General features: G+C 41.8%; 1 protein-coding gene and 1 long non-coding RNA gene across 3 annotated transcripts; one reads left to right on the top strand and one right to left on the bottom strand.

The window, feature by feature from the left end:
- Nucleotides 1-69,564: 69,564 nt before the first annotated feature.
- SLC28A3 (solute carrier family 28 member 3) lies at nt 69,565-143,892 on the bottom strand. Of its 2 annotated transcripts, XM_007065603.3 has the most exons (18): nt 143,559-143,887; nt 128,770-128,868; nt 120,082-120,161; nt 109,023-109,114; nt 104,336-104,525; nt 101,960-102,104; nt 97,843-97,956; nt 95,369-95,446; nt 86,577-86,657; nt 86,378-86,458; nt 85,472-85,597; nt 84,003-84,133; nt 82,999-83,167; nt 81,263-81,460; nt 75,824-75,905; nt 74,743-74,841; nt 71,909-72,032; nt 69,565-69,883 (listed from the first exon to the last, which is right to left on the bottom strand). In XM_007065603.3, exons 1-18 carry the CDS (start codon nt 143,622-143,624, stop codon nt 69,757-69,759), a joined length of 2,082 nt encoding a protein of 693 aa, XP_007065665.2. In that variant the 5' UTR covers nt 143,625-143,887; the 3' UTR covers nt 69,565-69,756. The 2 variants fall into 2 exon arrangements, with proteins under 2 accessions (XP_007065665.2, XP_043403379.1); XM_043547444.1 differs by lacking the exons at nt 69,565-69,883; nt 75,824-75,905 and having other exon boundaries at nt 143,559-143,892.
- Nucleotides 87,312-109,226, top strand: LOC122466002. The gene is made up of 3 exons (XR_006291184.1): nt 87,312-87,434; nt 104,365-104,520; nt 109,111-109,226. It is a non-coding gene; the product is annotated as an uncharacterized LOC122466002 (long non-coding RNA).
- Nucleotides 143,893-144,179: the final 287 nt, after the last annotated feature.

Here is a 144,179-nt window from a genome sequence, read left to right as displayed (position 1 = left end):
GTTTTCAGAATACATTACTAAAAATTTGTAAATGATAGGTAAATATAGACTATTTCCTCCTGTGTGTGAAGAACATTTGCAAACAAAATAAACACAATATACCCAAAATATGAAAATGCTAAACAATATTAAAATGCTGGGACAGATACATGAAATGATTTGTGAACTCCTATATTACAAGTCAGGAAAATGCAAGGATAAGGCTAGGTCTACAATATAAATTTTTTTCCGGCATACAAGGGGTGTGATTCTTTGACATTTTTAAACTGGAGTCGTATTGTAGACACAGTTATAATGGCAAAAATGTCCCTTTCTCAGCATGACGATTCTCGGGGCACCCAGGACTGAGGGTCACCTTGTTACCCCCTGCCTCCAGCGTGACAGTCTTGCTTGTGCCTAGCAGGGTGTCAGCTCCCTAATGCTACTAGCCTGTTAGCCACTCAAGCACTCTCCTTTGGGCTATGACAGCCCTGTCTCCACCTTGTAGGTTAACAATAGGTGCATCTCAGTCCCCAAATCCCTTTGAATTGTTCCCCTGTGATATCCAGCCCCTGACATTGGCTACTCACAGAAATTCCAGAAATTCCATCCTTGGCCCAAGTGGACTCGACCCGTAATAAGCAGGGGGCAAATCGGTCGTTTTGAGGGTGCGCCCAAGGGCGACCTACCAGACTGTTCCCCAGATCCATCTTTCCCAGTGTTCTCCAACCGTGTTTCCCCTTTCCTCCCAGGGTGGACTGCTATAACTTAGGACCGCTGGGTCCTCAGCACAGTGGAACTAGGTTATACCCTCCAGTTCCTATCTACCCCCACTTCCCACCTCCCTTCCCCGTCCCTCTTCAGGGACCCCTCTCACGAGAGTCTCCTTGAGGAGGTAAAGGGGTTACTACAGCTGGGTGCAGTGGAAGAAGTTCCTCTTGAGTACAGGAACAAGGGGTTCTATTCCAGGTACTTTTTAATTCCAAAGGCCAAGGGTGGTCTATGGCCCATCCTGGACCTGCAAGACCTTAACAAGTAGCTACAGAAGCTAAAGTTCCGCATGATCTCTCTGGCTTCTATTCTCCCCGCCCTGGATCCAGGAGACTGGTATGCCATCCTTGACTTGAAGGACACATACTTCCACATGGTGATCTTTCGAGGACACAGACGCTTCCTCTGGTTTATGGTGGGGCCCCACCACTACCAGTTTGCGGTCTTCCCATTCGGCCTGGAGACAGCGAGGGTGTTTACCAAGTGTATGTCAGTGGTAGCAGCTTACCTCAGGCGCCAGGGTATCCAAATCTACCCATAGCTCAATGATTGGCTCATCAAGGGCAGCTCCAGGTCTCAAGTCCGAAGGGATGTTGCGATGCTTCAAGTCACGTGCCGCTCTCTGGGCCTACTGGAGAACGACAAAAAGTCAACGTTAGTGCCAGTGCAAAGGATAGAGTTCATTGGAGTGGTCCTTGACTCTACCTATGCCAGAGTGTTCCTGCCGCTGGAAAGGTTCCACATGATTGCAAACCTCATTGTGGAAGTTTCTGTGTTCCCTCTGACTACAGCTAGGGTCTGTCTGCGCCTGCTGGGCCACATGACAGCATGCACTTACGTGGTCCGCCATGCCAGGCTCCAGATGCAGCCCCTGCAACAGTGGCTGGCGACAGTCTATTCCCAGTCCCGAGACCCCCTGGAGAAGATCATTACCATTCCCCAGGCAATACTTACCTCGCTGAGATGGTGGACCAACCGCAGGACAGTCCTTGAATGGGTTCCGTTCGACAACCGTCCTCACTCCATCGAGTTGGTGTTGGACACCTCGGACCTCAGCTGGGGGGCACATCTCAGCAACCTCCAGACACAGGGGATGTGGTCCGCGGAGGAGGCGCTGTTACACAAATGTCAAAGAGCTCCGAGCAGTCTGTCTGGCGTGCAGTCTTCTTGCTCCACCTTTCGGGCAAAGTGGTACGAGTCCTGACAGACAACACAGCCTCAATATTCTACATCAACAGGGGGAGCATGCTTGTCAGCTCTCGGTCAGGAGGTGCTCCATCTGCCCTAACTGTAAAACTTCTAAGCCCAGTTCTGACTTCACATTGGTTTTCTACCGAGCTCTCCACTGACTTCAGTGCCTGAAGGATACTGTGGTACTAATTGTTTAAAATTAGTTGTGTAATCACCAGAGGGCCTCCCAGTGGAATGGATCTCTTACATGGTTCAAACTCAGTCTGAGTTTGCATGCTCAGAGACTAGCATCTGTAGGAGCCATCTTGTTACAGAACTAATAAAGGGCATGGCTACACTGGAAACTTCAAAACACTGTCGCAGGAGCGCTCCCGTGGCAGTGCTTTGAAGTGCGAGTGTGGTCTTAGCTCCGAGGGGATTAGCTCCCAGTGCTCGGAGCCTGTTTACACTAGCGCTTTAAAGTGCTCTGACTTGCTGCGCTCAGGGGGTGTGATTTTTCACACCCCATAGCCAGCAAGTTAGAGTGCTACAAAATGTAAGTGTAGCCAGTCCACAGAGAGTTCAAGCTTAAAGTTTATACCCCTGGTCTCATTCTGGGTTGCTGAAGTACAGAGGGTGTGGCATACTCACAAGGAAGATACTCTCTGTTGTCTCATTGCATTAGAAAGATTGCAGTAGCCTTGTTTAGAGTTGGGGAAAAGGTATTTTAAAAAATGCATTAACACATTTTCAAACACCATCTAACACCTAGTGTAGAAAAGGGTTTAAAAATGTGCTAGATGGTCGAGGTCAAGAGGTTGACCAGGACGAACTAATATTTTTTTTTCAAGGTGCTAACACTTCTTAAAAGTCTTAAATCATGTCTATACATGTATTTAAAATGTGTTAATTAAAACATGTTAGCTAATACATTTTTAAAGACATCTTGCTTGAACAGGCTATAGTTCTTGCTGAATCTACTCCTTATTTTACACTCTGTGGTAAGGCATAGAAAATATTTTGAAATAATAATGTAATAATATCTTGTACTTATATAGTATCTTTCATCAGAGGAACTAAAAGTGCTACATAAAAGTAATTCACTTCTTAAGGAGAACTTGTATATCACAATCTGATACTGTGAGGATTTGGGTTTTTTTGATAACCAGAAAATTTAGTTCAAACAAATTTTTTTTTTTAAAATTATTTTTGTTTTCTTCCTAGATGTTTTATGGCACTAATAAAGCACTTTGAGATCTACTGATAGAAAGTGCTATATGAGAGTTAAGTATTTTTATAATTATGATTAATATAATTGGGACTCAAATATTCTTAAGGACGAGACTCTGAAGCATTGTACACCGGAGCCAATCCTGCAAGCCCATCCTGCAAGCTCCTGCTTCCCTGAGAGTTCTTATTCTTGTTGTTTTTTCATTGAAATGAATGAAAATTTATTCAGTGACTATGACTTCAAGAATGGATTTGGAATACTGTATCTATTGTTGTAATCCCTGATGATATGTACTATGATTTGCTATAATGGGCAGTATTAAGGATAATGTACAACAGTCTCTTTCTAAGCGTATGTTTACACTGCACTTCAACACCCGCATCTGGTCCATGTCAGCTGACTTTGACTTGTAGGGCTCAAGCTACAGGACTGTTTCATTGTGTTGTTGATGTTCTGGCTTTGGCTGGGCCCAGAGCCTGGGCTTCAGCCCAAACCTGAACGTCTACACCACAATTAAACAGCCCCAGCTCCGTGAGCCTAAGTCAGCTGACATGGGCCAGCCACAGGTGTTTAACTGCAGTGAAAACATACCCTAACTGTTGTCTTTTCTGTTTTATTTATTTTCATATAAGAACTAGAAATAAGTAAATCTGCTGATTTCATGAAGATCTATCCATTTCAATCTATCCATTTCCTGTTACAAAAAGTTTCTGAAAGCAGTTTCGCAGTAGGTGGGGCAAGTAGCCAGATGAGAATAGTCACTAGGTTTTTGTGCTGGAAGAGATGGAATGGTATTTTCTATTCCTGAAGATGTGGTCTTATTAAACCTTTTATCAAATAATTTGGTTTCACAATACATTTCTGGGAATTAGTGAGATTGGTTATGTTCCTAATTATGTTTTTTTAAAAATGTCCTTAGTCTACTTTGAAAAATTTTAAAGTGGACCTTTATTATAGTTACAGAATTGTATAAAAGAGCATTGCCCTCATAAAATGAGGGTCACAGGTGGAATGTAGCAGTGCTAATATGAAGGGTAATGGAAAAATCCACTACATGTGTTCACTACTTAAATGACATGGTTGGGTAAATGGATTTCTCTCCTTCCTAGGAGTGCGCTTCTACATTAGTCTAGCAGCAATTAGAGAGAAGAGGTTGCTCTGCAAATTGGCTCTGCGAACCATGTAGTTCATCTTTTTATTGTGTAAAACATAAAAAATTGCTGCTAATCAATCCACTTCAACTTTCTGTCTAAAAATTATTTACCATCCCTTTCAGCCTAGAGCACTTTCAGAATGTTTTCCTTAAATTAACTAAAAGCAGGAGGTATTTGTATCAGTAAGCAGATTATGGTTATGTGGGTTAAATCTTACCATGGTAGCAGTAAAGAAACTGCATTATTACTCAAGAGTTCTTAACAAATTGATTAATGCTTTTAGAATAATTAGTCCATATTTCAGATGTCATAGTGCTATCTTATTTATTAAATCAGAGATGCAGCACTTGATGACTATAATGCTAAAACAGTTTCTGTTTTTTTTTTCTTAAATAGGAAAGAAATTGTTTTGAACTTTTCTTTGTCAACAGACAGTAAGTCACTTATTAAGAACAATTTGGCTTTCACAGTAACATTTGTCTCTTTTTTTTTTTTTTCAGGCCTACAGTGGGACTTGGACTTTTCTAAACAATGACAGTAATTGAAGTTGTGGCTTAACTTTAGTCAATAGTTTCCACACCTTGAAAGAGTAATCTGTGATCAGTCCATGGGACTAGGAGTCAGGAAATATGATTTCTACAGCAGGCTTTACCATTCACTATGGACAAGTTACTTGACCACTGTGCCATATTTTCCCCATAATAAGGGAATCATACTTACATGACAGGGGCGTTCTGAGGCTTAACTATTTGCATTTTGAAATTCTTGGAGGAAAGATGCTTTAAAAAGAAAAAAGTATTATTATCCAGATGGACATTTTTAATCCAGTCGACCAATTGAGACCAATCATGTAGTCCTCACTAATTAAAAGTATCTTTACTGATTATTACAGCTGACTGGAGAATTACAGTTCAGTTTCATGAAAACTTTTGAGTTTTCAGAATTTGTTTTAGGTGGAGCCCATCCTTCCTTTATAGGCACCTTCTTTCCCAAAAGGTTCCCCAGTTCCTAATAAACCCAAAAGCCTCTTCCCTACACTATAGTCTCATTCCTGCATTGAGACCCTGCAGTTCTGCCTGTCTTTCTTGCTCTACATGTGGAACGGGATGCATTTCAGAGAATGCTGCCATGGAGGTCCAGGACTTTACCTAGTAGCCAAAATTTGGCCTCCATGACCTTTCTCCCCACAATTTGATGTCCAGGTTGAATTTGCAGGATTGGGAGGTAGAACAAATATGTTTTTAAACTTGTAAACTGAACGGATTTAATATGGAAATCATAGAGACACAATGAACAAGAAACTCCATGATGACATTTTTATAGGATTATTTTCAGACTAGAATAGTACTTTAATTATGGTGATTCAGACTTTCTAGCTGCAGACACACCAAGACAACTACACTGGGACATGACATACACTAAGAAGTATTATGTTTACACTGTCAAAGTTATCTTCACAACCAAAAGTCAGAAGTGTTATTTATTTTAAATTGAAGTTTAGATCCTGGAGAAAATGGCAAAATCCACTTTTAATCTGTGGGGAGATCCTAATGCCAACATTTTCAAAATCTTATCCAGGTGTAAGTTGCTATTTGGGCTTTCATTTAGAGATTGGTTATGGCAGGGGTGGCCAACCTGAGCCTGAGAAGGAACCAGAATTTACCAATGTACATTGCCAAAGAGTCACAGTAATACGCCAGCAGCCCCCCCCCAGCCACATTAGCTCTCCTCCCTGCTCCTAGTGCCTCCCACCCACTGACAGCCCTGCCAATCAGCGCTTCCCCCTCCCTCCCCACACCTCCCGATCAGCTGTTTTGTGGCATGCAGGAGGCTCTGGGGAGCAGCAGGAGGAGCGAGGGCACAGCAGACTCAAGGGAGGGTGGAGTGGGGGCAGGGCCTGTGGCAGAGCCAGGGGTTGAGCAGTGAGCACAGTTGGAAAGTTGGTGCCTGTAGCTCCAGCCAGTGATGAGCTGCCAAAATCTTAACAACCGGTTCCCTCCTCACCTCACGAGGGGTCGTGGCCCATCCAACCCCCCCGCGTTCCTTGACACCCCCCCCCGGGACCCCTGCCCCATCCACCCCCCTCCCCTGTCCCCTGACTGCCCCCAGAACCGGGCAGGAGGGTCTTGTGGGCCACTGTAGTGGGTATCCACCCCGCCCCTAAGAGCCAGAGGGACCTGCTGTGGGGTGAGGTGGGGAGTCCTGGCGGTGCTTACCTGGGGCAGCTCCTGGGAAGCATCCAGTAGGTCTCTCTGGCTCCTAGGGGTGGGGTAGTGTAGCTGGGGGGGATCAGGGGGAGCGGCCGCTCCCCCCGCAGATCACATCAAAAGTGGCGCCTTAGGCACCGACTCCGTGAGTGCTCTGGGGCTGGAAAATTTGGTGGGTGCTCAGCAGCTCCCTGCCCCGAGCCTGGCCCCAGCTCACCTCAGCTCCGTCTCCGCCTCCTCCCCTGAATGCGCCGCCCCGCTCTGCTTCTCCACCCACCACCCCAACCCGGTTTCCCGCAAATCAGCTATTCGTGCAGGAAGCCTGGAAGAGCTGAGAAGCAAGCGGCGGCTTCGCGCTCAGGCCCTTGTGGGAAAACCGGTTCTAAAAGGGCTTCTAAATTTAACAACCGGTTCCAGCGAACCAGGGTGAACTGACTCCAGCTCACCACTGGCTCCAGCCCCGGAGTCGGTGCCTATACAAGGAGCCGCATATTAACTTCTGAAGAGCTGCATGTGGCAGAGCCACAGGTTGGCCACCCCTGGGTTATGGTCACAGACAAATGCCTGGTTCTCCTGTGCTCCGAGGAAGTGGGTTTGAGGGATGAGCACTCAACCAGTATTTTAAAAAAACATTTCAGGGCACTGAATGGCTGCACCAAACTTAGTTGGGTCAGAAACACACACACACCCCTTTACACAACAAACTGCTTGTGAGTAGCAGAGAGAGAGAGATACATTTGATAAGAATCTAGGAAAGATGGAAGTGGGGATAAGAGACCGGCAGGACCAGAGGCACATAATGGGTGCAGAAAAAGTATTAGAGTTATGGTCACAAGGTTGGAAAAGCAACTGAGGGATACTGCAGTACTACATCGTGCTGGCCTTGTTTATACTGCTTGCTAACGGGCTCTGGACTGGAACCCAGGGGTAGAGACCTGGGTTGCCCTACTGTTCATTGCAGAGTAGCATAGCTTGGGGCAGTGAATAGGAAGCCTGTCTGACTCACTGCAGGAGTGACATAGTCAAGGCAGCAGGCATGAAGACAGTCTGACATTGCTTGTGCAGAGTGACTTGGAAAGACTGCCCCAGAAGGGGAAAATCACTGTATGACCCAGCTGGAGGGCCAAGTCACAAAGCAGCCGTACTGTGACTCCATGAGTGGGAGGAGAGTGTAATGGTGGAAGAAAAGAAAAGGGGTGCTGAACTGGGTGGAGTGAATCCCAGAATCACCAGAAAGGGGTGCCACCCAGTGGTGAATAGAGCACTCCATGACAATACCTCAGAAACAACTATACCACACTGGATTCATATCACCTATAAAAAAAAGACATTTGCTTCTTTATGTACTGTTTGAATATACTGTGTCTAAAACTGTAAATCAGAGGGCAGGTTCTCTGCTGCTGCTGAGTTTTGCTGAGTGCAGTGGAGGGGGTGGGGTATCAGGGAGTTGGTTATAGCTCTTGGATTCATTTGGCTCCTCTGCAACATTGACTAGAAAAGCTTGGGGGATGCTTTGACTTATACCAGCTGGCAAATTGTTCATCAGCAGCATACTCCGTTCACATGCTTCCCCACCTTCTACAGTAGGGCTGCAGGGGATGGAGGTGTAGGTGCTGACTTTACCATCTCTGTGCTGTCTGATGACTCTCCAATACTATACTAATCCTCAGCAGGAGAGATATAATACTTTCATGTTTTTGTTTTCATTACTCAAAAACAATAAAGGGAGAGAAGTGGGGCAATAAATCTGCTCCTAGGAATTTAATTCTAATTGTATAGATTCATAGATTACAAGGCCAGAAGGGACCTCTGTGATTATCAAGTCTGACTTCCTGCATAACCCAGGCCATAGAGCTTCCCCAAAATAATTCCTAGATCATATAATTTAGAAAAACAGCTAATCTTGATTTAAAAATTGCCAGTAATGGAGAATCTACCATGACCCTTGGTAAATTGTTCCAACAGTTAATTACCCTTGCTTTGAAAAATGTACAGCCTATGTCCAATCTGATTTTGTCTAGCCTCAACCTTCAGTCACTGGATTGTCAACAGACTCTTCTATTAAAGGTTTTGTGACTGGAATTTTTCTGAACTATCTTCTAATTCATATGAAGGGGAATAATTCTTCTACTGATAGCAAGACAGCTGAAATTTCTAAGCATTTGGATATGTCTTTGTCAGAGAGCTCAGATGCTGATTACATTTGTTAGTCCTTCAAGGACTTTGGTATACTTTCCTTTGCCAGTTTCTGTCTAGTACAGGTTTATAGATTAAACACAATTTCTGAGGCTTTGTGAAAAGGATGCAGCCTAGAATGTTTTTAAATAGGTTTTAAAATTCATTTTCATTCCCTGTTGTTCATAACTCTTTGGGAGTCTGACATTGAAATTTGTTTCCTGACTCAGTTTATTTAATAATTTTTATAAAAATAAAAAAGTAGGCAGAGTACAACATCTGAATTAAAAAAAAATATATTTTAGAGGTTACATTAGCAAAGTTTTAACTCCATAATTACAGATTTTTTTTTTTTGTTTAAATGCTGACTGCCCCAATAGCAAAAGTGGGGAACCGAAAAGGTAGATTTTAAAAGTACTGTTATTTTATTAGGTAAAGGATGGTTGGTCTTGTAACTTGAGCATAGGACTGGAAATCACCTCAGGCAATTCACTTACCTTATCTATGCCTCAGAGTATGAGGTTTAATTCAGTAATGTTAGACTTCAAGCTATAAGACACTTGAAAAGAGGTGCTATAGAAGCACAAAGTATTATTTTTAGGTTCTGAAAAGCCATGATTCTGACTCCCTTACCGTAAAATGTCCCAGCATGCAGTATGCCAGTAACACCACATCCACCATGGAACCCAACTAGAATATGGAGTCAAGGTTTGGGGATCAGATTGGGAATCTACTGGTGCTAGAGTTTGGCTAATAGAAGTATATAATGGTAAGGGATAAGTCAGTGTTACTCTCAGTGTCAGGTCCAATACTGCATCACGATTTGCTAGTGTCGCACCAATATCCATACAGACTTCAATGCAGGACTGAGTCTTTAGATCAGAGGTCGGCAGCCTTTCAGAAGTGGTGTGCCGAGTCTTCATTTATTCACTCTAATTTAAGTTTTCACGTGCCAGTAATACATTTTAATGTTTTTAGAAGGTCTCTTTCTATAAGTCTATAATATATAACTAAGCTATTGTTGTATGTAAAGTAAATAAGGTTTTTAAAATGTTTAAGAAGCTTCATTTAAAATTAAATGAAAATGCAGAGCCCCCCGGACTGGTAGCCAGGACCCGGACAGTGTGAGTGCCACTGAAAATCAGCTCACGTGCTGCCTTTGGCACGTGTGCCATAGGTTGCCTACCCCAGCTTTCGATCATAAAAACTGAACATGCTTTCACTAATATAAGGAGAGGGTACAATACAAGCAAAACTTGGCTGGCTGCTGCATGACAACCTATCAGCAGTTGGAAAGATAGCTACTATGCCCAAGCCACACCATGATAGTTATTACCACTTGGGCACTCAGATACTACAGTGATGGACAGAGTCTAATAACCTAACTAGATGGATATACTGCAAGGTAGTTTTTAGTTTCAACATATTTGACTCCCCAAAAGTTACCTTGCTTTCTGTAAAATACTTTATTTTTTGAAACTGGATGTCCTCTGCCTTGCTGTTTATCAATGGGTATTGCAATATGGATTGTTAAGGACAATCAGGTTGCATGCACTGTTTACGCCCTTCCTCTCTCCATATTTATTTGCAGTCCTGATAAGACACTGATTTTGTGAGTGGAAACCCCACCCCGCAATCACTTTCAAGCCATGTATCTTCTAATGCTTTTCTCTATGTTTTGAAAGTTGTGCATTTGGGTCAGAGAGAGAAATAACCTACTTCCATTTACATGGAGATTCTAGATGGGAATTCTTGCATATATCTGTTGGGCTTTTCATTGTTAAGTGCTAGAGTTGCACAGGGATATTACAGAAGATTAATTTAAAAAGCAAATTTTAACCCCCACCAATTTCTAATTTGATTACTGGGCATTCTTGGAAACAAATCTTTTGAATGTCATTGTGAGAAAAGAATTTAAAAACTGGATTTTAATGGATATGCTTGTATTGAGAAAGGGGAGAGTAGGTACAATGAATGAAATGTTTGTGCCCATAATAATAAAGTATTTACCTCTACAGGAGCATGCTGTTTATATAATTAAAATAAAAATGTATTTCTCAACATGGTACTTGAATGGCAAATGTTGCTATGACTATACTGAAACAAATAAGAAGGAACTGCATTCAGATGAATTACGACATTATATGTGGAAGACAAAGAATCAAATGTTTTCCAGATGGGGCTAGATTTAAAATTAAAGCAAACATTTTAATGTCTTTTCTTAATTGTTTCATACTGTATGATAAACAAGAGGAGTAAGTAGGAGCAGGGAATTATGTTTCTTATACAGTGTTTCAGCAAAATGCAGTTGAAGGATAGTCTCTCTCACATTCCCCCCTCCCCATTGCCCGAATAGGGCTTACTGAAAGTGGTGGTAAAGGAATGCAGTAGCGCTTAGTGGCTAGAGCACTGGGCTTGGTCTGTAGAAACCACAGTTCAATTCCTAGCTGTGCTACTAACTAGCTGAGCGACTGTGGGCAGGTCACTTCCCACCTCTGTATTCTCATCTGTAAAATGAGAAAATGAGACTGACCTCCTTTGTAATGCACTTTGAGAGCTAAAAGATGAAAACCACTACATAAGAGCTCAGCATGATTATTAAATAGCGAAGGCACATCAGCCTGCTGTAGATGTGTATCTAACAGCCTCTCCACACTACGTGTATGTATTTTCCACTGCTAGGGATGTCTAGTTCTAATAAGCTAGTGTGGATAAGAGAACATATTTCTATACCTAACTCTATAAGGATTCTGGCTGGTAGTAGGCAGACCTAGGCTCTATTCTAGCTTTACTACTGACATGCTGACCTATCCACAGTAATATTAAAGAAAATGGTTAGAACACAGAGATCCCTGGTGGTGATGTTATACAATAATTATATAACTAAAAAACACATTAGAACATGGATGCCCTTGACTGTGGGAGACAATTGTGTTAACATATGACTATATTGCTTGTGTGAAGCCACCTCTCTCTCTCTCTCCTGATGTACTACTTTCTAACAGCCATTCAGTGCTCTGAGTACCTCTTTATATGTTTGGCACGTCTTCAGTTTCCTTCAGTGGGAGGACTGGTAAAAAGGACAAGCTTCCAAGCATCATTAACAGGGGAACAAACAGGAATGGAAAAGGTACTCATGTAACAACAGGAAATAGTAACATCTGAAAGGAGACAAGTGGGGAAAGGCAGGACAGGCCCTGTGAAAAGTAAGATAATGAAGTGCTTGATCTCACCTGATAGAGGGAAGAGCCAAGAGTTGGAGGAAAAAAATATTTAAAAACTCTCAGTGAAGGTAGGGGAAATACGCTCTTTCATCCCCAGAGAAAACTTTTGCAAACTATACTAAAGGTGTGATGAGGAGAGATGTGTCACCAGGGGGAGGAGGTTATTGACATGGAAACATCTGCTTCAAAAAGCCACTTGTAAGGTAAGTGTGCACTGAACTGGAGGAATCATCTGCAACTGGCCAACAGCAGAGCAAAAGAGGCCAGTCTCCTCTTTGCTCCTGCAAGTAGAAGAACCTTATTTTCAAGTTCTCTCTAGTCATGTTTTATGATAGTAAGACCCAAAAAGTTGAGTGGCCATAGTCCATTCCTGGAGATAGTCATGCATCAAAACTTCTTGTTGCTTTTCCCTTGCCACTCTCTCTCTTGCTTCTTTATTTTTTGTTCTCTTCTTTACTATTACTCAACCTGTGTACTCTGAGTGCCACCACACGTCCTCCAATCAACCAGTTTGGGTTCTACAACCAAAAGAGTAAACAGAAACCCTATCTTGCAACTGATTGGTTCATGCTCTTTGACAAATGTTAGCCAGTTTCCAGCCGGCAATTGGAACCCACTTCTGCACTATTATCACCTCCCTCACTCAGGTGGTGTGGTACTGGATGGTTGGTGCAAGCACCTCACACAACTCCAGGAACATTTACTTTCTCATGCAGAAGGTCTAGAGCCACTTGAGGTCATCCCAGATCTGCAGGATGATTTGTTCCCACCATGCTGTAGTAATTGTCTTTCACAGAAACACTAGTCTACCCAAAGAAAATGAGCACTAACTGTGGCATTCAATAGGTCTGTCCAGTCTGCCATGAATTAATCCCTCTCTGAGTACCACCACTTTTTTTTGGTCTCAGAAAGTGCTCCTGGAATGCCATCCAGCATCTTGCTGATTGCTATGCTGCATAAACCATTTACCCACAAGCAGGAGCAGCTGATCAAATAGATCTATAGCTTGTCTCTGGGTTGGAATGCACAGAAGTGAGGAGCATGCACAGCCAGAGGTGCCTCAGAAAAAACTGCATTTAAAATGTTGCTGGCTGAAAGCACTAATGCACAGGGGTCTGAAAAGGACAGACAAATTCTTCCACAACACACCACAAACCAAGGATTAGAGCGGCTCCAGGTGGTGAGGATGTACAGGACTATGGCGTATGCACCCATAAATTCAAGCACGAATCACATGTAGCTACAGCACCAGTATGGACACAACTACCTGGGGTCTGGCACATGTGAGACTCTGCAGAGTGGACTCTCGCAGCGGACTTGGCTAACGTGCGAATGCATGTGCACAAGCCAGGACGCAAGTACACACACTACAGACATATCCTTAGTTATGGCATGCAAATTTATCTTAATGAAGAGCTTCTTTCCATAAGATGACACTAGAGAATAGTAAGCTCTTTGGAGCAGGGACCATCTCTTTGTTATGTGTTTGTACAGTGTCTTGCAAATGGGGTCCTGATCTATGACCCAGACCTCTAGGCACTTTCATAAGTAATAGTTAATAATAAGATCCTTATAATGCCTAACTAGTACTTACTGACACTCTGGTCACTAAATAGCAATCTATAAATATTTTGAAATGGATAAAATATTATTTTCTTCATTTCCCAACTATATATGTGTGAGCATGTGTGAGAGAGTGTGCGTGCATGCTTTCAAAATACCAATGTATTGTAAATCTGTACTACTGTTGCAGTGAGATGTCTAACATTTCATTTTCTACAAGCACTTTAAAAGGATGCTGAAAAGGACCACACTGGAAATACTGAGGCTTATATGTAAGCATTGTTTGCCTTCTCAAAGCAATTCTACTAGGCTGGCACTATTTTAATCATTTTAAAATGTTTCTTTTTATTTATTTATTTTAAATGAACAAGGAAAGCACATTACCAAACAGAAGTACTGACTTCAAGCCTGTGTAAGTATAGTGACTAAACTGGAGTCAACAGGACAAATTCTGCTCTCATGGGTGCAACTCCCATTAATTTCAGGGGGAATGGCTTCTGTGTAAATGAGAGCAGAATTCTTTCTGGGTGAGTTCCAGTGTATCAGTTGGCTAGAAGTGTCCAGGAACAATGAATAAATACACTGACTTTTAACAGTTTGTCCATCCAGAGACAGAACTGTGTGCAGGAGTGTCTGTGAAGTGGAATATGCGGGCTTCTAACTGCTGTTTAAACCTATCATTTTTCAGTTATGACTATTTATTATGTGTATTACTGTAGCACCTAGAAACTCCAGCCAAGGTTGGGTCCCCCAGTGCTAGTTACTGTACAAACACCTAGTAAATGGCAATCCCTTCCTCAAAGAGGTCATCTTCTAGACAAGATAAACAAAAGGTGGGAGATGTAAAGTGACTTGCCCAAGGTCACACAGCAAGTCAATTGTAGAGCCAGCAATAAAACCCTCCTAACTCCCTGTCCAGTGCGCAGACGTGAAAGTAAGCTGGTATGGTTGGCAAGAGCTGGTACACTGTGCCGGACCAGACCAGCTTCCCCAGGCTGGCGATTTAAAGGGCCCAGGGCTACCTGCAGCAGCCAGAGCCCTGGGCCCTTTAAATCACCTCCCGAGCCCTGCTGCCAGAGCACTAGGGTAGCGGTGGCAGGGCTTCAGCGGTGATTTAAAGGGCCTGGGGCTCCCAGCCGCCGCTACCGCAGCTGGAGCCCCAGGGCCTTTAAATCTTGATTTAAAGGGCCCGGGTTTTTAAAGGCCCTGCCTCTTCCCGTTGAGGCTATGCCCCCTGCTCAGGACTCCGGCGTACCGGTAAGTCCTTTAAGTTACTTTCACCCCTGCCAGTGCTCCATCTACTAGACTACACTTTTCCCCCTCTTAGAACCTTTTTCCCCGTGTTTGCTGAAACTGAAAGGTCCACATATTTACACAGTGTAGGAGGTGTCCATCCTCCACCACTTCTGATCAGCCCAAACCCTCTTCTCCTTTGTGAAGCAGAAGTGCACCTCTTGCACTGCCAGGGGACCCTCTCTGGCTACACCAGCAGTATTTGCCCCAGAATGAAATTCAGTTTGGCAATGAGAGCTTGTGTAAGGTGCTCTACACCACTTAAAACCTGCCCTGTTCCCATGCAGGGAGAGGCCAAGTGGAGGAAGATTTTGAGGGTGTGCTGCTGGAGGAACTATTGCAGATCTAGTGGCTCAAAACCAATGGAGGTTAATTGTTGGCCTCTCTTCTGGGTCATAGAAGGGCTGCTCTTTACAGCCCTGCAAAGGTGTGTGTTTGTGTGCACATGGATTCCATCTTCCCAACCTCCCTGGAGTTTCCCACAAAGAGCTTGACCCATGAAGGCTTTGTTAGTAGAGGAGTACCTTTTACCTCCCTAATGAAAACCACCTTATTGGCAAACACTGCCTTGTGTCCAAAAGACCCACAGAGCTGATATGGGGGCAGTGGAAGCATCTTATGTCATCTTCACTGAAATGGAGACAATGTGATCGGTGGATTAATTAGAACAGTTTCATGTATATTAGCTCCCGCTGACCCATGAACCTGAAAAGTTAATAAAAGGATTTATTTAAAACATTAATGTCTCATGGACTTGCAGTCACATCAAAGCCATAAAGACGTCAATGCAAATGAGACTGAGATGTCAGTGGCACACTTTTTTAAAAAACATGTTTATTTTGTATTAGTTATTTTATAGGAGCATTCAAACAGCAAAGGGAATTAAATACAAATACAACTGTACAATGTCTGAAGCCAGCAAGCTATTGTTATTGTGTCCTTTAAGGGGCACTGTCAAGTTGTTTAGGATCATAACTTAGGTCTGCTTTTAAAAAATAAATAAATAAAAATAAGGCTTGGTCATGCTGAGCTCTGGGCTCTTAGCATCTGGCCCTAACTTTTAGAGGTGACATTCAAGTAATGAGGGATATTTATTCCTTGCCCTTCTTTCAAAAGCTGTTGCCTCCAGATGCTGATATCTATGAAAACTATATTTTAGTCTGGATTTTGAATTTGAGGGCTATGGAGGTAGTGATCTTGCCTTAGCCATTAGCTGTAGTATATTCTGTTGTACAATATGGGACTTACCTAACCCACTTCCTGTGACCCCTATCTTTTAATCATGAAGCCTGGACATAAGCCCCTCAATCCTGCTAATACACACACCAGTACAATGTCCCATTGAGGTCAATGGAACTCCATGAGGATGCAAGGGCCAGTATACCCAAACTCTTATGATATATGAGGAGAGGCCGAGGGAACTGGGATTATTTAGTCTGCAGAAGAGAAAAGTAAGGGGGGATTTGATAGCTGCTTTCAACTACCTGAAAGGGGGTTCTAAAGAGGCTGGAGCTCGGCTGTTCTCAGTAGTGGCAGATGACAGATCAAGGAGTAATGGTCTCAAGTTGCAGTGGGGGAGATTTAGGTTGGATATTAGGAAAAACTTTTTCACTAGGAGGGTGGTGAAGCACTGGAATGGGTTACCTAGGGTGGTGGTGGAATCTCCTTCCTTAGAGGTTTTTAAGGTCAGGTTTGACAAAGCCCTGGCTCGGATGATTTAGCTGAGGATTGGTCCTGCTTTGAGCAGGGGGTTGGACTAGATGACCTCCTGAGGTCCCTTCCAACCCTGATATTCTGTGATTCTATTTGAAGGGATGTGGCTTATATTCTGCCTTTATGATTCTAGGAGATACTAAAGTAGAATTTTTTTGTGATTTTGATGTTGTTCCTTACCACCACATATCATGTATGTTGAGCATATGCAGTGACTTAGTCTATAATGGGGCCATGATTTAATTCCATTTTTGGACTAGAGTTGAGTGAATAATTGATTTATTTAGTTCGGGGCCAAATTGAAAAAAATCTGAAAAGAATTTGAGTTAAAACTAATTTTGGGGTCCCCCCTTCACTGGAGTGAGAAAAAAATGTTTTGGGTAAAATCAAATGTTTTGTTCTATCCAAAATGTTTTTTTCCCTACCAGTTTTTGGCTTTGTTTCAAGTTGAATGAAACACTTTGCTGAATTTGAACCAAATCTGAATTTATGAATCATGTAATCTTTAATAGAACCTTTCAAGATTTGGTCCAGGATTGATAAACAAGCAACCCACCTATATGGACAATATGTTTACTTGGAATCTTGTTTCAAATATTAAAGGCTTTTTTCTTAAAATCTGGAAAAATTTAATATAACAGAAATCTTTCCATGTATTCTTTGTATTCCTAAAACATTCACTTACAGTGCTTATAACCTAGTGCATAACAGCCAGAAAAGAAAAAAAATTACCAAAAGTGAAATTGAAATATATTAATATGAAAACTGAATGAAATGCAAAAAGCAACATCATAAATGGGAAAAAGGATATCAGATTTTAAAATTCTTTCAATTTCAATAATCTGTGATGGTGGTAAGTGTCACATGGAAGGAGAGAATACAATAAACATTTCAGGTGCCTATCATCCCTCAGAATTTGGTTCCATTAAGTGGCTCTGACATGCAAAGGCATAAAAGCTTATAGTATATTATGTAAGATCACCCACTGTTCTTGTGGGCTGCAGTATATGCAAGCACAGCAGAGGGCGTCAATGATGAATGTCAGACTTAGTTAGGAATTTTCTAGCTCGAGTCAGTTTGACTTAGTTCCCAGAGGACTGCTGTTTAGCTGGTTCAGAGGGACTTGGATAAGCATCTCCAGTTATCATGAATGAGAATGATGTGCTGCAGTTCTTCATGCTCTGTTCCTAAACTTAAACACTACTTTGTGTATCTTGTCTGCATTTAATAATGTTATAAATTTAATATAGCCCAATAGTCAGCTTTTCCCCTGCCTGGGTTATTCCTTCATAGGGTGAATGAAAAATTCCCAAACTTGGGGAGTTTCCTAATAATTCTCCATTGGGTGGAGGATGGGGATTTGCCCCTCTTCACTCCAAAAAACAGTCAGGGGAATCCTCAAAGATCTGTATGGATTTGGGGGACCACAGGAGGAAAAGGGCTTCCACACATAGCCACTTGCCTCCCAGTCCCTATGCAGCCTGACTTCTACAGGAGCCAGGATTCCAGTGACTCTCCTGGCATCCTGAATTGAATCCTCAGCCCTAATTTGTAGTAGCAGATGGACAGTCTGGCCAATCACTATAGGAGTGCAGTGGATGCAGTCCACTGCTTTCCACTATCCGGGATTTTTGGCCAGCGCACGTGCACTGTGCATGGACACGTTGACCAAGCTCTCATCTGCCCACAATCCATTTGCCTAGGGAAGAGAAGCACTGTGGAGCACAGCTGTGTGATTTACAGAGATTGCAGAGTCTCCCTGCACAGAGGTGATGTGGCATTGCAGCTGATTTGACATTTATGTGGCCATGTATTTGCTTATCTGAGCCACACTAGTCTAGTGTTGAATTTAGCTGCTCCATCTTGAAGGCCGAGGCTTTCTTTCTTTCCATTATAAGCCTCATTTTTGCTTACCCTCTAAAATCCTTCAGAAGGTCCTTCTCATTTCAAATTGTGTCCACAAATTGTATCCAATTTGAAGAAGAAGAACATATATTTTTCAAAATTTCTAATTAGATATCTAGCATACTGAAGGCAATCATTCCCCACTCATCGTTTAAATTTCAAGTGGCATCAATTATACAGGTATAACCAAACACAGATTGTGTATCTATATTATACAGATATCCTGGACTCAGTTCAGTTTAGAACTTGCATGAAGAGAACAAAGGTTAGTACGGGATGAAACATCATGTTTAGTATTGGAAAGTCTCTCTAAAATTTGAAACCAATGATAAAAATGATGTTTGGTGGTTACTATTGTCAATATTCTATCTGTAAGATGTACAGTACATTGTCTTTTCTCAATTTAAAGATGTGCACAGACTGCAGACTCCTTAAAGCCCTTGTGAAAAAAGATGGAGGGAAGATAGTGGTGGTAAAGTCACTGTATCAATACAGGTTTCAGAATAACAGCTGTGTTAGTCTGTATTCGCAAAAAGAAAAGGAGTACTTGTGGCAGTCTCTAAGGTGCCACAAGTACTCATTTTCTTTTTGTATCAATACAGAAATCTTTTCCAAATGTAAGATGTCCACAGCCATATGCCTTGATTCTGCACCATTCAAGTCAATGAGAGTTTTTTCACTGACTGGAATGGGAGCAAAATCAAGCCCATAGTCTATGGACTTCTTAAAGAAGTAGCTCTCAACCTTTCCAGACTCCTGTACCCTTTTCAGGAGTCTGATTTGTCTTGCCTACCCGTAAGTTTTTCCTCACATAAAAACTACTTCCTTACAAAATCAGACAAAAATACAAAAGCGTCACAACACACTATTACTGAAAAATTGCTTACTTTCTCATTTTTATCATATAATTATAAAATAAATTGATTGGAATATTTATATTGTACTTAAATTTCAGTAGATAGAGTAGTATAAACAAGTCATTGTCTGTATGAAATTTTTAGTTTCACTGACTTTGCTAGTGCTATTTATGTAGCCTGTTGTTAAACTAGGCAAATATCTAGATGAATTGATGTACTCCCTGGAAGACCTCTGCGTACCTCCAGGGGTACATGTACCTCTGGTTGGGAATCACTGTCTTAAATTTCTTAGAAAATCCTTGATCCAAACATAACACATATTGAGGGGATGACGGGATGCTGGTATCACTATGGGGGAAGAATCAAAGTTGTCTGGGTGTTCTAAACTGTGGATTTATACACTTTAAAAGGTTTGGGATTCATTTACTTGTAATCTTAGCTTTGAATTTCCTGAGTGTCTAATTGTTGTTTTCTTTGATATGAAATTAAGGCAGAGAGAAACAATTTTAAGTTTTAAATCTGATAATAAAATATAGCCTGACAATTCTTGTCTAACTGTGAGCAGTGGAGTTCTGTAGGCTGGAGGACTATAAAAACCACGTAGAAAATGATAAATTCAGAGATCAAAGACATTTGAGAAATGTTTGCAAGCTAGTGTGGTCAATCAAGTAAAATTAAGCTTTCACATCTGTGATTTAAAACAACTCTCTTAAAAAAGATTATTTGAAAATTAGGTTAATTGAGTCCCACTAGGCAATACCAACTAGACAAAACAAGATGTTCATATTTGTCTGATGATACCAAGTCAGACTGTTAAGATCTCTCTTTGCCTGGTGTACCACCTTGTTATTTGATTAGATCTGAAATATATGTCAGCCTTTTGCAATTGTTAATCTTTTTATTTTGACTCCATAAATAAACCTCAAATAAATGATACTTAATAAAGGCATATGCCCAGCAGCTGTAACCCATAACATTTACAAAGTTAAAATTTAAATCTATACACTCTAAATATTAAACAGAATTTTTTGTTTTGTTTCACATTTTCTCTCCTCTAACAAGGGGAAATTGGTATGCTCTGTGTTTCCTCTGGGCCATCAACATTAATACTGATGGGAAGCAAACAGCCATCTCACTTTCCCCATGCCAGGTGTTCACTGATTGTAAACTGAATAATGGATAATAATACATCCTAGTCTATTTATCAATCCACATATCTTTTTACAATGCAAAAGAGGTCATTTGAGACTCTGTGTAGGTTTTTTCAACTCTATCTATTCATCAACAACAAGCTGTCTGTAAAGACTGCTGTGTGAAAAAGAGGCCACATTACCTGGAAACAATAATGGAGTGTGACACTGCATGAAATTGTAATTAGGTTTGACCAGGGCCAGGATACAGTTGCTATAATCAGTATCACTCAGAATTAATTTCACACTTATGAAAGGATATGAGGTGAGATTGATTTAATGGTGACCAAAGCTACCCTATTTCCCATAAGCCCAAAACCTTTTGAAATGGGGGGGGGCGGGGGGCCCAGCCGGGGGAGAGAGAGAAAGAAAATTGAGAGATGATCATCATATTATTAGCACCATGGCGAGCACCCTGATCCCCTTAAAATAACAATGCGTTGCCATTTTAATGAGCTCTAAGGGAATAATAACACGGTGATTATCTTCTGAACTCCTAGACCTTTGTATTGCTCTTTAGATTTCTAAAGGTAAAACTAAAACACTAAAAATGTAATTCCACCCTTTCATAAATTTCACATTTAAAAAAAAAGATGTATGCAGAGAGCAACATTTTAATCTTTACAGGGCAGAGGTGTAACAAACAATGAAGTTGGGAGTATACCTTATTTAGGAAGCACTCGATAGACAGTCAGTCCAGATGCACATCTTATTTTGCCGTGTCTTCAAATGAGTAAACAGGATTTTTCCAAGAAAAATTAAGGCAGGAGAGAGACTAGTTCTCCCATTGCATCTTGATTGCTGTGCACAACGCATGAGTCCATTGACCTCCCAGTCAAGTAATAACAACTTCCCCCTTCAGCAGTGGAAAACCAGTTGACCAATGGTATTTGAAAGCAAATGCAATGTAATTTTCTTTTTAGATTTATAATTCAGAATAAGAAAAAGCTTGTGAGCGGTGAAGGATGGGGCAAGAAGAATGTCGTGCATTTTGGTCTGAAGACTACGGAATCATTATACCAACGTTATATTCCACGTTATCTATTTTCTTGCATTCTTCCTCTTTTTCAATCTCACTGCCAAGTGACTGCTTAAAAATAGACTTAACACATACCATCTGTTGTTATACTCTGGCCCTCTCCACGGTGCCCTCTTGTTTACTACAGCATTACATTTAATCAGTTTTCTTTTGCCTCTGACATTTAAAAAACACACAGACCCAGGTGAACCAGACAATTTCAAATCACTGCTAAGCTGCATAAAACACCTCCTCATACATATGTTACTACGTTTTCTTCTCTTTGAATTTTCTGAGCCAATTAGTCTTGGGCTACATCCTAGTTCTGTTTGTTTGAGGAAGGGAGGTTGTTATTACCTTACTGGAAGGGCGGAGGTGGAGATGGGGGTCAAGCCCTATACGGTTTAAAACAGTAGATTTGGTAATTGTGGATTAATAGATTAAATAACTAGAGTTTGCCCCCTTAATCCCCATTCCACTTTTATTAGGTTTCCTCCTTGCTCAGCCGCAATCTAATTAATCAGTAGCCAAATGCTGCTCTCATTGGAGTCTATGAAAAAATGCCATTGACTTCAACGGGAGCAGGATAGGGGCTAAACACGTCTATTTGCAGATCAAAATAGTCTTGTCTTTACTTCTTTACCCCTTAAATGGGAGCAGGAGCTCTGCAGAAATCAGTTTACTAATGTTCTTAAATTCAACTCAGGCAATATGCACGGTGCATGGGCATTTAACATAACATTACTGTCGAATACCACAAAGGAGCTGTAGCGAGTGAGTACACGCACATCAACTTCATGATGAAGAAATAAAAGTATTTTTAGAAAAGTAGCTGACTACTATGGTGAAATAAAACCACATTCCTGCCTGGATGTGATTCAGTACTGGGAAATGTTAGTCCAGGGTATATCTACACAGCAAAAAAAGTCTCAGAGCCTGGGTCAACGGACTCAGGCTCATGCTGCAGGGCTACAAAATAGCTGTGTAGAAGTCTGGCCTCAGGCTGAAGCCCAGACTCTGAAACCTACGAAAGGGGGAGGGTCTTAGGCTGCAATTTTCAGCCCCTCAGCGCAAGCCCTGCGAGTCCGTGTCAGTTGACGCGGGCTGATACTTGCTGACACTTGCTGCTGTGTAGACGTGCCCTTACTCACTATTGTCATGATAATTATATCGCTTGTATAGTTTTAGACCATTTCAACAATGACTATTGTGTGCTTGTAAACTAGTGGACTTCCCACTCTACTCTGCAAATAATTTATACACATTGGCTAATATTTTCAGACCTAGGTGCCTAAAGTTTGGCTCCTAAATCCACACGTTGTTACATAAATGAGGGTGGTCTGATTTTTCAGAAGTTCTGAGTGTGACGTTACTGACATAACTTGTGACCGTATAGGTCATTGTTGCAATCACTGTTATATATTTGCAGCAAATTTTGTACAAAGGTTGTCATGTAAGGTGTCTATGGAAAGGTTATAATTTGCTGATTATGATTATGCTGTCTGTATGCTGTCTATATCATTTTTGTAGTTGAAGTGATAAATATTGGCTATGTACTTGTATATCAATGTGTTTTGATTCTAAGTAGCCTCATTGAAGCATTTGGTCAGCTTCTTGAGAAGGGACTATTCTCAGTAAGTGCCCAATCAAGAAACACTTAACTGACAATGGACTTTGGAAGATGCCAATCCATATCTGAGCTTTCCTGGGAACGTTCAAACTAACATGTATGTAAACAATGGCGTCGGCCTGAAAAGAACTGAGTCATGCATGGACATGTGACTTGCCCATGTGACTCCAAACTCCATCTTACTGTGATCTTGCATAGGAGAACTAAGGGGTTTCCACCCACAAGAGAAAGGATATAAAAGGCCCTGAAAACACCTCTGTCTTGTCTTCAATTCTGTTTCTGATCTCTGGAGGGACTTTGCTACAAACTGAAGCTCTAAACAAAGAACTGAATGTCCCATCCCAGCTGTGGATGTACTCCAGAGACTTGATTTGTGCCTTCAGTTTATTCCATCACTACTACAAGCCTGAACCAAGAACTTTGCCATTACTGTATGTAATTGATTCCATTTAACCAATTCTAGCTCTCATCTATATCTTTTTCCTTTTATGAATAAACCTTTAGATTTTAGATTCTAAAGGATTGGCAATGGCGTGATTTGTGGGTAAGATGTGATTTGTATATTGACCTGAATCTGGGGGTTGGTCCTTTGGGATCAGGAGAACCTTTTTCTTTTACTGGGGTATTGGTTTTCATAATCATTCGTCCCCATAACGAGTGGCACTGGTGGTGATACTGGGAAACTGGAGTGTCTAAGGGAATTGCTTATGGTTAGCCAGTGGGGTAAACTGAAGTCTTCTCTGTTTGGCTGGTGTGCAAAGGAACCCCAGCCTTGGGCTGTAACTGCCCTGCTCTAAGCAATTTGTCCTGAATTGGTACTCTCAGAAGTGTCCCACCAAGGGCAGCATCATTACACTGAGCACCCACAAATCCCTCTGAAGTGGATGGGAGTTGCAGGTGGTCAGTATTTTTGAAAATCAGGGCACTCGTATACAGTGACAAGATACGGAGTCATTTCTTCACCTCTAGAATAAGAGCAGGATTTGGGGTGGGAGGTGAATGCAGACCTTGGCACTTAACTAAAAGTGGCTCATTTTCAAAAGGTATAGAGGGGCTTTAGAGTAGGTAGAGGATGCAGTCACATAACCCTATGGAACCTAGGGGTCCCTGGTTAAGAAAGCTCTAGTTCCCTGGAGGGTCCTCCCTCGCACCCTGCTCTTATTCAGCAAAATCCCTCTCCCCACCTTTAGATGGGAATATGGTGTGGAGAATGGTTGCTTCTTGCCTCCAACTCCTCCCACTCACAACTCTGCTTCCCACAGTTTCATGGAGCACTGACCCTATGGAGCTCTAGCTGAGGGACTTCAGTGAGGTCTCCAGGACTGAGAGAGGATGTCAGGGAACTGCAGCTGCCCCCAGGCAGCATGTATCCTATACTTCTATGAGTGGAGAGGATGATTAGGCCCCATGTTATTTAATCACTAAACTGTAACAGCTCTTTTGTAGGATTGAGGCACCTTTTAGAGAAATAGTTGTTTTAGATAGCCAGAGCATAACAGTTCAAAAGGGGCAATGACACATGCATTTTACACCACTTGTATGTTAATACTTGCAGTTTTAAAATTAAATTGATATTTAAAAACTTTGTTAACGATCAAGATATGCCAGTAAATATTGGTTTAGACTGAAATATCTTAATGTTATTCTTGTTGCTCCCAACCTTTGCAGCCTGAACATTTTGCAAGCACTGACAGTGCATTCTGTGCTGGAGACACATAATTCTAACCCCGCTTTCCTGCATATTTCTCCTGTCTATTTAATTTGTGTTGAATTTTTTATGATAATATGAAACTAAAAGGAATCATGAATTTTATTTACATATGATGTATTTTACTGATAAATGCAGAACTCAAAGACCAAAATATAGCACAGACCTTTTAAAATGTTTGCAATGCCCCTAAAGTTGTATTAATTTACAAAAGTGTCCAACATGCTAAGGGTGATGAATGTAAATACAATACGCAGCACACAGGAGAAAAATATAAAACAACAAACAAAATAAACACGCTTGATAGCCAAAATAGCAATTAACTTGTTATAGTTTAATTTTTATATTTTAGTAGTAGCCAGAGAATGCCCCATCAGGACCATGGCCCCATTATGTTAGGCATTGTATAAAGACAGATGGAGACAAGATATTTAGAACAGTCTAAGGCTCCTGTTCTGCAACAGGCACCTCATCCCTACACCCATGCTAAGCCCCATTGACGTCATTGGGACTTCATTGTCTCCAATGGAATTATTCATCTGCATAAAGTTAAGCATGTATATAAATATTTGGAAGATCTGGATGTAAAGACTTGAACAGGGGAGAGCTATATTTATAGTTACATGGGGCCAGATGTGCTTATAAATAGAGATAGGCACTTTTGAAAATCCCACTGTGTGCATATCTGCACCATTAGATGCCTAATACCTTTAAAAAATTGGCCCAGAGACAGGTCTCCCTCAAGGCCCAAACCCTCACATTTTCGTTAGGGTGAGATTCATCACCACACACCCTCCCTTCCACCTAAGTAATCAGGCTTTGTGTGGGCTCCCCGAAGGGGGCTAGAATATAGAGGATTTCAGCCATTACCTTTTTTTGCTGAAAATTGCATCTTCCTAATGCTTTCAGAAAACAAAAGCTCCCCTCTTTGTAATACATTCTTGCTCTATAATTTGAACCTATTATTATGCTAATAGAGCTATGCATATTAAAATATTTAAAATTTCATTGTTGTAATATTAAAAAACTGTGCCTCAGTTAAATTGTTACGTTTTCTTTTTAAAAGATACCGGAAAGTCCACATCAAGGACTAAAACCCTTTAAAACAGGATTAGAAATGAAGACATTTTGAATTATAACAGCCCAAATATTTATATACAAAAAAAAAAATCAGTAAAAGTCAAATGTATATTTCACTTCCTATGAAATTGGCAGTCTGGATTTAATAAAATAAAATAATAATAATAATAAAAGAATTCTTTAAAAGGAATCACCATCCTCTGTCCTCATTAACTGAACCAAGTTTAAAATCATAGAAAATCTTCACAATTTAATCATCAGTCCTGGGGGGTCTATAATGGAAATGCTGATGGATGCTTAATGTTCTATTCAACCTAACCCTGCCTCTGAAGCTATGGAGTATGTGGAAGCTGTGTGGGCCTCCTGGGCTCTGTAGTCATGGATGCTGATCCCTATTCTAGGGCAATATTACCTTTCTGCCAGTGGATATCTATGTAGCCTGGTCTCTGACTGTCCCCATCCAGTGATGCGCCCCAATGATCCTCAGCTGGGGAAGAATCTGAGAAGGACTGCACAATCTAAACTCCACTCCCTGGTTGACAGCTCCAAAACAGAGCTCACACAAGCAGAAGCCAGGGGCTCATTCCACACCGGCATTTGAGGAGGTGGAAACATCCACACAATTGTTCATTGCATCTGTGGGTGTATTTTTGAAAGTGCAGTTCCACTATACAAAGTTCCGTCTACGAATAACATTGTGAGTGTTCTTATTGTTTTTCAGTGACTCTAGCTTAACTGTACTCAGTGTACAAGTAAAAATTCCAGCCCTGCCAAGCTAACCTGAACTTTCAGAGTCAAGTGGGGTTCCTTCCTTCACATGCATCATCATGAATAAAAATGATGTAAGTAGAACTTAATAAGAAATTGTGTCATGATACGCAAGACAGAATCAAATCCGGCTCACTCTCCCAGGGCTGCGCTGACTCTATTGTATTAACTGTTTTCAGTATTTCATCTTGTAGCTAAAGTGAATAGATATGACTCTGATCACACGCAGGATAACATTTGCTGAGTCAACTTCTCAAAATGCACCCGTACTTTAAAAGAAGAAAAAGAAATCCTGTCAAGATCTGTTCCTCTCCTTACAACTGGAGTCTCATAAGGAGAGGTTATACCAGGTCTGGAGACTTTTTACATTTACAAATATTTCTCTATGAAGGGACTGGATAACTCAGGGGCTTGATAATGGGATGCAGAACCTTTTGCCTCTAGGTCACCAGTCTGTTTGTTAATAACTGAACATTGTTTATTGTTGGCTAGTATGAAAGGGGTATGTGGTCTCAGCTCAGTTTCAAGTGAACAAGTGACCCTTCTACAAAAACCAAATCTCCATCCCTGGCACCTCTGTTACTAATCTCAGCAGATCATCGAGGGAGCAGACTGAACTGTCCTTTTGGCCCAGAAAGGTGGTCTTGCCAAACAGGACTGAGGCACATTGGCTGCATAGTGTGGGGGACACTTGGTGCTTTTGCTACACGTGCTGGACCTTGAGCAATCTGGCAGTTTCATGAGCAGCAAATTTACTATAAATAAAATAAGTTCTTCTGTGAAAGCTGTTCCGATAATAATATAATAAAGCAGAGTTTTTCTGAGGAAGTCTTGTTAAAACTGGAAAGCACTGACTGAACCAAACAGGTATATGTTTAAAGTGCCAAAAACCTTTTGGTGATTTGCTTTCAATTCTCTGATTTTTTCACATATACACTTATTTCTGTAGATACCTTATCCTGCTTCCACTAATGATTAAAGGCCCAGTTCTGCCACCCCTACTCGTGAGTTGCCCCACAGATTAAATCGGACAACTCATGAGTAAAGCACCAGTCATGAAAGGAGACGCATGCAGGTGGATCCCTCTATCACCCAGAGCCTGCTTAGAATCAATGGGGTTCTATGCAGGCTCAGGTGTCTACCTGCCTCTCTCTGTAGCATCAGGGCCTAAGGTACTGAACATGACCAAGGGTGGGAGAATTATGCCCTAAACAAACATGGGGGGAAAAGGCAGCTGGAAATAGGTTTGGTCTGAGAATTACTAGGATCACCTGCTTTTGTATTTCAGTATTTTCACTTGAAAGTTCCAGGAGTAATGTTAAAATTACTTGTAAATAGCAAGAAAAGGAGGATCCATAATGCACTCATGTCTTCTCTGATGCCTAAGTGATTATAAACATAACAAAACTGCTCTTTTAAAATTCAGAAAGTGCATCTTGGAGTGTTTTAAAGACACCGCCTGAGACCTGAAGCAAACCATAAAAACATTTAGAAGGAGCAAAACATGATTTTTTAAATTGCAATTTACAAGAGTACAGCTGAAAGATGGTCTGTAATATTAAATGAACAGTATATACCATTGTTGGCTGTAAACAGAGTGCTTCTTCTAACTCCAACTAAAGCTCCAATTCATTTCTAATTATGGTGTCTCTTGGAAGAGCCTTTCACATTTCTGTATCTCTTAGAGATGCACACATTTCTGGTAATTAAACACAAAACAAAAACAGTAGCTTATCTTGTATTTGGACGATGTGTTTCTACCAGGAAAGTTGAATTCTTATTATATTTCAGTCATAATTTATACTGGAGGTAGACGAAGTGACATACATTTTAATTCCAGGAGGGGATACAGTAAGCATGTTCTAATTACATTACAAACCCTGCATTTAAAGTCCTTCAATAAGAAAAAATGGTTGTATTATTCACCTTCATGATGAACCAGTTACACAATAAAAATCAGCCATAGGAAATGCCAAAACCTTCCCTATGTTTTTTTCCTGCTGAAATACGGTGATGCAGTCTTGTGCAGATTTTATTTCCCCTCAGAAGAAAAGTTGGATTCCCATTCCATTTTAGGGAAAAATCCTAAGCTCCCTACTCACGGCCTGTTTATGTATGTGCCTTATATGCACACACCCCCAAGCACCATGGTGGAGGTAGAGCAGGACAAAGCTAGACATAATAGAAGTCTCTGCATTCAGGAGAGCTGAGGTGGGGAAGGGCAGGGAGAAAGCAGAACACAGCTCGTAGCGCAGGACTGGTGCAGCATCCAAAAGTGGCCTTGCAGCTGTTTCCTCTGGAGCACAGTAGAAGGTGCTCTTTGCATTTATTATTTGCATTCATCACATTTTTAACTTTCTTTTTATTCACATTAAAGTACTTAAAAGTTATAACAATCGGCCACCACTAAAAAAGGAAAAAGAAAATAGAAGACAATAACTACCTACTACCTATCTAATTCTATGGACGGGGTGATCAGTCTTTGGAGTTGATTGGCTTAACTTCCCAGTGACTTTATGATATCAAGCCCTTTGTAACAGTTGGGTTATAATAGCATTATGCCCACACACAAGTCAGCATACCAGGCTTGCTAGGTCATTCATACCATGCAAGGGTGGATCAATATGGTCAGCCAATGCTCCAGCCAAACTTTGGCAGGAAATCCTTGGACTAAAATAGAATGCTATATTGATGTTTAGTGTCTCCTGATCACAACTCTTAATTCTTAGGCACCGAGAGATTCAACAAACAGGAAAGAAAAGTAAAATATGCAGTCCAGCTGATGAAATGTGGCTGAATTTTATGGTTCTTAGGGCAACAGTGACTTTCCATCTCCTGACATCTTTGTCTATGTAAAAAGTGTGATGATGTGCTAATGTACTGTAGTCATTTGAATTTAACTTCCTCATTTTTTTAAAATAAATAAGGTACCTGCGATTGACTACACATTCAGATCAACTCATCATCACCTGTACATGCATGTATTTGAATGTGCAATAGGCAATCAAACGATCTCACATTTGAATTTTCTCATATGCAGAGCATATGTGATCTCACAGTCAAATTGTATCATACATGCCAAGTTAGAACATTTCTAATGAAGAAAATTTGAGTTATCTAGGAGAACAGCAGTGTTTGAACAATTTTGCTAATGCATGAAAAAAACTCCCACTTTTATTCTGCATTATGACAAAAAGCCCAAATGGATTTTTTTCCAATTTTCCAAAACAATTATTTTTATATTTGTTTTTTTACCCAAAAGTTACCAGATAAAAGGCTAAATTTCTTGAAAAATTACAGGTGTTTTTGATGAAAATGCTTTCTCAACTGTAACTGCAGCATTGCAATCATGGCTAACACAAAGGGTCAAAATTCTTCCCACTTTACTCACACAAAACTCCAATTTACATCAATGAGAGTTAGGTGAGTTACATAAGAAGGATTTGGTCCTAACACAAGAAGATGATTGTTTTTATAAAGCATGACACCATGGCTCAGGTGCTCAGATATGCTATGGGATGAGAGACATACATACGTTCAAAGACATTTTTCCTCCAAGTATTCCTCAAACATTTGAGTTATATAGCAGATAGAGCAAATGACAAATATGTGTAGCCTGGAACAAATGAATGTGGAGTGTTCAGAGTGGTCTTTAGAAACATGTTAACTACCTTGAGTTAACTGACAAATAACTCCAGGTAAAACCTTTAGGTGCATTCATGTTAGGATTTTTTTTTTTAAACCACCATGTTAGCTAACACATGGTAACTAATATGTGATAAACTCCAAGTGTTTAGTTTTCACATATGTGAGCAGGGTGACTATGGGAAATCCAGGGTCTCACATTCATTACCGAACATGTGAACACTGAAGTGCCTTGTCCACACTAGGATTTTACTACATAACACATACTAAACAAATACCTCTTTTCCTAGTGAGGACAAAGTCCTAGTGTAGACACAGCTATAGGATCTTTCAAGAAAGAAAGAGTAGACAAGAGCTGAATTTCTAATGTAAAACAAACACAGATCAAAAAAAGTTGATAAAAACAATCATATCAGGGCTTCTTCAAACAGGACAAAAACAATAAAGGGCACAAACCCCATTTCCCCCTCTTTTGCAGTCTACCTTTAAAATAAATGTTTAGGAGAGTAGAGAAAAACAGAAGGAGGAAGAGAAAGAATTTTGAAAGCTAAATACAACCTGCATGATGGCTACTTGGATTGCCTTCAATTATATAGACTACAGCTGTGATACAGTGTTTGAGTTGCAATACAACTCATAAGGAAGAAGCAAAAGGTCTAATCCTGTATTCCTTAAGCATTCAGTCAAAACTCCCATTGAAGCCAGGCAGTTTTTCTAGAGTAACAACCACAGGCAAAAAAATTTTTAAAGCGCCTGAGTGACTAGGATCCTAACGCCCTATTCACTGATATTTAGGCTCCTAAGTCACTTAAGTACTTTAAAAATTTTACTTAATAGGATCAGTTCTCAGGTTTTTCACAGTGTTATTTTTCTTCCCTTTTAATAACTTCTCAAAAAACAGATTGCTTAAAAGGGAGTTTTATACACTTCGGGCCCAATCCTACAATGTGGCTAATGTTTCTAGCAAGGTGTTTAGCAATCCCTAATCCCGCTGATTATAATTGGATGCACTCAGTCCCCTTTGTTGGATTGGGCTCCCTTACACAACAACGACAAATAAACAATTTATGAGGAATTTATTATAAACTTTTTGTAAAAATAAAACCTTTTTTTAAGGAAGACTATGCAACTTTCACTTTCAGGAAGCTTATTGGCTGACAGAGAATCCACTGCATATTCTAAGGCACTGAAACATGAACATGTTCATAATAGTTCTGTACTGCACTATATTTTGTACTAAATAATCTGGTTCCATGAAAAGTACCTTTTAATATGGTAGCACTTATTTCCCACTATGCTTCTAGCACAGAACAATTGTGATCCAACACCATCAATACCTGCCACCTGTATAGACTACATAATGAATATTTTAGAAGAAAAATTTACTTAGGAGTTAAAACCCTGGATAGTAAATATTCATGAGGCACTTAAATTATTGTTTTAAAATAGCTTTTGTGATGTGGAGGGCATGTTTTTTTTGTCAGCTGCTCAATATTTATTTTAAACGTATTAAACCACCACAGAAATATTCACTGCACGAAAACCTTTTTACATTTGAGTGGATTAAATTTACAAGCCCAAATTAATGCTATAAATTATATTTACATAATTCATTCTCCACAAAGCAGAATTTGTTTTGCATGTGTAGCTGCTAATATATGCACTGAAGAAGAAAACACAGCACAGTATTGTTGTCCACACTGCTAATTTGGCCTAAGCAGAGTTTATGAACCATTTCCGCACCACTCTGGTTGTAGGATTTTTCTTTCAGTAGCTATATTTCACAATTAAGCATCAGGTACATGTGTTCTCAAACAACAAGGACCTTGCTAAGTAAACTCAAGCAGCTCTCTCTCTGGCTCTTAGGAACATAATAATGCTTAAAAAGCAATTATTAGCATTTTGCTTATTACTGTAAACAAGAAAAGGCAACTGGGGAGAAGTGAAGTAATTGAACAGAAGGTTAGACACTAATGTCTTTCCTTGTTGATTTGAAACATCCACAAGAAAAAACAAGCTGAGCTCAAATTCTTGTATTAAACTTTTTTTTTTTTTAAAGTTGAGATTTTCAAAGCCTACTAGGAGATGTAGCCACACAACTCCACTGAAATTAATGGGAGCTGTGTGGCTAAATCCAAGTCAGCTTTGGAAATATCCACCAAGAGTCCCATAGTAACTCCCAGTGGCTGAAAACCAAGTTGATGTGGTACCTGTGATCAAGTATGTGTGATGTGGTAAAGCTGGTAAATTGTTCTGCAAAATTCAGTGAAACACTTCTATTCATACATTTTCTGGTCTAGAAAGCATGACCTATGAGGAAAGATTGAAAAAAAATGGATTTGTTTAGTCTGGAGAAGAGAAGACCGAGAGGAGACATAACAATTTTCAAGTACATGAAAGGTGGTTACAAGGAGGAGAGTGAAAAATTGTTCTCATTAACCTCTGAGGATAGGACAAGAAGCAATGGGCTTAAATTGCAGCAAGGGAGGTTTAGGTTAGACATTAGGAAAAACTTCCTAACTGTCAAGGGTAGTGAAGCACTGAAACAAATTGCCTAGGGAGGTTGTGGAATCTCCATCATTGGAGGTTTTTAAGAACAGGTTAGACAAACTCCATCCAGGAATACTCTAGTTATTACTTAGTCCTGGCTTGAGTGCAGGGGACTGGACTAGATGGCCTATTGAGGTCCCTTCCAGTCCTACACTTCTATGACAACAATCTAGGGCCACTAGTTCTCCAATGCTTTCCCACAATCCCCCAGAACACCTCTTCCCTCTGGCCTTTTCTTGCCATCTTCTCTAATCACTATTTCCTGACCAGAAGCCACCTACCACTGCAAACAGGCCTGCTCAGCATTCTTCCCACCTGAGGCACATGCAGCTTCTGGTAGCAGGAATTGCACACACTGCTGGCACAGACCATTGTATTTTGAAAATAGCCTCCAAGCAGACATCATCTCAATGTGCTGTCAACTAGACAGAGGCTGGTACCCAGGCAGGTACTGGTGGATTTCTGGTGAGAGGATAGCAAGACCCACAATATTGAAAGCAAGAACCAAAATGCAAAGTTTTACTATTAAATTTCTAAGAAGTTATGGGATAACAGTTTAGGGAGAAAATCAAAGGCATTAAGATGCAGTACAGAATAGCAAAGGACCATAATTCCCAGGCGAGTAATTCCATGATGATGTGATCGTATTATAATGAGATGGATTATGTCATTAGCAACACCCCAGCCATGGACCCCCATTTTAGACTGGGCTGTTTAAAGGCACCAGGCAGATCAGTGGGTTAGGTGGACAGGGGGAGCATACAGAGCCAGAGGATGGTGAATTGGAGCAGTTGGAGTAGGCCCAGAGTTCAAAGACCTATTCACAGAGGAGTCCAAAGTGGCGGGAAGACTTGAGATGGATGTGACAGAAGATCTGGCGTCATAACCTGTTAAGATGTGTGCTGCCATTCTGGGGGGAGAGGGTTCACCTGCTAAAGGCCAATCTCTATTACTGTTAGGAGAGATATTACAAAATGGAGTGTGGGTTTTTGCTATAACTAATCCAGTGACATCTGCAAAGAACCTGGAATCACAGCTCGAGAGGTCTGAACTGTTCTGTTAACCTCAGTCAGGCGTTAACTCAGACACCCCATAATGATAATATAGATGTCAACTGTGTGACTATGTCACTACTGAGCAATCATGTAAAAAGAGAGAGAGGCCCACTGATCTGTCCAATCTACTTACTGTTCCTGACATTTCATTTTAGGATCATAAGAGGATGGTGCTTGGGCAAGTATCACTACTTTTTTTTTCTTTTTTTCTCTCTTCTCAATATGATCTATGGAATCAAAAGGCCAAAGGGGAGCAGAGACAAGAGGGGTACCTGAGACCCACTAAAGAAGCCAACACTGCAGAGCTCATTGGGGCATCCAAGCCCTCTTCCAATAGCCTCCCCGCCCAGTGGTGTGCTCTGGTAATGATGTGGGGACCAGCTGCTCCTCTCTCTCCTGGAAGCTGCCTGCAGCCTCAGGAAGACAGCACTGCACTGGTTACACTCAGTTCCCATTTTCGAACTTCCCTTTGCAAAGATGAGAGCTAGAAACATTTATAATAAATGAAAGTTTAGATTTTCACATCACACGGACAGAACCCTATGCCTTTATCTGGGCCTGCCCAAGGTTGTAGCCACACCTCACAGATGGAAAGCCAAGCCTAGAGGAGCCCAGCTGAGCCTATGTGATCATATTTTGAATATCTGCACAATCTACTGTGAGCGACATCTCAGTTGGTATCTCAGATGGGCGTAGCTTGGCTTGTGGGACAAGCATTACTACCTTTTTGCCCTCTCAATTGAGACCCTCTGCTTTGCTAGTTTGTTTCATCAACCTGTTGTGTCATGTCTTTTAGAGTATACGTTCTTTGTCCATGGACTGTCGGTGACCATATGTTGGGACAGTTTTTGCCACACTTGTAATTTTCCATTGTCCCTGGTACCATATTTAATCATTCTTTGGTCTCAGTGCTTCATGGATATTTAACCAGATCTACTTATTTCCTATGGATAGTGGTTCCCAGCTCATGGTCTCCCTCTTCAGGGATGCCGTCACTGGAGACTTAACTTGGGCTTCTACTCAGGTGTTGCTCCTAACTTCCCTCTCATTTACACCCCCCCCCCCCCGCCATCAGAGCATGGTGGTGCTTTAAACCCAAGCTAGCTGGCTCAACTGGGGGCATGGGCTAAAAGCTGGTAGCCTGTCCACTTTCCAAGGAAGATGCAGGCAAAACTACTTGAATGCTGATAGTCCTCCCATGCCTTCTGATAATTAATTCCTACTGGGTGCCCAGAAGGACAGACAAGCTCTCCCACAATTTACTGGGAAAGAATCCTGGAGTGGTTCAGCTTACTGCAGCACAAAGAGCTGTGGGATGTGCCCTGAGTCGTCCTGGAGAGAGATACAGGAGAGAACACAATAACTCAGATGTGGCCTTTTCAGTGTGGCTGCTCAAACCCAGGCTAGGCTAATCCAGCTGCTCAGACCCCAGTGCCAATCACTAACATTAACTGCAGTGAAAACATACAATTTGAAATGAATATCTGGAGTTCCTAAGGTTAAATCCTCTGAAGGTTTAGGAACTTCCGCAAACATTTTTGGTATGTTCAGGAGCAGTGAGTTATCCGTTCCATTTATACAATTCCTAACTCTGTACACTTAGAACTTTAACAGAATAGTTATTTCGGAAAAAGTGTCTCCATATGGAGGCTAACATCGAAATAATTATTCCAGTATAGCTATTTTGCTACATTTCCAAGTGTAGACAAGTTCTTAGTGAGACCATTAGGAAGTAGCTTGAAACCACTGTTGTAGCCAGAGATGACTTTTTAACTAGTCTAATCAGAATAATTAAAATCTCTGAATACAACATGATACTCAAATACACTTATGTTGCCACGACACTTTGGATCAAGTTAGCAGTTGCATGCATACATTTAAGAACTTAATTTGGCCATTCCTGTATAATTCACAGGAAAAAAAGGAGTATTTAAGCAAAGTTACTCAAAGTGACCAAAGACAGATAATTCACAATTAAGCTCCCCCATAACTTGTGTTGTTAGCAGTACACTTAACTCAGCAATAACACATTTCACAGCTCTTTAATAGTGTGTGTTAGCAGTGGTGGATTAGTCACTGGGCCAACTGGGCCCGTGCTCAGGGGCCCTGGCCAATTGGGGGGCCCTCAGAAAAATGGACGCCCCTGTGCCCTGACCCACTCTGTCCCCCGGCACTCCTGCAGGCAGAAGGGAAGGGGAGGGGCCCCCACTTGTTTTGGCCCAGGGTCTCACAAATGCCTAATCCACCTTTGTGTTTCTTACCTTAGTATAATTAGCACTTTTGTGTGTGATTAACAGTAGGGTGTTTCATGGATGGTAGCACTGTACTTATTTTGAAACACTTTGTTTATCACTCATTTCTAGATAAACAAGAATGGATTTCAATATAAGAGCCTGCTCCTGCTCCCATGGAAGTCAATGTCAAAACTCAAATTGACTTTAATAGGAATAAGATCGAGTCCTTAAACTGTAAGGTTTATATCATGAAGAGTTCATGGCAAATTCTGGGTGGGAGGAGGTTAGGAGTACTTAAAGATAAACAAAATGTATTTTTTGAACTAACCCAGAGCAAACATTTTGAAACACTGCAATTCTTATGAGTCAAAATCTGATAAGCTCAGAACATGTATTGCTTTCCCATTGTACAAAAGTACTTCTCCTGAGAATGTTCCTCAACAAAAAGTTCCCTGAGATTCCCTTATTTCCCACCCTTTTCTGTGCAGGACAATTCGACTCAAGTCGGTCCTTATTAAAATGAGGGCTTGACAACCTCTGGGCAATAACTATATCCATTCCCTGCTTATTCTCCCCTCTTGATGCCTATTGAGAAGCACTCAACACCTGGGATTCCTCTTACAATAGTTTTATCCAGACAATTTGGGCAAAAGCTGTTTATCAAACAAAACATGCTTTGTATGAGTTGTGTTATCCCTAAGCATATAGAAAATCATTTAATCTAGCTGGTTTCATGATACCATTCAGCTTCTCTGATCTCCTGCTTCAACTTTGCTCCTGTTGATGATGTCTCTCTCTTCTCTCACTGAAATATATCTGATGGCTCCCCCTCCCAGTAAGACTCCTGGCAGCTGGCCACTAGGAATAGACAGTAGGCATGACAAACAACTGGAGTTTTCCCCAGCTTGTCTGATGAATGGTTTACACTCTACAAGAGGTGGTGAGAAGCTGGAATTTTCCTGGAGGAGTTGCATAGTTGAAAGGTTATGCCTTTCTCCTTGCCTCTTCAGTACAGCTTAATTTTCTCTATCCCAACTCACTTTGCCACATTTTGTTAAACAGAGTTGCCTTGTGTACCTTGATTGCTTCAGAACATTTTAGTGTCACTTGAACCAAACTGTTCCTGCTGTTTTATGTATGAACACATAATGAACGAACCATGAGCCTTGCATTTCTCATGCTACAGAATCAACCAAGGCTATTATCTCTGTCACCTTTGGCACCTGCGGCTGCTTAGAGCGGTATATGGAGGAGCAGGAAACTGTGTGGGCCTGCATACAGGGGAGCCCTCAGAAAACAGTTGGATCTTTGTTTCTTAAACCCTTTGGGGGCACAATGTAGCCTTTCTGCAGAAGCACATCAATATAAAATGCAGGTAGATTTAAGAGAAATTCACCAGGAAAATCCAAGCTCAACATACAAACTTCTGAAAATTCTCTCCTAAAAAGTTTCATGAGTTCTGAAAAAGGTTTATTTTGGTGCTGGGGAAACTGTTCAGGTGCAAACAGCTCCCCTCTTCCTGCCAAGATTGGCATGTTTTAGTCTGCTGAAACATGATCCAGAAAGTGCAACTTGCATTCAGCAGATGCTTGTGTGACATTTATATTCTGAATTTGTGTGGTGACATAAAAGGAAGCTTTTCCAGTGGCTGTCCTTGAAGAGCTCTGCATTCTGGGAGTCCAGCCCAAAAGCAAAGGGAGGAAGAAAGTTTGGATTCCCATTCCATTTTGCTGAAATTGTAGTCAACAGATAACCCACAAACGTGCACTTCTCCTGATTTCTTGCTCACACCTCAGATGTCTTGACATGTGAGGATGGCAAACTCATGAGAGTTATGCTGGAGACTAGCTTTCTATTACAAGTCCAATTTTTTTGAGTGCTTTTCACTTCAGGCTTTGCATGTGTGGTCTGTGGCCAGAAAAGATTTTTTCCCTTGATTCTCAGGTGATTTGGAGAGCATTGTGAAATCTGGGACTCGGAAAAAAAAATGTATGGAAAATTCTTCTAATGCTTTTTTGCTACATCTCATTCCCAAAACAACTGAAACTTGACATGAACTTCATTTGAAAGATCCTGATGAGATCCTTTGCCATGATGAGGAAAGGCATAAGAAACTTAGAAAGTTAGAATAATCTCGTAGGTTCTAGAGAACCAGATGAACCATACCAAATGACTGCTGGAGATCTAAGCTTTCTTTACAAAATAACAAAAAAGCAAGTTGGTCTCTTTTTCTTGCAGAGTTAACTTTAAAACCATCATAAATATTATTTCAAAATGTAAAGAGATTGTCAGGGAAGTTTATCATAGAGATTTATCTGGGAAAAAATCAAATCAAAACATCACAAACTCTCCTCTTGTTTGATAACCCTCCAGCAGCAGAGCTCCTATCTTCTCATTCCCCCTATGGTCCACCAAAGGGAGTTTTCATTCCCCTTTGTACTCCTCCTAGATTTTTTGCGTGTGTTTCCAGTGACAGTAGTAGCATTGCCACCAGGAGAAACTGTTCTAAATTGTTGTGTTATGCAGTATTTAATAGTGGCTGTGTTGCACCCAAGAGCAGGCTACATTACGTGATGGGAAAAGCAATATCCTACACATAATTATTACAAACGTTGTAGGGTACTGTGAGGCTTAATTTCTGTGGCAAAGTGGTTTTAGCTCCTTGGATGAAAGATGTTACAGAAACACAAGTATTAGTGATCCACCAAAAATTGTGACTCATGAAAATTAAAATTTAGAAAACATTAATTGTTCTAAAGGAATGAATCCTCTACTTCACAGCACTTACAGAGTAAAAATGATCTCCAGCCCCAGTGTTCATTATATGTTGCATTGCCACTTCAAGGAATGATGCTGGAAAATGGAGAGCAAGCAGGGAAATGTCTGGCATACAGTTGCCAACCCTCCAGGATTATCCTGGAGTCTCCAGGAATTAAGGTTACTCTTTAATTAAAGATTATGTCAGATGGTAAAACCTCCAGGAATATATCCAACCAAAACTGGCAGCCCTATTGGCATATTCACTTAAAAACTTCCATTAATATCCAACATAATGGGGAAGTAAAGTCAAGTAAGTAAGTAGATAAAGTCTAGGCTAGTCTCAGCAGATACATACTTTGAAAATGATTATCCTGATGTACATACAAATATTAATGGATTCCTTAACAATCTACAAATTCCCCACATATACACACACACAAAAGGACAACTTAGAAAATGCATTAGATAAGAAGACCATGTGCAGTACTCCATGTGGCCTTTGAATGTGATAAATTGCCCAAGACATTCTGGAACATTCTTATGTAAAGCTACAGACGTGTTGCCTTTATCTAGCTTATCAGCAAAGTACTTGTAAGGGTATTGCCAAAAACCTGAAATCTATTATTCAGTAAAACGTCAGAATCAGGTTAGCTTGTTAATTTCTTTTTTTTTTTTTTTTTACAATAAAAATTACCTTTGATAAATGTTAATCCGAATAAATACAACAGGGGCCATTGGCTACAGAGAGTTATTTTTTAAGCACTGATAATGTCCTTGCTCTGCTATAGGAGTTGTCCCTATACCAAAGAGTTTACAATCTAAACAGACAGAGAGAAGATGGTATATGCTGGGAGAGACCCAGAGGGAGATTTTTTTTTTAAATTTAAAATGTATTTTTGGGGATTATTTTTCTAAGAAAATGCCAGTTTCTCAGGAACAAGAGAGGGAAAACATAACAGAAGTTAATACTTACCAGCTAGAAGAGAAAGAGATACAGCTAGTTACAAAGCAGCCAAAAAATGAACAAAAATGTGCCATTGCATTTCTGCACTGCAGATCCAGAAGCATCATCACCCTCAGCTCTTATAGCGCTTTTCATCAGTAGATCTCAAAGTGCTTCACAATCTTTAATGTATTTACCCTCACAATACCCCTGTGAGGTAAGGAAGTGCTAGTATCCTCATTTTACAATATGGGAACCGGGGCACAGAGAGAATAAGTGACTGGTCCAAGGTCAGGCAGAAAGTCTGTGGTGGAGCAGGAAATTGAATGCAGGTCTTCCTCATGTCAGGGAATAGATGATTCCCTCTTCACTCTACTGTTGAGCCTGTGGTTAGAGTTATGGGCACCTCAACCAGAGGAAGACTGCAGCAACAAAATGCTTCATCTCCTTAGAAAACAAGATTAAATGGACTGTTGTAAATATATTAAACTTGATGAAAGGATGGAAGAAAGTGGTGGAAAACAATCAGTGGAAAGGTGGAAACATTTAGGAGGGAGGGGAATGATTTAGTGTGGTCTAGGGGGTAGGACTGGTTATAAGTCCCAAAAGGACAGGTCTATTAGGCTGAGGAATAGCTTGCTAAGTAACATGGTTGAAGCCCCATTGCTTGAATCATTTAGAATAGACTACAGAAAGCACATGCACAACACTTCATCTGGATGCGGGGGAAGTGTTGGTTTGTTCCCTCCCATGGGCCACAAGTCTGAAGACTCACAATGTTGAGCAGGCCCAACCTGCAGGCTGTGTGTCTTACACAGAGCCACAGGTTCTTCCTATCACATACATCTCCTTTAAGTCAGAGCATTGTCCTTAACTCCCTGTTGTCCTCCCTCACTAAAGGACAAGCAGGACATGGAGAATGAATCCTCTCACTATTCTCCTCAGTCTCCTGGCTTGGCTTCCTGGGCCAGGTAGGTGGATCGCCAGAGGCCATAGGACCTCATCAGCTGGCTAAGGGTATGGAACTTCCCACAGCCTGGGTGTGGGTCACAGGCAGGAGATGGCATTGGTATGTAGAGTGAGTGAGAAGGAATGCATTGTTGTAGGAGGGGAGAGAGCTAGGGTATCCCTACAGGTGTTATTTCTCATTGCGGCCACCAAGCTTAAGGCCAGCCCTGTGCCTGAGCCATGATGAAATAGAAGATTTTCCCTCCACCCTGTCTAGGACAAGGTTGGCCCAAAGATTCACCTTGGGCTTAATCTGGACTGTCTGCCTCTCCCTTCAACTGCACCTTTCTCATGGGAAAGTACAACAACAGCAAGAGGATTTATACATAGACAAATTTTAAGTACAGCTGTGCATCCTGTTTTTCCTTTCCTTGTTTCTCTATACCTCTGTTTATCTTGTTACTATATTTTCTCCTCCCACTTTCACGTGCATTTCATCTTCCTTTTTCTTTGCTTCTTTCTTTCTCTTCTGTCTCTCCTTCTATCACTTTCTGTCACCCTTTCTTAAGTCCACTCATCTCCCGCTCTCATCTTTTCCAGATTATCCCTTTACACTCTTGCCTGCCACCTTTTCTAGTAACCCCCTTTTGTCTCCTCCTCCCCAATTTTCTCTTCTTCTGGTTCCCTGATTTCTCTTTTCTACCCTCATTCTTCTCCCTCTCTTCTGGTTCTCCAAATATTTCTTTCCTTCTCCTCTAGCTCCCATATTTTCTCTTACTTCCATACTCTCCCTTCCCTGCTATTTCTGGCTTCCTGTAAGTTATAAAGCTGCAAAGAAGTTGCTGTTTGTCTCTGGGTAGTTAGTGCATTACAACGAGAGCAGAGTTAACTGTGCAGGTGACTGTAACTGTGCATTTCATATTTTGTGAATTATTTAATATTAAAGTTAATATTAAAAGAAATCCATTTCCTAGCTTCCTAAATGTTTGTTATTTGATTACCACAACCAGACTCTCACATGTTCCATGAAGCTACATAGGGTGTGGCACCTTTATACAGCCCTGGCTGCAGATTAGTGCCCCAGAATCCAAACTTCTATTCAATTTTTTTCTAGCCCTTATGGTAATGAAAAAAAACATTTAAAACATCAACCATGTATGACCAGTGCAGTGAGTCTGTAGATGGCATGAAACAACTCAGAAATGTGAGTTATTCATCTATCTCAGATGACTAATGATGACAATTTACAATATTAACTACGGTATTTTGCTACTGAGCATTTCAGCAGAAACATCCAGATAGTGTACAATCCCCAAATGCCATGCAAATCAGACATGAAAGTTTTCTGAAGAGGATCTTACCTAGAGGAGAATGACTTTGTAGCTCACCAACAGTCCCTTGAGCCGTCCAGTCATATATTTTCATCGTCCCCTCCCCCTCCCTCTCCCTCCAAAAAGAATAGCAAAACCAAAAACAACAAAGCAAAATATAGTAACAAGACTAAATTCTGACTTGGGTTGTGTGCATACAATGTCCTTTGAAGAGATGTGGGACACATTTTTCTTCTTAAAAACATTGGGATAGCCTCTTTATATAAACCACAATGCAGATAAACTGTGCTGAAAGCTAGTTACATGCACATACCCCCCCTCAAGGTCCTGATAATATTTCAAGCCACTTGAGAGTCGCTCTTCTGGTTACCATGTCATCAGACCCTTGATATGTTTTCACAGAATTATAGCTCACAGCAGTGATTTTTCTCTCCCCACAAAACGTACTCAGTTAATGCAAATTTAAATTTGAGAATTTAATCCCTAAATAGTCAGGAAATTCAAAGTCAAGCTTCCCACATTAACTTCAATTCTTCCTTTGCAGCATGGCCCGGTTTTTGGTGGCATGTTGAGCTAGTAGAATAAATCTAGGTGGCAATACATTGATTCACACAGGGCTTGATCCAAAGCATGCTGAAAAGAGGCAGCACAGTCTAATGGGTAGAGCACTGTGCAGCTACTCAAGAGAGAGGAGTTTTAGTCCCACTTTTGATCTTGGGAAAGCCACTTTTCTGTTTTCCCTCTCACCTTTACTCTATTATGGGCCAGACTGAAATCACATTTGTTTGTGAATAGTCTCACCTACTTCACCTGGATTAAGGTATGACTCAATGTGAGTAAAGGTATTAGAATCTGACCTTTAGATTGTAAGCTCATCAGGGCAGGGCCCATTTCTCACTTTGTTTGAACAGCCTCTGCAGCTCTGATCTCAATAGGGGTTACTAGCCACTATTGTAGTGCAAATAATAAACAACAACAAATGAAATCAACTGGAATCTTTGGACTTCAGTGGAGACATCACACGCTTTTCTGCTACGCTCGCCTCAGTTTAATGTCTCCCAGCAACTCAGAGTCATATACAAGGCTGAATAAAATAGTAATGTATACCCTTTGGGAAACAGCAAAAACAAATAATAAAGGCAACCCATCCAACAGAAACAGTCACTTACCTAAGCCCCTATTGCTTGGCTCTGCAGTCTTTGGTATCATATTCTGAGTCATCTCACAGCAGCTGCATGGTACCATTTCAGTAGAACCCTAAACAGAGAAGAAATAGAAGTTTTTAATTGTTTGCATACTGAATGGCCCATTGGCCTGGTTAGTTAGTTCAGTACATATTTCTGTAATAAAGTACATGTACCAATTGTATTTTAAGATCCCCTTCCAGAATTTCTATATCAGGCATAACATATATACAGCACATGCAATTTACTAAACCCATTCCTGGATTATATTTCCCTGAAAGCAACATTGGCATAGTCTATGCGTATTTCTTTTATTGTTCATACTGTATATTTGTATGTGTTACAGAATGCAAGGATAGCTTATGCATACCCTTAACCAATATTTCATGCCCATAAATCTATCTTCTTTATGCCATGTGTACACTGTACACTGTGACTCTGATTCAAAAACCCACTGAAATCAGTGGGAGCCTGTAATGGAGTTAACAAACTCCATAGTGGGCACATGCAGAAGTGAGGGGAGAGTCTTCCATGTTTACAGGCAATCAGGCTGATCACACCCCTGCACGGCTGCCAGAAGTGCCAATCATGGAGACATGCAACAGCTGTGACCAATAAAGAAAACAAGCCCAGCTATAGGGGAGGGGGAACAGAGAGGGAAAAGGAGGCAGAAAGACACCAATCCCATATCATGCTGCCCCTGAGAAACCAGCAAGGAGACAAAATGAGACTATAGCCCTGGAGTTTAAGGGCTGAAAGACTCAATTAAGTTAAGAATTTATGGACTGATCTAATTGAGAATGAATTGAAGGGGACCAGTTAGGAAACAGCTGGGACCCCTATAGATATTGCACCAAGAACAGAGGACAAAGCCTTTCCATTAACTTCAGTAAGCTTTGGATCAGGCCCTACACTACTTAGACAGTAATGCTGTGTTCCTTTAAAAATACATTAGATTAGAATGATTTTGAGTACTCTGTATACTCATATTTTAGTCTTTACAGCTTATATAATGCCATAGATACCTAAAACACCTTGTAGAAAATGTAAAGAATTCCCTCCCCAGAAGAACTTATAAATGAAGATTAGAACAACAGGAAGAGACGCCACACGGAGGAGTTGGGAGGGGTCGGATAAGGAAGAGGACAACATGATAATGCAGTCACTTGGAAGTTTAGTACATGGCTAAAATATTCTTAGTTATATATACGGATTAAGTTTCAAGTGAAGAAATGGATTTGGAGACGGGATTTAAAAGAGGAGAGGAATGCAGTGTAACTGATGGGATCAAAAAAGCCATTCCAAGATCAGGGTGCTATGTGAAATAAAGTAAAGAAGTGAGGCCTGGTCTAAACTACAAAGTTAGGTTAAAGTAAGTCACCTTGCATCAACCTATTTGTGTGAGTATCTACTCTAAAACTTGTCTGTGACTGATGTAAGTGCCCTGTTACAGTAGAACAGTCTCACTGAATGGTGTGGCACTATGGTTGACCTGCTGAGGGAGTGTGACTTGTGTGAACCCTAACTGTTTTCCAGCAGCTGTCCCACAATGCCCCATTCCTTGGGACAGTGACTGCTGTAGTCATAACCGTAAATGCCATTGCCTGGAGATCATGGAGACTGGAAACCTCCATCCTCTTTAAAGCCCCCTATGTATTTTTGAAGTGCCTTTTCCTGATTACCCACGTTGGGAAGCACATCTGGCAGCTCTCCCATATTGTGTGCAACTGCCCATCCAACCATGCAGGCTCCATGCACTAGATGCTCTCCAATGCCAGGAGGCATTGGATCTCCAGGACTTGTGGGAAGAAGAGGCTGTACAAGCAGAGCTATGGACCAGGTGTAGAAACGTGGACATATATGAAGATTGCACGGGGGATGCAGGCAAAGGAGTTAGGACAAGGATCATCATCAGTGTCACATGAAAGTGAAGGAACTTTGTCAGGAATACAACAAGTTCAGGAAGGCTTATTTTACAACGAGCTGCATAGAACCCACCAGCTCCCCACAGACCACCATGGGTAGCTTAGAGGAACCCAGGACACAAACCCCTGCCATGAACAGTGAGAAGACGGAGGAGCAGAAGCGCTGTGGGGGCTCCCGCAATGCCATAAGCCAGGCCCTGAGGCTCCACTGAAGTCTAGCCAGTCCTGGTAGCCAAATACAGATGAGCCCAATGAACAGGAAGGACCTTGGGTAATTGTGTGCATGCATTTTTCCTTACAAAGTTTAAATATAAAGATGTTGCCCAGCCCACCCCAAAGTTGACAAGACATGGGTATCAACTTTTCATTGTTTTACTTTTATGAGAAGAGGTAGAGGTACAGCAAACAAAGGTAGAGTTGGCATCTGCTTTTCATTCTTCTGTTGGATTAGGTGGGGGCAGGGGGGACACAGAGCAGTTTGTTTATGTACACAGGGATGGCTGCTGTATCCTCCTGAGAGGGCTTGAAACTTTCATGGAGATACTCTGCAATTCTCTCCTGAAGCTTTTTAGTGGTAGCAGCTGTATTTCTCTCTGTGCGATCGGTCACTTTCTCACTCTGCTCCATGATGAGTTCAGCTGGCACCATTGAAGTAAACAGGCTAACAGCATATGGGCCTGGGCAGCTTTGGGACATCAGTAGCAGCTCTCTGTGCCTTGTTAATCCCAGAAATGAGATACCAGACTAAACCATCACTGCCTCTGGAAAATAATTCCAGTATTCAAAACCATTGCCCACGGAATAGGGACCAATTTTTTTTTGTTTCATGCAACTGAAATTCTTTCCCCAACTCACCGTTGGTGGGCCACACTCACAATGGCTGGGGCTGGAGAGTGGTGCTGTGATGGGGAGTTCCAAAGCTGAAGTGTCAATAAGTATGTCTTATTAAAAGTTATGAGAGTAAGGGAAGGAAGTTTTGAAACTCCTTCCCTTTCCATTGTAACTGTAAATCCAATGACACATCTGTCTGTTTTTATCAGCAGCTGCTGCCATTATGGCCTTGAGGGGTCCTTCTCCAAACCTGCAGATTGCATGACCCTGATGAGAAGTAGAAAGAAAAGGACTAGGAGGACTTGTTCAGTGAGAGATCCTGCAAGCTAGTGCTGTATTGGATTGTAAGAAAAGGGCCAACATGGCAGATGGCATGGAGAAAGAATGAACAGACAGGAGAAAGGGCCAGGAATTCAAGCAGGAAAAGAGGGAGAGGTATCAGGACATAACGGGTCTTCTCAAGAAGCAAACCCAAATGCTGCAGACCCTAGCTGACCTACAGGTCCAAAAATCCCAAATTCCTCATCCTTTGCAGTCCTTGGAGAACTCCATGGTTGCAGCCCCTACACCCAACATACCACATGATATTCCAGGCTGCATCCTTACCCCTATCACTCCACATCAGAGGACAGCAAGGAAAATCACTGTTTCACACACACTGAACTGTGAGAACTGTTATTGGTGTATGTATAGCCACAACAGACTACATTTGTGCACTGAAGTTGACAAAAATGTTTGCTGCCTTTTCAATTTCAAAATCCCATTTTGTTAGTTTGTTTAAAGTTTGCATTGTGTTGTCTGTTGGTTTTTGCACATTGTTTTTCTGAACTATTTTTGCCAGTCAATACAGTTCACAACACATACTGCAGAATGAATAGCAGTACTTAAAGCACTTGGCACTTGTAAATGTATAGCGAGCATCACGTAACTCATAACTTCAGGGAAACATGGTTATATTTATAAATGTAGAGCATGTACTACACCATTGCTAACAGCACAAAATGCACCAACCCAGAGAACAGTCCAGGACAGAACACTACTGTGGCTGATCATTGAAGTGCTCTTTCAAACCTCCTTTAACCACATAGCTCCATGCTGAGCTCTGGTAATGGCCCCTGTGTCTGGCTGTTTAAAATCATATGCTTCACCTCTGCCAGCCACCCTGGTGGCAGTCTTTCTCCCTTTACCTCACAGATATTATGCAGCTGGCAGCTATAACAACTGGGATATTTTCATCACTGAGATCAAATCTAGTGAGTAAACACCACCAGCATCCCTTCAATCTACTAGAAGCACATTCAACTGTCATTCTGCACGTGCTGAACCAATATTTGAATCTTTCCTTGGTGCTCTCGAGGTGGCTGGTGTACAGTGTTATGAGCCAGGGGAGCAAGGGATAGGCTGGGTCCTGCAGAATCCCGATTGACATTTCAGTATCTCCAATGGTAATCCTCTGGTTGGGAAAGAATGTCTTTAGTTCCAACTTTCTGAACAGTCCTATGTTCTTAGAGAGACAAGCATCATGCATCTTCCCTGAGCTGCCCACACTTATATCGGTGAAACATCCCCAGTGATCCACCAACGCTTGTATAACCATAGAAAAACAGCCCTTTCTGTTAATAGATGGGAATAGAGGAAAGTGGGTTGGTGACAAAATAAGGATATACATGGTGTCTATTGCCCCACTGCAGTTCAGGAATCCCATTGCTGTAAATCTATCCACGACATCAGTGATTTTTCAAACCTTTTTTTCTGGTGACCCAATTGAAGAAAACTGTTGATGCTCATGACCTAATGGAGCTGGGGATGAGGGGATTGGGGTTCAGGAGAGGGCTCCAGGTTTGAGGGGGGCTCAGGGTTGGGGCAGAGGGTTGGGGTGTGGGAGGGGGTCAGGGCTCTGGACTGCGGGTGCAGGCTCTGGGGTGGGGACAGGGATGAGGGGTTTGGGGTGCAGAAAGGGGCTCTGGGTTTGGGGGGGGCTCAGGGCAGGGGATTGGGGTGCAGGGTTGGGGCACGGTCTTACCTTGGACAGCTCCCAGTCAGTGGTGCAGCTGGGGTGCTAAGGCAGGCTTCCTGCCTCTCCTGGCACCATGGACTGCGCTGCACCCAGAAGCAGCCAGCAGCAGGTCTGGCTCTTAGGCAGAGGCATGCAAGCAGCTCTCACCCACAGGCGCTGCGCCCCCTGCTCCCATTGGCCAGCAACCGGCCAATGGGAGTGCAGAGCAAGTGCTTGGGGGCAGGGGCAGCGCGCGGTGCCCTGTGGCCCTCCCTGCCTAGGAGCTGGACCCACTGCTGGCCACTTCCAGGGCGCAGTGCAGTGTCAGAACAGATAGGGACTAGCCTGCCTTAGCCAGGCAGCACCGCTGACTGGTCTTTTAACGGCCCGGTCGGCAGTGCTGACCAGAGCTGCTGCGACCCAGTGCCGTACATGCTGCGACCCACTACTGGGTTGCAATCTGCAGATTGAAAACCACTGCACTACATCTTGCACACTGCAGACAGTCACCGTGCTGGAGGGTGGCACATGGCACACTGGGATATCTATCCATGATGCACCACACTTTGCATCTACACAAGCACTCCTGGTGACTGCACCAATGTAAGCAACAAAATGTGCATGCATGAGTGATATACAAACTTCAGCAGTTGTATGCTACTAAACTTTTGTTGACCACATTTGTCATGTAGACATGGCCTGAGTCAGAGAAGAACATGAATAGGGTAACATTTAAATGTGGGGGAGGAGCAACAAGAGCAGAGAAGTGGGAGGGAGCTAAATTGTGGAAGGAATTTTAGGAAGGGCTGAATATGGCAGCAGCAACTGGCAAGGTAGGTGATTTTTAGCAACAGATTTTTGCATGGACTGGAGAGGGCTAGGGTGATCAGATAGCAAGTGTGAAAAAGCAGGACAGGGAATAGGGGGTAATAGGAGCCTTTATAAGAAAAGGCCCCAAATATCGGGACTGTCCCTATAAAATTGGGACATCTGGTCACCCTAGAGAGGGCTAAGATGAGTTTCATGAGGCTAGGGAGAAGGTAGCAATAGTTGAGGCATGAGACAATCAAAGCCTGGATAAAGGTCATGATGATGCATGTTTTCTAGTATGCTTGCACAATAGTAGCTCACCTTGGATTCAAGTATTATTAGTCCAGCAAACACATGAGATGGAAAACTAGGGTCTTTGAGTACTCTTAATGTTCTGTCATTTCAGTCCTGAGAATCCTCTTATGCCTAGACTGGATAAAGCCAGATGAGACTATTAACAGTGGAATGCCAGGAAGCTCAAAGTGAGGTCACCATCTCATAGAGTGCCTGGTCTGGGGGATACGTGCATCTCAATCTAAACTATTTCTAGAGCACTCATCACCATAGTATCTAAGCACTAGCTAACTGAAGAGATGTTGTGGCAGCCGAAAAAATGAAACTAAAAGCTTCTCCAAAGTTGAAAAAGTTTAAAGAGGGAACATTAATTCCAGTCTTGAAAAATTTCCACAGAAGGCACTGTTAAGTTTTTACTGTAGCAATGACATTTTTGAAACCGGATAAATCTAAGAGCCAGGAGGAAATGTTGTTGCCAGACAACATAATGAAAGAACGATAAATGTATGTGCACTTATGAGAGTTTCATGGTGGAGGGTCAGGCTGTAACACTTGTCTGACCCCATATACATTTCATGGGCATAAATCTTGTTAAAATATTTTCAGCAAACTAGGTTTTAAATGCAAACACTATGTGCTTATTATCTCATGAACAAACATAGGTTTAAGCAAGTTGATTTTATCAGTTCGTGTAATTCCCCTAGAGAACCCATTGTATTTCAGACTTATGACATATGTGTATTTCTTAATATTAGATATTCCAAACACAGAACATCGATTAAAGTCAGAATTATAATATTAATTAATGCAAAGCTTCAGTCAATCCAGGACAACAAAGCACTCTCCTGTTTCAGAAAATAGCTATAATATGGAAATTCTGCCAACAATTCTAAAATATTTTATACTTTGACTGTTTCCTAATAGTTGATATTTTTAAACTCCACTCATTTTTTTTTAAATAATTCATCCTTTATTTTGGTGTTTATGGGGCCAGTAGTGGGGAGTGTGTGTTTGGGGCAGATTAAACATTTTAACAGACTTGTTTGGAGTAGGACAGTCCTGAGTTTTTGGCCTGTGTTCCAGGTCCTCTTATCTGTCTTGAGAAGTCAGTTCAAAAAGCGACCCAAACATTGTGGTGCAGTGTTGTGTTATACCCTTGACACAATAGTAAATGAGAGGGATTATTTGGCTCAGTGTAGTAGTTCATTAAAATCCAGGGAATATGACATAGAGCTAGTTTAAAGCAATGCTGGATGTTCATTCTCTTGACTGGAAAGAGGCTAGGGGTATATTTGCACTGTACTTCAATATTGTACCATCAGTGGCTGCTTCATTTGTACTGTTTTCAATTTAATCAAGAAGGCACCACTATGATTACTAATTTACACAAACACACCTGTCTCTCGTTACCTTGTCCACCACACCTTCTTTAGCTTTTTCTGTTCTAACAACTGGATTGAAAGCTCTCTGGGGCCCGGACTGTCTTTGTGTTATTTGTTTGTGCAGTGGGGCCTAGTCCCTATTTGGGGTCCTTAGAAATAAATAATAATGTATTATTTTCATAATGTGTTTTGGGATAAGGTTTGCCTCCAACACTGCTGTTGAACAGAACGGTGTCAAGACCAACACAGACTTATTTTGGCCTGTTCAGGAAGAAAGGTCTCAGTGCAGCATTTTGAGCTGGATATATTACTACATGGGGCTCTTTACCAGATGTAGCTGAATCCCACAGAACCAACAACTGAAATCATAACAATGGTACTGAGTGGATTATTTCTAGTGGGAAAATGTAATAATTTACAATGCCACCAAGATAACCCCAGGGCTGGATTTACACCGTACGTGCCCATAGGCACAGCATCTTCAGTGCTGCGCCCCTGCCTCGTGCCTACAGCTGACCTTTGTGTTGCACACAGTTTTAGAGAGGTAAGGCAGCCCTACAATGCCAGTGCCCCTAGGCACATGTCTACTGCTCCTAATTGGAAATCTGGTCCTGTATAACCCTCATTTCATTTGTATTCAGGGCTAAGGGTTTGCATATATTTGAAACGCTCCAGCAGCACAGCTGCGGAGCTTCCGTTTAGATACTCACTACAATGATGGGAGTGTTCTCTCATTGGCATAGTTAATCCACCTCCCTGAGAGACGGTAGCTGAGTTGATGGAAGAATTATTCTATCTGTGTAGCACTGTCTACACTGTGGGTTAGGCTGGCTTAACTACATTGCTCAGGGGTGTGGATTTTTCACACTCCTGAGCGAGATAGCTGGATTGACTTAACTTTTGAGTATAGACCTGGCCTAAGTACTGTCTCCTTTATTCCTCTGAACTGGGAAAGGTGACCTGCAAAAAAGAGGGAGCTGTGCCTTTCAATAAAATGTAAGTCTCAACATTTCCCCCTCAAAATAAATGAAAATAAAATATTCATTTTATCATTTTTTCCTCTGGTTATTTTTTACATTAGGAATATCAGATCAGGTCTTACTGGTGCACTATTTGGTGATCTTAGATGTTTACATGTAGAAAAAAAGATTTTTCTTCTAACTGCTAGTGCTGCAAACTCAAACAGGGTTTTGAGAATCAAGTTAGGTCCTTCCACTCTTGTACATCACCAGTGCCATCCATGTAACTATTATTACCTTAATGGTGTGCACAGAGATGCCTGGAGCATTTCTTTTTAATGATGCACAAGGAGGAACAGAATCCAGCTCACTGACTCTTCACTGTGTTGAATCTGTAGGGCTAGCGGGAGTCAAAAGCAGTAAACTATTATTTTTGCCACCTAAATAAGCAGGTGTGACTGAATACACCCAAGAAACAGTTCTGCTGAGTGAGAAGAGACCATTTTTGCCTAGTCCTTTTGTGGACCAGCTAATATTGTTAGGTAGCGATGTAGTGTGCAGCTGCAGAGACCAAAGATCATTGTGATGAGATGCCTGGCCCACACTGGGCTCTAAGGGGTAAAATGCACACAATCAGAGGAGGGCTGAAGGAAGCAGCCAATCAGGACCATGCAGGCCCATATAAAAAGGGAGCTGGGTGGCAGAGGAAGGCAGTTCTCTGCTGGGACCTCAAGGAGAAAGGACTATGTTTCTGGAGGACTGAGAGAACTACCAGCACCCTGGACAGAGCAGTGCTGCTAGCAGGGACTGGGGGAGTGAGAGACAGCTCCTGGCTGGCTGCTGGGGTTTTCAGGCTGAGGCAACGGCAAAGCGGATGCTGGGGCCATGAGGAAGTGGCCAGACAATTTGCTGCAGTAGCCACTAAGGGAAGTGGCTGAACAGTGGACTGTGGGTCCCCTGGAAGGGGGGAGCACAGTGTGTGGCATGGCTGGAGGGCTGTGTTGCTGAAGAGGATGCTGTGGTCCTTGGAGAGATGTGGGTGCTAGAGGACAAGTGATGGTGGCAAGGCACCGCCCGAATAGGGTGCACTAACATACAGTGCTAAGCCCCAAGACAGCCAGCAGAAGGTGCCAGAATGGTGAGTGAACCCTGTTATAGTCATCCTCTATTTTTGAAGAGGGGTTCTGGACTGCTGGGTGCTTATAGCTGGCTCTCATTGCTGTACTATGGAAAGTTTAAATAACAACAATTTAATTCTTAAATGCAAGCTCTCTGTGCCTTAATAAGAACAATACAATCTATTTTCAGAGAACAACACATTTTGTTTATCTTTCAGTACAGCTGTTCTTTGGATACAAATATTGGACTTTAGGTATCAGTAATTTAAAGTAAAGTAGAATGAAATTCACTAGTAGGTAGAAGGCCAGAACAAGGCATATGCAGCTCTGAAGTCCTGCTTACACCCTCAAAATAGGCCTTTTGCACAGTGATTAATTTCACCTATACTGATGAAAATAGCAATGATTAGCTGAAGATTTTTTTTTTATTTGCTATTGAGATAGATTTCCCCCTCCAGGTCAGGTCTATCTCATTAGCACCAATGTGCAACACACTCTAGAAAGAATTTCTAGCATTATGCTTCTTGGAAGAGAAAGATAGTAATATATTTGGTACTGTCTCTGAAAACAAAAGGAATAGGAAAAAATACTGCAATGACTTAGCATGGTACTCACTCCATTTTATTTTTATTTGGCAGCTTCTGCACTGAAAGTCTGCAAGCCTGCAGCTCAGAACTGCACCACTTGGTACCAACTGAAAACATCTCTAGAACATATGTTGTCCTGATTAAATAGATATCTATAGGCAAGCCATAACATTTCTAATCTTATAGGATAGAGAAGCCATTACCAAACGGTGTTTATGGAGTGGATTAGGTACCAGTGTCTCAACTAAACCAAGAAGTGGTGGGCACAGCTAAAAAAGGGATTGTATGCAAAAGAGCCCTTTTGAGGCTAAATTGTTTCAATGAGAGATGGTCCAGTAAAGTAGCCATCTTGAGTCAGTGCATCCAAAGTAAGTGGAGTGAATTATGTTACAAAAACTAGATGCTCAGTTACCATGGTTACTAAAAAATGAAAACAGCTCACTTAAGCAGATCTAATGTGTGTATATATAAGCTTTCTCCAGCAGCTCGAGAAGCTTGTAAGCTTTGTATCTCCGCCATACCACCTCCAGTTTCTAAGCCTTTCCAAGTTTTTAGAGTGTTTTTAGGAATGGTTTCAGGTCCACTTTCCATGAGGTAAGAATTAGTTCTCAGAACACTCCTACCTCCAAGCATGCTTTTTCTTGAAGCTGTAAATAATGCAGCCACAGCTACGAGAGACAAGAACAGCCAAATAAGCAACACTGTGGTATGTTGTCACACGTTAGAAGGTGGTGTGACAGGTTGGATCACAGAAACCCGCTGGGAGCTACCACTTGATGTGCCAAGACTACTTCTGCGCCTGCTTTCCCTGCCAGCTTAGGACTCCAGCACCCTGTCTTGCTTAGCCAGACACGCCAGTCTGCTCCAACCCAGACCCAGGGTCTGAACCACGTACCCCAAAGCTGCAAACTTAACTGAAAGCAAGTTAAGAAATGTTCCTGCCTTTAACACTCAGATGCCCCACTCCCAATGGGGTCCAAACCTTAAATAAATCCATTTTACCCTGTATAAAGCTTATACAGGGTAAACTCATAAATTGTTTGCCCTCTATAACACTGACAGAGAGAGATGCACAGCTGTTTGGCCCCTCCCGCAGGTATTAATACATACTCTGGGTTAATTAATAAATAAAAAGTGATTTTATTAAATACAGAAAGTAGGATTTAAGCAGTTCCAGGTAGTAACAGACAGAACAAAGTGAATTACAAAGCAAAATAAAACACAACATGCAAGTCTAAGTCTAGTACAGTAATAAAACTGAATACAGATAAAATCTCACCCTCAGATGTTTCAATAAGTTTCTTTCACAGACTGGATGCCTTCCTAGTCTGGGCACAATCCTTTCCCCTGGTACAGCCCTTGTTCCAGCGCAGGTGGTAGCTAGGGGATTTCTCATGATGGCTGCCTCTCTTTGTTCTATTCCACCCAGTTATATACCTTTTGCATAAGGTGGGAATCCTTTGTCCCTCTGGGCTCCCACCCCTCCTTCTCAGTGGAAAAGCACCAGGTTAAAGATGGATTCCAGTTCAGGTGACATGATCACATAGAATCATAGAATATCAGGGTTGTAAGGGACCTCAGGAGGTCATCTAGTCCAACCCCCTGCTCAAAGCAGGACCAATCCCCAACTAAATCATCCCAGCCATGGCTTTGTCAAGCCTGACCTTAAAAACTTCTAAGGAAGGAGATTCCACCATCTCCTTAGGTAACGCAACTCCTAGTGAAAAAGTTTTTCCTAATATCCAACCTAAACCTCCCCCACTGCAACTTGAGACCATTAGTCCTCGTTCTGTCATCTGCTACCACTGAGAACAGTCTAGATCCATCCTCTTTGGAACCCCCTTTCAGGTAGTTGAAAGCAGCTATCAAATCCCCCCTCATTCTTCTCTTCCGCAGACTAAAAATCCTAGTTCCCTTAGCCTCTCCTCATAAGTCATGTGTTCAAGTTCCCTAATCATTTTTGTTGCCCTCCGCTGGACGTTTTCCAATTTTTCCACATCCTTCTTGTAGTGTGGGGCCCAAAACTGGACACAGTACTCCAGATGGGGCCTCCTCAATGTTGAATAGAGGGGAACGATCACGTCCCTCGATCTGCTGGCAATGCCCCTACGTATACATCCCAAAATGCCATTGGCCTTCTTGGCAACAACGGCACACTGACTCATATCCAGCTTCTCATCCACTGTAACCCCTAGGTCCTTTTCTGCAGAACTGCTGCCAAGCCATTCGGTCCCTAGTCTGTAGCGGTGCATGGGATTCTTCTGTCCTAAGTGCAGGACTCTGCACCTGTCCTTGTTGAACCTCATCAGATTTCTTTTGGCCCAGTCCTCTAATTTGTCTAGGTCCCTCTGTATCCTATCCCTACCCTCCAGCATATCTACCTCTCCTCCCAGTTTAGTGTCATCTGTAAACTTGCTGAGGGTGCAGTCCACACCATCCTCCAGATCACAATGAAGATATTGAACAAAACCGGCCTGAGGACTGACCCTTGGGGCACTCCACTTGATACCGGCTGCCAACTAGACATGGAGCCATTGATCACTACCCGTTGAGCTCGACAATCTAGCCAACTTTCTATCCACCTTATGGTCCATTCATCCAGCCCATACTTCTTTAATTTGCTGGCAAGAATACTGTGGGAGACCGTGTCAAAAGCTTTGCTAAAGTCAAGGAACAACATGTCCACTGCTTTCCCCTCATCCACAGAGCCAGTTATCTCATCACAGAAGGCAATTAGATTAGTCAGGCATGACTTGCCCTTGGTGAATCCATGCTGACTGTTCCTGATCACTTTCCTCTCCTCTAAGTGCTTCAGAACTGATTCCTTGAGGACCTGCTCCATGATTTTTCCAGGGACTGAGGTGAGGCTGACTGGCCTGTAGTTCCCAAGATCCTCCTCCTTCCCTTTTTTAAAGATGGGCACTACATTAGCCTTTTTCCAGTTGTCCGGGACTTCCCCCGATCGCCATGAGTTTTCAAAGATAATGGCCAAATGGCTCTGCAATCACATCCGGCAACTCCTTTAGCACTCTCGGATGCAGCGCATCCGGCCCCATGGACTTGTGCTCGTCCAGCTTTTCTCAATAGTCCCGAACCACTTCTTTCTCCACAGAGGGCTGGTCACCTCCTCCCCATCTGACTGTAAGACTTCATTACTCACTTGCCAGCACACAGGTATTCAAAAAGACTTACAAGTAAAACAGAGCTATCTACAATTAATTGTCATGGTTAATGGGAGCCATTAAGATTCCAAACCACCATTAATGGCCCACACTTTGCATAACTACAATAGTTATATTGTACCTCAGTTATATTTCATATTTCTAGTTTCAGATACAAGAGTGATACATTTATATAACTAGGATGACCACACTCAGTAGATTAAGCTTTGTAATGATGCCTTACAAGAGACCTTTTGCATGAAGCATATTCCAGTTACATTATATTCACACTCAGCATATTTTTATAAAATCATATAGAGTGCAACGTCACAGGTGGAACATCTCAGTTCTCTCCAAGAGAGAAAAATGAAGGACACCATCTTACTTCTATTCTGAAAAGATTTGATAAGAATTAAAGAGCCTTCTTTGTACTGTACAAGCTCTTGCATCTTACTGCAAACAGGTTACTGTCCCATGAAGTGGATTACTTTTCCATATTTAGCAGTGATAAGTATTTAAGCCCATGAGTAGGGTTTCTAGCATCTTTGGAGGGCAAGGCTATTTGTGTTTCTTTCAGCCTTCTACATAAAAGTTTACCAGCATTGACAACTAATTCTTTTCAAGAAACATGACCTTTTCCATCTGGACTAAGGTTGAGGTCAGTGATCATCCGATTTTCTAAAGTTGCCTTTCGTTACCCCTCCGCAATACTTCCACCCGCCTCTCTTTGCCCAGGGTACTATTTTCTAGCACCACTAGCTTTGCTACCTTTAACATCCTTATTCCAATTCTTAGATGGCTTGACCACATCAGCTTCCCCTTACAATTAGAATCCAGCTGGGGAGAATTTTAACATCACTGGCCAAGATTTTTCAAAAGTGATTAGTGATTGTGGGTGGTGAATGAAAGTCATTGTAGAGGGGCATGATTTTCAGAGTGTGGATGCACTTCACTTTAAAAATCAGGCCTTTTAGAAGAGTCGCAAGTTGGGTATCCTAAAAGTGAGGCACCCAAAGTGACTAGTGCCTCTTTAAAATTGTGGTCCAAAATTGATGGTAGTTTTGTATTAAACTGGTATTGGACTGAGTTAATAAAAATATTTATGCTTTCATTGTAGGCAACAGACATAAACAATTTGTCTGAGTCATACAGCCAACTGGTTTGTTACAGTTTTTCTTGTGAAGAACTTTCACTGATGATATTCTGCCATCTAGTGATGTTTATCTGAGAAAGGAAACATTCTACCATGTGGGGATGGTGGGAATCAAAGCAAAAATAAACCAGAACCATGTACTGGCTGCACCGCAGTACATGAAAGTAATACATGTTTCACGAAAAAGGAAAAGATGTTTAGGAGAAAAGAAGCCACAGCCGTAGTAGCAGGAAAGTCACATGGACATACAGGAAAAGTGCAACCGCAGGTCTCATTCTGGGCTCCACGGTTGACTAATTATGGCAGCTCAGCCATCCTAAAGAGGGTGTAAAGAGCTGCTTGACCATTCTGAGGGGATCCCTCTGGTGCAGGGGATTCCCTGGGTGGGGTCAGGTCAGCATAATTGAGATCAAAATCCAGCACCAGTTATATTGGGGTAAATCCAAAGTAATTCGGTTTACATAGTAGCATTGCTCTGGACTTCCATTAGAATAACTGCATGGCTATAGCGCTGAATTCTGCTCTCAGGCAGTTTGAGCAAAATCCATGGGCAGTTTTTTCAGAATCTATGGGGCTATGTTTCATTCATACAATACTGTACACCTACCACACTGTCACTGAATCTTTTCAGTGGCCTCCTGGGGTAGTGCATGCAACACAAATATAAATGATTCAAGATACATGGAAGAGATATTGTGGAGTTTATCAACTGTGTAATCAGTGGTAGATTAGGGCAACATTGAATGAGTTGCATGCAAGTGTATATGCAAATGATGGGACCCAGTTTTGAACACTTGGCCCACAGAGCTAATAAACTAGGTAGAATAGGCAGCTGTGGATCACATGCTGGTAAACAGTGACTGCTTGCTACTGCATGAATTTAAATGCATCTCCTGTTATCGTTTCCTGCCTCATTTTCAATCAGGGTGCTATAGTAATTGGCTGGTGTTTGCATTAGATAGAAAAATAATACTATTGGTGATCTATTAAGGGACTACTTACTTCTTCCTTTTGTGGACTAGAGTGGTCCTATTCTAAGTTGAAGGCCCAAGACAACAGTTACCTCTGCTTATACCAAGCCTGAATTTGAGCCTATGACTGGGGGAGGGGCCGAGGTATGTGCTCTGTGGTTTCTAACTCTTCCTTAACTCCTAGGTGCAACATCAGACCTGAGGACGTGCCTTTGTATGCTCACATGCCTACAATGATCCTGCTCACAATCCATCCGTCTAACAATGGCATGGTCCCCATCACTGTACTAGCTGACCACTTCACAACCACGGATGACTGTGCTTTCACAACACTTCTGAGGGGCAGGGAATTATTCCCATTTTACAGATGGGAAACTGAAGCACAGAGAGATTAAATAACTTGCCTATGGTTCCACAGGAAGTCTAGAGCAGAGCCAGAAATTGAACCCAACTGTCCTGGAATCTAAGTCCAGTACTTTTACCACAAGACCATTCTTCCTAAATGGGGAACTCACTTTCCTAATGTTACTAGGTCATTTTGAAGCTGAGTGACAGTCTCCTAGACCTAGAAAAATCCTCAGAAAGAAAAACCTAAGAAAATGTGAAATTTCTTAAAGATTAAATTTTATTACATTTTTTTCTGCACTGTTAGTAAAATTCAGCCTATTTTCTGGTTGTCTCTTGACAAACCCAGGCCTGAGCACCAGCCCACACTCATAACAACTGAACTCAAACCTACATGCTAACAATTCGATGAAAGGCTATTGTCGCTGCCTTACATTTCTAGCTACCTACCACCAACGTCATCAGTCAATAGGGAGAAAAAAAAATCCCTGGGTCTGTTTTCACCATGGCAACCCATGCATAGTAATCAATGTCTCTCTGGTTTGTACGCTGGTTGCTATAGTGAGTCCCTATGCTGCAGTATACTATAGCAACAAGAAAATGCCATAATTCTTGTTTGTTTACAAGGCAACAAAGAGCCTGTTTAATCCTGAGCCAAGACTTGGTGCTACTCCCCATTCTGTTGTGTTACATTTACTTAGCTACACAAGGCAAGACAACAGTAGTGTGTATAAATACAGAGGACCTGATTCAGATCCCATTTACACTAGCATTGTAATAGCAGGAATAACTCCCCTGGCTTCAATGGAGTGACGTGAGTTTTTAACCAGTATGAGATCAGAATCAAGCCCAGGGAGTCAAAGTCTACCCTTCTTTACACTGCTGTAAATGCAGAGTAACTCCAACTACAGTAGAATTTACTCCAAATTTTTACTGGTGTCAATGAGAATAGATTTTAATTAAGGGTCCCTGACCTGAAGAATTTACATTTTGGGCCTGAGTCCATTGTTCACATTCATGCTGCAAGGAGTTCCATTCATCCCATGGGGCTACTTGCAGAGTATGACATTGTTCCATGTGAATAAAGGTCTGGGTTTCAACCTTATTCATATCAACAGTCCCAATGAATTGAATATGGCATTGTTCATTTAACTACTTTTTTAGCATCAGTAAGATATGCAGAATCAGGCACAGTTAACCTTCCCAACCATGACCTGAAGAAGAGCTCTGTGTAAGCTCAAAAAGCTTGTCTCTCTGACCAACAGAAGCTGGGCCAATAAAAGATCTGAGCTCACCCAGCTTGTCTCTCTAATATCCTGGGACCAACAGTGCTACAACTCCACTGCATATTTCTCATCCATGGCAGTTCAGATCTCCCTTCCACTTCTTATGAAGAAAAAGTGGCTCATTTTAATTAAAACCCTGTGTTCATTTTTGTTACTTTATATACTACATGCCATTCCCTCTAGTTTCATTATTCCGCTTTCTGCCAGCGTCTTCTGGCAGTCATTTCAACAGCTCCAGTCTTAGATCATAAGAAAACTGTTTGCTTAATAAATGCCCTTGAATCTTATCATTGTTGAAACGTATCTGTTACAGGAGTAGCAACTTCTCCATATTGAACTTTAATATACGCTGTTAAATATACACAAATACAGTTCTTGTACCCCCTAGTGGGTAAGAATGAATTTCTCATACAAGATACTCACCCTCTTTAAAGGGACATCATCAACTTGAAAGCTAGCCAATTTTTTTTTTAATTTTAAAAGTAATTTCAGGTACTGCACTTGCCCCTGAGTTCCACCGCTAAGTGTTGTGGTTTTACAATCATGTTTTCCTACTTTTAAAAATAGAGGGTGGGATAGTCTGGGGGAAAGACAATTAAAAAGTTAGGGAAATGGGATTAGAAAAACCACAAAAATTCACAGGAGGACACAGTGGCAGGTATAGTACCTGAAGCTATCTTTACTTTATTTTTAAATTGACTAGATTTAAAATTGATAGGGGCTATTTAGAATTGCAGGAGTAGGCTGATTTTTTTTAACTCAGGCCAAACTGCCATGCTAATGGCAATAGGAGTCCTTTTAATTTCAATGGCAGTTCTGCTAGAGAACTTACTCCTGGGGGAATTCTGCACCACTAGGTGCATGCATAATTAATACATAGCGTCTACTGGAAAGTTGCTGCAGTTCCACCTTTTTCCCACCAAAGGGTGCCATGGTGCTAGAACAGAACAGCTGCTCCCAGCCAGCTAGGGAAGAGAGAGAGCCTGCAGTCCCTTCTTCACAACATCTCTCGGGCCAGGACAGGGGATATGGAGAGACAGACAGCATGAGGTTGCTGGGGGGTCTGACAGGGGTTCATAAGGGCTAATGGGGGAGGACAGACTGGGGCAGAGGCTGAATGGGAGAGGGAGGTGCAGGGCCACATGGTGGAAGAGGGATGGCAGAATGGGGGCACAGAGACACATGGGGACAGAGGGGAGGGAGTGCAGGGACACATGGGGACAGGGGGAGGGGTACAGGGACACATGGGGATGGGGGAGTGGGTGTCTGAGTGGGAGTGGAGGAACACATGTGGACAGAAGGTGCAAGGATACATGGGGGTGCAGGGGCAGATGTGCCTGACTGAATGGGAGAGGCTGAGGGTCAGCCAGGGTCTGCATGGGGGAAGCTCCCGAACAATTCCTCCCCACCCCCCAAAAAAACCCCTGTTCCATACTTTCCCCACCCATACCCAACAGCCCTCCAAGTTCACACCCAGGCTCCTTCCCAACAATTTACTTCCCTCTCCCTCAGCTCCTCCGTTACCTCTGACTCCCCCAACCTTCGGAGGGGTACAGGAAATACAGTTCTGTATTGTAGTTTAAATGAATTATTACTCAGAGTTCTGTATTAATATGCCTAGTAAGGAATCTATTTGTCAAAAAACATTTCCTGAATCTTTTGTTGTTGTCTGTATTGTTACAGACATACTTGCTGGCAGGTATATTGAAAGAAATTACCAAAATAATTGAAACTGGTGTGATTATATTGTGTTATTTTGACAAATCAAATATGCAGAATTTTAAAATATTGTGTGCAGAATTTTTTATTTTTTGGCACACAATTCCCCCAGGAGCAGGGCTGGCCTTACCATGAGGCGAACTAAGGCGGCCGCCTCCGGTGCCAGACTGTAGGGGTGTGCCACTAGGACCCAGAGTGTAGGAAATTGTGTCTGCTGCTGGTGCATATGTATTCTCTCTGCTCTAGATGCACAGAGATGGTGGAGTGCTGTGCTGGAGGAAGGAGGGCACAAGAGACATAACAGGCAGGCAGGAGAAAAGGTAAGAAGGAATAACAGAAAGCAGCAGGAGCTGCAGGGAGAGAGAGGAGGAGAAGCCTCTTAGGTACCTCTCTAGCACCCCAGGAGCCTGGACTGATTAACACCAGCTTCTCAGGAAGCTTCCTGTTTCCTGATGCTTCCCTGAACCCACTTGAGGAGAACAGGCAGTCAACTGAAGTAGTAGGAGCCAGTTAGGTCCTTAAGACGCTGATATCTTCCCTCACTCAGGCCCTGCTACCTACCAGCCTGCTTATTTGTCCCCTTCAATTGGGTGTTGAGAGCCACTCTTGCTCGCTCAGAACAGCAGTCGTGAGTGAAAGAAGAAAATGCCCCTCTGGGGCAGCATTCAGAAAAAGAAAGAAAGCAAGGAAGCTTTTCTATCTAAGCAGGAAGTAGCTTAGACACACATGTTCACAGTGAGCCTTCCGGCCCCAGTGAGGATGTAAATGGCGAGGAGATGCCTGATCTTCCAGTTAGAGTGCAGGTGACCTGGCAGCTACTGCAGCATCCATATCTCCATCTCAAATGGATGTAACCATGCACATTCCTGAAGAAAAGTGTAGATCAGAGAAGAGTGTGGTGGAGGTGCAAGAAACAGCAGCTGCTGAGTTTAGTTCCTTAAGTCTAGATGATCCAGGACTGTGGACTCACTTGAGCAGTAGCCAAAGAGACTTCTTTGTACTGCATGGGCCACAGCAAGTGAAAAACTTCATGTTCCCCAAAGACAACGAAAACAGAAGTTTCCATCCAACACATTACTGGCGTGAAATCCCCAGTGGCGACAAAGTGGAGAGGCCATGGCTTATGTACTCAAAAACCCAGAATGCTGCATGCTGTTTTTGTTGCAAATGCTTCCAGTCTAATGTTCCAGTCACATTGGGTTCTTCAGGAACAAAGGACTGGAAAAATCTGGCTAGAAATCTCGCATGCCATGAGAAGGCAGCAAATCACCAGAGAGCATTCCACAGGTGGAAAGAGCTTGAGATGAGACTCAGGTTAAAGGCCACCATAGATGATCAGCATCAAGAGAAGATTGCATCAGAGTCTCTTTACTGGCAAAATGTTCTGAAAAGGCTTGTTGCCATTGTGAGAATGCTTGCTACCCAAAATCTAGCACTGCGTGGCACTTCAGATCAGCTGAGCTCAAACAATGGAAACTTCCTTAAAATTGTGGAGCTGATGGCTGAGTTTGATGTTGTACTCCAGGAGCATCTAAGAAGTGAGCTGTAGCTCACGAAAGCTTATGCTCAAATAAATTTATTAGTCTCCAAGGTGCCACAAGTACTCCTTTTCTTTTTGCGGATACAGACTAACATGGCTGCTACTCTGACACCCAAGAAATGTACACACACCACTACCTTGGAAAAAACAATTCAAAATGAGATCATACAGTTACTGGCAACAAAAGTCAAACAGAAGATTGTGGCAGATCTGAAGTCAGGAAGATATTACTTTGTTATTCTGGACAGCACACCTGACATCAGCCATACGGAACAAATTACTTTAATTGTGCATTTTGTAACAACAACAGAACCTAGTGAAAATTTCCCTGCAATGGTGACTGTCAGAGAGCATTTTCTAGAATTTATTGACATTGATATACAGGAGCTGGTATGACAAATATGCTTCTTAAAAAGCTGGAAGATACGGAATTGCGATAGCTGACATGAGAGGTCAGGGCTACGATAATGGTGCCAACATGAGAGGAAAGAACAGAGGAGTGCAGACATGGATCCGAGAGTTAAACCCTCAAGCTTTTTTTGTCCCATGCAGTTCTCATTCATTGAACTTGGTGGTCAGTGATGCAGCATCAGCTTCTAATGAGGCTGCTGAATTTTTTAATGTAATTCAAAGCATCTATGTAGTTTTCTCTGCATCAACTCATCGATGGCAAATTTTGAAGCAACATCTGGGAACATCCTCTCTGACACTGAAACCACTGAGTGCCACACGATGGGAAAGTCGAGTGCAGGCGATAAAGCCTATCAAACACCAAATTGGGAAAATAGATGATGCCATAGTTGCCATTATGGAGGATAATGCTATGACAGGAACTGTTTGTGGGAGAACAGTGGCAGACGGAAATGGAATCACCAGAAACATACATAACTTCAAATTTCTGTGTGGCTTAATGTTGTGAGCAAGAGACTCCAAGGTGTTGACCTTGATATATCTGAAGCAATGGAATAACTGGACAAAGCAAAGTCATACCTACAGTCTTACTGGTCAGACGAGGGATTTCAAAACGTTTTGAAGAGTGCACAGAAGTTGACAGAGGAACTTCACACTGAAGCTATTTTCCCACCCATTCAAGAATACAAGAGTCACCGAAGAAGACATTTTGATTACGAGGCACAGGATAATTCCATAAGAGACCCCAAACAACAATTCAAAGTTGAATCCTTTAACCAGGTGCTAGACTGTGCAATATAGTCAGTTGAAGAACATTTCATGCAGCTCAAGGAACACAGCAATATATTTGGGATGTTGTACGATATTCCAAAACTCCTGACTATACCTGAAGAAGACCTACACCAGCAATGCAGGGCACTAGAGACAGTGTTGACACATGATGACATGCGTGATATTGATGCGAGTGATTTAGGTGATGAACTGAAAGCCCTTTCAAGATACATTTCAGCAGGATCAACTCCAAATGCTGTTCTAGAATATATGTGCACAAATAAGATGACCACCCTCTTTCCAAATGCTTTTGTTGCTCTGTGCATACTTCTAACACTTCCTGTAACAGTTGCCAGTGGAGAACGCAGCTTCTCCAAGCTGAAGTTAATAAAAACACATTTACGCTCCACAATGACATAGGAGAGGCTGGTTGGTCTTGCAACCATCTCAATAGAGCTTGAGCTGGCCCAGACTGTGGACCTTCAGGAGGCAGTTCAAATCTTTGCAACCAAGAAGGCACAGAAAGCACCACTTTGATTATTCAAACAGATAAAAATGCCAGTGTTTACTATGCAGACAAGAAAAGTTACATTTGCTGTTCAGGCATTTGAAAGTTAAGTGTTACTTAAAATTTTTGAACAAGGCATTTTAAGTTGTTACTTCTCCTTTATTGGGGTAGGTAGCAGAGCAGTACCATGAGAGGAGTAGAACAGGAAGAAGGCAGAATTGAGACCTTTCAAAGTTTTGGCCCAAGCAAGGCGGCATGGGGGCGACATTTGAGCTCCCCGCCTCAGGTGCCAAAATGTTGTGGGCTGGCCCTGCTCAGGAGTAAGAACTGTAGGAGCTGGCCCAAAGTTTTCACAACAAGGATATTTTAAGAGCGTCTGTAGCACACAACACTTATATGATGATACAATACATTGTTATGGGTTGGGTGAAACTTCAATGAATTTAGTGGGTGTAACAGCTGCCTTTCATTCAGGTTAAATGTAAAAAGCAATTGAGGTTTTGGTTTTTTTTATTGAATCAGAAAACTGAAATACAAAAGAAGCAGCAGAAAGCCAAAGACACAGCCCTATTAGTGTGATCCTGAGGATGGTGGGGGAAGTTAGAGAGAGTGCTTTTGGCTGAAAGATGTTTGGAAATGTAAATGAAGAAACTATTGTGTTGAAGGAAACAGGACTTAATGTACATTCTTTGTAAACAAAAAGGGTTACCTCAGAGAAATACCTGACTCCACCTTGAATCTCTCCTACTAACCAAAACAACCCACCATTCCCCCCAGATTGACTAACTGCTGGGGTCAAAAAGGGCTAACAATATTCTAACGCAAAAAATAAATGTTAGCATTTGTTTTTTTACTCAGATTATTTTCTGTGTAACAATTATCCTGCTAATATGAATTATTTCCTGGTTTTTGATATTCACAGAGGCCTTGATCTAGCAAAATGCTTGAACACATCCATAATTTTAAGGATGTGAATAGTCCTCTTGATTTAAAATGGGATTATTCATGTGCTTAAAGCTACACAGACGCTTAAGTGCGTTGTTAGATTGTGCCCAGAGAGAACTTGTGTTAAAATGAAAGGAATTTCCTTTGATTATATATTCCTTTTGCATTATAAAAAGTATTAATACGTTTGCTGGAATTATAGTCACTCAACTGACTAGCTGAGCTAATTTCGTAACTATACTACATAACAGAACTCCTCAGGGCCTTGGAATACATCCTTGCATCTGGTAGTTAGCAAACATGATATAACTGAGCCTATTTTAACAAAGCACTTGAATTAGATCCAACACTTTATATTCTGGTCTGTCAGTAACACAGAAGGATAAAGTTGCAACCTTCCCTTGTGTGTGGGAACTAAACTGGGGATACTACTACTTAGGTCTCATTGCATCCTCTGAGATACTTAATTAGATGTCATTTGAAGAGTGCTTTGAGATACTTAGATGAACAGTGCTATACAAAGTATTATTGGCAATTTGCTTTTTTTAAAAAACATTTATTTATTACCTCTCTGTGCCTCAGTTTCTTCATCTGTAAAATGCTTTGAGATCCACTGACGAAAAGTGCTATGTAAGAGTGAGGTATTATTATTTAGCTTTGTGCCTACCAATGCCATAGTTAGTGTGAATTATTCCACAATAATTCATACACTGCCATGGTTTAATGATTAACAACAATCACTGATTTTCACACCAACCATTTAAAAAAGTAGGAACAGTATGGCAATAATCTGGGAATATATACTGTGTGTGTATATATATATACACTATGTAAACTTTTAATAGGTGGATTTTCCCCCCCCTCCTGTTTCTGTTTTAGAAGATAACCGGCAGACTGATGTTTGCTGTGTGACAACGTGCATGCTGAATGACTCAAGAAATGCTATGACCAAAGGAGCCTGAGCTTCTAAACATCCTGGGACTGTGGTTAGGAGACCAGCACCACCTGTTTATGAAATTCCGGACCCTCTGAGGAAAGCAGGACTGTTGGCAGCTATGCTGTTAGAAATTTGGCCTGCTCTGGGCTTTCCCAGTTTATTGGGTTAGCCCTAGAATACGTGAGATTTGGAGCTTCCTTAGCACGTTGTGTCACACCACTACCACAGAAAGTTCTGACAGTGGAGATTGTCATTGACAGAAAGTGGTTTTTTCAAAGCATGAGGGTCCTTGATAACAAGTTCCTTCTGTTCTCTCTGCATCCCTTGTTCTGTCTTAAAAGCTCCAGAACAGGCGTGGGCTGAATACCTCTCTGTCACTAGATTCCTTTAATTCAATGTACAGGCCAGGTAACTGATCTGTTTGCCTAGAAGCAAGCAGAACAGTAGAAAACTCCTCTAGAAAGGGAACATGCCAAATCAACCAGGTGGTGAAAAGATTACTCCCTCAAGTCATAACAGGAGTCATTTTTGACAGTGGGAAGGGACTTACCACTTGTGTACTTTTACTGGAGAGAGTGGTCTTACAAGCCAGGCTTGAAATGCAGCCACAGGAATGTCAGCCATTTTAGAAGGCTGAAGTGGGGTGGAGCATGCTAGGAAATAACGAGAGGTAGAGAGAGTCTGTGGGTCCTGTTAAACAGGATTCCTCTCTCATTGATAGGAAAAGAGGTTCTATTTAAGGGAAGTTTGGAGGAATGTTACTTCTGGTCCTGAGTCCCATTGCTACCTAGGAAAGAGATTTCAGAAGTAGCTCTGACTTTGCTTTTCTGTATAGCTAATGTTTTTGATTTACTGTTTATTAAGAGTATATGTTTCTGCATTTCAGTAATCCTAAACTTTCAAAAATCACAAGTCAGGCTCCACCAAAAATCATGAGATTGACTAAATCGGGATAAAATCATTTTTTCCCCTTCCTTTTGGTTTTCGAGCCTTTAGGGTGAGCTTATTTGATGTTTTCAAGCTTTCATCTGCAACCTTACCTTAGGCTATAAACCCACCTTAAAAAAGAAAAAGCTGAGATTCTCATGCAATCTCCTGATTCTAGCAGTTGGGGCTTTAAAAGAAAACAAACAGCAAGTATATGAGCCTTGCAATAAAATGAGAGATGGCAGCACTGGCATTTGTTGTTTGTGTTGGGGCTGAGATAATAAACATCCTTCCTTTTATACACACTCTTCCTCCTCAGTTTTACAGAATGTGGACACTTTTCTGAAGGAACCTACAATCAGAAGTGACTATCATAAATTCCATGAAAATAGCACTAGCAGCAGTGGCCTAAGGTCTTGACATAGCCATGTAAGGATAAAAATTTAATGACCCAATCAGGATTGCCAAAAACAGGTTCTCAGGTGTTTAGATGGAAAAGTGAAGGGTTTGGTAGTTCTTATTTTGGTAGAACTGGTTGACTTATCCCATACCTATATGAGTTAAGGTTGGTGTAGGAATCTCAACCAACAATTTCCTTATTAATTAATATTTAAATTCTTCATTTTAGCTTTGTAGTAACATCTTTGGCATTAATATGGTCTTGTGCTGTGGAAATATATACTACACGCTTTAAAAAAGTAAACTCCATGAAAATGTTTTCAGGCTCAAAAGACCTTGGTGTAACTTATGTAAAAAGAGAGGCTAAATCATGACACACATACTCTTCATTTTTTTTTTTTAAAGAAAATTCTTGACATAGGCTAATCATCATTTTCTCTAAATGAGTAAAAAATAAAACCCCAGATCTCTAAAATATAGAATAGCTTTATTATGAAAAGGCACAAAATATTTTAGTCTGCTCTGTCAATTTAATCTCAACACATTTTAATAAAATATATACAGCCAGATGACAAATAAAATGAGCTAGTTCTCCCAAAAGAAGGATTTTTGTAATGAGGACAGATTATTCTTTTTTCATGGTCAATTCTGGTGTTCATGACTCACAGATGTTCTCCCCATGTCAGTGCCCTGCAGAGCAGAGGCCAGATTCTGGTATCATTCACACAGGATTTACATGAACTTAACATTGATTTCAATGGAGTTACTTCTGATTTAGCCTGGTGTGATACCAGAATCAGACCTCAGAATTGCAATAACAAAGGAACCAGTAGTGATAATACAATGAATTTCGCCTAGAATCTCATCTGATTTGGAAATTAAGTCACAAGTGGACCTTTCCAATTATATAGTTACCGTCTTTCTGCAAGAGCACGAAGAATCCCGCTACAGAGATTTCAAACTGCAAACAAGGTCATTTGTCTTAGCATAGTAAAAAACTTGAGACTCAATATTATAAAAAGAAGAAATACCAATGGCAGTAGATGACAATTTTGAATATAAACGAAAATTATGACTCAAACCTGAACAGCTACCAATGCACTGGGCCCGATTCTCCCCTCACAGCAGTTTTACACTAGAGAGGCTCCATCAGATTCAGTGGAGTTACCCTGATTTATACTGGCGCAAGAAAGAGGGGAATCAGATCCAGCAGCTAGGCCCATGATGGTAGTTCTCATGTTCTCTTCAGGCTGATTTCATGACTGGAGAACTGATGCGGTTGTCTGGGCCTGGTTGTCTTTTAATTTACCCCAGAGTAATTTAGGAGTAATTCCACTCAAATCAAAGGAGTTGTACTGGTGTGAAAGGAAACTAAGGCTCAAACTTTTTCCCATTCCTTAAGTAGAAAAAGATTTCTCCACTCTTAATTTCTTTCCCCCTCTCCAACAAAGAGATGTGACCTTATTCCAGCCTCTTGGTTATAACTAGTCCCAGTTCAAAATAATGGAGTGGTCCAACTGCAATTAAAAGTGGGAGAGTCCAGTATTTGGCAACATCCTCTCAAGGAGCGTAGGCTGTAGTTTCCTCCTAAGAAGATCTCTTGAGAATTGTTTGCACTGGTGCTGGTGAAGGAGAGGAAAAAAAGGAAGTCAGGTCTATTTTCACAATGTACATATTTTGGATAGGGGGTTTAGAATGTTAAATTATCATACTTGAAATGGGACTTAAAACAGACAGTTCTAAACCCCTGCAATGCTAATGTGACCATACGTTCCTGGTTTTATTGGGGCAGTCCTGAGTTTCCATATGAAATCCCTGTGCCCCAGGAAATTCTTCCAGGACACCTGAAACATTCCACTGTTTAATTTTTTTCAATCAGATTTTTTTTTTAATCTTCAAACTGTCTGCTCAATATCATTATATTGAGTAGAACTTGCTCTGTGTTTACCAGGAACAAAGAATCAAGTGGAATGAACATTCAGTGTGATGAACATTGCTTGGAGTGAATGGAATATGCCAATGAGGGAGGACCCCAGCAGAGCTGGATTTTTTGCTCTAAGTAAATGTTAGCCACATATGTTTTATAATAAACTCATTCAGAACACTAAGTTACAGGAAAAAGTCATCCTCTCCAAGTAATATGCATTTAGACAGAAGAAGCTGGTGGTAATGGGACCAACATACTAGTTTAAAAAAACAAAACCGTGTACTTTTGCCTATGAGTTTTTGTAACCATAAAAATGTCGTCATAAAAGCATACAGGGTTTTGATTTTGAAAATATGGTCATCTTTCCCATTGCATATGCAATATTGAAAGCTACTTCTCATATAAAGTCAACCAAGCTAGAAACATATTTAGAAATCTTAAAATAACAAATATAGAAAATTAATGTTAGGACTGTTACCTAGATCTGTATTAGAAAGAGAGAAATTTCAGCTGGAAGTTTAAAATTGCCATAAATCCTGCAGGGCGCTCTGCAAGATCACATTTCCAGACTCTTGCATGGAGGGACAAGAATGAATAGCAGAGGCTGAGATGGGGGGGGAGGGGCGGGGGCGCAGAGCCTTTGATGATGTAAATTGTCATAGCTCCATTGAAGTCAGTGGAGTTAGTACAATTTACACCAGTGGAGGATCTGTGCCAGAGAATACAGCCAGGCTACATTACAGCAGCATCTGTACTGTATTTACTTTATAAATTATTTTGGGTTTTTTTGTATATTTGTATAACTTTCCATAAAAGATTTAGAGGGACAAAGTAAATAAAGCTATGAAATAAATAAGGACTATATTAAACCAAGTTTATGGAAGTGTTTCTATGATTTATCCTAAAGTCTGTCTCAGTCATCACTGCAATTATACAAGGGCTACATCCTCCTCTCTCAGAGAAACCTGGAGTGGATGATGAATGGAGGCAGAAAACTCTATAAGGTTCCTTTGATTTACATTTGTGTAAGAGCAAGAAGAATCAGTCCCTTGATCCTTAACAGATAACAGATTTATTGTGGAAGTGAAAGAAAGGCATATTAGTGTGAATAAAATATGTGCCTGCCATAACTCAGAAAACATTAGACCTTTGTTGCCTCATGTCACCATCTAAACTTGGTTTAATATACTCCTTCAAATGATTCAAATGAGAGTTCCAGATCTAAAATTCACTTGAAGTTCACATTTTGTTCTGAACTGCTCAGCTGTCCCATCTCAAGTTGATATCTGACAGAGAGGAAATGCACAGTTAGAAGAAAAACAAACCGGGTTAAAATAATTTCTTTGAGGCGTGCAAAAATCACCTGCAGCCAGTGGATGGAAACAGACCCAGATATTCAAAGTAAAATCAGACTGTTGGATATCCAAATGCACAACTAAAGAGCACAAGTGAGTGAAAAAGTTCCATATGCTCTGGATGGTAACTTTTATATTCCATACTTGTGAAGCACCACGTGCATTGTTCTGGTTATTTACAATGGAAAATGTTATTTTGGCTCCAAAGCAATGTCTGTGGACATGGGTTTTTTTCCTTATATTTCTATTACTTGTGCCTTTATTTACCACAGTTTCCTAAAAGATTGCTATGAAAATACAACAGCCCTGGGGAATAACTGACTTCACAGAATGACTGTGAGAGAGAATGAAACTTTCCTAAGTACCTGCTAAAGAGATCTTGGCAGCATCCAACTACTTTTGTGGTGTTGCTTGGCAAATTTGTTGCACTGAAGGCATCCCCTAATAATATGTGGCATGGAACCTCCACAACCGGTACAGATAATATTCCTGGAAATTGAATACAGTGGTGTCAGTTTCCTTAAATAATAATAGAAATCTCTAGGTGTGTGTCTTCACTAGGAAAAGAGATGTGTTCTTACCTCATGTTAGTTAACGGGGTAACTAACACTAGGTAAAACCATAGTGACAACAAGGAAGTTGTAGGTTAAATAGGAAATAGCAGGTCAAGGTAAAGGTTAACTCGTGAAACTACAAACTGCCATGTCTTCATTAGGATTTTTTACCTCATGTTAGTTACCACGTGTTAGCTAATGCAAGATAAGAATATTCCTTTTTTCCTGAATACAGGGCCTAAGATACCATACTAAATTCAGAGAAGAGTGATGGACAGTTTCTCCCATTTGTATCACATGACACAAAACACCGCTGAAACATGAGAGGCCAGATTCTGGGTGAAGCTCATTCATTTCAGACACATCAAATCCTTTGTTCCAGTTCTGAAATAATCTCTCTCTAAAAATTAGTGGACAGCTATCTGCCTTCCTCATGCTTCTTGCTAGGCACTGACTGATGTCATTTTCCAAATAAGTTCTTACATATTGGTTGACATTTCAAGGGTTTATCTCCTGCCAACCAGTAAGGGAAAACCTTTTTAGTGATGGTGGTATCAGGTCTGTATGGGTGTGTCTGCACTTGGAACTAGGGGTGTGATTCCCAGCCTGCATAGGCACGCTCACGCTAACTCTCATTCAGCTAATGCACTGCAAATAGTAGTGCAGCTGGGGCAGTGGTGAGTAGCAGCCAGGGCTAGCCATGCAGAGTATAGCCCTTCTTGACCCCCATGGATACGTACTCAGCACGGCTAGCCCATGCCATTGCTGCCTGTGCGACCCCTGCTACGCTACTATTTTTAGTGCACTAGCTCAATGAGCACTAGCTCAAATATGTCTACATGAGCTGGGAGGTATGAGCCCATTTCCAAGTGTAGACACAGCCTCTGAGAGACCAACAGTGACTGGAGTTTGAGCATGGCAGTCAGTGGCCCAAGAATTTATAAGGAGCTTGAGCCTAAAGGTAAAATATTTGAAAGTGTCTAAGTGACTTAGGAATCTAATGGGACTTAGGTTCCTAAAGGTCAAATTTTCAAAAGTATTTAGGTGCCTAATTTCAATGGGAGTTAAGTGTTAACCTGCTTAGGCACTTTTGAAAATTCAAAATTCACTACGTGACTATCTGCATCTTTAGGCACCTAAATACCTCTGAAAATTCTACGTCACTTAATCACTTCTGAAATTTTACCCTAAAATCTCCTCTCATATTGGTTTCATGTCAGTGTGACTTTGTTGACTAATATGGAGTCACTCCTGATTTACATCAGCATAAGTAAGCAGAGAATCAGGCCCATTGTTTTGGTAGCTTTGGGCATAAATTTTAAGTTTTGCTAAGCATTTTCCAAAATATAAAATACACAGGTATAAAATGGTCTGAGGAGAACCACGTTAATTTATGTCTATGGAGTTTCAGGACTTGGTCCCATGTCTATAGATTCTCAGAAAGTGGGTTACCAGAAATTACTGGGATATCAGAATTTGTTCTCGGCATAAGAAAAGCATTAACTATAGCAGAAGTGGGTGGAATACAATTTTCTTTCCACAATAGATTTTGGTATATACAGGAGATTCGCCTATGGATGTTCTGAGTTCTTAGTCAACCCAGGACCTTCAACTGACATCATTTGCTAAGATTTTCTAATGCCTCAGTTTTTCCATGTAAGATAAAGTTGTCATTTGTCAAAAAAAAAAAAAAAAAAAAAAAAAAGAGCTGTGGAACTCATGTAATGTCAAGGGTACTAATTTCATAGCTTTCAAAAAATGGAAAGAGCTACATAGGGCCATAGTGAAAAAAACCTGATATACTTAAAAGTGGTCTTTTCTGATCTGGGACATGATCTGGCTGTGCTATTTGTGCACCAAGATCCAGACTAAAAAAGCATCAATTTTCTGATTTTGATAATGACAGTTCTGGATATTACATGCTCAGAAAGGAAACTGCAAGAGGGATAGTTAGGGGAAAAAACTGTTGCACAATTTAATCACAGCTGATTTTTTTTTGGAAATCTCACTAACTGGCTAATGAATTAACCCCTTCAGTAGTATGATTCCTGATATTACATCCTCTTTTCATTTCCTCTCTGAGATAGTAATTTCTTTGTAACTCATGACTCAACTTGAGACTTTTACCCACATTTTGATGGGATTTTAAAAAAAAAAGGCCTAGTTTCCGATCTCACTTATACTGGAGTAACTTCATTGACTTCCCTACTGTGACTCCTGATTTACCCCACTCTGAGAATGGAATCAGGCCCATTAAAAAGAAAAGTACTCTATTTCCCCAACCCCTCCCAATCTTGTACTTCTTCTTTGCCTTCTAGTTCTAAATTAAACCAGGATAAAGATGTGGGTGATGTCCTATAACTCACCTGTAACTGGTAATTATAATTTCTTCTAGATGTATCAGTAATTATACATTGCCTAACAAATTTTAAAACTGATAAATTAGATGTAAAAGACAGACTAGGCAAAGTCTTTTTATATGCCAAATTCCAGGAGCTCTTCCTCACTAACAACTTTTAACCCTCTCAAAGCGAGGAGTACTTACAGGTAGGTCGATAACATGAATGATCTAGTTATAAAATTAGTGTACTGACACACTGACACCTCGTGGTCAGTCAGAGATATTACAAATTTATACACAGTACCTGCAATACAAGCTGTCATGAAGCAGGCGACAGTACCAGCAATCATCGCCCTAAAGGCACTATCAGCAATGTCTCTTCTTTTGGAAGGAGCAATAGATGCTGGGAAGAAAATTAGAAAAAAATCAAATAAAGAGGGGATGAAATTCCTAGGAAGCATATCCTCTAGAAAAGCAAATTGCAAGTCACGGTGCTGACAAATAGGGGAAAGTAAAATAAATCTGATATTCTCAGTGACGTATGCAAACACAAAGTATATACACATTTTTCTTCCTACTAAAAGGTGGGCTGCAAATAAAAAATGTAATTTCCATTTACCTCAACAATATGTGCTGAATACCCGACTGAAGCAGGCTAATAGGTACCAACTACAGTCAAACCACTTTTTTCCCTTGTATCAGACTGTCACACCCATTGATTCCTGCTCATCTGTGCTGCCCCAGAACACACCATTCTCTGACAGCAGAGCTGTCACAGAATCCAGTGCAGACAGGAGAGAGCCTATATGGGATCAGGTAAGACTATTTTAAAAAATACATTCTGGTTTTCAAAGTTCATTTTTAATTTTTTGATACTCCTGAAAAACAGGGAAGTTGGAAGTTGTTTATAAACAGATTCACTTATGTGGCGTTCTTACAGAAAGCAAACCAATATTTTCCAAAATACCAGCAAGAATACAACGAACCTAATGAAATGGTTTATTTTGTGCAAAGCGTGAGGGTTTGCTCTGTAGCACTGGCTGTCAATGGCCAAGAAGGGAGGGTACAACAGTAGAGGACGGCCAGGGCGTAGGAATGCCCTGACCACATCCCCAGCCACAGGAGTGGAGCATAGGGACTGCCACAGCAGCTTTACATCACCCAAGGATCCCACTAAAGAAGGCGAGCTCTTCGGTGGCTGATTCATTCAGGTTTAGGGCAGCTTTACACTGGGGGAGAGGCAAAAGCTGCCCTAATGCAGCTGAGAATCAGGGCCTTGCTGATGTGTTGCAGTTCATCAAAAATGTATCCCACAGAGTGGTGGTTTTTTTTTTTAATTACACACACAAAAAATTGTCAAAATGAGAAATAGATATTGTTCTTACTGAGTCCTCCTATCACCAGTCCCAGAGAACCAAAATTTGCAAATCCACAGAGGGCATAGGTGGCAATGGTTTCAGAACGGATCTAAAAACAAACACACACACCCCTCAGACAGAAAATAAATTATTCAATTGTTTGAAAGTTTGCAGATGATATAAAATTACTCAAGATAGTTAAGTCCAAAGTGAAGAGTTACAAAACTGGGTGACTGGGCAACTAAATGGCAGATGAAATCCAGTGTTGATAAATGCAAAGTAATGCAGATTGGAAAACATAATCCCAACTATACATACAAAATGATGGGGTCAAATTAGCTGTTACCACTCAAGAAAGAGATCTTGAAGTCATTGTGGATAGTTCTCTGAAAATACCTGTGCAATGTGGAGCTGCCGTCAATGTTAGGAAGCATTAGGAAAGGGATAGAAAAAAAACGAAGTATCACAATGACACTATATAAAGCAATGGTACACCCATACCTTGAATACTGAATGCAGTTCTGGTTGCCCCATATCAAATATATATATATATTATATATATATAATTGCAAAAGGTACAGAGAAGGGCAACAAAATGATTAGGGAGATGGAACAGCTTCCATATGAGAGATTAAAATAACTGGGACTGTTCAGCTTGGAAAACAGATGACTAAGGGGGGGATACGATAGAGATCTATAAAATCATGACTGGTGTGGAGAAAGTGAATAAAGAGGTGTTATTTATGCCTTCATACACCACAAGGACCAGGGGTCACCCAATGAAATGAACAGGCAACAGGTTTAAAACAAACAAAAGAAAGCACTTCACACAATGCACAGTCAATCTGTGGAACTCATTTCCAGGGCATGTTGTGAAGGCCAGAGTATAACTGGGTTCAAAAGAATAAGATAAGTTCATGGAGGATAGGTCCATCAATCGGTATTAGTCAAGACGGTCAGGGATGCAACCCCATGGCTCTGGGTTTCTCTAAGTGTCTGTTGGCAGCAGCTGGGATTGGACAACAGGGGATGGATCATGCAAAGATTGTCCTGTTCTGTTTATTCCCTCTGAAGCATCTGCCACTGGCACTGTCAGAAAACAGGATATTGGGCTAGATGGACCATTGGTCTGACCCAGTATGGCTGTTCTTATGTTCTTAAAATAATAGAGCCGTGGTTTATGGGCTTTACTTGTCCACTGCTGACTCACATAACAAGTATGTGATGAAAAATGCACCTTGGTCTAGAGGACTAAACACAAGACTCAGAGCTAAGAGCTCCTGCATCCTCTCAGTCCTGCTCTGCCACTAACTCATTCTATGGGCAAAACACTTAATCTCTTTCTCTCTCGGTTAGCTTATCTAGAAATTTGGATACTCACATACCTCAAGAGGTTCCATGAGGATTCATCAGCTGATGTTTGTTACGCTTGTTGAAGCACTATATAAAATTCTAAGTATCATTATTGTTTATTAGCAGGTCTCGTTGAACTGAATTCTAGTAATTCATAGATTCTAAGGCCAGAAGGGACCATTGTGATCATCTAGTCTGACCTGTACAGCACAGGACATAGAACTTTCCCAAAATAATTCTTGTTTGAGCTAGATCAGATCTTATAGAAAAACATCCAATCTTGGTTTAAAAGTTATCAGTGATGGAGAATCTACCACAACCCTTGATAAATTGTTCCAATGGCTAATTACCCTGACAGTTAAAAATTTATGTCTCACTTCCAGTCCGAATTTGTCTAGCTTCAAATTCTAGCCATGGGATTGTGCCATACCTCTCTCTGCTAGACTGAAGAGGCTATTAATAAATATATGTTCTCCATGTAGGTACTTACAGACCCATGGTTCTCAACCTATTTACCACTGTGGGCTGCATATGCAGCTCTCTGTGTGTTGTGTGGGCCACATCAACACAACATATATACTACCTGTACAACTACCAAAAAAAAAAAAAAAGTTTAGTATTTGGTATATGACAGCCATACAATTAAAATTGATATAGTACCTTTCATTTCAACACTCGCAAATGTCTATGAAGAGCATTTTAAATTAGCAAAACAAGTCAAAAAATAAACTGTTACATTAATTAATTAATTTACTACAAGGGTTATACCTCTGTACAGTTATAGACTATAATCAAGTCACCCTTTAATCTTATTTTTGTTAAGCTAACTAGATGGAGCTCCTTGTGTCTATCACTGTAAGGATTTTCTAATCTTTTAGTCATTTTTGTGGCTTTTCTTTGAACCCTCTCCAATTCATCTTTGAATTGTGGGCACTAGAACTGGACACTGTATCGAGCAGTGGTCACACCAGTGCCAAATGCTGAGGTAAAATAACCTCTCTATTTCTCTTGAGATTTCCCTCTTTATGCATCCCAGCTCAAGTTCAGATGATTAAACGGGGTTGTCTGGATTAGGACTGAAAATCCCAGAGGGTTTGATTATCCAAGCTGGGTTAGGGCCCCTGCACTAGCTGGAGATGCTGCACCTTAGGAGGCATTCACTCTGAGGTAGGACAGGTGGTGGTACTTGCTGAATGCTTCCTTCAGGGGAAAGGAGCACATTTAAATTGTTATTGGGGCTCCCCAGAAACCCAGGGGCAGAGTTGGGATCAGTGCATTCCCTGGCTGCCTTTGTCCATACCTGCTCCCTGACCAGTGCCATCTTCTTTTGGGGGCAATTCTTGCTCACTATGGGCCTGAGAGCACAGAGAAGTTTGTATTGCTTTCCATTTCCAGATGCTCACCTCTTTCCTCAATGGCCTTTCCACTGACAAGAGCCACTTGCAGGGTATATGATAGCTTCCCGAGGGTGAAACTAGGCTACAGTCCTTGAAGAAGCCAACCTAGTTGAAAGCTTTGCTCCCTGCATCCCTTTCCCCATTAACTGCATTTTAAGCCCACACTGAAGTCTGATGAGTGCTCTCATAGGTTTCCTGTTGATTAGAAGCTCCTTTGTTCCTGCTCCGGTTTTCCGATAACCAATTTGTAGATATTTGCAGTCATGCGGCACATATGCAGGAGAATGCTTGTCAAGTACTCACTGTATCTGCTTTCCCTAGAAACGGCTTTGTTTCCTGTGATTTTCCTGCCTTCACTTGTACTCTCCTAGCTTTGAAAAACAGGAAGCCTTGTTGTTATAGGCTGTGGGGGTGGATCCATCAGAGTGCTCGCTCTCTCTGTGAGCACATAGATATATTAGAGGGGTCTGAGGTTGAATATAAGTTAAATCTGAAATCTGAAAACCCAAACACTCTCATGTCCAAGTCATCAGGTCATACTTAAAATTGCTACTGGCAATGTCCAACTCCTGCAATAATAAAAGGAGTACTTATGGCACCTTAGAGACTAACAAATTTATTTGAGCATAAGCTTTCGTGAGCTACAGCTCACTTCATCAGATGCATGCAGTGGAAAATACAGTGGGGAGATTTATATACACAGAGAACATGAAACAATGGGTGTTACCATACACACTGTAAGGAGAGTGATCAGGTAAGGTGAGCTATTACTAGCAGGAGAGCAGGAGGGGGCGGGGGACGGGACAAAACAGTCGGAGAACACTTCAATCTCTTTGGTCACTCAATTACAGACCTAAAAGTGGCAATTCTTCAACAAAAAAACTTCAGAAACAGACTCCAACGAGAGACTGCTGAATTGGAATTAATTTGCAAACTGGATACAATTAACTTAGGCTTGAATAAAGACTGGGAGTGGATGGGTGATTACACAAAGTAAAACTATTTCCCCATGTTTATTACCCCCTAGTTCCTCACATGTTCTTGTCAACTACTGGAAATGGCCCACCTTGATTATCACTACAAAAGGTTCCCCCAACCCCTGCTGGTAATAGCTCACTTTACCTGATCACTCTTGTTACAGTGTGTATGGTAACACCCATTGTTTCATGTTCTCTGTTTATATAAATCTCCCCACTGTATTTTCCACTGCATGCATCTGATGAAGTGAGCTGTAGCTCACGAAAGCTTATGCTCAAATAAATTTGTTAGTCTCTAAGGTGCCACAAGTCCTCCTTTTCTTTTTGCGGATACAGACTAACACGGCTGCTACTCTGAAACCTGTCATCCTGCAATAATAATAATCCTTTGCACCACAGCATAGGTGCAGCAGGATGAAAGGGATATGTCTCTCTCAATGCAGATGCAAGACTAATGCAATCCCATCCCTGATTCCCCCCTTCTCTCCAACCTTTGTATGTGGTTGCATCACTAATTCCTGGCTCTGCCACTCCCTCCCTCTGTGACCTTGGGAAAATCTCTTAACCTCTGAGCCTCCCATGTTTCTACATCTGTAAAATGAGAGTGATATTTATTTTACTCAAATCTACCTTCAGTGAGGGGGAAAATGATACTTTGAAAGTGCTTTGAAACCTATGGATACAAATTCTTATGAGTGCTGTGCATGATTATTATTTTCTCATGTGAGGATCTCAAGATCTTTACCAAGGAGAGTTAGTTTGACTCCCTCTATGAACCAATAACAGTGAAAGTAGATCTTCTGTGTCACAGAGGATAACAACAAAGTGAGATGTGACCAGATAGCCAACAGCATCCATCTTTCAAAGTTCAGGTTCATCCAGAGATTTAGAGCCACATACTGCTCTTTGCTAGGGTACAATGGGTTAATAACTCTGCTGTTGGAAAATAATCCATGGGATCTTGACATATGGTTTTGTTCCCATGAAGGACAAAAATGAGACACTTGAAATTTTTCACGTAAAACACATGAGAGAGTCCTCCCTGATTCAGAGCAGGTTCTTGAACCTGGGGGGTGTCCCACATCCCCAGTGAATGCCCTAATCAGCAGGCTATTTTGAGGTGCCTGGGGCTCTCTTTCTTTCTCTCATTTTGACCGGAAATTCTATTGGGAAAATTTTTACAGGAAAAAGTTTTGTCTAAATTTATTTGACCAGCGCCACTCAGAAAGAAAAATGCCACCTAACTAGGTCTTGTCTATCTTGGCAATTTGCCCTGATTCCACCAATCAAAACCAAGCCAGGCCCTATTGGTGCAAACCATGAACTTGGGCTTCCAACTAGTGTAGCTACATTTGTGCCTGGCCATTCAGTACTGGAGTCAGGACAAATTCCCAATAGGGACAAGACCTTAGTCTTTAATACCACTTCCTGCAGCACACTGGGCTTTCCTTAGAGTTCTTTAATCCTAGAACTGACCAGGCCTGACCTTGTCTGGCTTGTGGGATCTGATATGCTCTCAGCCCAGGATGGCATGGCTGCAAGAACAGAGCAGGGTCTGGAGAAGGCTGAACTTCAGTACTTGAGGTCCGTTGGGGAAAGATAAAAAGAGGTTTAACACAAGAGAAAATGTCAAAGTAATGGGCCATATTCATCCCTGTTGTGATTCCACTAAAATCAGTGGAGTGCCATCAGGTAAGAATTGGGCCCAGTAAATCAGTAGACTAGAAAATGTTACTCACAGTCATATATTGCTTCACGCCATCAATGTACACTGGCCCACCTTTCTCCCGCAAGTGGATCAATGTTGAAAGACGCTCATAAGCCACAAATTCATTGAAGAAAGTCTTGTAACCGAGGAGTCCACCGACAATAAAACTGTCTTCCCAGTCTACCCCCATCATAAAAGAAAATGGCATGAAGACATAAGCGCAAATGATCTGCAAAATATACAAGACAGAGAGGAGGGCCGGGTGCACAAGCCCAAATATTTGCTAATCACAAAAGAAAACGTCAATCAAAGAATGAAGGTATCTGCTAAATTCTTTAAAATAAACTTCTACATATTTTTAAAAAAAGTATACAAAAATAGTTCTTGGCATCTTGCTGCTCTCTCTCTAATAGTCTGGGGATTTTTAATGGTAAGGTCTACCTGAATTATCACAAAAGTAGCAATTTAAGACTCAGATCCAACCAAAGTACTTAAGCATATAGTTTAATTTTATGCCTCAAGTTAAACACATGCTTAAAAGCTTTGTTGGCTTGTGGCCTAAAAGGGGGGCTGTGGTTCAGGGAATTGGTAAGAGAGATGGAGGGTTAATTTCTCATCTGACATAATCTGGTAAAGCTACACTGAGAAAATGAGTGTTAAAAAATGTTAATTAACATGTTTTAATTACTATGTTGACCACCACCTAGGGTAGACACAGCGTTTGTCTATATGTAAAAGATGTACAGCTTTAGCTATATTGGTATAGTTAAGCCATATACTCCCTCCTTGTATTCTTCTTATTCTTGTATGGGAAGAGGAATAAGCTAGACTAGTACAAGGCAACTTTATACCAGTATAATTGTGCACTTTTAGGCTGATAATATTTTGGTAAAAAATATCACCCCCATGACCAAAATAGCTATACCTGTTCAAAAACTGCACGTAGACCAGGCCAGAGACAATCTGGTTTAAAAAGACTCTTAGCCCAGCAAAAAAGATATAGGTATGTCTTACAGTAAAAATCTACAAACTCAGCTAACCCAAGTTTGTCTAAACTAGGAACTAAGTGCAGTTTCCGATTCACCTGATTTTCCCCGTGGAAGGGCTGGTCTAAACTGCAAAGTTAGGTCACCTTAACTACACCACTATGGGCTGTGAAAAATTTCACACCCTGTCCGATGTAATTAAGTTGACCTAAGCCCTGATGTAGACACTGCTAGGTCGACAGAAGAATTCTTCCATTGACCTAGCTCTCAAAGAGGTGGATTTATTACAGTGACGGAAGAACCCCTTCCATCACTGTAGTAAATGTCTACACTACAATGCTATCACTGTGCTGCTGTGCCAGTTCTTGTGTAACATAGCCCTCACAAGCTTTGCCTAGGTAAGGATAAAAGATTCAGTGCAGTGGTCTGAAGCGAAAGCATTGTGGGTGTTTAGTGAAGTGTTAATTATGTGGCTGGTGCACGCAAATAGCTCTTCTGGTTTTTCTATTCATTGAAGGTAGCTCTGGCACAGACTAGAGCTAAAGCAAACTCACTCTGCATAAAAAGGCAGTCTCTTTGGGGTAAAGTCATAGACATTTATGGCTACAGAATGTTTACATTGCAACAGGTATTTTTCACAGATTATCTTGTTATACAGGGATTTAAAGGAGTTCTTTTTAAAAGAAATATATATTTAAATATCCAATGTTTAATTAAAAAAATCACTGGCATTTTTCTTTAAGAAAGACAAATCATGAAAAAAAAGTTATGAGGACAATACCTCAAAGTTCAGCTGTGGATAGTTAAACATATTCCCCAACCAAGACAGTGCTGAATCAACGAAAGAGAGCAAAGCAAGGAAGGCGATCAGGTTCACAGCAATGTTCGCCACCAATGGGATGGAGGCAGAGGCACCCTGACTAGCAGCTTCCAGTAGGTTTTTTGAGTCTCTTTACCAAGGAAAACAAAAAGAGACATTTTCCAGTTCACGGACAAGTTGAGAAACAGTAAAGGTTACACTGCAGTTGATTATAAACTAGCTATTTACATCACTGGATCCACCTGGCGCTCTCAGGTGTTCTGGAGGGGTTGCAGAGGGGCCACCATGTGAATGAAGCCTCTAAGAGAAATTCTGGCAGACTCAGAATTCCTCCCAGGAGATCCTAGAAAGTGACCTTGAGGATGGCCTCAAGCTTTGCCATCCTTGGAAAGAGTGGAACATGCTCCTCATTCTTCCCTGGCTCTTTGGGGCTTTGATCCAAGGCCTTCTACAGTCAGTTGCAGCACTCTTTCTATTGACTTCAGTGAACTTTGGATCAGGCCTGGGCACTGCTCATGCCTGCAGGAATGAAGGTGTAGGGACTATGCTCACCACAGGGTTAAGGTCAGGCCTTACACAGAGGTGCAAGCTGATGAAGAGAGGCTCCTTGCATTTTCTGCCTCTTTGCACTCCTCCACAGAGATTTTCTTGATCAAAAATTATATGCACTGAATGCTCTGATTTTTGTATGCAAAATAATCCACCCACCTTCGCTTTTGCTTACAGACATTTAGTAAGTGCATCTGAGTAAAGCAAAGGCAACAATAAACAAATAGAAAAAATCCCGTAGAATTGTATTGGACTTTTGCAGTTCTGTCTCTGTGAAAATGCCAGTGGGACAGCTAAACCTCTGTACAGCTCAGTGTGTAATTAGTGTAATGTGTGCAAAAGCAGTGTACAGCTCTCATCAATATAATATTTGAGCACCTATGTATATTGCTGTTTCTAGGCATAGATCTACTTACCCTTTCTCCATTTTTATACCACTCTTCAGAGTTATTTGGGGTATTTTAGTCTCAGGCCAGAATAGTTTGGAGATAGCCAGTGATGCTGGTGCTGACATCACAGAAGCAGTTAGTAAATGGGAGGCTGAAACCTGGAATTCCAGATGCCAGAAAATAAGCTTTGGTCAATTCATCTCAACAGCACATAGAAACAACAACAAAAATTCCAGAGAAAGGCAATGAAAATCATTAGACACCTGGAGGATTTTTCATACAAAAAGAGCTTGAAAGAACCAGCATTGTTTATCCGGGAGAAGAGTAAGCAGCAGTATGATACAGGGATACAAAATAGTGAATAGTATGGAGAAGGCCACCTGTTTACCTCTGGTGATAACACCCATCCCAGTCTGGTGGCACCAAGTCCTAAATACCGAGGTGGGCTAGGGAGAGGAAGAGTAGCACTCCTGAGGGTGAAGCCAGCTTTCAGGAGCAGTGACTCCCACTGGCAGAAGCTGTGGCAAAATCAGCAATGGGGGAGTGAGAATCAGACCATGTAGCCTCAAAGCCCCTGGACAGCAGTGATGTCAGCAGACTGCATTCCTCAGCTGGAACTCTGGACATTCTTTCCTTCTTGATTGTTTGGCCTGACCTCCTCCTGCCTATATTCTTTCCACCTTCTCCCACACAGCCCCACCTGCATCTTTTCATCCCTCACCTCCTGCAGTGTCTTGCATCCCCTCCTTCCTTTTCCTATTCCCTTAGTCCTATTAAACAATTCCCCTCACACTGCCCTTATAATGTATATTTTTAATGGGTTGACAAACATCAAATTAGTTCCATAGTCAGCCTGATCATTCTGCGTGTATGTTGTATCCCTTTCCCTCATCTGTCTGTCTTGTCAGTTTAGACTGTAAGCAATTTGGGGTGGGAAGTGTCTTTTTATATGATTGCCTAGCACAAAGGGTCCCCAATCCTGAATGGGACCTTTAGGTGCTACCATCATGTATCTAAATAATAATAAATCTCCGAAATATCTGATTGAGGTCACTGCCAGGATCCTGGAGCAGTTGAACCATGGGTATATTCCCCTATGCCAGTTCCTACTGCATGTAAACTATAAATATAAATACATTCATTATTCCCTCTGCACTGGAGCTGGATGAATCTCTATATTACCGAGGTAAACATTTCTGCTACTGAATGCTGCACTAAAGGTCAAATCAATGGGTTTAGTCTTCCATACACATATGAAAATAGAGAATTCCTTGTAGTCATAATGGAAATTACACATATAAACCTTGGACACATTGATGGAAGCATTAAACCCACTATTGGTCAGGAATCTCAGCTACAGACACCTTTCTGATTAAAAGTGCTGTTTGAATTTGAATCCATAATACCCTGAAAGGAATTAGGAGTGCTACAGGTGCAACATGTATAGGGGATTTGAACACGCACTATATTTTCATGATTTATTTTCACCTCCTTACCCCAAAAGAAATGTATGCTCCTAAGACACTGCCAGCGATGGTTGCAAACCCTGAAGTCATGATCGAGTGGAGTTCAGACTTGGTGACATACGGTAAATAGGGCCTCACTAGAAGAGGAGATTCTGTCTGAAAATGAGAAGCAACTGTCAAATGAATAATTTTGGTATAAACTCTCATAGAGTGACAAGTTATTTTATGAATTAATGCAATACACAGTTCTATCACAGTGTCTTTGGTGTTATCAGACAGTTAATGTTTGTGCTGATGAATGCTCTGAATATGCATGGGGCTTTCTCAAAGCTAAGTGCTGTTTTTCAGGTAGTACAATTGTGCTGGACACCCACCTCGCCTGGCTGAAAGTCATTTCTTGGTTGCTGTAATGTAGTGGTTCCTAATCTGTTTTTTTTTTTTTTTTACTGGAATCCCCATTGTCCTGTATGCCTTTGGCAGAAAAATAAGATAAGGGGTTAACTATGAGGACATGGCCCATTCTCTCTCCTGCCCTTTTCTGTTTCTGTTCACTTCCCCCCCCTTCTTATCCTATTTTCATTTTCTACCAGTTTTTTATTTTTTTGCTTTCTTCCTATTTTTAGACTAGTCTACTGCCCTCTTGAGGGGGTCTGTCTCCCAGCTTCATGCCAGAGCTTCATCTGTGAACATAGTATAACCTTCAGCACTTACCTGATTGTGTGTCATTGCTGATTTATAAACTGATGGAATTCTGGCTTCCAAAAAACCAAGCACCTGACCTGGTGCATTACAGTCCGAACTTCACAGAGAAGGGATGTTTGTTGGAAACAGAAGCTCATTAAATGGTGGTATTTCACTTTCCACTGTCCAGGATTTCTGTCTTTTAATAGGTGGGTGATTAAGAATACTAGCCTATTTTTCTATTTCATAACTCACCTGTCCCACAAATATGTTGCCAGCTGCTACTAGGGACTCAACAGGAGATGTCCCCAAGGTAACTTGCATTATCCAACCAACCTAAAAATGATAAATATTACATTAAAAAATGCCACAATTTGACTCTATGGTTGCAACAGCTGTGTAATACTTGAATATCTCAAATAAAAAGCATTAACAAAATTCCATGCCATGGTACCTTTTTAATGAGCCATTGCATGAATCCAACATGGTAAAGCATAGACATGACTGTGCTGAAGAAAATCACTATTGGCAGGACCTAATTTGGAAACACAAAATAAAGTAACTTACAATTTTAAAGAGTTTCTCTTTTCTCTCTGTCTGAAAGAAAAGGCCAATGTCTTTGAGATACATTCTGGTTTTGAAATCTTTTAAAGATCTTGCAAGCTCAATCATTTAACCTCAACTATTCAGTTCAGAAATTGTTTTACTCTGGAACTCCTAGTATTGTTTTCTATGTAGAGGTGTTGAGTTTGGATGAATTGCTTTTCATAGATTTGGATACTTTCCAGCTCAAACTGTGATAGTTTTGTAATGGTTTCATAACACTATATTGCAGGTTGGCTGTAGCCATGTTTAAAGCAGCTCAGTAGTCAGCCACTCAGATACCTACTGGACATTAGCATCTGCAAATATCTAGATCAAAATTCTGTAAACTTTGTGCATGTTTCAGATGTGGGATTTGGTGGACCTACATTGCAAAGTTCAGATCTGGAACTATTTACCTACTGTGTGACAGGGTGCTAAGCAGAAAACTGCTTAGCCAACCCTGTGTTACTCCAGCTCCAATTACGGGAGGTAAATTGGAGCTGGGTAGATCACCTGGCTCTGATTGGGGAAGCTGGAACAGCTGCTGCCTTATCAGGCTGGGGTTGGATAAGAGCCCCAGGGGAAGGAAGCAGAAAGAGAGAAGCTGCAGTAGAGGAAAGGCAGTGAGGGGTAGTAGAGAGAGATAGCTTGGTGCCCCCCGCCCCCATGGACTGTAAGAAGGGGACTTGTGTACGGTGGGAGCATAGCTTGTAAATAAAAGCACCAGGTGAGCACTGCGCTAAGGTCTTTGTGTGACTTTTGCAGTCCAGTGGGGGTAGGAGCCAGGAAGGCTCTGCAGGGACCCCGTTACACATTGTTATATGAGAATATAAGAATGGCCGTACTGGGTCAGACCAATAGTCCATCAAGCCCAGTATCCTGTCTCAGACAGTAGCCAGTGCTAGATGCTTCTGGCACTTAGGGGTTTAGGGGCACCCAGAGCATGGGATTGTGTCCCTGACCATCTTGGCTAATAGCCACTGATAGAACTATCTTCCACAGTTACCTAATTCTTTTTTGAACCCATTTATACTTTTTAGCCTTCACAAAATCCCCTGGCAATGAGTTCCATAGGTTGACTGTGCGTTGTGAGAAGCAGTACTTTGTTACTTTTGTTATAAATCTGCTGCTCATTAATTTAAGTGGGTGACCCCTCATTCTTGTGTTAGGTGAAGGGGTAATTAACACACCCTTATGCACTTTTTCCACACCATTCATGATTTTATAGAGCTCTATCATATTCCCCCTTAGTCATCTCTTTTCTAAACTGAACAGTCCCAGTCATTTTAATCTCTCCTCCTATGGAAGCCGCTCCATTCCCCTAATCATTTTCAATGCCCTTCTCTGCATCTTTTTGAATTCTAATATCTTTTTTGAGATGGGGTGACCAGAACTGTGTGTAGCATTCAAGGTGTGGGTGTAACATGGGTTTATATCGTGGCATTATGATATTTTCTGTTTTATTTTCTATCCCTTTCTTAATGGTTCCTAACATTATGTTTGCTTTGTTGACTGCTGCTGCACATTGAGTGGATGATTTCAGAGAACTATCCACAATGACTCCAAGATCTCTTTCTTGAGCGGTAACTGCTAATTTAGACCCCACAACTTTGTATGTATAGTTGTGATTATTTTTTCCAATGTGCATTACTTTGCTCTTATCAACACTGAATTTCATCTGCCATTTTGTTGCCCAGTCACCCAGTTTTGTGAGATCCCTTTGTAACTCTTCGCAGTCAGCTCTGGACTTAACTATCTTGAGTAATTTTGTATTTTTGGCAAATTTTGCCACCTCACTGTTCACTCCCTTTCCCAGAACATTTATGAATATGTTAGAACAGCACAGGTCCCAGTACAGACCCTTGGGGGACCCTGCTATTTATCTCTCTTTTGTGAAAACTGACCATTTATTTTTACCCTTTGTTTCCTATCTTTTAAGCAGTTACTGATCCATGAGAGGACCTTCCCTCTTATTCCATGACTGCTTAATATGCTCTAGAGCCTTTGGTGATGGACCTTGTCAAAGGCTTTCTGAAAGTCCAAGTATACTGTATCAACCGGATCACTTTGTCCACATGCTTGTTGACCTCCTCCAAGAATTCTAATAGATTGCTGAGGCATGATTTCCCTTTACAAAAGCCATGTTGCCTCTCTTGTTCTGTATGTATGAATGAAAGGGAAGTTTTAATCTGGATCTTTATAGATTTATGGAACAGACAAAAGGTTCAGGTCCAGATCTGGATCCAAGTTTCCCAGAAGTTTGAGAGGGTTTGGATCAAAGGTTTTGGTTTGGACCCATGTTGACCTGACATTCACAAGATCAAGGGCAACTTGCTTATCACGCTCCAGTCTAGTTTAGCTGTAGAATAACAACATATACAGTATTAACAAACTCCTCTTTTTGTCATAAAGGGAGCAGAGCTCACCTCAATAATAACACCAATTATGTCCGTCTTGGATGTTTGAGCTTTGCAGTAGTGAGCAAAGTCACTAAGTTCCTTAAAAGTAACTCCACGGGGATCTATTCATTGTATGGCAGTGAAACTGAAGGAAAAGAACTTTCTTTAAACATATGGTTTAAAAGAATCACAAATGGAGTAACACATGCATGGCCCACAGTCTGGCAGGTAATTAGCTGCTTTTTGTTTTTAATCCTGAATTAAAATTGGATCATTTGGTACGTATATATCTTAAACACACAGGAACTCAACATTTCTATGTAATAGGGTAATATGTAATAGGGAAAAAATCTTTCAGTAGAGGTTCACGATAAACCAGAGAGATTAGTAATGTTTAAACTAATACCTCTAAAGCCAAAAAGCTTTTTAATTGTGCAACTGAAGGAGTCACGTGTCATAAATAATGAACATGAACAGAATTAAAAAAAAGTATAAAAAATCAAATGCATCAGTACTAAAGTATTTGTCAATAAATTCAATTCTTACTTCTCCAGAGGAAAGTTACTACCATAACTTACACTGATGAAGTTTGAAAAACAGCCCCTCTCAAAATATATTAATGTGGCTCATAGCCATAACTGCCTCTGTCCTTCAAAAGAGTTAATATTGGGATACTTCTAGCTTGACCCTGTTCCTCTAATGCATTTAATCTTTTAAATTGATACTAGCTGACAGACAGGGGAACCTTTAGCATTATCTTGTGATGCATTGAGGGTTCAGGAATTAGAAGTATCACAAAAGTGAGATTAAATAAACCATCAAATAGCCACCACTGTCTTTTTCTAGGTATAATCCTTACAATAGGTCCCATCCTTCTTCTTATCCCATATCCTATACTTAAACTTGTATCCCTACAAGAGATGCAGCTCAATGGAAATTCCTCAGATTCTTGGAACATGGTTATCCAGCAGGAGAGTACTGCAGGGAGAGGAAGAAGACTGGTGGCCACCAACCTCAAGTAGCAGATGATCAAAATTACAAGCAAATATCCTTTCCTTTCTCAGAAGGTTTCAGTGTAGCTGTGGGAGTGTGTGACAAGTTGGAGAGGGAAAGAAAGAATGTGCCATTTAAGATCCGACACTTGCTACCCCTCTGTCATTCGCACTACACATGTCAATGGCCAATGCTGTTACAGGCTTGTCCCTGATAAAATCACTTTACAAACTGTCTTTAAGAAACTGAATTTTAAAAAGTGGTTTCCTGTTGTACACCTGAAGACAATTACAGGTGCAGTTTTTGTTCCCACAAGTCAGGATGTTCCAATTGTGATCATCTGCACCCTTGCCTGGGTATGGAACATAGGGCGTTTGTTTTTTAAAAAATCAGTCCCTGATTATTTAATATGATAGCAACTTGTGTCAATGGCTTCAACAGAAAGTGGCACACAATCAATTACCATGTATCTAATTACTGAGATGACCTGTCATACCTAGGCTAGCTTTTATCTAGAGCATGGAGGAGTCAATTTGGAAATGTCAGACTTTCCTTCCCTAGTGTGACCCAGAAGAACTGAACTACATGCAGCATGCGATTAAACTATTTTTACACGTTGCGCCCACCCTGATTTCTCAGTTGTGCTGTGCTCACTGGCCCATATTAGACAAACACAAAGAAAAAGCCCTTAAGGTAACATTAGGGGGGCTGCAAAAGCAGAGCTGTTTTGAATGAAGGAACAACTCACAATATGCCTAGGTCTTGCAGGGTTCTCTACATAGGGGGCAGTCACACACATTGTAGATATAGAAAAATCTATGCACAGCAGGCCAAATTAAGGGTACAGTATCAGCCTTTCCTTTTCTTTGTTGGGTTAGTTTTATTGTCAAATACATTTCACAGTCTAAGGTTAAATGCTCCCCTCTGTTCTTCACCAGGGAGCAAACATGCACTGATTGCTTGAAACTGGGCTAGAAAAAGCCGGAGTAGGGTGGACACGAAATGTTGTGCTTCTCAGGCCCCCAGGTAGTTCTTCTTCCCGTGCACCACTCATTTGTAATTCTTCAGGTGTATGGCTACCTGAATCAGAGATAAAAGGGAGATTTTTCCTGTATGCTGCCGCCGCCTCCTCCCCCACCATACTTTCAAGGCTGTGACCGTGCATTAAAAATGTCAGCCCAACGAGAATACGTAAGAGACAATTAAGAGTAAGGCTATGATTTAGTCACAGGTATTTTTAGTAAGTCATGGACAGGTTGTGGGCAATAACCAAAAAGTCACGGCCCATGACCTGCCCAGGACTTTTACTAAAAATACCCCTAACTAAACCTTAGGTGCTGAGTACGAGGGTGCTCCCACAAATGCTGCTGCTCTGGAGGGGGGAGGTTCAGGGGGATGCTGCTGCTCCTGGCGGGGGAGGCACTCTGGGGCCCCGCTGCTGCTGGGGGGCGGGGTGGCCCTGGGCCCTGTTGCCGCTGCTGCTTTGGGTGGGGGGCGGCTCTGGGCCCTGCCCCCACTGCTGCTCCAGGTGGGGGCAGCCTGGGGCCCCGCCGCTGCTGCTCCTGGACTGCTGTGCTGGGGCAGTGCCCGGCACCAGCTGCCTGGGGCCCACCCGAGCAGCGTCCAATGTGGCTGGACATGGGGCTGCTCGGGCAGCCATGGGGTCGGCCGCACTGGCCGCTGCAGGAGTCCTGGAGGTCCCAGAAAACCACTGAATACCTTATTCCGGGAGCTCCATGAAAGACACTCAGCCTTGCTTATGAGCAAATGTAAGAAGGTCAGAATAGAAGCTGGAACTCAGCCACAACTACGCCCTGTTCTACCTGTGCCCAATATGCTATGCTAATGCCCATGAAGGTCAGAAAGGGCTTGTTTCTGTGGGAAAGTTTCACCAGTTATACCAGTATAATTATACTGGTGTCATTAAACCATTATAATTACACCAATATAACTCACTGCGTGGACATTCATCTACCAGAATACAAGAGTCCTCATAGGGAGTTATGTTGGTATAAATATAGCACTTTAAATTCACATTCTACCATATACCAGAATTACTTCCTTGTGCAGACAAGTCCTAAACCAGGAATAAATTAAATAAAAGTGAACATCTAAATGGAAAAAGTAAGTATCAAAAAGCTTTTTACGATTTCATGTCTGTCAGCTACAAATGTTACATTAATTGCTATTAGTGTAATAACCCCCCAAAGAAAATAGAACTCTCTCGTTGTTATGCCTTTATAATGTGTTTTTGATTAGCCACACTGTTACATCCACTACTAATTCTGATAAATATGAGAAATCACCTTTGGACCTATAAAAGTGTCATTTGACTTCTCAGCCATGTCACCTACTGTGTATGTAGCGCATGACTCTGAGATGCTGAGTACTCAGAACTCCCATGGAAGCCTAGCATTGTGGGTGCTCAGCATCTTGCACAATAAGACCCCAAATAAGAAGCAGGCGGCAGATGATGTATAGGTGCATTCTAGATTTGAAATCTTTGGCAGATTCTCCAACCTCAACCATTCAAACTAGACCCTTATATTTAATGAACCAGAAACCTCTGGCATAAATAAAGAACAAGCAGTCAAAATAACAAAAATCCAATAACATTTCATCTCTAAAGAAGTATAAAAGATTTAATTCTGACAAATAAGTTTTAGCTGATCTATTTTTACTTATGTCAAGAGGTAATTTGGTGTGATCTTACTTTATGGAGCTGGGAAAAGGGTAGCATCACCTGCCTACAGAAATAATATTTATAATATCTCTGTTAGTGAGAATAAATATTTAAAATAATGGGTTTAATCTTGACTATCTGGGCTATATTTTCAAAAATAGGTCTACATTGGGCCTGAAAAATATGCATGTGTACACAGAAACATGCAACAATATGCGTTTAAAATTAACCATTTTCTGCATGTATATACATATTTTGCATGGATAATTACTGCTTTTGCCTGTGCCTATTTTATGGGCACAGCTTGGGTACCTGCTTTTGAAAATGTTGCTCTTTGTGTACTTAGTGAATATGACTGCAGAGGATAAATCCTAGTCCACGTTTTCAAAGACACTTGCTCATGTATATCGGGATGTGCTCTTCTGTGTGCACGGGAGGATGGCTATGTACAAAATTTCATGCATGCACTTACTCTAAGTATCATTCTGATTAGAACTGTGTGCAGCCAAAGCTGGGGTGTGGACATTAAGTCTCATTGCAGGCACTGGGTTATTGCAAAGGGGCAATCCAATTATCCTGCCCGTTCCCCCCATCTCCTGGGCCAACATAGTTTTGGGTGGTACCTCATTATCTCTTTGAAGCTACTGCAAAATCCACTTGCACAGAATGGAAGATAGTAATATCACTTTTGACCAGCTTGATACCCACGCACTGGAAAAAGTATTGCAAGGGTTGGAATATGCAGGAGGTAAATGGACTGGCTGCGTCTGTCTCCTTAAATGTATCTTTTACTCAAGTTGGAGGAAGTCAAAATCCAAGATAAACCATATTGATGATCAGCCAGAGGGAGGATAAGAAGCTATTTATGCACCAATGTGTCCCAACTGCTGCTTTTTTTTGGCCTACAGTAGGTGGCCCATAGGTCAATGGAGACTGATGGGAGAGACAATCACCTTCAGGCTGGCACCAGCTTGACACATGATTAGCATGCATATTCCTAAACTGAGCCATGTGCAATTCTGAAAATAAGCAGCATACGCACAGTTTTGAGGCCCACATCAACCATGCAGCCCATTCTAACTTGTCTGTCCTTCAGTGTGAACATATTCTGCTAGTATCCAATCCCACTTTAAAATTTCCATGTGTGTCTTTCTCCAGTTTATCTCATAGAAAAAGGCACATATGGATGTTTGAACACATGCAAACTTCTGAAAATGTAGCCCTAGCTAACATATCAGTGCACAACATGTCTTTGTCACTGCTGGAGCATTTTTTAAAAAACAGGCTATAGGTCCATGTGCAATCAAGCTCTTATTCGTGCAATGCACTCACCATGCTTTCACAAAACATAGTGACTGAGCATAGAAATGGTCACTTAGGTGCCTGACTGTAAAAGTGAGAGATGGTTGGAAAACAGAAAAATTTAGCACCAAAAAAAAAAAAAATCAGCAAAAGAACCCCAAAATTTCAACAAAACCCAGAAGGGAAAATATGTTTTTTTTCTTTCAAATATTTTTTTTTCTAACTATCCTTAGTAATAGCCCACTATAAACGCACAATCATGGGAATTGTGCATGGAAGCAGAGGCATAGAATTTCTCATGAATTGTGTACTACGTGGATCTTGGGCCTTCAAGGTGGCAGAGTGATTCAGCAGGTGAAGTATGAAAACACAGTGTTCCCCTGACTGGATTTTATCACTCAGTGTTGTGTTCAAAGTGCACTAACTATTTTCTACAAAAGAAACAAACCAGGTTGGTCTTATATAGCTAGAAAGCTAAATGAGAATAATTCCAGTCTGGGCTATCACCTCAGTCTATGGGAGAGAGAAGGTATAAGAGCTTGGATAGAGAGACATTTCAGCTTCTTATCTCCTGGAACAATGGGATCAGTGACAGCCCATTTCCCAACCTATCTTCAGGAAGGGAGAGGAAAGATAACTTGCCTAACTGTCGGCTCTTTCAAAGAAAGGAAGTACTGTTGATCTGTGCAGAGAAAGCCTTGGGTAAATAAATGCTTAATTCAAAACATCTCCTCATTTTGTCCCCTAAACAGCTATTTTTATGGAGTTTCTTGCCTTCCTACTAGTGAACCTTATTGGCCTGCAGCCTCCAGCCCTGCCTCTTCTTAATTCTTTCCACCTATCCATGGTATTTATGAGACAGCTATTTCCATGATATCTCAGTACAGTCATCTTTCCCTGAGTACTTGTGGGAGGGAGGATAAGATAGGCAGAAGTTAACCCTCTGGTTACCACTGACCAGTTAAGACCCCTGTATCTTGTCATGCCTCCATTTTGAAAATGTCTGCTAATAATGTCATCGTGTCAAAAATGTAAACTGCTGCAGCTGGGTTAAATGCATTTAAAGCAAACAAATACATAACATTAAATGGCAAATTTAATCCCCAGTTCCCCAACTTTTTCATAGTGTAGGTCATGTCTTAATGCGGAGATTGTCCCCTGGACACTTCCTCTCCCATTGGTAATTGCATACATGTTGTAAATCGTACATGGAACATGTTTTCCAATGAGACTCTTTCTGTGGTCAACTATATGTAAAATACAACATATATAATAGCTGTTTACCTTAAAGGCAAAGAAATGATCTGTATATTTTTCACCAAACACAAATTTAGCGCCATTATCAGAGTATTCCAGGAAAATCTAAAGAGAAAAAACGAACAAACAAAGCATCTGTTATAAGCAGAGGGTCACTGCTAAATAATAAGCAAACATTTCACAGATTTAAAAAAATTAGAAAGGGTGAGACTGGCTGTTGGCCCTATTGCAGGTGCTCGTGGGGAGGTGAGGCGACTTCCTTCTGCTCTGCATCTTGTCCAATGAACAAGTACAATTGTAGTTCAGGATCTGCTCTCTAGGACCAGTGGTGAACAGTGCTTCAAAGGGAGCAGATGAGAGACATAGCCATAAGTCACACTTGCCCATCTGTGCCAGACTACTGAGCTGACCAGCTGTGGAAAGGGGAGTAGTGTGCACCATCCTAAACCTTCCCTTGGGGTGGGGCAGAACCACCCAGCCACCTGCTCATTATTAATTAGTATTATTTAGTATTTGTGTTACAGTAGTGGCTAGTGGTCCCAGCTGAGATTGGGGACCCATTAAGCACAGTTCAACGTGTAGTAAGAGACAGTTCCTGCCCCAGGACAGTGGCGAAATGCTAGTCCAAAGGAAATGTTTACTTTTCACTCTGCACAGATGCCATTGAGGTGCATTTGCAAATTCTACATAAACCTCTTCCTGTTGGCAGAATTTCACAGAGCAATTATGGGCAATAAGTTAACCATTTTCAAATTGAAGCCTGAGGGCAAAAAGAAGATATTGTCAAAAGAATGGCCATGTGCCAGGTAGGATCAATGTTTGAGCGGCCCAGCCCCCTCTGAGTCAGAGTGGCAAGGAAAGGATGATATTTGAGGTTGAAAACACCAGGGACACTTGTTTCCTGGAGATTAGTGGACATACTTCAGGGTTAATTTCTGAATGGGGGTAATTATATTTTAATAAAATTTTTATGTGGGAATAGTGCCACATTATTTGTCAACATTGGATTATTCAATTGTACCTTTTAAGAGCTACCAGAGAGGGACACAGTATCTTTTTGTGCCAAAAGTTTGAATTCCCCTCACTGTATAACACTTTGCCCACCTTTTCCACTGTTACTCTCCAGCAATGGGTGATTTTTTTACATCAGTTGTCTTGCAGGTTGGCCACATGGAGGAGCTCAGACTGGATGCAGCATCCACTCCAGCAATGCTACAAAGTCATGCTAGTCTCAATGAGCAGCTCTTTATGCAGAATTCTATCTCCATCTCCACTTGTGTTTCTGCCACCAACGCTTGAATTTGATTCCTTCTGTTTCTTCTATCGCAGGTGATCTGAGAACCATGGGGTCGGTGGGGACAAGGAGTGTAGGCTTTGGTGCTAGAGTGACAGTGGCTGTGGTGATAGTGTCTCATTAGATCTTCTATTACATGGCATTTTAGTGGACAGAGTTTCTTGCAAGGATGTTTCAGAATTGGACCATGAGCTTCTGTGAGTGGACCAGTATGATACTCTTGCCTGGTGATTGGGTGGGTTCTGATTTCAGCCCAAATGAGGTGATGGTCAATCAAGAATGGGGCATGTTCTAATTGTTGTTTATTAGGCCTGGTCTACATTACAGGGCTAGTTGACGTAAGCAGCCTTGTGTCAACGTCTTCACTTAAATTTGGCTCCCAGCAACGTAAGTGCCTCTCTACACCGATTTAGTAACACCACCTCCCTGCGTGGTGTAGCCTTATGGTTGCTGTAATAAGGTTGACCCAGTGTCAGTGTAGACACTGTGTAGCTTATGTTGACTGTTACTGGCTTTCAGGAGCCATCCCACAATGCCCCACACTGACAATACAAATAATACAAGTGCTTTTGGTAAGGACGTGCACAACCAACACAAGAAGTCAAGTGTGCACATACACAAGTGATTTGATAATGGTGGTAGCTGTATGACAACGTAAGTTAGGTCGACATAATTTTGTAGTGTAGGCATAGCCTTAGGCCTGACAATTAGGCATAAGAATAACATGCTCATTTGAAGACAGAATGCAGAGAGAAATGAGGTGACTGGATCTGATCACTGGGCAGGTTACCCCACAGAGGACCCTATTTCTCCCAGGAAGTCAAAACAGTAAGGATCTGATTCTGCTCCCTTTGACTTCTATGGGAAAACTCCAATCGACTTTATGGAACACCAGGTGCATTAGTCTGGGAACAAAGTCACATTTCATCCCAAGAGGAAAAGAGGGTGACAGTTGTGTTCAAGAAACAAACGTTTGACTCTGATAATCTGGCTAATTGACTGTTTCTAGTGCTGTATTCATGTGTAACAGAATGCAACTCTTCTGAATAATAGGTGACTGCAGACTTATACTGCGTAGAACATATAAAACTTTCTCTTATTAGTGTCTTATTTACTTTTGCAGTCAACATGCTCCGGTTGAAATATAAATACCCTAATAAAGAAAATGTTAAAAAGAAAAGAACTCTTTTTTTGGGTAATGCCTTACCTGTATCTGCCTACCCAGCCAATTAAATACATCAAATCCTGCTTTAGTCCTCAGAGTAACAAGTCCAAGAATAAACTGCAGTCCAATTCCCCAAAATACTGGTCTCCAGGCAACCTAGCCATACAGAAAATGAAAATACAGAAATCACTTGATATGAAAAGAAATATATTAGTTTAACATACATATAATTAATTATACATTTAGCTACATTGTAGTGTTTTGGGGCTGCCAAAATGGAGCATACAGAGATTTCATCTCTTTGGGTTACCACAGCTGCCCTCCTCTTTACTATGGAGTGATGGACTAATGCCAAATCCCTCAATGTGATGCTCCCTTTTGATCCAAGTTAGAATTGCTCAGATAAAGATGGAGCAGTGCATGCTGAGCCCTGAAGAGCACAAACCATGAACAATAATAAGAAAAGAACAAGAGACACATTCCTCTCTGTGTATAGTACAGAGGTGAAATAATTGTTATGTGAATGCAACAGACAATAAAAATGTTAGCACATGATTCTTCTTTCATCATAGCAGTGAATATATCACTAGATGCTAATATAACATCATTATGTTGCTCATATAACTGGGTAAAGCATTGGGCTGAGAAATAGGAGACTACTATTGTCTCACTATGTGATCTGGGTAAGTCATTGCACTTGACTATGCCAGTTTCCCCATTTGTAAAATAGGGAGAATGATGCTTCCCCAACTTTGTAAAGTGCTTGAACATCTATGAATAAAAAGGGCTTATAAGAACCTGTGGGCTCTAGGGTGCTGATGCTTCTGCATAGGAAGTTTAGGCTGGGTTTTTGTTAGAGGAGCCCCTGAAGCTAGATACTGCAGGAAGTACCACCCAGCAGGGCCTGAGTGGCTGCCCTGCAGCCCACTGATAAACTAGGAAGCCAACACAGGGAGCTGTCTGAGCAACAATGCTTGCTTGCTCGTGCTCTAGGCCGTGCCTTGCTGTGGACCCTAGGCTCTGACTTCTGACTCTGGTTCATCCCTGACTGCTACTTGCCTGCTGCCTCTAACTAGGTGGCTAACTCTGACTTCCTGGTATCCTGACCCAGCTTGATGCTGACTTTGCTACTTCCTTCCTGCCTGCAAGTTGTTCCTGAGCCTAACTTTGTGGTATCTGGCTTGCTCCTGACCCTACTACTTGTCTTCTGACTGCAACTAGCTAACTGACTGGTGTATACAGGCTGCCCACGGCCTGCCCCTGACAGGGCTACATGCGTGTTAAACGTTATGATTATAATAATATACAAGCATTCATTATTGGGTTATTCCATCTGGAAATGTGAATTGGTGACTATAACCCTATACTTCTGGCTTTCTGCTCTGCTATCACAGTTTGTATATTGTAAATCTGATCAATTTACAAGGACTGAAGTAAGGTTCAGCCTTGCTGATTTGCTCCCACTTTAATAAAATAGGCCAATTAGATGTAATGAAGACCCATGGGAGAACACCAGATTTGGCACTTATTAATTCTCACTTCAGTTGCTGGTAGTAATGCTTTGCAAAGGATTATGGGCAGTGATGGGCTGCCAAAATCTTAACAACCAGTTCCCTATAAAAAGTTCTGATTTAAGGGATGTGCCACAGTATGTATTTTTTGCACCTTTCTCCATAAGTGGCAGCAATGCATTGAGTCATTGGGAGTCATACTTAACGATAAAAAAAATAAAAAACATTTTTACATGTTTATTACAATAGAAACAAAGTATTGCTTTATTAAACACATATCAACATAACGAACGAGGCAAGTACGACCCCTGTTAATAAAATAATAAACTAGATCAGGGGTGGGCAAACTTTTTGGCCAAAGGGCCACATCGGGGTTGCAAAATTGTATCGGGGGCCGGGTAGGGAAGGCTGTGCCTCCCAAAATAGCCTGTCCCTGCCCCCTATCTGACGCCCACCCATTTCCTGCCCCCGACTGCCCCCCTCAGAACCCGCAACCCGTCAACCCCCACCCCCGCTCCTTGTCTCCTGACAACCCCTTCCAAAGACCCACCACCCTAACTGCCCCCCCAGGACTCCACCCTCTACCCAACTTGCCCCGCTCCCTGTCCCCTGACTGCCCCGACCTCATCCACCACCACCCCGACAGACCCCCGGAACTCCCATGCCTACCCAACCCCTGCCGTTCCCCATCTCCTGACCACCCGCCCAGAACCTCCGCCCCCTCCAAGCGCTCCCTGCCCCTTATCCAATCCCTCCTCCCAGCCCCGGCCCAGCCCCCTTACCATGCTGCTCAGGGCAGCATATATGGATGCCACACAGCCTGCTGGAGCTCGCAGCCCCACCCCCTTACCATGCCACTCAAAGCGGCAAGAGCTACCGAGCTGCCCAGGAGCAGCCCAGAGCGCTGGCGCCAGCGGCGCGGCACACTGTGGCTCTGTGAGGGGGGGAAGGTTGGGGAGGGGCCGGGGGAGCTCCCCGGCCGGGAGCTCAGGGAGTCGTAACAATTTTTAACAACCGGTTCTAAAACTGCTTCAAAATTTAACAACCGGTTCCAGCTCACCACTGATTATGGGGTAAAAACCAAACAGTCATTATTCAGGAATAGAAGGGGCTGTCAGGAGGACAGACTGAAAAAATAAGCATCCTCATGGAGTTCTATGTGTTGCTCTTTCCCTTGGCTATGGAAAGCTTCAGCATAGATATAGAAGTGTTACAGGAGGCTTTGTGAAATCTAATGAACCAGACAGTGGATTAATGTATGACTCAGATGAAAAACACTAATGTTATGCATAAAAACAGCAAGTAAAAATTGAACAGGGATTTGTGGCAATCAAAGCACAACCTTTACAAAAATCTCTCCAGTGCAGAGTACTGAAGTGGCTATCACATTTCCTTGGAAAACAAAGATAAATAAACCAACAGGCATATTTAGAAAATATAGTGAAGGGGTAAATAGAGTGAATTAGAGCAGAAGCCTTGCACCTCTGAGGGCCTTTGAAATAATACTTTGCACCCTACATGCTTCCTATCTCTTTCCATGTAGTTATACCCTACCTAATGCTCTAATAGGCCTGGCCATTGCTACTAGAGAAAACAACATCTCTAAAGTACAGATTTATTTTGTACTCAGTCCTTAAAAATAGGCAAAACTCCCATTGTGGCAAATCCTGAAATTAATAGGAGTTTCATCTGATTAAGGACACAATGTAAAATGAATAAGGACTGTAAGATCTGGTCCATTGTTTTTTAAAGTTTTAGGAGATACTGAAGTGTACTTCATTCCATTTTTCCATTGATGCTACCCTTCTCTCTTTTACTGGATACTACTAAAACAGATTCATGCTGATATCCTTCTAGCAAATGTGTCTTCATTGTCAATAGGATTATTTGAACATACGTAGAAAGGGACTTAGACCATTGAAGCCTGAGTGCCAGCCAAACAACAAAGATAATTTTCACCAATTGACCCTGAGCTATTTAATGTAACATGTACTGTGGTTTTTACATGAAGTCAGAGTGAAATGGTTTCTTTTCTTACTATAGAGAAATGGTGAAAATGTACTGTATAGACTTGTATTTTAATTTTACAGAACATAGAAAATGTTATAGTCAGAGTCTAAATCTAGAGAATCCTGGATTTTCTATTGCTCTTATTGGGCACAATTTTGCAACTCCCACTCGCATTTTCTTATTCAAATTGAGTAGTGTTGTATGTAAACAGTTCCACTGACTTCACAAAAATACACCGTGACTTCAGTGGAACTCTTAACATGAAATACCACTCAGCGTTAGTAAGGGTTTCAAAGTCCAGGCCCACTGTGACTGCTGGATATCAGAACAATGATTAAGATTTTTGTAAGTGTACAAGTATTTGACCAAATGCATCCATGCATATGACCATATAGGTACCTCTCAATACTACATTAAAAAATAAAGTTGCAAAGTCCAGCACTCAAGTTAGGAAATGCCAGAATTCAGGTTGCCTGTGCAGTACAGTAAATATCGTAACTACAGTTAGGTTTGTAGATAATTTATATAGTTAGGTGTAAATTGCAGTTGGCGGGGTGGAACTGGTCAGCCCCTAGTGAGTACATTCTTAAGACCTAGTCAAAACGAAGGAAAAGATCAAGAGTTAGCCAAATACTTACTTTGGTTGGGTATTTGGAAAAGATCAACGTCAAGAGAAGATACATCACAAGCCCACCAAAGGAGATGAGCTGATTGGTTCCCTGTCTGGCAGTGTCAAAGATGAGCCAGCAAATGATAGCTGCAATTAGAGCTATCCACACCACCCTATCAAAAGGGAAACAAATATAATATCATACACAATATCTTAATAAAAAGAAGAGATATCAATTACTCCAATTTCTATTTTATTTTAGTTTTTTCAGACCAATACAGCTACATCAAATAACACCTATCCCAGCCTCTGAGCACCCATGGCAAATTCTTAAAAATACATCTCTACATAAATAGGCAATTACCCAGAGATAATATTACCCCAGCAGCAATATGAATATCATAAAAACCTGTCACTCACATAGGGTGACCGGATAGTAAGTGTGAAAAATGAGGATGTGGGGGGTGCCTGTATAGGACAAAGCCTGCCTGCAGAGGGGGGAGGGACTGAGGAATCTGTTTGTTAGCCCATTTTAAACAACAACATCTTCTCATACCTATAACCAAAGAAGGAAGCAACAAACAAGCTGCACTTTGTCATGAAAAAATGTGCAGGGATGGAACCTTCCACTACTGTAAATCAACAATCTATTTTAAATGGCCCTCACTACTGTATTATCTGAACACCTCACAAACATTCATGTATTTACCCTAGTAAAACCTGTCTGTGGGAGGGCTTTACTGTTATCCCCATTGTATCAATGGGGAACTGAAGCATGCAGACCAAATAACTTGTCAGTGGCCAAGCTGAAAGTCCCACACCAGCACAGAATTGAACCTAGGTTTGTCAGGTGCCAAGCTAGTACCCTAACCACTAGACTAGCCTTCTTCTGTATTATTAATCAGCATGTTTATTATGCTAGGACCTAATATGGTCCCTGCCCTTAAGCACTTACAATCTAAACAGATGAGACACAGGGTTGGGGAAGGGGTAGAATGCACAAGCAGAGTGAAAAATGTGATGGCAGAAAATGGCCTATTACTTTTGGGGTGGGTTTACTTAGGAGGGGATCAGGAAGGGAAGTGGGTTAGGAGGATAGGGAAGGGGAGAAGATGGTAAGAGGGGCAGGTGTGGTGTGAACCTGAGGTAAAGAAATAGGGTGAGGGGTGGGTTGTAGCAACTGCCAGTTAGCACAGAGCAGAGAAAGTCTAGTTAAAACTGTAGAACATTCTCTGAATGTCCAGAGGTCCTGGCTTTGGCTGCTTCTGTCTCTTCTGGCTAGAGTGTCTGACTGGCTCCTCTCTGCAGTTTTCTACCACATGCACCATCTGCATCCTACCGCCCCCAGAATGTGTGTGGGGCAGTAGGAATGTGTTCTGGGTCCAGGAATGTGTGTGGGGCAGTAGGAATGTGTTCTGGGTCCAGGACAGTGCTGGGCAGAGGGGGTGTTCCCAGCTTGTTCCCATTTTGCCCCCTCTCTCCCAGTATGAACATGCCCCCACTCTGACTACTTCTGTTCTTACTGCCTGGAGACAATATAATGTTCAACTTTTATAATTAGATTGAGTGGTGTGTGTGAAGACCACAGGATGGATACACTGGTGTCAATCAGGATTAACTCCAGTGAAGCACTGGATTTACATCAGTATATGTGAGAGAAGAATCAGGCTCATAAAGGGCACACAGTCATTTTCCACTAGAAAAACACGTGAAAATCCCTGCTATTAAGTGCAAACAGATCCTTCCCAAAGACAAAAAAAAAAAAAAATTGCTCTTCAGAAATATTTTTGAGCCCTAGAATAACTGAGAAAAGGGTGTGAACTGCATCAGAGGCAGGCATTTTGGCCAATTTCCTTTCCCTTTTGTGTCGGGATTTTAACTGGATGGGAACCTTTAAGATTCCCCTCCGGCACATCACTCTAATGTAATATTCCTTTTGCTGCCAGGTATTAGTTGATCCTAATTGCTCCAAATAACCAACCACTTTGTTAATAACATGTTATTTTGCACAGTAGACATGTTTGTCTCCTGAGGGGTAAATTATGCTCAGATACCACAGTGATGGGGCCATACAAGTACCTAGACAGATTAGATATAGATATAATACATTTCAGACTTCAGCAATTTGTTCATCTTAGATATGTATAAAGCCCTGAGAATTATGCTTTATAATGGGGAACCTGACACAACTTGAGTGCTAAGTAATGGTTTGAATAGCAGTGATCTAATATTGGAGAAGGAATCATTCAGGGTGCTTGCATTCACATTCACTTTCCAATGAAAACAGTAAATGGTTTTTAAAAAATGGTCCAGTGAAGTCCTAAATTTATAAACAGTTAAAAGGCTAAATTAACTTAATGGCATTATGTCCCTCTGCATAAAGTAAGAAGCCAGTTACATTTACCATTTTAGCCAAAACCACTGTCGTTTCAGAAACCTTTCACAAGGGGAAAAGAACTCAGCAATTTTGTCTTCATGTCTGGCCATTAAAGAATCCCAGCAGATGAAGAAGATGGCTAGAAGAGTGAGTACAAAAAGAGCCAGGGCTCTCTGAAAATTCAGGACACACGCTGCAATGACTATCACCAGGTAAACTGTCAAGGAAACAAGCATACGTATGTCAGTTACATCTGTCCTGTAAAAAAAGCAACCAAGCTAGACACACAACAGACGTCTATTTACTTACTTGAGCTTTAATTAGGAAATAGGAAAGTAAAGCCCTAATTCAGGAAAGCACTTGAACATGTACTTAAGTTCCACTTGATTTCAATGAGATTTAATGATGAGCTTGAAGCTAAGCATACGCTTCAGTGCTGTCCTGAAGGATAGCTTCGTGATTCCTGGCTTAAATATGGACAGTGCTATTACATACAACATATTCAATCACTATCAAATCCCATCACTGGGAAGTAGGGAAAGAAAGGGGTTCTGGTGTGTGTCAAAAGCAAAGTCCATTTTTAAGGTAGCAGCAAGGTAATAATAATAAACCAAACTCATAAATAGCACTATTCATCCTTAAATCTCAAAGAACTTTACAAAGGAGGTAAGCACCACTAGTAGTGTTACATACAGTAGTAATGTCCACAGTTTCATTAAAAACAAAACCAGTGAATGTTCATTCAGATTACAGGCCTGGTGCCAGAAGTATGGGGTGATGTGATGCAAATAGTTGTAAAAAGTAGACACGGAATTTGGATAATGCACTGTATTTGGGTTAAGGGATTTTTGAAGGCTGAGAGCCAGTAAGCGGGCAGGAAGTATTTCTAGGAGAGAGAGAGAGAACTAGGCTTTGCGGCAACAGTAATAACAAAGCTACTACATTGATGTGTGCACTATAAACACTTCAGGGATAAACAGTTATGAGGAAGGGGAAAGCAAAGCAGTTAAATAAGAATGGTTGGAACCTATAGCTAGCAGATGGGATAGGCGGAGAGATGAGATGAGACCTGGCTCATGGACATGGGGCAGGGATGAGGAATGGATAAGTAAAAAAACCAGCAGAGAAGAACTAATAACAACTGATTTAAGGTGTACATTAAACAATAATCCCCAGATTAAACAAGAAATAATTCTGTTTCTGTGTTAAAGTAATCTAAATAAAAATTCGCTTTTAGGGGCTTCCATGTTGTACTTTTGGCTGAATAAAGCCTACCATATATTAGAAGAAGGCAGTTTCTTTGATCACTGGGGCAAAGTGAAACATACTACGGAGCAGCATGTATTCTGTGAACAAACCTCAGCTGTACACGCAACGCCATCCACAGCCTCAGAAACAACTCTGACATTATAATCAAAGGGGCTGATAAAGAAGGTACTGTAGTCATAATGAACACGTCGGATTATGAACAGGAGGCTGCCAGGCAACTCTCCAATACCACATTCTACAGGCCACTATCCTCTGACCCCACTGAGGAGTACCAAAAGAAACTACACCATCTGCTCAAGAAACTTCCTGCTACAGCATGGGAACAAATCTACATGGACACACCCTGAAAGCCCCAACCAGGGGTATTCTATCTGCTACCCAAGATCCATAAACCTGGAAACTCTGGTCGCCCCATCATCTCAGGCATCGGCACTCTAACAGCAGGATTATCTGGCTATTTGGATTCTCTCCTCAGGCCACATGCTACCAGCATTCCTAGCTGTCTTTGAGACACCACTGACTTTTTGGGGAAACTACAATGCATTGGTGATCTTCCTGAAAACACCATCCTGGCCACCATGGATGTAGAAGCTCTTTATACCAATATTCCACATGAGGATGGGCTACAAGCTGTCAAGAACAGTATCCCTGATGAGGCCACGGCACACCTGGTGGCTGAGCTTTGTGACTTTGTCCTCACCCACAACCATTTCAGATTTGGGGACAACTTCTACCTTCAAGTCAGTGGCACTGCTATGAGTACCCGCATGGCCCCACAGTATGCCAACATTTTTATGGCTGATTTAGAACAACGCTTCCTCAGCTCTCATCCCCTAGCGCCCCTCCTCTACTTGCACTACATTGATGACATCATCATCATACGGACCCACGGGAGGGAGGCCCTTGAAGAATTCCACCTGGATTTCAACAATTTCCACCCCACCATCAACCTCAGCCTGGACCAGTCCATACAAGAGATCCACTTCCTGCACACTACAGTGCAAATAAGTGATGGTCATATAAACACCACCCTATACCGGTAACCTACTGACCGCTATACTTACCTACATGCCTCCAGCTTCCATCCAGGACACATCACACGATCCATTGTCTACAGCCAAGCCCTAAAATACAACCAAATTTGCTCCAATCCCTCAGACAGAGACAAACACCTACAAGATCTTTATCAAGCATTCTTAAAACTACAATACCCACCTGGGGAAGTGAGGAAACAGATTGACAGAGCGAGACGCGTACCCAGAAATCACCTACTACAGGACAGGCCGAACAAGGATAATAACAACACAACTGGCCATCACATACAGCCCCCAGCTAAAACCTCTCCAGCACATTATCAACGATCTACAACCTATTCTGGAAAACAATCCCTCACTCTCCCATATCTTGGGAGGCAGGCAAGTCCTTGCTTACAGACAGCCCCCCAACCTGAAACAAATACTCACCAGCAACTACACACCACACCACAGAAACACTAACCCAGGAACCAATCCCTGTAGCAAACCTCGTTGCCTACTCTGTCCCCATATCTACTCTAGTGACACCATCAGAGGACCCAACCACATCAGCCACACCATCAGAGGCTCATTCAGCTGCACGTCTACTAATGTTATATATGCCATCATGTGCCACCAATGCCTCTCTGCCATGTACATTGGCCAAACCGGACAGTCCCTACGTAAAAGAATAAATGGACACAAATCGGACATCAGGAATGGTAACATACAAAAGCCAGTAGGAGAACACTTCTGTCTTCCTGAACATTCTATAACAGATTTGAAAATAGCTATCCTTGAACAAAAGAACTTAAGAAACAGACTTCAAAGAGAAACAGCAGAACTAAAATTCATTTGCAAATTTAACAGCATTAATTTGGGCTTGAATAGGGACTGGGAGTGGCTGGCTCATTACAAAAGCAGCTTTGCCTCTCCTGGAATTGACACCTCCTCATCTATTATTGGGAGTGGACTACATCCACCCTGATCAAATTGGCCTTGTCAGCACTGGTTCTTCACTTGTGAGGTAACTCCCTTCTCTTCATGTGCCAGTATATTTATGTCTGCATCTGTAATTTTCACTCCATGTATCTGAAGAAGTGGGTTTTTTACCCATGAAAGCCTATGCTCAAATAAATCTGTTAGTCTTTAAGGTGCCACCTTGTTGTTTTTGTGGATACAGACTAACACAACTACCCCCTGATACTTGTGAACAAACCGAGTGATTTAAAAATAATGGTGCCTATTCCATCTTCCACGATATGCATGAAAGTGGAAAATATTAGTGGAAATAAGGAGAAGCATTCAGAGATTTGCCTCTGTAAACTGGACTATGCAACAAGGACCTGACTCACAGCCTGCTGAAATCAATGGGAGTCTTTCCAATGACTTAAATGGGCTTTGGATTAGGCCCCAAATTTGCTGCCTGCAGTAACTAGCTACAAATGGATTTGGCACATGACAGCTTCCTGGATAAAATGCGGGGCAACAGAATACTTAATATACATAAATAATTACCTGCTTTTGCATGCTTATAACAATGAAACAGTATTTTGTAAGGCAAGTTGTTACTTGTAGAATTGATATATTAAACATTGACTTGTTCTTGGGAAGCCTCTCTCTTGAGTTATTCTGCAAGTTATTCTAAGAGTTTAGGTAGGAGGACCTCAAAAGGAAGCTCACAAAAGGACAGAATGGAACAACCCAATTTACTGCACAATCAGGAGAGGGACAAACAGGACCATTTGAATGAGTTCTCTACGTATGCTGGAATGCCAAGGCTCTGTGGCATGACCTTTCCATAATGAAACACTCTGGCGTGGGCACTGAATGGCTCAGAGAACGTTAATAGGACAAGGAGCCTTTCACTTCTAGAACACTGATTTGAATCCAGTCTAAGTTGGTACTAACTAAAAATCATTAGTATCTGATTGCTATTTAGTGGTGTATAGTACATGAATTTGTAGTCTCCAGCAAACTCCTAGAAGATATAATTTAAGATAACTGACTCCACTGTCTTAGCAGAGAAGCTGATCACTGAATGGACATGGTAACTGAACTACCCTTTTCATCTCTAAATGTAGTCTGTCCAGGTCAGAGATGAAGCATATTGGTGGCACAGCATAGGGAAGCTTCCACTATTATTGCTCTTGCTGTACTTGTCTGGTGAATAAATGGAGAATTTCAGTCTGGAACCATTATCCAGGACTAGAATTCACTTTTATCTCCTATATCTTCTCAAATACATTCAGAAAGATTTGATGGACTCTTATCTGTAGAAATGTCTGATAGTTTTCGAGAATGTTATGTCAATTAAATTCCACTTCACGCTATTTAATTCAAACATTGAATGCAAAATATGCATAGCCTGAAATCAAAGTAAAACTGAAAGAGGGTACAGTTATTTCCTATGGTATTAAAAAATAAAGTACCTGCTATTAAAATTCCATATATCACATATCGAATGCTGGTTTTGTATTTCTTGCAAAAGTCACAGACTTCATCATATTTCCTTTCCAGATACCTAGAAGTAAACACAAGCAACCAAAGCAAACAGAACAAAGAAATAAATTCCACCAAAGCAGAAAGAAGAGTAATTCATACAGGAACATTGCATTAGATCTATCAAAGCTCCTGGACTGCCAGAGGGTTAATTTTGCATTCCGAAGTGTAAAATAAAACTCCTTTGAAAATCTTGGCTATCTTTTTGGAACTATTTTAGTATTAGTTATTTGACTTTGGACTAGTAGAGTGAAAATGGATTTGGGAGACCCTTAAAGGGCCACAATTTTGAAAGATTAAGATGTGGGTCTGTCCACACAAAATTCACATGTAAATGTACAACTGCAATGTGTCTGCAATTACTGTAATTGTGTGGAAATTAGATTATAGAATTAACATAAACTAGTTAGGCTCTTAACTAGTCATTAGTGTACTCATTACCAGATTTGTGTGCACATCTGCAATAATCATGAGCTTTATTGCAAAGGTGTAGTTTTTTGTGCATGCCAAGGTCCATGCACAAAATCGTTGTAGTAATTCTGGATCTCTTGAAAATATAGCCCATCATTACAGGCACTCAACATTTATCAAACTTTAGATTATATGGAAGCTAAAATTATCTAGTGTATCCAAATACTATAAGTGTATCTTAGCATCTGCCCTCCCCAGGTGTTAAGTGAACCATTTTTGGTTCTTTTTTGTGTCTGTAGTGAGTGTCATGGGATTTTACCATGGTGCATTAAGATGTAAGGGAAGAACAGTGTAAGGGAATTAATTCACCCCAGATTTTCATTAATATGATATATGGTGGTACAAAGTGTGTGTCTAGGCCAGTGGTGCAGCTCTCTCTGTGTTATGTGGGCCACCAAAGAACATATATACTACCTGTATGGCCTTGAGGATGTCATAGGGCCACAGATGTGTGCTGATTGGTCTGCAAGCAGCCTGTGGGCCGCGGGTTGAGAATCACCGAGCTAGACAATCACCTAAGCTTTGTGTAAGCTTGAAAAGAATTCACAGCTACAGATATGACCCTCTAAGTCAGTTCCTGACAACCTTTAGACTAGAAAAGCAAAGATATATTTAAGGATAATAATTATCCAAACTGACAGGTTTCAGAATAGCAGCCGTGTTAGTCTGTATTCGCAAAAAGAAAAGGAGTACTTGTGGTACCTTAGAGACTAACATCCGATGCATCCGATGAAGTGAGCTGTAGCTCACGAAAGCTTATGTTCAAATAAATTTATTAGTCTCTAAGGTGCCACAAGTACTCCTTTTCTTTTTGCGGAATGCATCCGATGAAGTGAGCTGTAGCTCACGAAAGCTTATGCTCAAATAAATTTGTTAGTCTCTAAGGTGCCACAAGTACTCCTTTTCTTTTTGCAAATTATCCAAACTGTATTCATGTGGTAAACAGATGCAGCTGGAGATAAAAACGCAGTGAAATTTAGCATGAGCTTCCTCCTTATGCTGTGGTAAATAATGATTAATTTTAAAGAAACAGGCAATGTCACATGCCACTGTAATGTGATTCATTTTTATTTAGTTTAGATTAGCACTCAAACAACAGACTAGGAAAAAGTTTGATTACCAGGTCAAACAGTAACAGATCTTTGATAAATGTTGTTTGCTTCTGACATGTCCATTTTTGTTACTGAAATTTCTATTGCCATACAAATTATAGCTCTTATCTGATAGGACATTAAGTTACCCACTAAGCCTCTGCAAAGAGATTAGGTACAAGGAAAAGGAAAGAAAGTTGAAGGAAAAGATATATAAATAAGACAGAACAGCCTTATCAATTTTAATTGTTGGTGAATGAATTAAAGATTATTAGCGATTACCTGCTGTGGTGTACTCTTACAGTGATATAGTAATGGACAGATTTTTTTTACAACTTAGTAATAGATAGCTAAGATAGGGTATGGTCATGAAAGGATACAGTCAACCTGTGGAACTCTTTGCCAGATGATGTTGTGAAGGCCAAGACTACAAGCGGGTTCAAAAAAGAACTAGATAAATTCATGGAGGATAGTAGCCAGGTTGGGCAGGGATAGTCTCCCTAGCTTCCGTTTGCCAGAAGCTGAGAATGGGCGACGGGGGATGGATATTTACCTGATGATTACCTGTTCTGTTCATTCCCTCTGGGGCACCTGGCATTGGCCACTGTTGGAAGACAGGATACTGGGCTAGATGGACCATTGGTCTGACCCACTATGGCTGTTCTTATGCTTCTTCATTTATTGAATAGTGGAACACAAGCTGCTCGGTTACAGTATATTCTAAAGGTATTTTGTATAATTCTACAAATCATCCTTATTGTTGATTGTAACTCTGAGATCTTAAAATTGAATTGTATTTTCTTACAATCTCTTTTGCCCTTACATCATTTGCTTAATGGGTTGGGTTTGATTATTTATTTATTTAAGTGCCTATCATGTTAGCTCCTTAAAACCAGGCTCCTTAAAACCATTCAATATTAAACAAATACACACATAATAAATGGATAATTTTACTCTGAGATGTGCCGTTGGAAGAATAGCATCTTGGGGTTCTAGTTCGTTATCTCTCAAAGAACTGAAAGCCCATCTGGTTGTATGGGTGTAATGTGTAAAGTGTAAAAAAGCCAAAATGACTGAAATTAAAAATGTAATAGTAATAGACTATCATGAATCCCACTGGTGCCTGAACCTGGTGATATTCTGAACAAAAAGAGCTCCCAATCATCCTAGTAGCTGTTTCCATTTTTTCACATTGACACTCGGAGTGATAATCTTAGAATCACATTATATAAATGATTCCTTATCAAGTCTGCTCACTTTATAAGTACAAAAGTCATTTTCTGAATACTATTCCTGTAAACTTTATCTTAAAAGTTAAGCATGTAAGAACATAAGAACAGCCATACTGGGTCAGACCAAAGGTTCATCAAGCCCAGTATCCTGTCCTCTGACAGTGGCCAATGGCAGGTGCCCCAAGGGAATGAACAGACAGGTTATCATCAAGTGATCCATGCCCAGTCACCCAATCCCAGCTTCTGGCAAACAGAGGCTAGGGACACCATTCCTGCATATCCTGGCTAATAGCCATTGATGGACCTATCTTCCATGAATCTAACTAGCTCCCTTTTGATCCCCATTATAGTATTGGCCTTCACAACACCCTCTGGTAAGGAGTTCCAGAGGTTGACAGTGCGTTGCGTGAAAAAATACTTTCTTGTGTTTGTTTTAAAGCTGCTACCCATTATTTTCATTTGGTGCCCCCTTGTTCTTGTATTATGAGAAGGAGTAGATAACACAGCCAGGGCACAAGGAGAGCATAAAGGTGATTTGATTGTGTTACTTCCTTATTTACTTTCCTCTATACCACTCGTGATTTTATAAACCTTTACCATATCTCCCCTTAGTTGCCTCTTTTCCAAGCTGAAAAGTCCCAGTCTTATTACTCTCGCCTCATACGGAAGCTGTTCTATACCCCTAATCCATTTATTGCCCTTTTCTGAACCTTTTCCAATTCCAATATATCTTTTTTGAGATGGGGCGACCACATCTGCACGCAGTATTCAAGGTGTGGGTGTGCCATGGATTTATATAGAGGCAATATGATATTTTCTGTCTTATTATCTATCCCTTTCTTGATGATTCACAACATTCTGTTCACTTTTTTGACTGCCGCTGCACATTGAGGGGATGATTTCAGAGAACTATCCACAATGACTCCAAGATCTCTTTCTTGAGTTGTAACAGCTAATTTAGACCACATCATTGTATATGTATTGTTAGGATTATGTTTTCTAATGTGCATTACTTTGCATTTATCAACATGTGCTTAAGTACTTTACTTATTTCAAGCAGGGAGCAGATCTATTGAATAAGAATTGTCATTTTTAAAAAGGCACTTTTAGAAAATAGAGTTAGTTAAAATTAAGGTTATCAGTAGCTATACAAATCACTATTCTTACTAGCATTAATCTCCTAGAAGATGCACCTCAATACTGTCCTGCTGGTACATAATCCATAAAATGCCTAACTGATGGAATATACCTTATACAGTCTATGAAATCATAGAATCATATAACTGGAAGGGACCTTGAGAGGTCATCTAGTCCAGTCCCCTGCGCTCGTGGCAGGACTAATTATCTAGACCAGGTATTTGTCTAACCTTCTCTTAAAAATCTCCAATGATGGAGATTCCACAACCTCCCTCGGCAATTATTCCTGTGCTTAACCAACCTGAGAGTTAGGAAGTTTTTCCTAATGTCCAACCTAAACCTCCCTTGCTGCAATTTACGCCCATTGCTTCTTGTCCTATCCTCAGAGGTTAAGAAAAGCAACTTTTCTTCCTCCTCCTTGTATATGTTGTTATTAATGGATTGATCTGTTTCAGGGCTTGTGACACAGGAATGCTAGGCTACTGGGAGTGATTTTTATTTTTAAATAAATCAATGAGGCATTTGTCTTCAAAATAAAGGACACATAATGAATGGACTTTACAAGAACACAGGAAAAAATAGTTAGGTTAAATGTTAGGTCCATCTTGAAGATTTAATTCATGAATAACAATTTTATAGACATACCACTGCCCCCACCATATGCCTGATATTCTACTCCCACTCCATTTTCAGTGACATCAAAAGCTGGCTTTAGAGTAATTCAAGTGAAGCAAAGTGCTCTTTGGATTACTGTGTAAATAGAGATTTCGTTACTGTGAGTAATTATATTGAGCTGCTGATGGAAGAACAAAATGACCTGGGGAACAATAATAAAGCACTGTGAATAAACCTTAATTATTTTGGAACTCTCAATGGTATTATAAATAAATCAGAATTAATAACTTCCTATCACGTGCCCTTCATCTTCTTTGCCCTAACTCATCTTTCCAGTCCTATCTATTATAATTTCATTACTATTCTTTGTTTTGGTTTTCACCAAGAAGGTTGGTGGTGATTGGACGTCTAACATAGTGAATGCCAGTGAAAAAGAGGTAGGATCAGAAGAGGCTAAAATAGGGAAAGAACAAGTTAAAAATTACTTGGACAAATTAGATGTCTTCAAGTCACCAGGGCCTGATGAAATGCATCCTAGAATACTCAAGGAGCTGACTGAGGAGATATATTAGCTATTAGCGATTATCTTTGAGCAGTAATGGAAGACAGGAGAGATTCCAGAAGACTGGAAAAAGGCAAATATAGTGCCCATATATGAAAAGGGAAAAAAGGACAACCCAGGGAATTACAGACCAGTCAGCTTAACTTCTGCACCCGGAAAGATAATGGAGCCAATAATTAAGCAATCAATTTCCAAACATCTAGAAGACAATAAGGTGATAAGTAACAGTCAGCATGGATTTGTCAAAAACAAATCATGTCAAACTAGCCTGATAGAAAAGGAGGACTTGTGGCATCTTAGAGACTAACAAATTTATTTGAGCGTAAGCTTCCGTGAGCTACAGCTCACTTCATTGGATGCATTCAGTGGAAAATACAGTGGGGAGATTTATATACACAGAGAACATGAAACAATGGGTGTTACCATACACACTGTAATGAGAATGATCAGGGAAGGTGAGCTATTACCAGCAGGAGAGCGGGGTGCGGGGGGGAAGAGGAGGGAACCTTTTGTAGTGATAATCAAGGTGGGCCATTTCCAGCAGTTGACAAGAACATCTGAGGAACAGTGTGTGTGTGTGTGTGGGGAATAAACATGGGGAAATAGTTTTACTTTGTGTAATGACCCATCCACTCCCAGTCTTTATTCAAGCCTAAGTTAATTGTATCCAGTTTGCAAATTAATTCCAATTCAGCAGTCTCTCGTTGGAGTCTGTTTTTGAAGTTTTTTTGTTGAAGTATTGCCACTTTTAGGTCTGTAATCGAGTGACCAAAGAGATTGAAGTGTTCTCTTTTGAATGTTATAATTCTTGACATCTGATTTGTGTCCATTTATTCTTTTACGTAGAGACTGTCCAGTTTGGCAAATGGCAGAGGGGCAGTACATGGCAGAGCGGCATTGCTGGCACATGATGGCATATATCACATTGGTAGATGTGGAGGTGAACGAGCCTCTGATAGTGTGGCTGATGTGATTAGGCCCTTTGATGGTGTCCCCTGAATAGATATATGGACAGAGTTGGCAACGGGCTTTGCTGTAAGGATAGGTTCCTGGGTTAGTGGTTCTGTTGTGTGGTGTGTGGTTGCTGGTGAGTATTTGCTTCAGGTTGGGGGGCTGTCTGTAAGCAAGGACTGGCCTGTCTCCCAAGATCTGTGAGAGTGATGGGTTGTCCTTCAGCATAGGTTGTAGATCCTTGATGATGCGTTGGAGAGGTTTTAATTGGGGGCTGAAGGTGATGGCTAGTGGCGTTCTGCACAGACACACCCCTGGAACTCCGACCAGGGGTATTGTATCTGCTACCCAAGATCCATAAACCTGGAAATCCTGGATGCCCCATCATCTCAGGCATTGGCACCCTGACAGCAGGACTGTCTGGCTATGTAGACTCCCTCCTCAGGCCCTACTCTACCAGCACTCCCAGCTGTCTTCGAGACACCATTGACTTCCTGAGGAAACTACAATCCATCGGTGATCTTCCTGAAAACACCATCCTGGCCACTATGGATGTAGAAGCCCTCTACACCAACATTCCACACAAAGATGGACTACAAGCCATCAGGAACAGTATCCCCGATAATGTCACGGCAAACCTGGTGGCTGAACTTTGTGACTTTGTCCTCACCCATAACTATTTCACATTTGGGGACAATGTATACCTTCAAATCAGCGGCACTACCATGGGTACCCGCATGGCCCCACAGTATGCCAACATTTTTATGGCTGACTTAGAACAATGCTTCCTCAGCTCCCATCCCCTAATGCCCCTATTCTACTTGCGCTACACTGATGACATTTTCATCATCCGGACCCATGGAAAAGAAGCCCTTGAGGAATTCCACCATGATTTCAACAATTTCCATCCCATCATCAACCTCAGCCTGGACCAGTCCACACAAGAAATCCACTTCCTGGACACTACGGTGCTAATAAGCAATGGTCACATAAACACCACCCTATACCGGAAACCTACTGACGGCTATGCATACCTACATGCCTCCAGCTTTCATCCAGACCACACCACACGATCCAATGTCTACAGCCAAGATCTACGATACAACCGCATTTGCTCCAACCCCTCAGACAGAGACAAACACCTACAAGATCTCTATCAAGCTTTCTTACAACTACAATACCCACCTGCTGAAGTGAAGAAACAGATTGACAGAGCCAGAAGAGTACCCAGAAGTGACCTACTACAGGACAGGCCCAACAAAGAAAATAACAGAACGCCACTAGCCATCACCTTCAGCCCCCAACTAAAACCTCTTCAATGCATCATCAAGGATCTACAACCTATCCTGAAGGACGACCCATCACTCGCACAGATCTTGGGAGACAGGCCAGTCCTTGCTTACAGACAGCCCCCCAGCCTGAAGCAAATACTCACCAGCAACCACACACCACACAACAGAACCACTAACCCAGGAACCTATCCTTACAGCAAAGCCTGTTGCCAACTCTGCCCACATATCTATTCAGGGGACACCATCATAGGGCCTAATCACATCAGCCACACTATCAGAGGCTCATTCACCTGCACATCTACCAATGTGATATCATCATGTGCCAGCAATGCCCCTCTGCCATGTACATTGGCCAAACTGGACAGTCTCTACGTAAAAGAATAAATGGACACAAATCAGACGTCAAGAATTATAACATTCAAAAAACAGTCGGAGAACACTTAGATTCATAGATATTTAGGTCAGAAGGGACCATTATGATCATCTAGTCTGATCTCCTGCACAACACAGGCCACAGAATTTCACCCACCACTCCTGCAAAAAACCTCACACCTATATCTGTGCTACTGAAGTCCTCAAATCGTGGTTCAAAGACTTCAAGGAGCAGAGAATCCTCCAGCAAGTGACCCGTGCCCACTTCAATCTCTTTGGTCACTCGATTACAGACCTAAAAGTGGCAATACTTCAACAAAAAAACTTCAGAAACAGACTCCAACGAGAGACTGCTGAATTGGAATTAATTTGCAAACTGGATACAATTAACTTAGGCTTGAATAAAGACTGGGAGTGGATGGGTCATTACACAATGTAAAACTATTTCCCCATGTTTATTCTCCCCCCTCCCTCCCTCCCCCCCCCCGTCTCCCCGCGTTCCTCAGATGTTCTTGTCAACTGCTGGAAATGGCCCACCTTGATTATCACTACAAAAAGTTCCCCCCCATTCCCCGCGCTCTCCTGCTAGTAATAGCTCACGTTACCTGATCACTTCCATTACAGTGCGTATGGTAACACCCATTGTTTCATGTTCTCTGTGTATATAAATCTCCCCACTGTATTTTCCACTGCATGCATCCGATGAAGTGAGCTGTAGCTCACGAAAGCTTATGCTCAAATAAATTGGTTAGTCTCTAAGGTGCCACAAGTCCTCCTTTTCTTTTTGCGGATACAGACTAACACGGCTGCCACTCTGTAACCTGATAGCTTTCTTTGACAGGGTAACAAGCCTTATGGATAGCGGGGAAGCGGTAGACATGGTATAGCTTGACTTTAGTCAAGCTTTCGATACTGTCTCGCATGACCTTCTCATAAACAAACTAGGGAAATGCTACCTAGATGGAGCTACTATAAAGTGGGTGCAAAACTAGTTGGAAAACCGTTCCCACAGAGTAATCAGTGGTTCACAGTCATGCTGGAAGGGCATAATGAGTGGGGACCCACAGGGATCAGTTCTGAGTCCGGTTCTGTTTAATATCTTCATCAATGATTTAGATAATAGCATAGAGAGTGCACTTATAAAGTTTGTGGACGATACCAAGCTGGGAGGGGTTGCAAGTGCTTTGGATGATAGGATTAAAATTCAAAATGATCTGGATGAGAAATGGTCTGAAGTAAATACTGTAGGATGAAATTCAATAAGGACAAATGCAAAGTACTCCATTTAGGAAGGAACAATCAGTTGCACACATACAAAAAGGGAAATGATTGCCTAGGAAGGAGTACTGCAGAAAGGGATCTGGAGATCATAGTGGATCAGAGGCTAAATATGAGTCAACAGTGTAATGCTGTTGCAAAAAAAGCGAACATCATTCTGGAATGTATTAGCAGGAGTGTTGTGAGCAAGACACGAGAAGTAATTCTTCCTCTCTACTCTGCTCTGATTAGGCCTCAACTGGAATATTGTGGCCAGTTCTGGACGCCACATTTCAGGAAGGATGTGGACAAACTGGAGAGAGTTCAGAGAAGAGCAACAAAAATTATTAAAGGTCTATAAAACATGACTTATGAGGGAAGATTGAAAAAATTGGGCTTGTTTAGTCTGGAGAAGAGAAGACTGAGAGGGGACATAATAACAGTTTTCAAGTACATAAAAGGTTGTTACAAGGAGGAGGGGGGAAATTGTTCTCATTAACTTCTGAAAATAGGACAAGAAGCAATGGGCTTAAATTGCAGCAAGGGAGGTTTAGGTTGTACATTAGGAAAAACTTCCTAACTGTCAGGGTGGTTAAGCACTGGAATAAATTGCCTAGGGAGGTTGTGGAATCTCCATCATTGGAGATTTTTAAGAACAGGTTAGACAAACACCTGTCAGGGATGGTCTAGATAATTAGTCTTGCCATGAATGCAGGGGACTGGATTAGATGACCTCTTGAGGTCCCTTCCAGTTCTATGATACTAACATTCTAAACTTTAAGGGCCCCATTCTGAGAATGGGAGTCTCTGCTCAAAAATGTGCACACAACTGCGTGTTTGCAGATGCTTAGTTTGTACACACAACTATGATAATTGCAAATGGTTATTTAGACACTCAAGTGCTTAATTTGCACTCACAATTACAGCAATTTCCGCCCTTTTTTTTTAACATGGCCCTAAAAGTTTAAAATGGGAAATTGTTTCATAAATGCTAGTAAAAACACAAATTTTCAAAGAGCAGGGAGGAGTGACTAGAGAAGAATAGCTCATTTGGTTATGTAAAAATAGTTAATTACTTTACAAGTTGTGTGGCATAAAAACTAATGCTAACTATTTAAGATAAATATTTTAATTTTATGACTGCTTGTGAAACTGACCAAATTATGGGCTTGGTTTTCCAAGTTAAGTGTGTAATGCATATTTTATGCATATGCTTAATTTATGGCTCCAAATTCCCAACTTGTGCATATAAATTGGGTAATTTTACATGCACATGGCCAGGTCAAGTAACCCAGTTTGAATGAGATAAATTCAAAGTACCTGGCTACCCAGCAGCTGAGTTGTTAGAGTTTGCTGAACTATAAAACAGGAAGACTGTGCTTATATGAAATCTTCTCCCATCCCAATATGACAGAAACATGTTAATTCAGAAGTCAGTATTTTATCTCAAGCTCAGGAACGTCTTTTATGGAGATTGGATGCACACACACACAGGGACTATCAGCTCAATTCATTGTGTAATCACTAACACCTGTGCAAAGTAGTGTAAAACACTACCAAATCAGGATGGTGGTGGTTTATATCTACTTTGCACTGGTGTGAACTACTATACAGTATGCATGGCAATGATGAATCTTGAACTTCCAGCAGGAATCCATTAACAGGCTCAACTATTATTTAAGCTACTATGCAAAAGTGGTGCTGTTGGATCAAATGGGCAAATCTAGTCTATGTAAAAATATTAGCTTCTCTATTTTGCAAAGATTCCTGATCATAATCACATGCTCAGTTCCATGATCATATACGTCAGTTGCAAGGCATAATAATTTTAAATATAATGTAGTTTTTTCAATACAGAAATTAATAGGAGATACAAAGGACTGCCTGGCTTAGTAATATGGCAGCTGAATTTTGGCCTGTCATTCAGGAGGCTGAGACATTGGCAAATTTTTGCTTGGAGTGGGGGTGAAATGGGTGGAAAAGTTGCTCATTCAAAAAAAAAAAATTACCCTTGTAAGAATGTTTTCTCAGCTACTGAGTCATGTTTGTTTTTATGCTGATCACTCTCGATATTGATGTGTGTATCCTCCTGGAAAACAGATACATAAAAATATAGTGAATATGATATATTTCTCTTAAAGACAGCTGAGGTGGTTTCACAGGGCAAAATTTGGTTTCATTCTGTAGCTGAATCACAATCAGCATGCAGTCTCAACAGGAACTCTCAAGAGTAACATCTCATTCCACTTATTCTATTCATGACACACATTCTCTCTCATTTTGCATACAGCTCTGATTCAGCTTTGCGGTACCAACACTGTTATTAACATCAAGCACACTCAGTAGTTATATAGCATAGCTGTCAAGTGATGAGCTTTTTGAATTTTGAACCTTCTCAAAGCCCACAAAATTTGAAAGGGGGAGGTAAAGAAAGAGACTAGCCTGGCCCCTCTATGTCACTAGATGAGGAAAAGAGCCAAGAACAGAATAGCTTTGTATAGCTGATCAAAAGTGAATTTTATATTCTAGGTGGATCTTGTAGCACTGCCTATTAAGGTTACCTGACTTTTCATTTTAAGACCCTGTTTTCAGTTAATTATAACTTTTGCCAAACTTTAACCACTTAGGCTGAAATTTTCCATGCCAGGTGCCTGCTCAGCGCTCAGTGTTTTTTGGCTAGTGTCAGTCAAAGTAGTCCAGTTGCTTCCAAGAAGGTGGCTAGGGAAGCATATGTTGTTTTGCCCATGTTTAAAAAATTCTGGAAACATTTTATTTGAAAATCTCTAGCACCCCCTTGCTTTAGAACAGGGACTTGAAGTCTGGCAGGGAGGTAGCCTTTTTGTCAGGGATATCCTTTTAGGCAGATTTTTAACGAAACAATTAACCTGGCCAAGTTATAAGCCTTTGAAATTTTGTAGTTTACATATGACAGCTTTTAATTTTAACAGCTAAAAGCTCTAAAGATTTTATCCACCCTGACCATGCTTGAGCTTCTCACAGCTCCTAGTGCTGACCAGACTGCATGTGCAATTCACATTGAGCAACTGAGCATGCTCCATCCCCTCACAACTTCTACAGGTAAACAAACTGGACATGCCCAGTCCCCAAAGAGTGACTGAGCATGCTCCAGACTGGTGATATGGTGGCTCAGAAGGACTTTCCCTGTAATAGCAGTTCCCAATAGCTCAAGGCTGGGGTGGGGCCAGGTACTGGAACTGAGAGCAAGGAGCCTGTCTCTCCTGTGTTCTCTGTGACCCTATCCCCTGCTGGCACCCTGACAGTGGGAAGGAGGAAACCACCTGATTTGATTGCAGAGGGACAAAAGGCAGAGTGGGGGGAGGGAAAGAAATAGACTGAGACAGTTACTTGCAGGAGGAGAAACTGACTAGAAGTTGGGGGGTGGGGGGACATGCTCCTTCATAAACCATATTTCTCTGAGGTATAAAGTATGCATCAAACATAGCCAGAACACTTTCACAGTCATCTTTGTGTCGGACTTCAGTAGAATTAAAGGATTTGATCTGCTTGCTTCCTCAGAGCATAAATTAAAGAAGATACCTATATATCTCTAGTTTCTTTGTGGTGCTTGGTAGCAATGTAAAATCTTTCAAAATATTGTTTCTAGTTTGTCCATTCTGAAGGTTTGTCACAGCCAAAATTCTCTGGGGACACTGAAGAGTGGCATGTTGATGAGATCCTGCAAGCTTGGTTACAGCTTTCCTTCTGTTTGTGTTCTTAGTTTACTCCTGACACCATGTCATGTACTTCTGTCCCAGATAAGGACTGGTCACAGAGCTTGCTTATACACAGCAGATATGTCCATTATAGGATCCTTTAATGCTCTGCCAGGTATGACTAAGGTTTGCTTTAAATAAGGTATTTTACATACAGTGCCAATTAGTAGCTGAATAGTATAATACAGTTTAGTTTCCATTACAATGGGATTTCCTCCAAAACACCACTTATATCCGGGACTGGTTCCTCTCTACCAATTTCAACTCGTTACCTTCCAGTCATTTTTGTTCTTTTTGCCCCTTCTACTCAAATTCCTAATGTCACCTGCTTTCATATTTTCACAGATTCTTTTCAGTACATCACAACATAAAGCATTCTTCTTTGTCCCTTATAAATTAAAATGTTAAAAATAAAAATTAACCAAAATAAATATGTACAAACAATATCACAATTTTGTCTTAATATATCAATGCCAAATTTATTTGTGAAGTTCAGCTACAATTCTTGAGCCTGATTTGCATTTATACTACTGCCCTTTAAACCATTCTGGCAGAGTATTACACTTACATTTCCTGTAAGATCCTTTTACACTGCCAGAATGGTGAAAAGAGGCCTTAGTGTAAATTCTGTTCTTTCTTTGTCAGCTGAAAACTGTAAAGTAATTGAAGGTTTTCACATAATTAACTGAATTTTCTGTAATACAAGGAAAGCAGTCCCCATATGTTGTTTTTGTTCTTATCCCCTTTCAATGTGTTATTTTAGCATGTGACGAAAGAGACTGTAATAATCAATTGTACACTACTTGGTATGGGGCTGGAAATATTACAGTGTGCAATTATATTGTGAAGCAGGACAATGTTGTCTTAAAAATATGTACTGATGCAACCATACTATGGACTATACACTAGCCTCCAAAGAGGAAGTTTTATTCAGTTTGGCTGGTAGTTTGGAGTAATTGTGTGTTGAGTAATTTTAGACTTTGTATGCCATAAATATTTATGCTACTTATGTTCACAAAACTAGTTTATAAATCAAGACCTGTCACTATTTTTCTCCTGTTCAGTCTATTTTTTTCTGCTGCATATTATACACTCTGTTGAAAGCTCTGAAATGCCCTAAGTTCATTTCCAGGGAGACCATTTGAAGCAAACTAGCTCAATGGGAAAACTAACAAAATAATTAAAGTGGCACGTAGGGAAAAAAAAATTTGCTCAGAAGCTACCACTCATTTTCCTATGTGACAGTCCAAAGCTACATGGATAGAGGTCTGTTTGTAGCCTTCGTGATTCAAATTTCCATGAGAGGGCCCTGAAAGCCTTTCAGCTCTGTGGAGCTAGACTGTTGTATATTATCTGCCCTATTCTACTTAACTTTGATTACTTTCTTTTTGATCTTCACTGGGAAATAAAATGAAGATCAAACGTGAATCAAGCCACTCGTACTGTAGGTAGTATTTGCCAACCAAGGGGTTCTTTCCACTATACATCTGTAGCAGGGTTCTATCCTGATGGATCTAAAGTGATGAGGCTATCAGAGTGCCATTTTCTCTATAGTTAAATTAGGGTTATACTGCATCTGTTCATTTTGGATAGGTGGAATCAAGAGACTCAAACCTAAATTACAGCTGATCACATAGAATGAAAAATGGGCTCATTTACTTGGCTCTATCTTCCCAAGTCAGACCTCCTAACTCTCAATTTTGCCATGATACAGTCATGCTTAAAATGCAAAACAGTGGGGGCTAAAATATGATTCTGAGTGTCCTGGGAAGGGAGCACTCTTGGGAGTCATAAGTAAGGCTATGGTTTTGTCATGGAGGTCGCGGAAGTCACAGAATCCGTGACTTCCGAAGACCTCCATGACTTCAGCCTCGGTTGCTGGACCTGCAGGGTTCCGCCACCTCCCTCAGTGGCAGGGAGCTGTAAGGTACTCCCTGCCACTGAGGTAGCAGTCTCCCAAGCTCTCATCTGCCATGGGCAGCAGAGGTACCCTGCAGCTCCCAGCCACCACAGGCAGGGCGGGGTACCCTGCAGCTCCCTGGCCACCACCGTTGGGCAGAGGAACCCCTACAGCTCCCCAGCTGCCACCGCAGGGCAGGGACACCCTGGCAGCTCCCCGCCACCGCCTCAGGGCAGGGGGACCCTGTAGCTCCTGGCCACCGCCACAGGGCAGGGGGACCATGGCAGCTCCCATTGGCTGGGAACAGCGAACCGTGGCCACGGGGAGCTGCGGGGTGCTGTGCCTGTGGACAGTCAACGTCAGCAAAATGTCTCGGAGCCCGCAATCAGATTATCCTGATGGGATGCATGTGGCCGGAGGACCACAGGTTGCCCACCACTGTACTAGAAACTTACAGGATGTTCATTCTCATGCTACTCTGCTGGCATTTGCTGGTGCTATATAATGGTCAGGTGTCTTGTGAGGTCAGAGATCCACCAAGGGCCTGGTCCTACAAAAGCTTATGGCTGTGAGTAACTTTACTCACACAAGCAGTGCCCTAGAAATCAACAGGGCCCTAAATGCAGTGAAACCTGGGTTTTCAGCCATTTGTTTGTGGTAGATCATAAAAGGCAGATCTCTTGCCAATAGTTCTTCTACCAGAAGTGATTGCAATTCATTTCACAGAGATTAAGGGCTTGTCTTCACAGCACCACAATCCAGAGTACGGGGTCTGATTTGTAAAGCACTTTGAAGCATTGTGCTCTATTTGCCTCATGTAGACCCTGCTGGCACAAACTAAAAGGTACCTACAAAGTAGTTTGTCCCAGCAGAATCTCCATGGGACAGGTAGAGCACAACACTTAGTGTGCTCTACAAATCACACTCCCATACTCCAGACTGTGGTGAAATTTAGACAAGCGTTAAGTACAACAGATGTACTTAGCTCTTCCTAGAGTCTGAAGCCCCTGTTGTGAAAGACGCATAAAAAGTTGAGAGGTATTTCCAGAACACATGTACAATTCGAAACACATCTAAAAACATAATGTGGTGACTGCATAGATGGTGCAATAAATAGGATAATACTCTACACAGAACACCCAAGGCTACGATGTTCCAGGCATAACTTCCCTGCCCTTTGAACTGTATAATACATAGGTAGGCTAATATACTCAGGAACTGAGGGGAAAAAATTAATTTCAAATGGTTATATAACAGGGATTTAGCCAAATAACTTCTTTCTTTTGGGTTTTCAGAATAACAAAGAGAACCTATTTGCACCATTGAAAATGTTTAAAATACAATATTATGATACTAATTTATGATACCTTTGTCAATCTGCCTTCCTAGAACAGCATGAAAAATAGAGATACACGAAACAAAAGTTAAAGGCTACATTGTGTCTGGCCCTGCGCAAGTCTAAAAGCATCTGAGGGAAGTGGGGGTAAGAAACTTACTACCTTTCTTTCCTGTGACAAGGCCAGGCACAATCCCAGAGCTGGGACTGAGAGATTGTCTACATGGAAAGTTAGTGTGCACCAAGCCAGGGTGTGAATTTACAGTGCACTACCTACTCAGCATTAACTTCCTGTGCGGACACTTACTGTCCATAATAGTGCTTTTGTGCAGTTTAGCTTAGTATAGGGCACTGCCTGACGGCTCCTTTAGTGTGTAGTAAGAGTATCCACGTGGGGAGTTAGTGCTGAGAAACTAGCATGCTGTAAATTCACACTCTAGCTCGCTGCACACAACTTCTCCATTTAGACAAGCTCTCAGGGGGCATTAGAACTTCTGGAGATTAGGCCTGATGGACATGTGACCTCACAGGCCAATATGGGGAGAGCACATACTGAATTCTGTGAAAGGGCCTACATTCCTCTGAAGTCCCCAGAATAATGGTTCCTGCCTCAGGCACACACCACTTCCGAGAATCTGCAGTGTGTCTATCTGCATTGCTATCTTATATGTACATGTAAGAAGGGCTGGCTGAAAATTTCAGTGAAAACTTTTTTTTTTTTTAACAGATAATTGGGTTTTGACTAAACAAAAAATGTTATGGAATGTGCCTCATTTCCTCAGTTTTTTCACTTTCAACAAAAATACAAAACTGACAAATGTTGGTTTTTGGCTGAAAATCTGTTGTTTTTGTTGAAATTTTCTGTGGAAAATCCCTCATTTTCTGACCATCTTTTCTAAAATACTCATCTTCCTTGAATCTTAGTGCCTCACAATCATTAATGGATTTTATCCTCATAGCACTCTTGTGAGGTAGGGCAGCACTATCCCCATTTCCTTAGAGAGGGAACTAAGGAAAAGGGTAGATTAAGTGACTTGCCCCAAATCATGCAGGAACTCTGTGGGTGAGCCACGAATCAAACCCAGCTCTCTGAAGCCCAGTGCCCATCTTTCTTCCCTCTAGCATGGACCATGGGCTGGGTCTTAAGGGCACAATCTTACATTACCAGTACTCTTTCTAACTGAAGAATTTCATTGATGGCACTTTAGATTAATTTGTCGTTCCACTTTAAAAAACAGATTTTTATTGATCTCTAATACATAACACCCTTATAAAGAAAGAAGGGCTGTTTATAAAGTGGGTTTCTTTTGTCCCACTCTCCTATTTAAAGTAGACTATAACAAATATACTGAATCGTTAAGATTTTCAAAATAATTATAATTTGCCTCAGAAGCAGTTGGAATTGTCTCATGTGACACCAGCCCTCTTGGCTGACACACCAGAGACTGAATGTGTCGGGTGACCTCCAGAATTAAAAGCATGAACTACTGCAGCTTGAGCTATAGCTCTGTAGCTGGGGTCTGTAACAACTCATATCTTCAAGGGATCAGCACAGAGGGGGAATGGTAACACCCTCCCCCACCCCCACTGGGTTATACAATGTTAGCAATTTCTTTAAATATCCCTGAATCTACATCTATTGTGTTAAAATGTTTAAAAAACATGAACTTGGAATAGAATTTGATTTTTTTGGCTTTCAGACTCATTGTGTCTGAAAGCATTTGTTAGGGGTCCCATACTGCTGTGCCCTTTTAAGTCTACAATATTTTAACCTGAGTTGTCCCCCCAAGCACTGCTGGAAATTAGTGTAGCACATGAGCTGCTGAAGTGTGGTACAGACTGTTGGAGTTCTGCTAGTGAGCATTTACCCCATATTTCTCCAAGTGTTTGGATTTACTTCCAAAAAACAGTACTGTAGGGCCCACCACAAACACAGTGGGCCAGATTCTGATCTCATCTTGACCCATGTATCTCAGGAGTAACTAGAAGGATTCCAGATTTACAGTGGTGCAACAAAGATCACAACCTGGTGTAACATGTCACCAGTGGAAGAGCAGTGCCATTATAGGCAATCAGAGTAGCTAGTGGTGAATTAACTCTTTTTGTTGCCCTGGATGAAGTCTAAAAATGTTGGCCTTGCACACTCACTCCTTTCTCCTTGCATTTAAGGGCAGCAAATAAAAAACTTGTTACCACTGCTTTTAGGCCTCTTGCCACCAAACTCAGTCACTGAACAAGACTTCAAATCAGGCAAATGTATTAACTAAAGCATCTAATGGAGCTGCTTGAAATATGGAGATTTTTTTGTGAAAATATTGATGAAATCTTTGCTGTGCACTAACTTCACCATGCAGACAAGCCCTAAGTTCAAGTTCTAGAATTGTGTCTGACCTTTTGAAGGTAAAGGAAGGAAAGAAAAGTTTTAATTTTCAAAATTTTTTGACTATCTCTAGTAAATCTAAGTGATTAGTGACTTACGACATGGGCCAAGTCATACAGCCAAAGGAAATGAAATAGAAACATTTGATGTAAAACCATCTGTATAGCATTTCTGTCACCCTTTGACCATTGGATGTTACCTCTTATTTACTGTTGCCCTGGGATTTGGGCCATCTAGTGGATGTGTAATTACAGCACAAAACCAAGCATGTGCTCAATTCGGGGAGATAGGGTATAATTTTATGTCCTGTCGGAAAAATAGCCTCACTAAAAGTGCTGGAGAGCCAAACCAACACTTTCAACTGTGAACCCTCCAAAAACCAGCAAAACCTAAGAGGAAGAAAATACTTCTTTCAGTGTCAGTGGATTCTGGAAAGTGGAATTCCATTTTGCTTATGGTCAAAAATGTTTACAGTGTAGAATCTGCCCATGAGGTTTTAGATTAATAAGTTAAATAAAACCCATAAAGACAGAGGGAAAAAAATCAGGGGCCTCATAGCAGCAAAGAATTTACTATAAAGGACCACATTCTACTCTCGGTTACATAGATTTGACTCTGGAAGAGCTCCATTGAATTAAAAGCTTTAGACTATTTATAATACTTTCTATAGAAAACCGTCACCACACCCTCTACAGGTATAGCTGCACACTGAGCTGGAGGTGTAATTTCCAGATTGAAAATGTACGCCCCTGCTAGGTCTGATTGAGCTAGGAAGCTAAAAAACAGCAGTGTAGCCACAGAGGTGCAAGAGCAGCAGGAGGGCTACCTGAGTATGTACCCATCCAAGAAGCTAGGCATATACTCGGCATGGCTAGCCTGTCCCACTGCTACGGTTACACTGCTGTTTTTAGCTTCCTAGCTCATTCAGAGCTAGCAATGTCTCCTCAAGCTGGAAATTACATTTACAACTCAAAGTGCAGACATACCATATGTCAGCTCTCTGCCTTTAGTACTCATCATTACCAGCATTGCTATGCCCCATGTACGTTTTGGATAGAGCTGTTATGAAATTATGAAACATTTTCAGGAATCCTGGTAGTGATATCAATGTATCCATGTCTTTTTGATGGATTTCTGAGAACAGGACTGGCTCACCTCTCAGTTTACTGATTTCAGTTCTAATTCAGTTATTCATTTCATTCCTGGATGTACTATCACAAGTGCATATTCATTTTCTGTCTTGACAGTATTACTAACCCTACTATGTTTCTGGTTCGTTCTGACTGTAAACATGGTTACTCTAGTGACTGGATATTATTTTCATCTGAAGAAAAACAAAAACCTTACCGGGTCACTCTGCACAGCATCACTATTTTGTAAATTCCTGCTTCTTAATGAATTGTTTCTTAGCCCCTCCTCATTTATAACTTCATCTTCAGAGTTGTTCTGAGAAATATCAAAATTGTAAACAAGATGTTAGTTCAAAACGAGAATCAAACATCTTTCTTTAATGTAGGAATAGTTGACTCTAGTTGCGACAATCATGCTTCTGCGCTTTACTTTAGCAAGACAGCAAAAGTACAGAGTTGCTCTGTGCTCCAATACTGATCTGCATGCAAAACTCAAAGGAAGAATGGAGGAGAAAGGGGTGCTTTAAGATGCTGAGTGCCGAGTCATTTTATCCCTCAAATTACTAGAAAAGTCATACCCTAGAGAAACAAGAAATGGTAGATGCCAAATCTTAATAATTGTCCTAATAATAATGCCAATTCAGGGATGTGACTTCCACTGTTTTAGTCATATGAGGTTCTTACCAAGCCTTATGAGTATTTTATTAATAAAGAAAGGCAAAGAAAGAAAAAGTAAAGCTAAAACAAAACAAGCAAGAGGAAAACAATGGTTACTTCAGTATGTCTCTTTATGGAGAGCTTTGAACAAAGATTACACCTCAGAGAGCAGCTCCATCCTGATGGGGATGCTGTTCTCTCAATAGGTTAAGACCAAAGTATATTATTCCCCCTATCAGTAGTGAGTCCAATCTAAGTGTATGAGAGATAATAAAAACAGTTTGTAGATGGGTAAGGGAATTTCATTTAAGGGTTGGTGAATCATGGATGGACAGAGGTAAGTTGTCTTAACTAAGGCCTTGTCTACACTACAGGGAAAAGTCGATCTAAGCTATGAAATTTGAGTTACGTGAATAGCATAACTCAAGTCGATGTAGCTTAGAACTACAGTAACTCCTTGCTTAATGTTGTAGTTATGTTCCTGAAAAATTCTACTTTAAGCGAAATGATACTAAGCGAATCCAATTTCCCCAAAAGAATTAATGTAAATGGGGTGGTTAGGTTCCAAGGAAATATATATATATATATATATACACACACAGTATAAGTTTTAAACAAACAATTTAATACTGTACACAGCAATGATGATTGTGAAGCTTGGTTGAGGTGGTGGAGTCAGAGGATGGAAGAGGGTAGGCTATTTCCCAGGGAATGCCTTGCTGCTAATGATGAACTAGCAGTTGGCCAAGTCCTCAAGAGTTAACACGTTGTTGTTAATATAGCCTCACACTCTACAAGGCAACACAAATGGAGGGAGGAGACACAATAGACCAGTGATTCTCAAACTTTTGTACTCGTGACCCCTTTCACATAGCAAGCCTCTGAGTGCGACCCCCCCCCCTTATAACTTAAAAACAAACACTTTTTTATATATTTAACACCATTATAAATGCTGGAGGCAAAGCGGGGTTTGGGGTGGAGGCTGACAGCTCACGACCCCCCACATAATAACCTCACGACTCCCTGAGGGGTCCCGACCCCCAGTTTGAGAACCCCAGCAATAGACGTATGGCAGTGGCTGCAAACATTCCCTGTGGAAACTGAACGTGATGATGAACCCACGCTATCCCACTGGATCGTACCACTCCCTCCATTTTCCAAAGTGCCGGGGGGTGCACGTGTGCACGAGACAGACTCACACACCATGTGTGTGTGTGAGAGAGAGAGAGACACACACACCGTGTGTGTGTGTGTGTATGTGTGTGTGAGAGAGAGAGAGAGAGAGATGCGCATTGCCCCTTTAAGTACGCTGACCCCACTCTAAGTACACTGCCTTTTTAAGTAGATCAGCAAGCTGAGACAGCAGTTGCTGCCAGCAAGCTCCGTCCATCCTGAGCCCTGTAGTGTCCCCTCCCTGCTTTGTGGAGATGGGGTACAGAAGCGGGGGCCAGGAGCAGGGGGAGGAGGAAACCCTGACATCAGCACCCCTCCCCCACCCCCGCACAGCAAGCAGGAGGCTCCGGGAAGCCGCTCCAAGGCAGAGGGCAGGAACAGCACATGCAGTTGGGGGAGGGACACCTGAACTGCCTGGCAATTGATAGCCTGCTGGGCGGCTGCCACACAGGGAACTTAGGGGAGCTGATGGGGGGCTGCCGGCCCACCCTGGTTCCAAGCTCCCACCAGCTAGCTCCAACGGGCTGCTCTTCCTGCAAGCAGTGGACAAAGCAGGTGGCTGTCAAACAACGTTATAAGGGAGTGTTGCACAACTTTAAAAGGGGAATGTTCTCTAATAGATCAGCGATGTAAACAATGAAACGTTTACCAGGATGACGTTAAGTGAGGAGTTACTATACTTACCGGGGGTCCACGCTACGTGATGTTGATGGGAGACGCTGTCCTGTCAACTCCCCTTACTCTTCTCAATTCGGTGGAGTACAGGAGTCGACGGGAGAGCCATCTGCAGTCGATTTAGCAGGTCTGCACTAGACCTGCTAAATTGACTGCTGATGCATTGATCACCATGTGTTAATCACCCGGTAAGTGTAGACAAGCCCCAAGTCCCATGACCTGAAGTAAATATTTCACTCAGTTACTTAAAAGAAGCCATTTAAGAGTTACTTAACTGAACTAGCAATATTTCTTATGAACTCATCCAATCGCTTTAAGGATCTTGACACAGGCAAATAAATGAATGCTAAGAATCTTAAATTCAAATAAGTCCCAATATTTCTCTCTTTTCCCTGAGGTTACTTTATATCTCTTCTTCAGGAGTACATAGTCTAAACATCTGGTGTTTAACAGAAGTTGTTGGTACCTTAAATTACAATAGCATTTCAATATCTCATTAAATCATTACAGGAACTATTTAAGTCTAGTCTATTGGCAGTGCTTTTGGAAACATTAAGTCATCAGTGATGTTGATGTTGATGTCATTGCAGAAGCAGTGCTGGACTGGAAGGTTGCTTCTTAACAATGCTGTGTTGTGGCTTGTTTGTTCTTTGTCGTCTTGATTCTGTTTATTTGCATGGCTGAGAAGAGATGAACAGGCTGAACTGAGAGTGCTGAGTGGTATCTCAGTTCAGATAGATTTATATCCTTCTCTTTCCATAGTCTCACTAAAGGTGGCAGCCACACTGTGCTACAGAGTAAGTCTTCCAGAAAACATAGAGATGCCACACCGTGTGTACTCTAGATGCAGTCTTGGGTTTCCTGAGATGCACTTCCTGCTGGGGCAGAAACAAAAGCAGCCCAGTTGCAGGATGCAGCTACACAAAGCAGTAGGAAGTTTGTTTCTTCACTGTTGTTCATGGTTCTACCAAAAAAAGGATTTATCTTGAGGCGTCAGTAAGATACTATACACACATCTTTCAGAGGCTTGGCTGGATCCAAATACCTGTTGCTATCACCTCTTCACAGGCTCAACACCTTTATGGGATGGTCAGCTCCTGAATATGTAATCTGCTAAAGCATATGCAGCAAAGTTGTACATTTTCTTCAACTCATATTACTTTTGTCTTTGTGGTATGACATTTTCGGAACATACTTACAATAGAGTTTAACTCTTTCTTTTATTCAACTCATTTTTGGAGATGCCCCTTTAGTTCCATCAGGGTTTAATACATGTTGAAATTCCCTTTCAAATGAGTCCAAAAACTTCTATTTACTACATAGAAGTATTTGAGCTTTCAAAATATGTCTTTTTAAATTTAAATGATTCTTAGAGAGAGTCTTTCAACTTATGTGGTCATCAAAGAAGGTATTACCTCTTCTTTACAATCTTTGGAAAGGTGGTTCGCGTCTGAGCATCAGGGTCCACGGGTCTCAACTGCCAGCCCAGGACTCTCTAGGAGTCAGTATGTTCTGACCTGCCTCCCAGTGATCTGTTAACAGTCACCAGAACTCAAAGCTCAGCTCAGCAGAGGATGCCAGTCCTGGGATCTGACTGGAAAGGCTCTAAGGATCGCCTTGCTTCTATTTAAACCAAGCAGAGGAACAGGAAGTCATTTGTGGAACTGGATTGTTCCCTGCTTAGGATTGCCTCCGCTGCACTACCTGATCCTGCTGCCTGACTTTGACCTCCTGGTATCCTGACCCAGCCTGCCACTTGACCCTGACTTCCAGTCTGCCCTCTGTCTTGTTTCAGACTCTGATCACCTGGTAACCTGACTCTGCCTGGCTGCTGACACCCAGGGGTGAAAGTCAAGCCGAAGACTTACCGGTACGGGGGCCGGCTCCACGGTCCAGCCCTTCCATGCTGGCTGGCCCATGCCGCCTGGGGTTCCAGTGGCAATTTAAAGGGCCCAGAGCTCCGGCTGCTGCCATGGCAGCAGCGGCGGTGGCCGGAGCCCCAGGCCCTTTTAAATCGCCATCCCCGGGACAGCTGCTTCGTTTGCCCCCATATCCCTCCATTAGCGGCTGGGGGGTGGGGAGTGGGGAAGGGGCAACGACATTAAAGCACTGCCACAGCAGCGCTTTAAGCAGGTCCTTTGCCGCGGCCGCACTTAAAAGTCAGCTGGATACGGGCTGGTACTGGATGCCATTTTTTATCGGTACGCTGTACTGGCCAGTACCAGCTTACTTTCACCCCTGCTGACACCCCACTCCAGGTATGGTCTTTGGCCTGTCTCAGATTCTTGTCTATTGGTATCCAGACCCAACCTGTCTCCTGGCTCCTGACTTCTCTGACCACTAAGTCAGATCACTCACGTCCCAGTAGCGAAACTGAGTTTGGTCAGGAAGTTGCTTAACCATTGCCTGAAAACTAATTAATTCCCCAAATAATATAAATATTTGATAATCAAGTGGCTTCTTATATTAGTAACCATTTATAAGATTACTTTATTCCATATCAGTAAATAAAAGATATTACTACTCACATAGCAGTGGTATCATGTCTTACATGGCTGAATTTAGATACAAACCATTTGCAAGTGAACATCACAAAAAAGGGGGTTATACCATCTTAAGCATTTAAGGAACAATCAATCAAAGGTTTCCACCTTTTAAGTGGAACTGTGAGCTTAGATATAACCAAAATATTTCTCAACTATACCTATTTTCCTTAAAGTTAAACAAAGGAATATTTTAGGCTGTATAAAAATCCATGTCCCAAAGAATATTTCCAGAATTCTTTGTATGGGTTTCAAACTGAGGTTTTCCTCCTTGAAGAGAGGAGGTGGGAAAGAAGTAATGACAAGAGACTCCTGGTTCAGCTTTTATGGCCTTGATATATCCAGAGTGAAACATCATTTTTCTTTCAGATACTAGGAAAAGTCTATCTTCAGATCCCAGTCAAAGGGGGAAGAAAACCAGTGTTGTGTGTTCACACTGACAGCTGCCTGCCCAATAGTGTGTTCACATTTGTGGCACTTGCAGCGCTATTCGGAGTGGTGCACTCTGGGCGGCTATTCCACAGAGCACCTCTTTCTCTTTTGCCGCTAAGACTTGTGGTAAGGTGAAGGGGGTTGCGGGGCATCCTGGGTCCAGTCCCAATGCCCCATGATGCATTGTTTCGCATCCCAGCAATCCCTGAGCTTCCATTTGCATTTGGCACCATCTTTCAACGGTTTGTGTACTGCGCACCCTGCCTGATTCAGGCTGCAGGAATGGATCTCGAACTGCTGAGATACTGCTCGCTCTGACCAACACATCACGAGTGGCACTGAAGTTATTCCTTAATTTACAAAGTCAAGGAGAGTGCAACATTGATCTCACCATGTGTAGGAGCTACAACCCGAGATTGCTTGTGTGTTTCACGGAGGGGCTAACCAGAGTGGAACACCGCTTTTGGGCTCGGGAAACAAGCACTCACTGGTGGGATCACATTGTGATGCACGTCTGGGATGATGAGCTGCGGCTGCAGAACTTTCGCATGAGGAAAGCCACATTCATGGGACTGTGTGATGAGCTCGCCCCAGCCCTTCAGCGCAAGGACACGAGAATGACAGCTGCCCTGCCGTTGGAGTAGCACATGCCGTTGGAGCAGCTGGCTTCTCCAGACTGCTACCAATTGGTCGCTAACCAGTTCGGAGTGGGAAAGTTGACTGTTGGACTCATGTTGACGGAAGTCTGCAGGGCCATTAATCGCATCCTACTTTGAAAGACCGTGACTCTGGGCAATGTGCATGACTTTGTGGATGGCTTTGCACAAATGGACTTCCCTAACTGTGGAGGGGCGATAGATGGCACGCATATTCCAATTCTGGCACCAGACCACCTAGCCACTGAGTACATTAATCACAAGGGATATTTCTCAATGGTTCTCCAGGTGCTTGTGGATCAGCATAGATATTTCCTAGACATTAATGCAGGCTGGTCTGGAAAGGTTCATGACGCATGCATCTTTCGGAACACTGGCCTGTTCAAGAAGCTGCAATCAGGGGCTTTCTTCCCAGACAAGAAGATCACCGTAAGGGGAGTCGAAATGCCCACTGTGATCCTGGGAGACCCCACCTACCCCTTAATGCCATGGCTTATGAAGCCACACACGGGGCAACTAGACAGCAGCAAGGAGTAGTTCAAAAACAGGCTGAGCAAGTGCAGAATGACTGTGGAGTATGCATTTGGCCGTTTAAAAGCCCACTGGCAATGCCTGTATGGGAAGCTGGACATGGCTGATGACAATATTCCTACGCTTATAGCCGTGTGCTGTATGCTCCATAATATTTGCGAAGGGAAGGGTGAAAGCTTCACGCAGGGCTGGAGCGCAGAGTCTCAGCGCCTGGAGGCTGAGTTTGAACAGCCAGAGACCAGGGCTATTAGAGGGGCCACAGTGAGGGGCCATAAGGATCAGGGATGCCTTGAGGCAGCAATTTGAGTCTGAAAGCCACTAATATTTGTTGCTATGCTTGGGATTGCAGTGCTTGTAATGCTAGGAGGTGACTGGTGCACATGATGCAAGAAGGGGGCTTAACATAATTGTATGTTGCTTTGCAGTGCTCCTTTTGCTTTTACTTAATAGAATAAAGATTGCTTTCAAACCAACACAATTCTTTTATTAAAAGACAACAACCAGAGGAGAGAAGTCAAACAACAAAAATATATCAGCAGGGAGGGGGATGGGTAAGGGAAGGTCTCCAGAGGAGGAGGGGTCCCAGGATGGCTACAGATTTGTGTATGTCCAGGGATCATACCCAACCTTCTCCTTTGGAGTACAATGTAGCGGGTGCTGTACTTCAGCAGGGCCAAACTGCAGAGGGATGGGTGTTGAGTGCAGTGCGTAGTGGGAGTCCACAGTGCTGGACTGTGAGGAGTGGAATGCTGCGGGTAGAGAGTGGAGCCAGGAGGTTGATAAGAGTGTGTTGGCGGGGGTGGGGGCACATGGGAAAGAGTTTTGTGATAGTGGCTGCAGGGGAGGGCGGGCGTGGAGCTGCTCATTTTGAAGAGCTAGTATTGCCAGGAGCGTGTCCACTTGGCACTGCACAAAGTTTAAGAGATGCTCCATGGCTTCATTCTGGTGTGCTGCATTCTCCTTTCGGTCCCTCTTCTCACTGTCCCGCCACTCCTTCAATTCCTGTTTCTCAGCAGTGGAGCGCATTATAACCTCATGGAGAAAGTCCCCCTTAGTTCTTCTTGGCGGCTTTCTCATTCTGCGCAACCGTTCTGCTGCAGATAAGGGAGGCTGGCCTCCCAAGGTCATCTCTGTGAAGTTTAATGCAACATTTTACAGCAGCAGTATTGTTTGCAACACAGACAACACTGATTCAGTGCTTTAAAACACAGCCGGTACTCACACATGTGTCACTAACTGGCTGACCCCAGACAAGCACACATGAGCCACAAGTCCCCCAAAATGGTGAGTAACTGCAGGGGCAAGGTGAATCACTCTTCCCAGACCCTACTGTACACTGGGCATGTGGCTTTTGAGGAGAGCCAGCACTATATGTGGGGCTTGATAATCATTCCTGTCCCCACACTTTCCACAGGATGTGATCATTATGGAAGATATCTCACTGCTGAGGGAATCAAGGAATCAAGGGAGGGTCTTCTTCAAATCTGCGGCTTCTGCCCTTGCCCCTATGTGGCTCCTCTGTGCAGCAGTGGTCCGCCTCCCCCCGCCATGATGGCAGAGTGGAACAGGAAAGTTACCATTAATGGGGCAAGAAACAAAGCAGCTCCGCCGAGGAACCTGTGGCAGCAGATTGCCCAGTATCTTCACAAGAGTTTCCTGGAGATCTCTTTGGGAGATTCCTGTGAAGTGAGGGAGTGTAGCAGGTGGTCACCCACTCCGGCCCTGAGGGGGTTAAAACAGCCCTGGGAAAGGCTAGGCTGATTGGGGAAGCAACCACAGCTGGGGTCACACCCCAAGCAGGCCACAGCTAGCCCTATAAAAGGGCTGTGAGCCAGGAGCTCAAAAGGACTCTCTCTCTAGCTATAGAGAGAGAAGGATCTGGCTGCCTGGGAGCTGAGCTGGGCACCTGACTGGAGCAGGGCTGGGGAAAGGCCAGAGGAGCTGGGGAGCTCCAGCCTGGAGAACCCTCAGGCTGCAGGCCCGAAGCAGGTACTGGGATTGCAGAGGTGGAGCCCAGGGTTCGGCAAAGGGTCCACTCTTGACTGGCATGTGAGTCAACGAAGTATCCACAGGGGCTTCACAGGGGTCTTCGTAGTGGAGGTGGGGTCGCCACTGAGTATCGCATCCAGCTCTTTGTAGAACCGGCAGCTTGTGGGCGCAGCACTGGAGCGGCGGTTTGCCTCCTGCGCCATGTGGTAGGCAGTCTGCAGCTCCTTCACGTTTACCCTACACTGCAATGTGTCCCAGTCATGGCCCCTTTCAGTCATGCATCATGAAATCTGTCCATAGGTATCATAATTCCTACGGCTGGAGCGCAGCTGGGACTGCACAGCTTCCTCTCCCCAAATGCCAGCAGTCCAGCAGTTCAGCAGTGCTCCAAGCAGAGGATCACCTGGTGTCTGGAGCAGGCATGGCCACCTGAAAAGATGCACTGAGACCACTGCACGCATCACTGGGGAAACAGGAAGGGGACTTTCAAATTTGAAAAGGAATGTAAGGGGTGGGGATGACGGTTGGTCACCTGAGGGCAGGACAGTAGAGGTCAAACTGATGACCAGAGAGGTGAAAACAGGCAGTGTGGGACACTTCCTGGAGGCCAATCGCAGCGCTGAAATCGCCACGGTGTCTACATTGGCACCGCAGCGCTGTAGCCCCGGCGCAGAAAGCTGTACGCCTGTCAGTTTCCGCACACTAAGTGGCTTGGCAGTGTGTACACTTCAGGAGTTACAGTGCAGAAAGCTGATTTACTGCGCAGAAACTTGCCAGTGTAGACGGGGCCTAGATGACATCCTCTTAGTCTCAGAAGACGGGTCTATTTGCCTTAGCCTTTCTACATAACCATGTCCTTTGAATTTGGAACCATTTGGTTCACTTCTTCTGTACTTCCTCCACTTCTATCATACCAGTTTTGAATAAGAATATTCTAGATGTGACTCCACAGCAATCTGTTAAACAAAGTCAACATAGATTCCATTATCAGTGTTTAGTATTCTGTCTAGACATAGTGCACACCCAAGAATTTTTCCAGATGATGATGAAAGATGGGCTGACATCACAGCACTGCAGTAACTGCTTAGAGGTTACAGATTGTTTTGGAAGGAACTGTTATATTGTTAGAGATTAGTCAGGATGACTTTGAACCCCAATGCATATCCGGTGTCTACTGATGCAAATGACACTTAGTTGCTTTTAGTGTGTGGAAATACTTGATTTGCTTGCATAATCAGAATAGCTGCATGTTCAAATATAAGTACATAATTGCTCATGCTTTTTTCTGTCTGGACATCCAGAGCCTTCTGTTTTTAATTGACCTGTAAAGTCCATCTCCTCAAAGTTTCAGACATTCATTCATTCAGCCAGTTGCAAATGAAGATGTCGTCTATGTGATTCACCAAATCTCATTTTACCCCCTAGCACATTGTGCATCCTGGCTTCATTCTTCATCCTGCCTCCTCTGTTAACTAGCATGTCACTATCATTTATAAAGGCATCAATATGCAGGTTCTATCCTGAGACAGAATTTTCCAGATCAGTAATACTGAGGTCCAGGAATAGTGACTTTGGGACTTTTAAATCAATTGTTGCCAGCATATGCTGAAAGATATCAAAGCTACTGAACAAGAGCGAGAAACATGGATTATTTACATATTGAATTCAAGCAAATGGCTCTCCCATGTACAGCACAGAGAGATGGAAGATGAGCCAGCAGATTTAAATTCAGTGGGTCCAAAGTGAAGGTGCACAAATAGTGTAAATTAAGCCCACTTTTGTACATTTGATATTTTTAAAGGTTTAAATCAGCTGTGGAGAACTAGGCAGTTGTAAATCTATGACACAGTGGGTGGACAAGTAAGAATGATGTGACAGACAGGCTAAGCGTGTTGCACAGCTGGCTTATAGAAACCAATGGAAAGCTGCTTACTATCACAGCAGACAACACTTTTGACAGGCAGAGAAATAAAACCAGAGGAACTGAAGCGGAAAGAGAAGAAGTGACTTTTGGAGCTGCTCATAAAAAAATAGTCAGAGTCATAAATATGGTCCTGACTCCCTGGTCTGCCCTCTGGCTTGTCTCAGGCTCTCATCTCCTAGCAGTCTGATTCTGCCTACCTCCTGACATCCCCATTGCTGTGGCATTCACAACCTATCTGTGTTTAACTCAATTTATACTTTGTTTGCTGGTTACTTTAAAAGTCAGGTGGTTTTGAGTGTATTGGAATCCTTCTCACAACTCCTCAGTATGTGCCACCTCCCGTAGATCTGTGGAGGAGGTGGTGAAACTTTTGGATTAGCAGCAGTTTTAATGAGAGCCCAGAGTTTTAGCACTGACTTAGAGCAATCTTCAGCTAACAACCCAATTAGGGTGTTTGAGAGATGAGCCAAGTTAGCCCCATGGCTATACAGTGGGAACTGAATTTTGTTACTGACTAGATTGTGGCTTTAATGCCACAGCCTTGAGTTGGCGACAGCATGGCACAGATGTCCAGAAGATCAAATCAGTGAGGTGTTCACAAGCATGACATTAAGAGTATTCAAAGCTAGATGACACAATATTGCATAACCTCTGTACCACACTACTTATGTATATTGTAGATATATATTGTGACAGGGTCAGGCCAGATGGCTGCAGGAGAGTGATAGAAGGCAGACATATTAGCTCTAGGTTAAGTGGGTCCCTTTCCCCTGGGAAGGTAACAGGAAAGGTTCCAGAAAAATCAGGAACTTTTTGGAAACAATTAAGGCAGACAGGCTGATTAGAACACCTGCAGCCAATCAAGAAGCTGCTAGAATCAATTAAGGCAGGCTAATCAGGGCACCTGGGTTTAAAAAGGAGCTGGCTTCAGTTTGTGGTGTGAGGAGCTGAGAGCAAGAGGTGCAAGAAGCTGAGAGTGAGAAGGCATACTACTGGAAGACTGAGAAGTACAAGCATTATCAGACATCAGGAGGGAGGTCCTGTGGTGAGAATAAAGAAGATGTTGGGAGGAGGCCATGGGAAAGTAGCCCAGGGAGTTGTAGCTGTCATGCAGCTGTTATAGGAGCCACTGTAGACAGCTGGAATCCACAGGGCCCTGGGCTGGAACCCAGAGTAGAGGGCGGGCCCGGGTTCCCTCCATCCCCACAACTCCCTACTTGATACTGGAGGAGTTGAACTGGACTGTAGGTTCCACCAGAGGGGAAGGTCTCTGGCCTGTTCCCTGATCCACTAGGTGGATCAGCAGAGACTGCGGGGATTGTTCTTCTTCCTTTCCCCATGCTGGCCAGTGATGAGGCTAACTGAGTGAACGGCAGATTTGAGCCACGAAAGTGGCCAAACTGAGGGCTGCCGTGAACCTCTGATGTGAGAAAATCCACCAATAAGCACAGGACCCACTAAGGCAGAGGAGGAACTTTGTCACAATATATATAGAGAGAGAGACAGATATATCAACATCTAACACTGACGTTCTGTTCAATAAATACATGACAGCTATCTATGCTTAAACCTACAAAATGATTTATGTTCCTTAAATTATGTGACATTTTCCAACGAATACATCTGTTAAAAACCTGAAGACATTGACAAATATGATTTGTGTTAATTCATGAGTTGTAGCTGCAAGGTATCTATTGAAACAAGGAATTTAGCATGTAGGTTTTTTAGTTGCAGTGATGCTATCTTGTGTTATACTGCAGGGGTAAGAGTGTGTGATGGGGGATGGATAAGATTCAGTGCAGGAGGAGCTACATATGTTGTGAGCCATACATGTAAGCAGCTGACGCTTATGAATCTCCATCACTTTTTTTGCTACTTCAAAATGATTTTTATACACTAAATGGTGCCAGTTTCCTGGTATCGTTTTAACTGTAGTTGCATTTGCCAGGGGTGCAGTGGCTGCTGTACAAGCTGCAGGCATTCCTCTTGTTCTTTAGTGACACTTCTTGGAAGCTGAGGCTGCAAATGATGAGGGGAAAATGCTTATATGACAAAGACTGCAGTTTCTTAGACATATGTATGATCACAAAGCAGTTGGGAGGGGAGGTGCATTGGGGCCATTACTACAACTAGCTCCAGTGGGATCCATGTAACACAAATGAGAAGAAGTTGATCCTAAGAAGGGCTGAAAGCAGGAACCTCTAACAACATCAAATGTACTATAGAAAAGGTTATACTCATGTGGTACAGTAAGAATACTGTTATATTATCTAGGGCTATGTAAATTGTTTAAGTATCTTAGCCAAATAGAAACTGAAAAAAGCTCAAATATTTATACAAATAATAATAATAAGTAAAATAAATTGATCTCTTTGCTTGTGTTCTAGCCTGTCTGTCAAAGTACAATCTCTCCACATTGTGAGGCAAATAGTCTCTCATGCCTGATGAAGGGAAATACAGATATGACCCTTTGACCACAAACCAGTTACCAGTCAGGTCCAATGAGCACTGTTGAAAGCTGTCTTATTTACTTTCTAAAACAAACTCACTGCTGCAGATTTACTTTGTCCCTGTCTTATTTTCTGTTGTTTTGTGGTTTAATCATTAAACAGTTCATTCATATCTGAGAGTTTGTTTATAGGACGGTACCGCAGATTCAAAGGGGCTTAAATTAAATTAATCACTTTCCTCAATGCCCTTATGTTTATAGCCTGGAGAATTGCTGACTACTTTGACCTTTCTATTGTATAGCAGGGAAATTATTGGTTGTTTAATATAATACAACCAGACATCATGTCTTTGAAGACAATAAGGGCCTACTCTATGCTTAAGAGAAACAGATAGAAGAAATAGGGGGAGCTGATCATCCTATTTTGCTCCTTGGCCTCTGTCAAGTGATTCATTTTTGGGCACAGGAAGCTAAACATTATCTTCTGATTTTTGTCCTTTGAGGAAATGAGTAACATGTTACAAATAGAATCCCTATATAACTAAATCTTTTTGTTTTCTTCCAGCAAAAACTTCATTACTGGTCAAATTCAGATGTGATAATCTGGAGTATGGACCACTGAAGTCACTTGGATCAGGTCCTAAGTGCATGCCACTTCATTGACTTCCTAGAATTTGAACCCTCTCACCAAGTCTGAATTTGTTCTATGATTTAGCTGTAGCACCAGAATTGCAATGTGCACTTTGTGTGTTGAGGTGATTTGGGACTCTGATTTCACTTCACTATGACTGGGGTTTCTCTCTGTCTGAGCTCACTGTAAGACACTGCACTAGTAATAACTACATACCATTGCTGGGTTTAGTTCAGTCAGCAAAAACATTTATTTGGAAAAAAAACGCTACAGACAATATCTGGTTGGTGTGAATGTTCCCATTAGCATGCAGAATATAAAAGGTGTCACATATTATTCTGAATGCTCTGTAATATGAACTTGATGTCCCTATGTGAATCATCACTGGCTTATGTGCATGGGCCACAACAGTAAAAGCCAAATACTGTCCTTCCTGCTGATCTCCCTTGCTGAACTTGGAACAAGATGGGTTTGGGGGTTGTGGGAGGAGAGGAAGGAGTCCGTCCCGCACAGAGCAGCTTCAGGACCATAGTCTCTCCCACACCTGTGCCCCAGTACTCTCAGTGACAATGCTGCCTGATGGTGGATCCATTGGCCTCTCTGCTGCTCCTTCTCCTGTCCCTGCCCTGTTACTCATGTCTTGCTGTGCATGGATATGCAGGGAACCTTTGCTAAGCTGGGCTCCATGTTGTGCACAGCATGCAGGCCCTCTGAGTGGGTTCCCTAAATCCTATCTGCTCCTTGTCCCTCCCTGTAGCAGAATGTGCTCTTGCAGCCACTGCACTGAGTGAAGGAGCAAGATTTGCCCTGAGTGATTATGTATGTGACTGTTTTTCTTAAGGCAAGACCAGCTCTTTGATTAGAAGTTAAGGTTTGGGGGTCTAATACTTTCCTCTTATTTTCCTTGCTTTGATGGGGCAGTTGTTTGCACCACAGCAATGACTAATTCCAACACTCTCAGCTGCAATCAAAGCAGGCACTGTACATTAACAATCCTAATAACAACCAAATATGATTTTAGTCTGAGATGCTCTGCACAGAGAAGACAGTGGGGAAAAGTCAGTGGTGAGATCTGTGAGCACAGGTGACCCTCTGAATTCAAGAGGCTGAATGTGAACAAGGGACTTTTCAGCTATCCCAGCACACTGGGTAACAAAGGAAGGCAGTAAATGGAGCCTCTGTAAGTGTGCCAGTTCTGGTTAGTCCCTTTATTTAAGAGCCTTTCACACTGGCAGGATATGTCTGCAAGTGTGCTGTAAAATATTTGTATGTGCAGAGCACAAACTGTTCTCTCCATGCAGATTCCTAGTAATTACTTTCCAACCCCCTACAAAAATCAGGCTTACCTGAAATGAAGCATTATAGAATCCATCTGCTCCAGAAAGAGCATGGCTATTTTCTTTCAGCTCCATGTGTATAACTTGCACAGGGGTTTCTACCTGTCTGTTCAAAAAGGCAGGCGGTCAGCAGCAGCACTTAGTTAATCCATCTAGTATTCTGTTTCTATTACTTAAAGTTTACCTGGCTGTGACCACTCCCATCCTGTTTCCTCATGGCCCCACCTTCTAGCTCTTTTGAAACATTCCCCTGCACATAAAAGCAGGGTGAAGCAGAATTCCAAGACTATTAAAATGACAGAAGGATTCATGCATGCAACAAAAAAAAAATGCCTTCCTGAGTGATCCAAAAGCAAAATGTATTTTTACATAGCCTTCATTCACTCACACACACAAAGCATGTAGTCCACAGAAAATCCTCCTCACCCAGATCTTTGAGAGGTAGCACTCATTTAATCTTTTGTGATGCTTGTCTTAAAATGATAATCAAAATATATGTAATATCCATTGGCATCTATTGAAACAAATGACTAATAAAAATAGTTAAACTAGCCAGAGACGTAGGATATTAAAAGGCTTGTTTTTCAAAAGATCAGGCCCTGAGATAATGTACAAGTGTGTGCAATTGCA

Source organism: Chelonia mydas, chromosome 5, assembly GCF_015237465.2.
Source record: "Chelonia mydas isolate rCheMyd1 chromosome 5, rCheMyd1.pri.v2, whole genome shotgun sequence".
Taxonomy (NCBI): Eukaryota; Metazoa; Chordata; order Testudines; family Cheloniidae; genus Chelonia; species Chelonia mydas.
This window is presented reverse-complemented; position numbering and strand designations above follow the sequence as displayed.

Coding starts and splice junctions, on each gene's coding strand:
- SLC28A3 (XM_007065603.3), bottom strand. CDS start 143,624: ATGGAGCTGAAAGAAAATAGCCATGCTCTTTCTGGAGCAGATGGATTC. Junction 120,162..128,769: donor ATGCTGTGCAGAGTGACCCG/GTAAGGTTTTTG, acceptor TCTGTTTTCCAG/GAGGATACACACATCAATAT. Junction 83,168..84,002: donor GGTATAAAAATGGAGAAAGG/GTAAGTAGATCT, acceptor TCCTTGGTAAAG/AGACTCAAAAAACCTACTGG.